This window comes from Grampus griseus (genome assembly GCF_964374135.1).
Source record: "Grampus griseus genome assembly, chromosome: 1".
Classification (NCBI taxonomy): Eukaryota; Metazoa; Chordata; class Mammalia; order Artiodactyla; family Delphinidae; genus Grampus; species Grampus griseus.
The window spans coordinates 183070676-183191954 of NC_139017.1; the positions used below are offsets into that span (position 1 = coordinate 183070676).

Here is a 121279-nt window from a genome sequence, read left to right on the forward strand (position 1 = left end):
TTGGGGAGGGCCGGGCGGGGGTTAGGGTTGTAAAGAGCAATTAAGGCCGCCTTCTAATTGCGGGCAATGAATTAGCTGATGATTGACCTCCCCCGGCATAAGGAAGAGTTTATGCTTGAAAGAGCATAAGAGCTTGGGAAGCTCTGCTTGGGAAGAGCTAAGGACCTTCACCTGCTCTTCCCTGGGCTGTGCAGGTGCCCAGCGGGCGTGGGGAGTGGGGGACAGGCCCGAGGGGCTCCGTGGGGCTGGGGGTCCTGAGCCTGCCCATGCCCGCCCAGGTCACATCACCTTCTGAGTACCTGCAGAGAACACTCTCTTACCGTGGGGGCGGGGGAGGGCAGCCCCCAGGGAACCCAGTGCAGAGCGGATAATTGCCTGCCCCGCCCTTCCAGGAGCGGGAAGCAGTGGGAGGCGAGCCTGGACACGCCTGCTCCCTGGGCGCCCGGGGTACCTCCTTCCTGGGTTGACGCAACAGAAATGCCCACAGGCGCTCTGGGCGACCCTGGCACAGCCAGAGGGTCCCCCCTTTCTGCAGCGGCAGGATGTGGAGGGGCTGGGAACCCTTTGTCTGAGCAGCCATCTTACAGGAAAAGCTGAGCATGAGAAAGGCCACCGGGTTTCAGGAGACGGGACAGAAACAAAGACCCTGAGACGGCCAAGTCCAGACGGGGGCAGAGAAGCTACCCCGTTTCCCCGACGGGAACGTCTTCCCAAAACCGTGGCGTTGCTCACCGTGTGCTTAGTTGTCATCTGGTCCCATGTGTGATCCCGGGAACACCCCGCAGTCAGGTGCAGAGTGGCCCCCGCAGGAGCCTTCCAGCTGCCCCCACCCACTGTCGTCTGTTCTCCACCTCCATAACTCTGTCATTTCAGGAATAAGGGTGCTTTTGAGACTGGCTTTTTTTCACCCAGCCAATGCCCGCAGCCCCCCTGGTGCAGGTGGTGCCCCACAGCTGGCTGACCCGCTCTGCCACCTGGGACACCTGGGTGGTTGCCAGGTTTGGGTTTTACAAACAAAGCCGCTGTGGACATCAGTTTTCATCTCTCTGGAATAAATGCCCAGGAGTGCCACTGCCAGCATATGCGGTAGGTGATGTTCAGTTTATGAGAAACTGTCAGACAGCCTCCCAGGGCCCGTTCCCTTTCACCCCCCACCAGCAATGCAACAGTGATCCGGGTCCTCTGCAGCCTCGACAGCACTCGGTGTTGTCACTATTTTTAATTTTAGCCATTCTGATGGGTGAGTGGTGGTACCTCATGTGGTTTTTTGTTTTTTGTGTGTTTTTTTGCGGTACGCGGGCCTCTCACTGTTGTGGCCTCTCCCGCTGCGGAGCACAGGCTCCGGACGTGCAGGTTCAGCGGCCATGGCTCACGGGCCCAGCCGCTCCGCGGCATGTGGGATCCTCCTGGACCGGGGCACGAACCCACGTCCCCTGCATCTGCAGACGGACTCCCAACCGCTGCGCCACCAGGGAAGGGAAGCCCCTCACGTGGTTTTATCTTGCGTTTCCCTGATGGCAAATGATGCTGAGCATCTTTACATCCGCTTACCTGCCATCTGTAGACCTTGTTCAATGAAATGTCTCTTCATGTCTCTTGCCCACCTTCTAATATTTTAAACTATTTACAAAGGTAATACATTCTATTTGTTTTTCTTTGTTTTTGGCCTCGCCACTTGGCTTGTGGGATCTTAGCTCCCCGGCCAGGTACTGAAGCTGGGCCCCGGCAGTGAAAATGCTGAGTCCTAACCACTGGACTGCTCGGGAATTCCCGACATTCTATTTCCTTTTCAACTTTATCTGAATCAACAAAATCCTCCAGATACCTGGAGGTATATAACTGCGAGATACCTAGCTTAATTAAACTTATTGCAGGTTATTCCAAAACTTCTCTGAAATTTTCAACACTTACTTATATCAGTTTAGTAGGATTTCATCTTAAAGCAACAAGTGTAAATAATGTCCTCCCCTGAACGATGATTTGGTGGCAAAGCTCACCACCTCAACAGGAGATGCACGACAAACACGAAACATGTACTGATTCCACTTCAACACACACAAATATCAGCGCCTGACTTTTTGTTTCTCCTAGCCCTCCCCACAGTGAATCAACCCCCCCACCCTCAGCTGGGAAATCCCCACTCAGGGAAAGTCTGCACACAGGCCCAGGCGGAAACCTCGACCGCGGAGATTTCTGCGGGACGCTGACTCACTCCAGGCGCTGACCCTGGCAGGTTTTGCTGGCAGCCGGCCTGCTTCCCACGTTGCTCCCTGTGGCCTGCAGGGGGCCTCCCCCCCACGGGACTGCTCTAAGGGATTTGGCATTTCTGTGGTCCTCAAGACAGTAAATTTATTTTCCATCTTAGCCTGGAAATTCTTCAACCGGATGGGCTCCTAAGAGACGTCCTCATACTCCCCACCAACCTGATGGAACTGGGGCTGTGCAGCTCTTGGGGATCCTCAGAAGGCCCCAGAACAGCTCTCTCAGCCTCGTCTGGACCATACGGTGCCACCGCCCAGCAGCCACTCACCTGACACAGACTCTTCCTCACGTCCATGATGTGTCCCGCCCCTGCCCCCCACTGCTCCCCACGCCTTGCCAGGCCTCTCCCTGCCCTTGGAGGGGGCCAGGTAAGCCCCTGCCCGCCTTACAGAGCAGGGGCTGGCACTCAGGGAGCTGGCTGAGCCCTGACACTCCACACCACTGACGACATGGCCCTGGATGCCACTGCCGGGAGACAGGCCTGTGCGGGGGGGCGCTGGGGGCGAGTCCAACACGGCGCTGCCCAGAGCAAACACCTGACAGCTAACACTGGAAGCTGACCCAGGAAGCCAGCATAACTTTCACGTGTATTGCTGGGGAGGCGGGGAACCACAACACACACTCAGAGGGCTGTTTTCTCTGAGGAGCAGGAACTGGGAGTTTGGAAGGAAAGGGTGGAGCTGGAGATAAAAACAAAAACAGAAACAGACTTCTGCTCGTAGCCAGATGGCGTCACTGGGCCGATCACCCCTCCCCCAACCAGCTAAAACCCAGGCAAGATCCAGGAGACGACCGCCCACAAGGTAGTGGACATCGGGTGACCAAGGACAGTGACCCCCAAGATGCGGGGCCCAGGGCCCCCCGAATCAGGAGATGGAGCTGATGGCCCAGAGGGCCCAGTGCGGCTGGAGTGCCCAGGACGGAGCCGCAGAGGGGCAGGCAGGGTGGGCAGGCGCAGGCGAGCACTCGTGCACACTCGGACCCGCGGGGGCTGCGAGGGCTCTCAGATGGGCTGGCCTCAGGAGTGAGGAACAGTGAATGCTGCCCAGAATCTCCTCACAAAGCTCAAAAGAAAGATCCAAAAGGGTCAAACTCTTTCCAAGTAACTTTTGCGCATCCCAGAACAAAGCTCAAATACTGATGGAATACAAAATGCCCAGCACCAAGGTCAGTTCACATCTGGCAACCAGCCGAAGATCGCCAAAGCCTGCTCACACGTAAGTAGATAACTTCGCTAAAGAAATTGAAATGACGGTTAAAAACCTTCTCACAAAGAGAATTCCAGGCCCAGACGGCTTCACTGGTAAAAAGTCTACCACACATTTAAGGAAGAGTCAAGACCAATTCTCTGCTACTTGGTCCGGAAAATTCAAGAGGAGGCTAACCCTAACCCTTCTGAGGCCAACATGACCCTGATAACAAACAAAGGCCTTACAGGAAAACCACAGGCCGGTGTCCCTTGCAACACAGATGCAAAAATTCTTAGCAAATTAATTCTTAACTTGGAGAACCTTAGCAAATTGACACAGCAATATATAGAAAGGGTAACACATCATGACCAGATGGAACATAAGGTTGGTTTAACAGTAGAGAATCAATATAATTCACCACATGAACGGACTCTTCTCAATAGATTTTTTTTTTTTGCGGTACGCGGGCCTCTCACTGTTGTGGCCTCTCCCGTTGCGGAGCACAGGCTCCGGACGCGCAGGCTCAGCAGCCATGGCTCACGGGCCCAGCGGCTCCGCGGCACGTGGGATCTTCCCGGACCGGGGCACAAACCCGTGTCCCCTGCATCGGCAGGCGGACTCTCAACCACTGCGCCAGCAGGGAAGCCCTCTCAACAAATTTTTAAAAAAGCTTTTGACAAAACCCAACATCCATTCCCGGTTAAAAACAAAACCAAAACCAAACAAACAGAAAAACCAAGTAGAAGCAGAAGAAACTTCCTCAGCTTAGTGAGATGGGGGTTCCCTTTGGGCCCATGGGTGTGAAGTATGGATGACACTTCCAAGCAGAGGTGTCGAGGGGACAGCGGGTTACAGGAGCCTTCAAGAAACTCCTACAAGGAAAGATAAAAGTTGCAGATCATTTTATTGTTCATTTCAGAAACTTTAGGGGGAAAAAATGTAAACACGAGGCTTTCAATGGACCCCACGAAAAGATGCCTCAGATCCCTCGCCTTGCTGTGCCCCCGGCCTGGGGACCCTCGCCCGATCCGAAGCAAGCGTCCTCCCCACCGCACGCCCGCCCTGACCCAGACTCCAGCCGCCGATGCGGACTCTGCAGGGAGCCAGTCGAGAACGCACGTGCTTTGTCCGTCTGCAGACTTCTTTGGCGGCATTTTCAGGAAACCCACATTTGACAGGACTGAGAATCGCCGGAGCGAGAAGGTCACCCCTTGATAGTAAATGATCTGTTATTAACGGATGGCCTGACCTTAGGGGCACGTGGGGCTGAAGCAGGCGGCGAAGAACACTGTTTCCCCTGCCTTCAGAAAACCACCAAGAAAGTGGAAGTGGACTAAAGTCCAACGGAGCAATGATTCTGCAACAGGCACGGCGGGCGGGTGCGGGGCCCCTAGGCGGCAGAGATGCTGCTCTGCTGCCCAAGGATGTTTCTCAAACATCCCAGTGCAGGAACCGTGCAGGTTCCTCCCGACCGCACGGGCCCACGAGAGCTGTCACATTCCCAGGCACAATTTCGTCCTTGAGAGACTTTAACATCGCCATCAAGAGTCACACCATTGGGCTTCCCTGGTGGCGCAGTGGTTAAGAATCCGCCTGCCAATGCATGGGACACGGGTTCGAGCCCTGGTCCAGGAAGATCCCACATGCCGCGGAGCAACTAAGCCGGTGTGCCACAACTACTGAGCCTGCGCTCTACAGCCCGTGAGCCACAACTACTGAAGCCTGCACGCCTAGAGTCCCCCCCCCCCCCCCCGCCACATCTCTAACAGACAGAAAAGCAGTGCCACGAGATCGCTCTTGGAGCCGACATCAGCTCCTCCCACGGAGGCCCCCGAGGGCCACCCTGGGATCAAGCCCCCGCCTCCAACTAAAGAAACTCAGCTACCGCTGTCCTTGGGAAGAGAAGACACAAATGCGACTTGTCCTTCTGCCCCAGTTCTCTTACTTGGAGAGTAGCCTCACACCGCAAGATGCTTTATTTCTGTTGAAAACTCTGGACATTCAAACTTGGGATGAACGTCCTGAGGCAGCTCCCAAGGGGAAGAGAACCCGTGGAATTCGGGCCGGATGGCCAGCTGGTGCAGAAGCCAACTGGGAGTCCAGGGGCCAGGCGTAGGCTGGTGCCAGCTGTCCTACAGCACTCCGTACACTGTAGACCCCGACCCTAACCTGCCCCGACTCTCACTCCGATGCCCCCACCGAGGCCGACGGGGTCCTGGCCCTTTGATCGCACACATGCGACCCCACGTGTTGAGAAGCGAGGAGCGTGCAGGACACAGAGCAGAGGCAGAGCCTGAGACCACAAGGCGGACGTCCTCCGGTGTCATCCTGTCGGGACAAACCAGCCTGGGACGCCAACAGTCCTGTCACCTAGACCCCATGGTCTTTGGGACTGACTGGGGAGCATTCCCAGCGCCTGGGAGGCACCACAAGGCCACGGGGTGGGAGCTTTCGTGGAAAGAACCACCAGTCCGACCAGCTTCACCAGTTCAAAGAAACCCGAGACCACGCGTCTTTCCCAGCCACCCCTCTTCATACTGAATGAGGAAGTTTGGGAGAGACGCGAAAAGCCCGTGTTACAGGCGTCCATGCGGACTGCAGTCTTCGGCGTGGGTGCCCGTTCCGATGCAGGCCTCTCTGCTCAGACCCACCGGCCCAGACACCGCTCTCCGAGTAGCCGCCCTTAAGGAAAGTCGGCCCCCGCCCAACGGCACAGAAAGCACGACAAGGGGGGTGGTCGGTCTTACTCTCTTTTCTCCAAGCTCCTCGTCACAGCCTTCCCCAGAGGCAGCCTTGGTGCGGACCAGGACCCGGGGATCCCACGTACCCCGACCCCACCCCGTGAGAAGGGCTCCGCCTGAGGTCCCGAAAGTGGCAGAGCTGGGCGAGGGGCAGTCCAGGAACAGCGTCCTTCCTGGGGAACCGCGCACAGAGGATGCAAACCCCACAGAGGCCTTTTCCCGGCCCCCCCCCCCCGTCCACCGCGCCCGAGCGCGGGCCGGGCCCCCGGGCGCCGGGAGCGGCCCCCAGGCCGATTCCAGAGGCGCAGCCGGAACCCTGTTCGCAGCGCGGCGCCGCCCTCCGGGACGCGGCTGTGTAACCCCGTGCTGTCTCCGGAATCGCTGCCCCGCCGGACACCGACGGGCAGCCTCGCCGACCGTCCACGAACAGCTGTCCGCCCGGCCAGCACAGGCCTCCCGTCGCTTCCGCTGCCCTATTCAGGGCCCTAGACTACACTTCCCAGGCCGCTCCGCGCGCGCTTGCAGATGTCGCGAGAACCCTGGCCTGGCACCTACATGGCAGGGGCGGGCTCTCGCGTGGACCGCCGGGAGGTGTAGTTTTGGGCTGGGAGCCACGCTCCCTGGTACCCAGGCTCGGGCTGCAGAGAGACTACAAGTCCCAGGGGGCGCAGGGCGACCGCCTGGAGGGCGGGGGGTACGAAAGAGGAACCCGAAGGGCGCGGGGGTGAGTGAGGGGCCGGGGGCGGGCGCGCGGGGAGAGGGCGGGGGGCTACCCTCGGGGTGCGGACCCCGGGCCGGGCGGTAATGGCGGGGCGGGGCGGGGCGGAGGGCGCGGGGTCCGGCCGCCCTGCTCCTCCGCGCCCCCCGCCGCCCCGGCCGCGCAGGTGGATATCGCCCCCACAGTGTCCAGTGTGGTCCAGCAGGGTCTGTGTGCGTCGTCACCAGGACGATTTAATTGACGCTTTAGTTTCGGTTTAATTGAGACCGGGGTTCGGACGCGCGTATCACAGCGTTTCAAGGAGCAGCGTTCGAGCCAACGCAGCTCCTCGGTGCCCGAGCGCCAGGGTGGCCCTTTTGTCCTGTTTCCCGGGCCCCTGCGGGGCCGGGGGCAGAGCTGGGCCCCGTGCTTCTCTGCTCCTCCCCGCGCCTCCGCAGCAGGCTGTGTTAGCCAGAGTCTGAACGGCCACGGTGATCTCAGGAGCTCCTAGAAGGAGATCAAACCTGGGTTTTCCGGAAAGTTTCTCTTCCTGGCTCACGCTCACCCCACCTGGCCCTGGGCGCTCCTCCCAAAGGCAGGGCAGCCGCGGCTCGAGGGTGCTCAGCCCCGCACCCCTAGGGCGCCGCCCGCCCCTCCCTGCATCGCCCTGTGCCTCGAGGTAAGCTGTGACTTGTCGCGTAATTCACTTGAAGAACGACCTCTGGTCACCACAGCACTGGGAATCCCGCGTCCCCAAGGCCAAGGACCCCCCCAGGTGGGCTCCAAGGGTCCAACCGGCAGCTCCGTCTCGGGGCTTTTGAGGCCCCCGAGCCGTAAGTGTCAGCAGCCGGGAGTGTGTCCTTTACGTCGGTCAGATCGTTCACTGCGCTGATCTTCCTTGAGCGTGGGGGGATTTTCAGAATGGGAAGCAGCAGAATGAGAAGGTCCGCGGTTCTCATATTGCCCGTTGGCGCCCTTTGCTCGCCGAGAGGCTGACTGGAGGTACCCGCACGGAGGCTCTGGAGATGCCGCGGGCCCTCCTGCGTTGTGCTCGACGGTGGGAGAAGGAAAGGGCAGCACACGTGAACTGTGAAGTTGGTGACCACCTGTCCCTCTCCCCTCTCCAGCCACAGCTGCCCGCAAGGCTGGAAGATCGCGTCCGCCCCCTGCCGTGGTCACCCGGGCAGGGCCTCCAGTCGGAGAGCTGTTTATGTGGTTTTCTGGCCCAGCACCCAACAGCTATTGAGGGACCTGAATAATTCCGCCCCCCGCCCCCCGCCGTTACCTGACGTGTTACTTGTTCAGAATCACAGTGACTTCTTTGAAACCAGTGCTTCTAAGGATAAATGAGAGTCATGAAAGAACACATGGTATAATTTAAATTCTCACCAAACTTTTCATTACCTTGTAGAAATTTTTGGACCCAATTCCTTAGATTTTTGGCTCCAATAAGATTTTCGAAATAGAAAATGAATTGCATTTATTCAGTTCGTGATTACATATAATCCACATAAGTGAAGTGCATAGGTTCAGTTTGCCCAGTTTTGACAAATGTATAGCTGTGTAACTTGCACACTGGCATGATAGAGCACATTTCTGTCATCCCTAAAGGTTCCCTCATGTTGTGTCCCCCGAATCCTTGTGTCGAAGCCCCAGCGTGATGTTGTCTGCAGGTGGGGCCTTGGGGAGGTGATCAGGGTGAGGGGGGCCCATGAGGGGATCGGTGCCCTGATAACAAGAGGAAGACAGAGACCCCCCTCCCTGCTCACACACCAGGCAAGGCCAGGAGGACCGCGAGAAGGCGGCCGTCTGCAGGCCGGGAAGGGCCCTCACCAGAGACCGGATCTGCCGGCACCTGGACCTTGGGCCTCCCCGCCCCGGTTCTGTGAGGAACAGTGTCTGTCTAAGCTGCCCTGGGCTGACTGAGACCTCGTAAGCCTTCCCAGCCCTGCCCCCCAGGAGCCGGCATAGTTCTGATTTCTGCCACGTTCCTTCATGGTGCTGTGTTAGACTCCATGGTCTGTGGAGCTCCCTGGCTGTCCGCAGCGCAATGCCTGACCTGGGACGGCACTTGGGTGGGTTCCTGGCATTGTCTTGGGTGATGGGGTCATGCACATTCTTGCACTTGTGTTCTGTGGGCGTGAGACTGCCATGTGAGGCCTGGTGGGCAGGGCGGTGTTCACTAGTGTCTTCCATCTGCATCTCCTTGAGCAGTGATGCTGGGCATGCGTCCGTCTGCGACACCCGCTCGAAGCATCTGATCAAGTTTTTTGCCTTTTTTAATTTTTAAAAATTTTTAAATATTTATTTTTTAAATTTATTTTTGGCTGTGTCTCAGTTGCGGCACATGGGATCTTCCTTGCAGCATGCGGGATCCTCTGCTGTGGCACGTGGGCTTCTCTCTAGTTGTGGCACGCAGGCTCCATGGCACATGGGCTCTGTAGTTGCAGCACGCGGGCTTTCTAGTTGTGGTCCATGTGCTCAGTAGTTGCCCCGCAGCATGTGGGATCTTAGTTTCCCGACCAGGGATCAAACCCTCTTCCCATGCATTGGAAGGTGAATTCTTAACCACTGGACCACCAGGAAAGCACCCTGCCTTTTTAAAAATTATCAAGTTGTAGAGACTTCCCTGGTGGCACAGTGGTAAAGAACCCGCCTGCCAGTGCAGGGGACATGGGTTCGATCCCTGGTCTGGGAAGATCCCACATGCCGCGGAGCAGCTAAGACCATGTGCCACAACTACTGAGCCTGCGTGCCATAACTACTGAAGCCCACGAGCCTAGAGCCCGTGCTCCTCAAGAGAAGCCACCACAATGAGAAGCCCGCACACCGCAACGAAGAGTAGCCCCCGCTCGTCGCAACTAGAGAAAGCCCACGCGCAGCAACGAAGACCCAATGCAGCCAAAGATAAATGAATAAAACAAAATTATAAAAATTATCAAGTTGTAATTTCCTCTAGGTCTTCTGGATACAAGCCATGTCAGAGATATATATATATGTATATATATAGAGAGAGAGTATTACCTCCCATTGTTTGACTTGCCTATTCGCATTATTAATAGCGTCTTTTTAAAATTAAACTCTTTTGGAGTGGTTTTAGGTTAACAGAAAGATGCAGACCGAGGCACACTGTGGAAACTAGGACACGACGGTGCTCCGTTACTGTTCCCCGCGCTCCAGGCTGCAGGTCACGCGCTGCCCCAGGGTCCTCGTTCTGCCCAGGGTCCCATCTGGGAGGCTACTTTTTCGTGACCTTGACGGTTTTGGGGAGGACCACTCAGGTGTTTTGTAGCGTGTCCCTGATTTGGGCTCTGTCTGCTGTGTTTTCTTCTGGTTAGACAGGGGTTGTGGTTTATGGAAAGAAGACCCCAGAGGTGAGGTGGCACTCTCGTGACATCACATCAGGGCACCTGACGTCCGCACGACATCACGGGGGCTGTCGGCCTGGTCACCTGGCTCAGGGGGGATCTGCCAAGGAGTGTCGCTCCTTGTCCTGTCCTCCCGTCTCTCTGGCAGCCACTCAGAGGGGCAGCCCACCCTCCCGGGTGTGGGAGCGAAGCTCTGGGGAAGACCCACCGTGTGGTCTGGACTCCCGTAAGGAGGATGGACGTGTGGGTGTCGTCTGCACTTTGGTGGGGACGCAGCTCCGTGCTGTCGGTTTGGCTGCCCACCTCGTTCCAGCCTTGGCCGCCAGGACCTTGTCGTTGCCCACCCCTCCCACCCCCCGCCCCTTGTGAGCGCTTCCTTCCTTTCTTGCACTGCCAGCCACGCCAGCTTCCCTTCATCTTGTTGTGTTCCCGCCTCAGCCCTAGAATCACCCAGTTCTCCGGGGAGCGCTGGTTTGTTTCATGGGAGAGTGGGATTTAGAAACGAGGACCTGGCAGCGGGTGTGGGCGTTGCTGCTGGGGTGTCCTTGCCTGTAGTCCTCTTAGCAGATAGGTAACTATGTATCTGTTCACCTGTGTGTCTGTAACCTGTAGTCTGTTAGAAAAGTGCTTATATGTAACCTTCTCACTGCCATCACCATCATTTTCTTATTTGTCCCACCCCAGTGTACATAGACAGCAGTTTCAGAATTGTTCTCCCATATACCTCCCCACTCTGAGAAACAAATTTATCACCTTGAGTGCCATGTTTATACTTGGTTTCTTCTTATCGTTGGTCTTACCGTTCCTAGTCAAAACACTGTCTTCCTGTCCCCTTCAGTGTGTTGGTGTCACACGTTGATACAGTTAGATTCAGTGGTCACAGTCTGCTTTCCATCCTGCCACCCCTGGCATTCTGGTGGGTGGTGCTGATTTGTTTGCATGTATTAAGTCTGCTCTCTGTGATATATCATTCTATGGATTTTGGCAAATGCGTGGAGTTTATATCCACCATAATGGTGTATTTTCATGAGCAGAAGTTTTTAATATTGATGAAGTTTAGTTTATCAGTTGTGTTTCTTTTTTGGTTCATGCTTTCTGTGTCCTATTTAAAAGTCTTTGCCTAACCAAAAGCCCCTAAGATAGTCTCCTGTAGTTGCTTGTAGAAGGTTTATAGATGCAGTTTTGTGTTTAGCTCCGTGAGCCATCTCTAATTAATTTTTCATGTGATGTGAGTCTAGTAGTTTCACTTTTTATTCCATGTAAGTAACCAGCTGTCCCAGCACCATTTCTTGAAAAAAACTTTCTTTTCTCCATTGAATTGCTTTGGCATCTTATCAAAAATCATTTGACTGTGTTTGTGAGGATCTATTTCTGGGTTCTCTATTCTGTTACGTTGGTCTATCTGTTCATCAATCCACACTGTCTTGTGACTTTATAATAAGTCTTCAGGTATGGCAGTGTAAGTCCTCCATGCTTGTGCTTTTATTCTTTTTAATTTTTTTAATTTTATTTTTTTTTTACTTTTTGGCCGCTCCCCGTGGCATGTGGGGTCTTAGTGCCCCGACCAGGGATCGAACCTGCACCCCCTGCATTGGAAGCTTGGAGTCTTAACCACTGGACCACCAGGGAAGTCCCACTTGTTCTTCTTTTTAAAATTGCTCTGGCTATTCTAGGTTCTTTGTATTTTCATATACATTTCAGAATCAGGTTGTCAGTTCCTCAAAAAAAAAAAAAACCTATAATTTTGATTGTGATTATCTTAAATATTGGGTCAATTTGGGGAGAAATTAATCTTAGTAATATTGAGTCCTCTAATCCATTCACGTGGATGAATGGAGATACACACATATATGTGTGTGTGTTCATGTTGATACATATGTACCATTATTGTATGTCTTTCCATTATGTGGACCTTGAACAACTCTCGGCAGTTTTATCTTTTTCTGTGTACAGGTCTCACACATCTTTTATTAAGTTGATCCCCACGAACAGACTGTTTTGAGTGCCGTTGTGAATGATATTTAAGTTTCATTTTCCAATTACATGTTGCTAGTATATAGGAGTGACAGTGGCTTTTGCACATTGACTTTATATTCTTGTAACATTGCTGACTTCACCTACAAATTAGAGTAGGTTTTTAAGATTTCCTAGGATTTTCCATGTGAACAGCCATGCCGTGTGGACAGAGGCGCGATCACACCTCTTTCTAACCTTGTGGCTTTTGCTTTGTTTTCTGTAGTCACTGGCTTGAGCCACAGGACAGTGTTGACTAGACCTGCTAAGGCTGGGTGGCCTTGGCCTCTTCACTGCTGCTATGGCATCAGCTGTGGGGTTTTTGGAGATGCCCTGCCTCACGCTGAGGGTGTCTCCTGTTTGCAGTTTGCTGAGAGTTATCGTGAATGGGCCTGAAATTTTGTCAAATGCTCGTTTTGCGTCTGCTGAAATGGTGACATGGTTTTTTTCCTCTTTAATCTATTAAAGTGGTTGATTGCATTGACTGGTTTTTGTATGTTAGGTCAATCTTTTTTTTTTCCCCGAAGTTACAAAGAGTTTTAAAGAAACGTTTATTTATTTATTTTTAAATTTTATTTTTGGCTGCGCTGGGTCTTAGTTGCCCCGCGGCACGTGGGATCTTAGTCCCCCAACCAGGGATTGAATCTGTGTCCCCTGCGTTGGAAGGCAGATTCTTCCCCACTGGACCACCAGGGAAGTCCTACGTTAAGTCAATCTTATGTTCCTGGAAGAAACTCATTTGGGCGTGTTCTGTCACCTTTCTGTGTTTTACTGGATGCAGTTTGCTAATGTTTTGTTAGAGTTTGGGGTCTGTATTCATGAGGGATGTCAGTCTGCATTTTTTCCCTCGTAATGTCCTTGTCTGGATTTCTGTCAGGGTTATGCTGGCCTATGTTTGAGTCTTGCTTGCTGGCCTTATAAACGAGCTAGGACAGGTTCCCTTCCCCTTTGTTTTCTGAAGGACTTGGTTTAGTATTGGTATTAGTTCTTCCTTAGTTTTTTGGTAGACTTCACTAGTGAAGCTGTCTGGGTTCACTGTTTTCTTTGTGGGAAGTTTTACAAATATTAATTCAATTTCTTTCCTTTCATCTTAATTCAAATTATTTCCTTTCATCTGCCTAATACGGTTGAATTCACTCTCGTTTTTCTGTCTTCTTAAGACGGAAGCACAGATCAGTGATTTCACACTTGTCTTCATTTCTTATACAACCATTAAAAACTATAATTTTTTTTCTAAGCGCTGCTTTAGTTTCCTACACAAAATCTGATAGATCGCACTTTATCTTTCTGTTAAAAATATTTTAAAATTTCCTATGTTTGATCCATGAGTTATTTAGAAGTCTGTTGTTTAATTTACAAGTATTTGGAGATTTTCTAAATATCTTTTGTTACTGATTTCTAATAGAATTCCATTTAGTCAGAGAATATTCTCTGTATGATTTTCACCCTTTGAATTAGTTGATACTTGTTTTATGGTCAAACATATGGTTTGTTAGTGAATATTTTGTTTGCACTTAAGAAGAGTGTGTATTACACTTTTTTTGAGTGTCATATTCTGTAATTGTCAGTTGAGTCAAATATTGCCCAAATTTTTTTTTTTTTGGCGGTACGCGGGCCTCTCATGGTTGTGGCCTCTCCCGTTGCGGAGCACAGGATCCGGACGCGCAGGCTCAGCGGCCATGGCTCACGGGCCCAGCCGCTTCGTGGCACGTGGGATCTTCCCGGACCAGGGCACGAACCCGCGTCCCCTGCATCGGTAGGCGGACTCCCAACCACCGCGCCACCAGGGAAGCCCTGCCCAAATCTTTTATATCCTTACTCTTTTTTTTTTTTTGTCTACTTGTTCAATCAGTTATTGAAAGAGGGGTATTCAAGTTTCCAGTCACATTTGTGGATTTGTCTTTTTCCTTTTAGTTCTCTCAACTTCATGTATTTGCAAGGTTTTATTCAGTGCATACAGATCAATCCAAGACGATTGGTTTATCTTCCTGATGAATTTACGCTGTTATTGTTGTGAAAGATCGAAGTCTACTTTGTCTGCTATCAGTATATCTGTGTGAGTGTTCTTATACTCAGTAATTGCATAGTCTATCTTTTCCATCCTGTGCTTTCAGTGTTCTGTGTCTTTATGTATAAAGCTTGTCTGTTATAAAGTGCATATCATTTGGTCTTGCTTTTTATCTAATCTGACAGTCTCTACTTTTCAAAAAAATAACTATAATAACTACCATTTATTGAGGCACTTTATAGGCATTATGTAATTTCATTTCTTCCAGATTTTTTTTATTGTAGTAAAATATACATAACATGAAAGTTACCATTTTAACCATTTCATAATATATAGCCTGTAGCATTAAGTGTATTTATGATGTTGTACAACACTTACCACCACCCGCCTCTGGAACTTTCTCATCTTCTCAGACTGAAACTCTGTCCCCATTAAACGCTAACTGCCGTCCCCTTCCCAGCCCTGGCACCCACCCTCCTACTTTTTGTCTCTATGGATTTGAGGACCCTGGGGACCTCATGTAAGTGGAATCATACATTATTTGTCCTCTTGTGCCTGGCTTATTTCACTTAGTATAATGTCACCCATGTTGTAGCAGGTGTCAGAATCCCTCCTTTTTAAGGCTGAAGAACATTCCATTGTATGGATGGACCACATTTTGCTTATTCACTCATTGGTCAATGGGTATTTGGGTTGCTTCCACTTTTTTCTTTCTTGGCTGTTGTGAATAGTGCTGCTGTGGACACTGGTGTACAAATATCTCCTAAAGACCCTGTTTTGGCTCTTCTGAGTATATAATCAGAAGTGGGATTGCTGAATCGTATGGTAATGCTGCACCGCTTTACGTTTCCCCCAGCAGCAGACAAGGGTTCAAATTTCTCCACGTTCGTTGTTTCTGGGTTGGTTCTTTTTAAAATATTTACTCATTTATTTTATTTATTTGGCTGTGCTGGGTCTTAGTTGTGGCATGTGGGATCTAGTTCCCTGACCAGGGATCGAACCCAGGCCCCCTGCATTGGGAGCACGGAGTCTTAGCTACTGGACCACTAGCGAAGTCCCAGTTGTTTCTGTGTTTTTGATAGTAGCCATGCTCATGGGTGTGGAGTAGTATATTTGCTGCATTTCTCTAATGATTAGTGATGCTAATCTCTGCTTTTTGATGGAGTATTTAGTCTGTTTACATTTAGTGCGGTTATTAGAGTGTTTGGGTTTAAATCTACCATCTTGATGTTTGATTTCTATTTTTCCATCTGTTTCTCTGTTTCTCCTTTCCTCCCTTTTTTCTTTTTTTGGTGAATCAAGTTTTTAAAATTCTGTTTTATGTCCTTTATTGACTTCTTAGTTCTGCCCTTTTGTGTTATTTTATAGTGGTTCCTATAGAGATTAAATATGTGTGTTTAATTTATCATGGTCTACCTTAAAAGTTAATCCTATACTTCACAAACAGTACAGAGGGTCCCAGTGACCACCTTCTACTTCTGGTGCTCTTGGCCGCATATATTTTAGTTCTTGTGCTAGAAAATTCTACAACACAGTTTTCATCTTTACTTTAGCTAATAGTCTTTAAAAATAGTTAGAGGTGTATTACATTTAATTGTTAAAGTCTTGGATGCCTTTGTTTACTAAATTGAGAATTTCTGGGTCCAGTGGTTAGGCCTTTGAGCTCTCACTGCCGAGGGCCCGGGTTCAATCCCTGGTCAGGGAGCTAAAATCCCACAAGCCTCCCAGTGCAGCCAAAAAAAAAAGAAGGAGAGAATTTCTGTAGAACTGCGCCGTACTTGGCTTGACACGCTAAATGTATTAGTCGAACGTTGTAAAACAAGCAGTACCCACTGGCCCCTGTAGAAAACTCTCAGACCCCAGGTCAGTGTGGGGGGTGAGTAGAGGCTCTGGAGCCAGGCCTGGCCAGTCCTCACCCTGCCGTGTGCTCGCTGTGCCATGTGCTTGCTGTGTGATCTTGTGCAAGCCTGCTTTCTCCTCTTACAAGGGGTCCAGGGACTTCCCTGGTGGCGCAGTGGTTGAGAGTCCGCCTGCCGATGCAGGGGACACGGGTTCGAGCCCTGGTCCGGGAAGACCCCACATGCTGCGGAGCAACTAAGCCCGTGCGCCACAACTACTGAGCCTGCGCTCTAGAGCCTGTGAGCCACAACTACTGAGCCTGTGTGCCACAACTACTGAAGCCCACGTGCCTACAGCCTGTGCTCCGCAACAAGAGAAGCCACCACAATGAGAAGCCCTCGCACCGCAACGAAGAGTAGCCTCCTCTCGCCGCAACTAGAGAAAGCCCGCGCGCAGCAACGAAGACCCAACTCAGCCAAAAATAAATAATAAAATAAAATAAATTAATTTTAAAAAAAGGGGGTCCATAATAGGCATTGCTAGGAGGGTAAAATGAGTTAATATGAATGAATAACTCAGAGTGGTGCTTGGCACACAGCAAGTGCTATATAATTGCTGTTCTTGCTGTTGTTACACAGTGAGCAGGTTCACATCCCTTGGAGATCCAGGATCTGCAGCAAAAAGAGACTTTTTCATCCTTCGCAAACCAACACGGGCATGAAAGTCCAGCCCTAGCTGTGTATGTGACAAACCTCTAAGGTGTGAAATTACTTTTCATAGGAGAATAAACCTCAGATTATTAATTTGTTCATTCTTTGGGGAACGTTTTAGAGATGAAAAGGGCTACTAAAATAATGTTAAGTATAACTTATCTTTTTTTTTTTTTTTGCGGTACGTGGGCCTCTCACTGCTGTGGCCTCTCCCGCTGCGGAGCACAGGCTCCGGACACGCAGGCTCAGCGGCCATGGCTCACGGGCCCAGCCGCTCCATGGCATGTGGGATCCTCCCGGACCGGGGCACGAACCCGTGTCCCCTGCATCGGCAGGCGGACTCTCAACCACTGCGCCACCAGGGAAGCCCTAACTTATGATCTTAAATTTATCTTTTTGCAACTGGATTCATGTTGTTAACCGAGAAGAGTGTTTTAGCATCCATCCCCATTTGCTTCCCTGAGGCCGACTCCTGCCCAGTGGAGACGAGGCTCTGGTGGCACTGCAGTTCTCTCCAAGTGACCTCTGTGCCTACCATTGGGTTTCTGAATAGAAAAGCCATGCAGTGGAGTCATTTCCGGCATAGAAGAATCAGCTCCAACAAATGACTCTCCCGTAGATGGCAATCATCATCCCGGGACAAGGTAGAAAAGCAGCTACCTGAGGACTCTGGAAGGGGGGACAGCAGGCAGATCCTGAGGGCAGCTTAGACTTAGAGGCGTGGCCGGCACACAGTGTGTCTCTTGTTTGCACATCTTTCCTCTGAGGGCTGCACAGTCACTGCAGGGGTGGTGTGGTGGCTAAAACTCTGGGTGGAAAGACCGTGCGCTTCCTCGTTAGACTAAGGGGAGGAGCTGGTATCCACAGCTGCTGGGGAGAAATCCTGGAACGAGGAATTCTGCGAATAAACTCTGCTCAGATTTCTGTCCAAGCCTTGAACCGTGCACACACACAGGGCATGGGGAGAAGCCACCTGGAGTGAGAGCGAGGCCACCGCTTCCCACAAAATCAACAGCAACACAGTTTGCAGTTTGAATCTAATGAGATTAATCGCCTGCTAAAGCAAAACCATAAACTCTCTTCAGAGCAATATAATGGAATTCAGAGTCTCTACAGCATAACATTTGCAACATACATGTTACAATCTGAAAGTACTCAACATACAAAGAGCCAGGGGGATGTGAACCATCCTCAGGGAAAAGACAGTCAACAGACGCCAATCGTGTTATGACCCAGGTGTTGGATAGTCAAACAAGCACCTCACAGCTGGCTTAGTAACTGTGTTCAGTGAGGTAAAGGAAAATACACTCATAATGAACAAAAACATAGGAAATCTCGGTAGAGGAGTAGAAAATATTTTTCAAAACAAGCCAGTTGGAAACTTTAGAACTGGAAAGTAAACACCTGAAATAAAAAATTCACTGAATGGGCATAATAGAATGGAAATGACAGGAAGTAGTCCGACTTCAAAGACAAATTGGTAGAAATCATCTGGTCTGAAGAAAAACTGGGGAAATGATTGAGGGAAAAGCATGAAGAGCCCTAGGGACTCATGGGGCAGTGTGAAGTGTCTCACGCAGGGTAACTGTGGAGCCCAGAGGGGAGGCGAGAGACACAGTGGGGCAGGAGAAGTACTTGGACAACAATGATCAGACTCTTTCCAAATACGGTGAAAAACGTAAATTTATAGATTTCAGAAGCTCAGTGAGTCCCAAACAGGATGAATATGACTAAAACCATAAACAGGCACATCATTTTCAAATTACTGAAAACTTTAAGATTAACTTTAAAAATCTTGACGGCAGCCAGAGAAAAACAAGACTACGTACACACAGCATCACAAAGACTAGGAACTTATCATCAGAAGGCAAGTGGAGCTGCATCTATAAAGTTCTGGAAGAAAGATAGTCAACCCTCCAGGAGTGTGTGTTAAATACAGATGTTTTCAGAAGAAGGAAGACTGATGGAATTTGTTGCCATCATCTGTGTACTGCCAGACATGTTGAAGAAAGTCTTTCCAGGCTGAAGGAAAATGATACCAGAGTGAAACTCAGGTCTTTATGAGTGAGTGATGAGCATCAAAAAGGGTAAATATCTGGGGGGAACGTTTTCTTTAAAATACGTATTTAAAGAAAAAATCAGAACATGTCTTGGGTTTGTAATGCATACAGATGAAATACGTATGATAACTGTAGCATAAGGAACAGTGAAGGGGATCTGTGGACCTGCAGGTTCTGCCTTTACATGAAGTGCTGCAGTATTGATTCTAAGTAAGCTGTGAAACAGTGGGGATGTGTGTTGCAGTCCTAGAGCAATAACTGTAAAAATAATGCAGAGACTCATAACTGAAGAACCAAAAGATAAATTGACAGGGGATTTTTAAAAATATTCAAATAATATAAGAGAAAACAGGAAAGAGAGAACAGAGAAATAAAACACCAGAGAGACAGCAGAAAACAAATAATAAAATGGTAGCCTTAAATCCAACCATAGCATCATTATACATTTGCCAATGCCCAGCATCAAGAGTGATCCTGATGTAAATATGGACTTGAGGCAACGGTGATGTGTCAGTGTAGGTTCATCAGAGTACCTATCTGGGGCCGGATGTTGACAGTGGGGGAGGCTCTGCTTGTGTGGGGGCAGGGGGTGTATGGGAATTCTCTTACTTCCTGCTCAGTTTAGCTGTGAACCCAAAACTGCTCTAAAAAAATTAAGTCTTTTATGTATTAAAACCAAGGAACAAGTAGAAAAATAATAAAATGGTAGACCTAAGTCTAACCACAGTGCTAATTAAATTAAATGTTAATGGACTAAACTCTCCACTTAAAAGGTAGAGATTATCAGAATGCGTAAATAAGCAAGACCCTACTACATGCTGTCTGTGGGAGATTCACTTTAAATATCAAAAACACAGGTTGAAAATAAGTGAATGCAAAATGTGTATGTATACAAATAGCGTAAGAAGGCTGGAGTGGCTATATTAATATCAGATAAGGTAGATTCACAATATGGAGTATTACTAAAGAGAACGAGGAAATTCTAATAATAAAGAGGTTGTTTCATCAGGAAAACATCAATTATGAATGCACCCAATAAAGGGAGTAATAAGCAATCATAGTAGGCAATTTTAGCATCTTTCTCTCACCAGTTATTAGAACAAAAGACCTAAAGAAATCAGTAAAGACAGAGGATCTGAACAGTGCTCCCAAGCATCTTGAGCTGATTGATATTTGTGGAAGCCACACCCATCAGAAGCAGAACACAAGTTCCTTCTAAGTGCATATTCTCTACCAGAGACCAGCTGCTGTGCCCTGAAACAAGTTTCTAAGCAAAGTAGTGTACAGCTGTGTTTATTTGCATAGGACACGATTCTATAGAAGACACTAAGAAATCTGTGAAAACTGCTAGAACTATTAAGTGAATTTAGCAAAATCTCAGAACTCAAGGTTAATATGCAAATTTTACTTGTATTTTTGTATACTAACAGCAAACCGTTACGAAATGCAATTAGAGCACCGCAGCCCCTGGGAGTCTGGAAAGGGGGAACTGCGAGCCAGTGAACGGCTCAGTCCCCGGGCAGCAGGGGCCGGTGGAGGTGGGGCGCTGCTGCTGCGAGGGGCTGGCGGAGGTCCGCACCAGCCACGCTGAAGGAGGAGGCTGAAGGAAGAAGGAGGAGGGACCACCAGAAGCGGGACACGTGGACAAAGTTCAAGAGGAGGACAAGACATAGTAGAATCAGACTGCCGCTGTCTGAGAGCTGGGGCTACAGAGCTTGAAATTACCCTGGAAAACCTCTGAAATGTTGCGTCCTTCACCACTTCCTCCTACGGACTCCAGAGGCAACACACCTTATTAAGCATGAGAGTTGGAAGATCACTGTGAATATTTTGCAGGAGCACAGACTGAGGTGTTTCTGTTCCTCTGACCTTGAGTTACCGTTGCTTTCCATTGTGGTCTCTTTCCCCTCAGTGTTCCTCTCCGTTCTTCACTTCTAGTCCCACCGCCTTACCAAGTGTGATCGACTCACGCAGGTGAATTAGACCATCTTTTCGCACGCTGTTTTCCTCCCTGTCTGCCAGTATTACTCTGAACTTGACCGTTTTAACCTGAACCGTTCACGTGGGTTTGCAGTTCCCACTCTGCTTTTCAAACTTTCTGATGTCGCGTCACCATGACAGTCAGCATTGGCTCAGGTTACCCTGTGGACATACCTCTGTTAGGACAGTTAGCACATCCGGGGCTGCCCAGCCCGAGAGGTGCAGAGCAGGCGCAGAGAAGTAATCCCGACAGAGAAAACGTTAAAGAGCTTGGCCTGCGGTTGACTTAATTACCACTTCAAGCGTGGGGAAGGTCCTTATACAGAAGTCCTGGCCGGTGATAATCTGGCCTCAAGGAAAACAGAGGAGCAGGTGGCTTACGTTGCAGACCGCTTTGTGGTTAGAACAGGGGGACATTTGATGGCGTGGGTTTTTAGCAAGAGGATGAAGTCCTTTAGTAAAGGGTAGAGTGCTTCAGCCAGGGGCTAGTGAATAAAACGCTGACTCCTGATGGCCATAAACGCCGGCGCCTAACGCCTGTGGCCCTGCTCCCCGTCTCCAAAATGGCTTGGTGAGTTTCAGATTTGGCCATTTTTAAGTTTATGGGATAGATTAGGCATGACCCCTCTTGAAAGTTTCCCTGCAAGGTATATGGCAGGATATGTCTTCCCATGTAACAAAATACCATTAAAAGTCGTAACTGCTGCTGTGCAACTTCTGCCTTTTAGTAGAAACTTCTATTCCTTGAACGACGTGTATTGGTGCATCTTTCTTTGCTTTTTATCTCTTTCAAATAGAATGTTTCATGTTTGACTTGCTTATCTGTATGTCTCCTGGGAATCAGTTTCTGCCCAGTACTTCCTGCTGGTTTATTTCATAGGACACTTTTAAGGAGTGAGGTTGCAGATGGGTTCACAGGTGACTTGACCTTGGAAAACTGTGGGGATTGACAGAGGGAACTCGTCTTTGAGCACCTGTTCTCAGAGCAACATTCAGATCTGTAGAAACATACCTAGGCTCATTGGATGAACATTTAGAATTCTAGTAAATTGCTCAGAGATTCCTAAAGTCCACTTTAGAGGATCAGACCGTGCGACTGCGTTGTTATTATTTTAATTTGTGTAGTGTCCAAAGTTACTTTTTAAAAAGATTAATTTGTTTATTTTTGGCTGTGTTGGGTCTTCATTGCTGCGTGTGGGCTTTCTCTAGTTGCGGCGAGAAGGGGCTACTCTTTGTTGTGATGCGTGGGCTTCTTACTGCGGTGGCTTCTCTTGTTGCAGAGCACGGGCTCTAGGCGTGTGGGCTTCAGTAGTTGCAGCATGCGGGCTCAGCAGTTGCGGCTCACGGGCTTAGTTGCTCCGCGGCATGTGGGATCTTCCCAGACCAGGGCTCGAACCCGTGTCCCCTGCATTGGCAGGCAGATTCTTAACTACTGCGCCACCAGGGAAGTCCCCAAAGTTATGTTTTTAAAAGTGTTCGTGCTTTTTGTAAAGTGATTTGTTCTAAGCACATTAAAGGTCATTCAAGTGTTGTTCAAAAAAAAGAAAGAAAAGAGAAATTAGAGAGTTAATTATATTCACAATAATACCCAAAGACAAAATATTTAGTAATATGTTTAACAAAAGATGTGTAAGAGCGCCTCTTCACTGAAAGCCACAGAACATTGCTGAGAGAAATTAAAGACAACTTGAAGGGACTTCCCTGGTGGTCCAGTGGCTAAGACTCTGTGCTCCCAGTGCAGGGGGCCCGGGTTCAATTCCTGGTCAGGGAACTCGTCCCACATGCCGCAACTAAAAAAAGATCCCGCGTGCCACAACTAAGACCCGGCGCAGCCAAATAAATATTTTAAAAAATAAACAAAGACAACTTGAAGAAATGGAGAGAGAGCATGTTTGTAGATTAGAAGACTCAATATTGTTAAAATGTCAGTTATCCCAGTCAAGATTCCAGAAGGCTTTTTGTAGTAATTGACAAGATGATTCTAAAACATGGAAATGCAGGTGACCTGGAATTGCCAAAGCAATTACACAAAGCAGGGCTTCACTCTGCCTGACTTCAGACTTTCTGTAAAGCTTCAGTAGTTGAGACTGTGTGGTACTGGTGACACACAGATGAACGGAACAGAATAGGAAGTCCAGAAGTAGACCCACACACAGACAATTGATTTTCAACAAGGATGTCAAGAGAATTTAATATGAAAAGGAAAGCCTTTTTAACACATGGTGCTACAACTGGATATACATAGGGAAGAAAAATGAACTTGATCTTTACTTCACACCATGACACAAAAGTAACTCAAAGAAAACACAGGAAATCCTTATGACCCTGAGGTCAAGGCAGAGATTTCTTAGGACGCAAAAAGCAAGAACCATAAAAGAAAAAATGGATGCATTCGATTTTACCAAAATGAAAACATTTGCTCTTCTGAAGATACCCGTTAGAAAATGAAAAGACAAGTCACAAAATGGGAGAAAATATTTACAGTACATATATCTGACAAAATACATGAAGAGTTAGCACGTAATAATAGACAGATGGCCCAGCCGAACAGCGTGGCCCAAAGATGTGAACAGACACATTATGAGAGATGTAAGATGTGTGAATGGCTGACAAGCAGGACAGAGGTGCTGACTGTCGCTAGTTACCAGGGAAACGCAGGTTGGAACAGCAGGAGAACCGCTGCCCGGCCGCCGGTGCGAGGCCACTAGCTGGCAGGGCCAGAGCAGGTGAGCCAGCCACTGCACACGGAGCCGCTGCCCGAGAATAGCAGGGCAGCTTCCCAGAGAGTCCCCTTGACCTGGTGCTTCCAAGTATTTACCCAAGAGGAAGGAAAGCAAGCGACTGTGCAGGAACGGGCCCAAGAACGTCCCCAGCAGCGTTAGCCACCAAAATGTGGAAACAGCCACATGGCCATCAGCAGGCAGCGGGCAAGGGAAGTGTCCTCGCAGTGGATGCCACTCAGCCGCGAGAGGGCAAAGTATGGAGGAATCTGAAGATCGCTGTGGCCATGCTGAAGGGCAGGAGCCCGACACAAGGTGCGCGGACAGTGTGGTCCGTTCTCCTGAAATTCCAGAAGACACCGTCCACATGCAGCGGCAGGGCTTGGCCGGGCAGGCGGGGGCCGTGGAGGGGCCGCACGGTGTGGACACCGTACTCAGTCGTGTCCACTGAGTAGCAGACAGAGGTGTCGACTGAGACCTGATTCCTGAATCAAAGGTATCAATGCGGCTGTGACACCAGTAGTTGCCACCTGAGGGGATTTCACATTCTAGAAAGGGGATGGTGCCGCAGGAAAGAGCAGGTGTTCTTTTTGTTTTTGCGGTACGCGGGCCTCTCACCATTGTGGCCTCTCCCGTCGCGGAGCACAGGCTCCGGACGCGCAGGCTCAGCGGCCACGGCTCACGGGCCCAGCCGCTCCGCGGCATGTGGGATCCTCCTGGACCGGGGCACGAACCCGTGTCCCCTGCATCAGCAGGCGCACTCCCAACCACTGCGCCACCAGGGAAGCCCAAGAGCAGGTGTTTTTAATGGGGGGACTTGACGTGGGGGGCGGCGTCTGCTCCATCAGCCTGGACTAAAGGCAGCACAGAGCGAATGGCAGGACAGACCCCAGCCCGGGACCCCCAGGCCCTGGGCCAGTGGGCGGAGGGGCTTCTCGCCCCCCAGCCCCAAGCGCGCCCTCTGTGGAACCTGAACCAGCCCCCCTCACGCGCAGCTCCACCCTGCAGCTGTTTTTGTTAAGAAAAAAGTGTTTTTAGAGGTGACTTTTATGTGTTTGGGACAGATTATAATTGTAGTTCCCACCTTTCAGAATAAAAACCCGACTCACGATTTACTTCCGGGGTTGTGCAGGCCGGTGTGTTTCCCTGGTTACGTTAGAAGTGTGGCACCGTGAGCGCTGAATCGCGTGGGCTGTCGCGTTTCGTGTGGTTTTAGCGTTAGGACGTTTACTTGCAGGCTGTTTGCTCTCTGGATCCATCACCCGCCAGAGGCACCTGCACCCAGTACTGCCTGTGTCACGGCTTTTAGTGCCCCAGCTGGGTGTTTTCCACACACCCTCCCGTGATGACAACAGGGCCAACGGCACAAAACTGTTAAGACCAAGGGGTCCTGACCAGCCTGGCCGCCCCAGAGGCACCCTTGCCATTCCGTCTCTGGGTGAAAATACTGGAAATCGAATTCGGGTCTTATGAGGACAGGATGAGATGGCGGGTGGGAGGGCCGTCCGAGCTCTGGGGCAGGACTGGCTCACCCAGACCCTCTCTGCTCAGTCCTTCTTCCTGGAAGCAGCAGCGAACGGTGGGAAACTGGCGGAGGAGGAAGTGAGTCCATCAGATCCTGATCCGGGTGGGCCGAGCCGTGGGGGTTCCTGACGAAAAGTCCAGTTGGACCCCGAGCCCCGGGCGTGGTTTGGCTGCGCTTGGCCAGCAGCACGGCCTCACCTATCCACCTCGATTTGCAGGCCCCGGACCGAGGGTCTGCCGGCCTCCAGGAGGGCCAGGTAAGCATCCTGCGCCCTGGCCCCCGCCCGGTGCCCTGCCCTGCCAGGCGTCGCCTGTGGCCACACGGCACCCCTCTCTCTCGCAGACCCTGAGCTCCGGGACATGGCGCTCCAGCGCGCCGTCCTCCTGGCCAGCCTCCTGGTGGAAGTTGCCAGTAGATCCTCAGGAAGTGCGGTGAGCACCCAGCACGTGGCTCGTGGGCTCTTCACCCAGGGGCTCGCCCTTCCACCTCTAGGTGCCACCCTTGTCCCGGCCCCCGAGATGCTGGCCGTGCCCACTGCCAGGGTCAGAGGGGCCTGTGCCTCTGGGCGGGCAGCAGATGCACAGCCCCGCCCCTGGCACCCGCTCCACTCTGCCTGCTAGAACCTCCTTTCCCTCTGCCCAACTAGACCTCTTTCTGGAGCTGAAATAGGGTCTCCACAGAGCTGCCCCCACTGGCACTGGCCACAGCTAGTGGGGCGGACAGAGACGCCCACTTCAGGCTCAGACTCGGCCAGGTCATGGCTCTCCCAAGCCGGTGCCACAGGTGTGCCAGGCTGTGGTTTCTGGAGGTGCCCGGCCATGTGTGCACACACCCAGCTGCTCGTCCTCCAGGATGGTGAGCCTTCCAGCCACTCTGCCCCTGCCGGGTTGGGTGGGACAGGACGGCCAGGCTTCCCCCTCGGGCTTGGCCTCGGCCCCCTGGAGTCCAGGATGCGCCCACCATTCCTCAGCCGCCCTGAGGTGCCCCTTGCAAATCACAGCGTGCTAGTCCTGGGAAACCAGCTCGGCTGGGCTGAGCGCACGGAGCGGAGCTGCCCGGACGCCTCCCGAGGCCCCTGCCGCCGCCTGGTCTGTGAGTGCAGTGCCCGCAGCGCCCACTCCTGCGCGTGGACCTGGCCTTTCCTCTGTGGGGGCCGAGCTGGACCCCCGATGGAGGTGCCTGTAGACTTGCAGAAGCATCGCAGGAGCGTCCAGGAATGTGGGCTGTTTGGTCGGGAGCGCGGGCAGACGCGCTGTGAGGGCTGCACAGGCCTCTCACTAGGGAGGCCGAGGGGGCCTGGAGTTGCCTTCCTGTCTCACCACTGCCCAGAGACATATGTGCTTCCTTTCTTAGCAGCTTCGTCTTTTGATTTTCAAAGCCACCAGCTGCAAGTGGCGACTAATATAAATAACTCCACGGTTGAAATGCCTGCCCTGTGCCCACCTGTGGCCCACAAGGCGAGAGGTGGCGGCTCTACCCATGACCCAGGAGACCCCCGTGAGAAAAGGAGGGGCTGCAGGGAGGCCCCAAGGGGAGGGTGGGCGGGCAGTGGAGGAGAGGACCACCCCCTGCCCACCAGGCTGCTCCAGCCCACCCCCAACAGAATCTCTGGGTGGGCCCCAAGGGATCCCCTGAGGGATTCCTGCCTTTGGGAGTCCAGGTGCCACGGAATGTGCCCTGGCAGGTCCCAGCCCAACACTTCGGTTGTTGGTTCAGTCACCAAACGCTCGCCGGACACCAAGTGCTGTCCCAGGGAGCGTCTGTGCGGTGTGGCCGTGCGTCCTCACCTTGCTCTGGGTCAGCGAGGCACAGTCACCGGACGCTGACTACAAGAGGCCAGAGCCCCAGGTGCTGGGGTGAGCTTGCCGGGAGCCCCTCTGCGGATATCGCCCTGGGCCTGGCCCGCACAAGCTGCCCGGCCGCAGGGTCTGGAAACTCACCACTATCTCCCCTCTAGGGCCAGCAGCCCAAGTGTTGTGTGGACGTGGTGGACACCAACGCCACCTGCCCAGGCACTAACCTGTGTGGCCCAGGTGAGCTTTGGCATGAGCAAGCCTAGATGGCCTCGGGAAGGAGGGGCCGGAGGGGTGGGCAGAGGCAGCGAGCGTGATGGGGCCTCGTCCTGGGAGGTGGGGGCAGGACCCCAGGAGGACACGGTGGCTCCAGGCCTGCGGGGTGGGGGCAGGTAAGACTGCCTCTTCCCTCGCAGGGAGTTTCAGCTGCCCTGAGGTAAGCTGACATAAGACAGGAGCAGCAAAGTACAGAAACGTGTACAGGTTTTACAGGACATGGGAGGAAGTGGAGTCCCAAGTAAGTGGCAGAATCAGCGCTTACACATCAGGTTGAACAAGGAGGCGATTGTGGGCAAGTGGCTAAAACACTGGGGCAGCCGAAGGGAGACGGGGATGACTGTAACATGGTCGCCCGACTCCCGTCTTCTCCCGGTTGGGGGGTGGGGGGCAGCTCCCATATGGGGTTTGTCTCCTCCCCACTTGAGACTTTACCTTCAGAAAGTTTCACATATTAAAAGCCAAGTTGGTAGCTGTGGAGAGATTTGGGTTAGAAGTTGTGGGATAGGAGGTCGGCAAAGGGGCGGGGAAACAGATGGAACGAGCAGAAAGGAACCAGATGAGCACCAGCTCCCGTGTCTCACTGACCCTCAGTCCTGGGACAGCCCGTCCCGTCACACTCAGCTCAGGAAGAGGATTGTGGGTGGGCTCCCACCGGTGAAACCTCCGTGTGTGGGCAGTAGGTGGGGCGGGGACAGCGTGGAGACCCTCGACGCAGCCCTAGTCTCAGGAACTTTCCCAGTGGCCCGCCGTTGCCGCAACCTGTCGAGGTGACTGCCTGAAGTTCACATCAGTTTGCCGGGCTTTGGGAAACGGCAGTTCTGGTCCTTGTGATACCAGGTCAGAAGGGTGGGAGAGAAGCGGAAACGTTAGTATGGAGAGTCAGAGCCAGACAGTGGGGGAGACTGGGAGATTTCAGCACCCGGTCCAGTTTACAGGCGGCTGGGCCTCGAGGCCCGGGTCAGGACTGGAATCTGCTCCATCAGGCAGATCAGAGTTTCCTACTGAAAGGTCACTTCTCTCCGCAGCCAGCCCGCTTTCTACCAAAGAGTCACAGTGACACTAACTGTCTTACAAATAAGCCTAGCCTCACTAAACTTGGCCTGATTGTTGAAGGAAATTTAGCCACAACAGCGACTGACCACCAGGCGCTTTTGAAGTCTGCTTTGCTGGCCTTTTCCCAGGGCCTCTTGAGTCCAGGAGGCCGAGCCAAGGACTCAGCTCCAGACTTTGCCTGCAGTACCTCTAGGTTTGCGTGAACTCCTCTCTTCCTGAGGTCCCTGGTCCTGCCGGGCGGTGACCTTCCTTACTCACTGGGCAAGGCAGGGAACCCAGTGAGCCAGGCCCTGCGCTGCTTTTCAAGGGGCTTTAAGGCTCAGCAAAGTCAGCCTTCGCTCCTTAGATCTGGTTACTGGGCCTGGCCCCCAGCTGTGCTTTGTTCCTGCACACACAGCGCAGGGCCTCCTTGTGGCCAGCAGCCCTGGCGGCTTCACCAAGGAGCCCAGGTACCTTGGGGCTGGCGGAGGGAGCTCTCGGGAGAATCGTTGCCTTGGCGACAGGTCTGTACCCAGGACCCCATGTTCCTAGGCCTCCTCGATCAGCCCCCCCAGAGGTCAGCCCCTCCCAAGAAATGCCGAGTGAAGGGAAAGAGCCCAACTACTTCAGAAGAGAAGCCCTGGTCTTACGAGAAACGAAGGCCTGTTCCTGATGCTTGTATGATTCCACGTTGGGTCTGACGTGGCCTCCTGGCACGGCGCGCTCAGCCCGTGCGCCCCCGTCACTCTTCAGACCCTGCCATCTGCTTGGCGTCACAGCAGGAAGGCCTTCCTCTGAGGGGACCCGTTTGTGTGCAGACTGCGTGCTGGTCAAGTCTGTGCCGGCCTCCAGCACCTGCAACCAATATTTCTCCAGTACGTTCTCTCAGCCCGTGCTACGTGCCGGGGTGTTGAGAAGAAATAAAGGTGTAAGACGCAATCTCTGCCCTTAAAGGGTGCAGTGGGCCAGGTGGACTGCCTGCAGACCGCCGGCTGGCCAGCGCTGGACAGCTCCCAGCCCCAGGTCGGGCCGCAGGCTGTGGGGAGGCCGCTGGCCGCGGCGTTGGGCAGGGCAGGAACGCGGGTCGAGTGTGCTTGGGCCGCCCGGGGGCGGGGGGCGGGCGGCAGCACACTGGCGCAGACGCCCCTTGTCCCTCGTGGCGGCCGAGTGGGAGTGCGCTGCAGCCCCTGGTGGATGTGGGAGGTGGGGCTCGCCTCTCGTCCCCTCCAGCGTGTATACTCGGCACCTGTCAGTGTCGGGTCCCCATCCGGGCCTCTGCAGCCCTTTCCGAGGCGCCTGGCAAGGGGCCGGTGGGAATGCCCGTGCGAGAGAGGGCTGGCTGCGGTTCCCGCGGAGGCGGTTCTTGTTCTGAAGTCCATCCAAGCTCCAGAGTGGGTGAACTAGCGTCCTGGAATGAATGTGGTTTTACAACTCAAAGCATAGCGCTCCCCGAAGGCAGCCGGCTGGCGTGGGCTTGCTTTGAGCCGAGCCTCCTGTCTCCCGGCACAGGCTGCTACGGGCACCGAGCCGAGGACGGGACCGTCAGCTGCATCCGCTGCAGGAACGGGACTCACAACAGCTCCGAGTGCAGAGGCTGTATGTCCCCCCGCCCCTCCCCCTGCCTGCTGCTCACCAAGGGTCCACACCTCCATGTTCTGGAGGAAAGGGTGGGAGTTCTCGCTGTTGTCCCCACACCTGGGCCACTGTCCCTCGGTGGACACCTCCCAGGAGCCCTCTCCCCGAGTCCGCTTGCCCCCCAGGACAACCTCCATGTCTCATTTCCGGCCCATTTGGGCTGCATCTCTGGCTCCCCAGGGGTCCTCTGCGGGGCCCCTGTGCCTGGTCCAGGACCTCACGTGGGTCTGGGCGGCCTGTGGAGCCAGCCGCACTGACTGGTCTGTTCCCCCGCAGTCGCTGCCCGGGGCGCGCACTTCCCCATGAACAGGAGCACGGGGATGCCTGGGCGGCCGAGTTTTGGTAAGTCTCTCGGCTCACCGGACCAGTCCCGGGGGGACACAAGGGCACCATCAGAGCCATTCCCAGCGCAGACCCAATCGCCGATGCTGGCCACGGCAGGGCCACGTCCACAGTCAAGGGCAGGCTCCGCCCCAGACAAGAGCTCTGTACCGGGACCCAGCCCTGGGACCCAGCCCTGGTCACGGAGCAGGACCCCGGACGGCATGGAAGCTCGGCCGGCTTTGAAGTCAGGGGCTGGGCTTGACTTAAAAGGGTGGGTGCTGGGCTTCCCTGGTGGTGCAGTGGTTGAGAGTCCGCCTGCCGATGCAGGGGACACGGGTTCGTGCCCCGGTCCGGGAAGATCCCACATGCCGCGGAGCGGCTGGGCCCGTGAGCCATGGCCGCTGAGCCTGCGCGTCCGGAGCCTGTGCTCCGCAACGGGAGAGGCCGCCAACAGTGAGAGGCCCGTGTACCGCAAAAAATAAATAAACAAAAGGGTGGGTGCGGCTGGGGTCGCTTGGCGTGGACCCCCATGTGCCTCTGAATGGGCTGCATGTCTTAACCCTTTGCCTGGCTCAGAGGCCCCCCGGCCCCTTGGTCCCTGGGAGCTCAGGATGTGCAGTTCTCCAAGGTGGGAGGGCATCTGAAGTCCCCTTGCACCGTCCCCGGTGGCTCTTCTAGGACATAGGTCTTGGAGGGGACTGAGACGCTGTAGGCAGGCAGACATGCCCTCCATACCACCTGGTCCTCAGGTGCAGACACGGGAGACGCCCTGGTACCCCGCCTGTTCCTGCTGCGAGGCGTCCTGTCGTACCTGAGACGCTGGCCGAGCCACAGGGAGTGGCCAGGCTGCGGGAGTGTGGTGCCCAGGCCACCAGTGACCACTGCAGTCACGGTGCGGGACCTGCCCCAGGGTGTAGCCACCTCTTCTGAGGTGACTGGGTTGCGATGGGGGTCATGACCCCCCAGATCCTGGTCCTTCAGCAGAGGACACGTTGACCTAGACCAACGGCTCAGGCCTTCCCTGCGAGTCTCAGGACCGGAAGCAAGTGGCCTTGTGCTGGCGTGGGCCGACCAGCAGTGTTTGGGGCAGGGTGGGCCCAGACAGCCCCAGCTTCTTGCGATGTGGGCCTGGGCCTTGCAGCAGAGGGTGGCAGATGAGGCCCCTGCAGTCCAGTGTTGAGCCCGCTTCCAGTTGGCAAGTTTGGGGTGGTGTAGCTGGAACCCGTCCCTCCTGAGGCTCTAGCGTGGCCGGCCTTGTGCCTGTGTCAGGGTCAGAAAGGCGCTTCCCACGGGCACCTAAACGCAGAGCCTCCAGCTGGGCATCCGCCCGCCGGCCCGCCTGGACCTGTGGAGGTGAAGACAGCAGGCATCTTGGTGCTGGGAGGGCCACCCCGGGTGACAGCTGACCAGCTCCAGAGAGGCAAGGTGGGGTGTATCCACACGCCAGGGCCACGGGGGCCCCAGAGTCTGCACCGAGTGTCAAGGGAGGAGATGGGGGGCTCGGGGGCCAGGATCACTGAACGTCTTGACAGCCCACGCCCCGGAGAACCTGAGGCCTGGGCAGTTCGAGTGCAGGGGGGACCCACACCCCTGTGTGTGAACGCCTTGGCCCCTGCGGGAGCCCAGGTGTGCACCCCTGGCAGCCCTCGCCTCGCTTGCAGGGGGCCCCCAGGTGGCAGCCTCCCTCTTCCTGGGGACGTTTCTCATCAGCTCGGGCCTCGTCCTCTCCGTGGCTGCATTCTTCTGCCTCAGGCGTGCCAGTAAGCTGCCTGACGTCTTCCATGGGAGAGACAAAGGTACCCCTCCTGCCGGGGTGTGCCCGGGGGCACGGAGCGGGGCTGGGGCCGAGATGCAGGTGTCCGGTGCAAGGCCGCATCTGCGGCACCCTGGAGGGGACTGGGTTGTCACGTGGCTCTCGGGCCTGAGGATAAGAGGGGCGGTCACGCCCTGGGAGTGCTCTGGGTGGACGTCGTGGGGTCTCAGTGTGGAGGGTGACGGGGGCAGACACTCTGCAGGCCGGCTTGTCTGCTCTGGTGGGAAGCTGGGGGTGGGGGCGGCTGGCCCCAGAGCGCTGGCGGGACACCGCCGGAGTGTGGTGGGAGATGGGGCCGGGCAGGCTGAGGGCACCGCTGGGCACGGGAGTGAGGGACTGGAGTGAGCCTGGAGCCAGGGACCCTCTGCAGGCTTGTGGAACCCTCAGGCTGATGGACCCCCACCTCAGGCCTGTGGACCCCTGCCCAAGCTGAGGGCCCAGCAGCAGAGGCTGAGGGTCCCTCCCAGACTGAGAGACCCCTGTCCCGAGGCTGAGGGCCCCCCGCCCAGGCTGAGGGCCCCCCAGGCTGAGGCAGCTGTGTGGCCTCCAGGTGACACCTGTGCTCTCCTCTACAGCCCCCAGCCTGCAGCCTGGCGAAGCTGTAAGTACCTGATAGGTGGGCTGAGGCCCCGTGTGTGTGCGTCTGGGTGTCTGTGTGTCTGGGCTGGGGGCCATCCCGTCTCCAGTTCTCACTGTGCCTTTTCCCCTTTTCAAGGCCGCGATGATTCCCCCACCTCCGTCCTCAGGTGCGTCAGTGCTTTCCTGTCCCTCGCCCTGTCGGGATGCCTCGTCTCTCGTGGGAATTTCAAAACGCCAGGCCCATGGCCGCTGCAGGGGTGCTGGCCAAGCCCCTCTTCATCATCCACAGCTTTCGTGCCTTTTTCCTTTTATTCCTGAGATGCTGTGTCTGTCGAGGGGGGCGGGGTGTTCCCAATACGGGTCAGGGGTCAGCCCTGCCACCCTCAGCCCTCCACCAGGTCCCAGCTCTGCCTGAGCAGGGAGCCAGTGGCCGGCACGGGGCCCTCCCGTGGTCCCTCCTGAGCAGTAGCTGTGTCACAGTTGACCCTGTGAGCACAGAGGTCACGTCACACAGGCCACCTGCCTCTTCCCCAGACCGTGTTCCTGCCACTGTGTGGAGGTCTGGAGTGGGGACAGGTGAGGACATCCTCCTCCTTGGGGACAGAGAAGTCCCTCGGTCAAGGCGAGATCTGCCCTGTCCAGTGAGACACTTGTCTGATCTCTCCAAAGCAGCGCCATGTCCAAGCACAAGGTGCCTGCGTCAGTCTCCTGGGGCGGCCGGGGGCTCGGGAGAACAGAAATGTCTTCTCTCACGGTTCTGGAGGCCACCTGCTCCCTCCGGAGGCTCTGGGGTGGGTCCTTCCTGCCTCTCCCAGCCTCTGGGGCTCCAGGCGTCCCTGGGCTTTTGGGGCCGCATCCCTCCAGCCGCTGCTGCATCTTCCGCTGGCTTCTCCCCTCTGTGTCTCCCTCCCTCTCCCGAGGCCACTGGTCGCTGGATTTAGGGCCCATCAGATAATCACATCTGCAGAGACCATTTTTCCAAGTAAGGTTGCACCCGCAGGTTCTGGGCCTTAGGGTGTGGACATGCGTTTGTAGTTGGGGGGGGGGTACCATCCACCCTGCAGCGCATCACATGACCTGTGCCTTTGTGTTTCGGGAGAGCCGGGCCCTCTCCCGGGCCGAGGGGCGCCAGGTGTCCGGGAGCTGGAGCCCGGTGGGCTTCCTCCCTGGCGGCTGCTCCAGCCCCCCTCCCGTGAGCCCCAGGGAGGCCCACGACCCCAGGCCCTCCCTGCCGCCCCAGGCCCCACTCTGATCCCGCCTGTCTCTGACCCTGTTTCAGTGCGGAAGCCGCGCTACGTCCGGCGCGAGCGGCCCTCGGACAGGGACGTGGGCCCCACTGCCGTCTCTTCCGTGGAGGCCCGGGTGAGCAACGTCTGATCCCGCGGCCCATCCACAGCCCCGCGTGCTGCTGAGGGGGGGCCCACACGAAGGCTGGGCGCTGCCCAGCGAGGCCTCAGGACAGGCCTGCACACGGCCCTGGCTCGTCCCTCTCTAGCCACAGATGTGGAGTGAGAGCCGCCTGCCCGCAGGCCTTCCTCAGCGCACACAGCCGCTCAGCGTGACTGACCCGGGGCAGGACTCCAGCCTCTGGCCCTGAGCCGGGCCGGGGAACCAGGCCGCGTGGGGTCCAGGCTCCTCGGGAGAGACGACCTGCAGGACCCGGGTGCCCCTCCACCTTGGAGCCCATGGTGGGCAGACCCCCCGCACCCCCTCTGAGAGCAGTGAGGCCGAGGCCTTTGGGGGGTCCGGCCGCATCCACACACAGGCAGTTTGGGGCCTGCAAACCGGCCCCTGGGCTCAGGCGCCCGCAGGGCTGTCCTGCATGGCCACAGCTGCCCACTTCCAGGCGCTGCGGGAGTGAGTCGCCTGGCCTCCTGCTGACTCTTACCTGTGCTTAAGCAGAAAGCACTTTGCATAGAAGTCCAAGAGGCACGCTGCCGTCGTCTGCACCCCGCCTGGGCCCCGGGCACTGGAGGTCCTCATCCACCTTGGGATGGACACTGGCCCGAAGCTGCTGGAGGTCGAGACCCCCCAGGGACGTGTCAACCCGGGGCCACGTTTACCTGTGACTGCCGCCTGGACTGGTTGTCTCGCTGGACCTGCCGAGGGCCGCCCTGGCCAGCAGTCCTGTCCCGCTGCCCCTGCCCCGAGGCAGCAGCCCGTGTTCCCTGCCTCGGCCGGTTGCGGAGGGACGGCTCTGGGTTCCTGTGGAAATGAGGGAGCGTCGGGGTGCCCACTGAGCACGGGCAGGGTGCTGCCTGGCCTCCCCAGAGCCTCCACGGGGACTGACGTTTTCTCCTCCGGTGTCTGGTCCACATCCGCGGGGCCCACGGCAGGGCCTGTGTGGCCAGCCTCCTGCTTTCTGCACTGGGATTCCCACTGCGGTGTTTGTGGTTTATGGACACAAGCTCGGTCGCCAGGACATGAACGATGACTGACCGGCAGCTGAGAGGGGCGGCCACCTGAAATCAGCGTCAATAAACCACTCAGGCCCTTCTCGCCGGCCCAAGGTTCACCAGCTCCTCAGCAGGGGTGGAGCCTTGCTGCCGAGCCCTGCCTCGCACTGGGGAGGGCAGGGAGCCCTCAGGATCTTAGCCTCGGGAGAAGGGGGCTTGTCCCAAGCTGCCTCAGAGAGCAGGAGTCCCTGGTGGCCCCCAGCCGTCAGGACTGAGATGGGAAAGAGTGTGGGTGCCCCCAGGGGGGCTTTTCTGTAAAGTGACCGGGCCCATGGGGGACATGCAGTCACAGGTGACTGCAGGCCCCCGTGCGGCCAGGGCACCCATGGGGCTTCTCGGGGAGGTCACCGTGGTGCCCGGCTCACAGCCCCCAGGAGGAAGCTACACGTGGGTACAGAGTGCAGGCTGGCGGCACCTTGGGGAGGTGGGATCCCGTGGGTGGGTGGCCCTCGGAGGGACCTTTGCCGACTGGCAGCGGGCTTCATCCCGGGCGTCCCAGCCAGAGCCGCCAGGACACAGCTGGGGCAGGGCAGAGAGCCTGGCCCACCCCGTCAGGTTTGCAGCCATCGGGGCACCCGGGGGGCGTCTGCTTGGCCCTGGGTGCTGTGTCAGCACAGCCAGGGCTGCGGGGAGGCTCTGCCCTCTGTTCTGGGGGGCGGCTGCCCGGGAACCTCCTGCCTCCAGGCTGACAGCCTTAAGGGGCTGTGGGTCGCCCATGGGGTTCCTGTGGGCGCAAGATGACCCTCGGCTTCCCCGGGGCCCCCTAGAGCCCCTCTTCTCTAATGTCCTGTCCCCTGCCTTGCCTGCAGCCCCCAGCCTCAGCCCTGCCTCATCCCTGGCAGCAAAACTCAACTCTGCATTTCAGCCTGCAGCCCTCTGGTCCCCACACGTGAGATGCTTCCCCTGACTTCCCAGGCCTGTGTGGCCTGGCCCGTTGGGCTCTCAGCCGCCGGAGACCCCTGGGCCTGGGTGCGACTGTCTCAGGCCCCCAAATAGTTGGGGGGGGCATCACTGGACTCGTGAGCCCGCGACCCTGATGGGCATCCTGGCCAGAAAGCGGTGGGCAGGGTTGGGGGGCACCCGAGATGGGGGTGGGGCAGCTGGCAGGTGCAGGGCGTCTGGGCCGGGCACCACGCACAGCCGCCTCCCCAGTTTCTCTCCGTCACCCATTCCTCACCCGGACTCCAGGCCCTCACATAAGAAGCCAAGATAAGGCCGATTTGTGGGCTAATCAGTTCGGGCCAAAGCAGGCAGGTGGGGCGCCCGTCGTCCCCCCAGCCCCACTGTGTCAACCGCCACGGGGACCCCTGCCCCGGGAGGTGAGCCCGGCCCGGGGGCCACGCTGCAGCTCGCTGGTCCATTCATCCGCTCACTCAGCGCCGGAGGAGCACCCAGAGCTGTCAGAAGTCAGAGGTCAGCAAGAGGCCGTACCCACTGCAGAGGTGGGAGGTGGCAGCACGGCAGGGCGAGCAGGGCCTGAGGGGGTGACCCGAGGGCAGAGGGCCTGGCAGGGGCCTGGGCGCCGGGCCCCAGTAGGAGCCGGCTTCCAAGGCCAGGCCGACTTTGGGGACCAAGCTCACTGCTGGGTGCTGGAGAGACAGGACCGGAGGAGTCCCCTCATGGCCAGAGGGCCTCACCAAGCCTGTCGGGAGCCCAGAGTGTGTGTGGGGGTGGGGGGGCCGGGCGCAAGTGCGCCCCCCGAGCCCCGGCTTCAGCCCAGCCTCTGGCCTGTGGGGGACACCAGACTCTACACCCGTGTGGGGACCTCTCCCCACACTGGCCATTTCATGTGCCCCCGGCAGCCCTCAGGGATCTGAAGCTGGTCCTCACCCCACCCCTTGGGGGGCAGGCCTCTCTCCTGCCCCTCTGGCCAAGGACAGCTTCTGTGTCCAGCCCAGGACTCTCAGGTGTCCTGAGGACTCCGGGACCCCACATCTGAGAGCCGCAACTGGACAGGGGCGGTCGCCGTGGGCCTCGTTCTCTGCCCGGTCCGGCAAGTGAGTCCCAGCCCCAGGGTCACGTGCCGGCCGCCGTGCTCCCCTCACGCGTGCACACACCTGCACGCGCACGCAGACACCTGCACACGTGCGCTCGCACACCTAGCCGGGTTGGGTTGGTGAACAGCTCACCCACTCAGGCGAAGCCCACGCTCACACCTGGAGCAGCTGCTCTTCCCTCGTGAATGTGGAGAGCAAGCAGGTGTGTGGGGACCAGGTGGGCCCCAAATGTGCTGAGATCCCGTGCGGTGAGCCCTGGCCACCACCGCAGATGGCATATCCCTCAGGTGTTCCTGTCCCCTTGCCTCTGGGCACTGACTGTCCACTGAGGAGCCCGGAGGTTCCCAGGAGGCCTTGGGAAGGTGTTCTCAGAGAACCGAGGATGCCTCCTGGAGGCAGCATGTGACCGACCCCGAGTCCCATCTCGCACGGACTGGCCCGCCCCTCACAGAGACTCCTCACCCCCTCGTCAAGCCCCTGGCTGAGGCTCCTCCCCCTTCCTGGAGCACACGGGAGCCCCAGCCCCTTCCTAAGCCCAGGTCCCCTCCGCCCCTGCAGCCACCCCACAGCTCAGCCTCCTTGTGGCTGCAGGCCTGGCTGCCCCCCCAGCCCGCTGTGGCTCCTCCTGGGGTCTGGCCCAGGCAGCCTGCTCTGGGCACCCACCTCCTAACGCTGAGGGAGGGTCTTCCTCTTGCTGACCTCTGACTTCTGTTGGCTGTCAGTGCCCCTCCTAGTGCTACTGGGGCTGGGCAGCCTCCGGGGGTCCTGGACTACCCGCTGAGGAGTCAGGGGGCCCCTGCCCGGTGGGTGGGGATGAGGTGGGCCGTCCCCCACCAGGGTGGACCGCTGCTCCCAGCCTCGCCAAGCCCAGCATCCCCTCCCCACAGGCTCGTGACTGGGGTCCCATCTCAGGAGGGCTGGGCCCCAAGTCTAGATCAGGTGTACACTGAGGTGTGCTGCGTACGGCTGCGGGGTGGGGGCAGGGAAGCCACGGGGCGTGGGGGAGAGCCTGCTGTGACCCTGGGGCCAGGATCAGGTGTCAGATGGGGGAGCCCCTGGCTAGGACCCGGGCCCCTCCAGCCCAGCCCTCACCCCCTGCATCCTGCCCTCCAGCCAGGCCTCTGCACAGGCTGGCCCTGTGGTCTGCTGGGACCCCGTACCTACTGGCTGAAACCGCTCCCCGTCCCCCGGGAGACTTCCAGCTCCCCTGGCTGGGTGGGCGCTGCCTTGGAGTCCCTGCCCTACATGTGTAATTGAGGTGTCCCAGCAGACGCTCCCCTGAAACAAGTTCGTGTGGCCAGCCCGGCGCCTGGCCCGCCCTCACCCCTGGCTCAGCCCTTGGGTGCTCCCAGCCCTGACCCCTCACCCCACTCTCTGGACCCAGAGCAGGGAGCTCCCTCCCGGCCCCCAAAGGCTGTAGGTGGGGAGGGATGGGCGGGGGCAGCAGAAGCCCAAGTTTGGGGTGGGCAGCCACACGGATGAGGCAGGTGTTGGGGCGAGCGGCAGGGGCTGCTCGGGGAGCATATCAGTGAGCTGATCGTGAGTGGGGGGCTCCTGGCAGGGACCCTCCGGGGGGCCCACCCAGGAGCTCAGGTGCAGCCACCTGGAACAGGGTTGGTGAGCAGATCTGTTTCCGGAGGGGCTGCTCCGGCATCTCAGGGGCCACGGGGGTAGGGGAGAGGTTTCACCCAGGCATCCAGCCACCTCCCCAGACCTGCCCAGACTACAGAGCCCTACCGACCCCCAGCCCCACCCCAGGCTCCACCCCAGACCTCTCACTTCTGACTCCCCGCCCTCGGCTGACTGCCCAGCCTGCCAGGGACAGGACAGAAGGCCAGCCAATCCCGGAAGCGGGCCGCGCCCCCGGCCAGCATGATCCCAGCAAGTGTATAAATACACCTGCTGGGAGCCCACGCCCAGAGAACTCACACCCGCCTCAGACAGCGCTCCACACCTGGAGGAGTGCACACACCCGCCTCCCGGCCCCCCGCCCCCCCCCGGCGGCCCTGGAGAGGAACAGCAGCCAGGCCGGGAGGGGAAGGACCCAGCGCTGCCAGGACGAGTGACCTCGCGGCCGCAGCCTGGCCGTGACAGCCAAGAGGGTCGTGCCTGGGCCCCGCTGACCCCAGCTACCAGGTAAGGCTGGCTCAGCTGGCACTCACCTCTCACCTGTACGGGCTCAGGGTGGGGCACCTCCTCAGAGGGGTGGGGCCTCCGTGCCAAGGAACCGGTTATGTGGGGTGAACTGGCTGGGGGAGGACAGCCTGCAGTACCCCCAGACCCTGCTGAGGCTGCCGCCTGGCCTGTGGCAACTGCTGTCACCAAACGTAATGACGCTTCATGCTGCGATGCCGGGGCACTGGTGACATCACAGTGATGTCACCGTGACTCACGGCGGTCACCGGCAGGAGGCAGCAACCCCTGAGCCTTCGTGACACGTCACTGCGAAGTCATCCCACCATCCCTCCTGGACTGACCAGCAAGTCAGGGTCAGGTCACCCCTGGGGGGCCTCCTGGGCTCCATGGGGTCACGTGGCCAGCGTCTTCCCAAGGCCCTGGCCTCCTCTGTCCGTCGTGAAGGTGAAGGGCGAGTCAGCCCCTTACCCGCCCTCCTCCAAGCAGGAGCCACGTGGCTGTCTGGGAAGGAGACCTGGGCCCCGTGAAGGGGCAGCAGGCAAGAGGGAGAACATCCCACTGCCTCCTGATGGCAGCTGTGGCTGGTGTGACGCTCCCAGGTGGCGGGCCGGCCTAGGGAGGATGGCTGGGGCTCATCCAGCACCCCGCCCCCCGCTCCCCTGGCCACAGGCTGAGGGTCACTTCCAGGCCCTGAGGGCCGGCACCAGGCAGCCCTGCAGGTTCAGGCCGTGGCTGGGGGACACACCTCCTCCTCGGGCCACGGCCACCACCCTTGCTCGGGCCCTCCAGTCTCCCGCAGCGCAGCCAGCTCAGGCCGGCTCTAGATCCAGAGTCCCAGCCCTCACCCAGCCAGGCCTGGCACCCACCCTCACACAACTGCCCGCAGATCGGGTGCGTGCCAACCAAATCGGCCGCCCACACTGGGACCTGTGTTCAAACCCACTTCACCTGACCCAGAGCCACACTCCTCCTGTGAGAGCCTGGGCCCCGCTGGCTGTCACCCCAGCCTCCGAGCCGCCTCTTCTGCACCGTGGCTGTTCTGTGTCATGTGCCCAGGGCCCACCCTGGCAGAGCCCCGATGTAAATAGTAACTGTTGTGGGCCATCGTCATCATCACCTTTATTTCTGCCCAGTGGCACGTCCAGGTAGGCCAGGGCTGGTGGGAGGGGTCTACAGAGCAGTGGTCCACATGGCCCAGGCAGACTGGGACACCCCAGGATGCTGAGCCCTGACTCAGCAGGTGAGGGGCTGGGGAGCGCAGGGTTACAACTTGAGCAGAAAGACCTTGAGCCAGGGACAGGTGGGACTTGGTGGGGGTGCCTGCAGATGGGCAGTGTCCTTCCCGGAATCTCTGGGTGATGCAAGAGAGGGACGGGGAGACAGCGACAGACAGACCTTGCAGGAAAGGGGCAATCGAGGTCACTCACAGGGGTCTCTGTTTGTCCCACAGCCCAGAACCATGTCATCAGGCCCGCAGGTGTGGCACACGGCCCTGCCGCCTGCCGGCAGGAGCAGCCCCACCGCCACAGTGCCCAGGTCCCGCGGCTCGGCCGGCAGCCCCAGGTCCCCCGGCAGCCCTGGATCAGAGAAGACGGCCTCCCCGCTGGAATGCTCCATCTGCTTCTCGGGCTACGACAACATCTTCAGGACACCCAAGGAGCTCTCCTGCACCCACGTCTTCTGCCTGGAGTGCCTTGCGCGGATGGCAGCCGCCCGGCCCGCAGGCCAGCCGGGTAGCGAGGTCGTGCCCTGCCCGTTCTGCCGGCGGCCCACAGCCGTGCCCATTGCCGGGGCCCCCGCGCTGCACACCAGCCGCCAGCTGCAGGCTCGGATGCCAGCACACCTGCGGCGGGAGGAGCCCGTGTGGCTGGAGGGCACCAAGCTGTGCTGCCGCCCGCCACCCTCTGCGCCTGGCCCTGCGGCGCCCGGCTTTGTGTACGTGGACGTGAGCCCGAGCAAGCCTGCCACGCCCGCAGCACCCGTGCCCACCCCGGCCCCTGCCCGCCGTCCGGGCTGCCTGGCCCGCTGCTGGGCCCGCCGCAGGGACTGGAGGCGCGCGGCACTCATCGCCGTGCTGCTGCTCGCACTCTTCTGCGTGGTGCTCTGGCCCGTGCAGTGCGCGCTCAGGACCGGGAGCCTGCACTGCCTCCCCCGGCCACCCCCTGCCACTGCCCCCGCCGCCGCCACCTTCTCGCTCGGGTCCCTGGCTGACAACTAGGGTTACCGCCCCCACCCCCGGGATCCCAGAGGAGCCCCCTGGGATCTCTGAGGAACCCACACCCGGTTCGGCACACCTGCCCCCGCTCTCTGGGGCTGGCTCCTGTCGGGTGGACAAAATGGTCCCCCGAGCTCCCAGAGATCCCAGATCCCTGTGGGCCCCAGAGGCCGCCCCCCTAACTTCCATCTTGCAGATGGGAAGACCGAGGTCCAGGAGAGAGCTTGGCGAGGCCCCTTCCCCATACACACTGTGAATCGCACGCAAGACCAGCCCCTTGCTGAAAAGGGAGCGGGCTCGCCATCTTTCTTTTATTTTCACATTTCGCCCACGGCTCCTCCCTTCCCCAGGCAGGGCTGGCCCCTTCCCTCGGGTGGCCAGGGGGACAGAGGGCAGCGGCGGGGAGCCCAGCCCACCCTCCTGAACTGTACATTTTTAAATAAACTATTTTGTACTCGCAGTTGGTAAGGGGTCCTCACTCTCTGTGTCCTCTTTCCTGCACCATTAAGCCCCTCCCTCCAGAAAAACCCCCAGTCTGCCCCTTCTGCAAAGACCCTCCATCCAGAGGACACCCCCACTGGACTGCACTCCCAGCAGCACCTAGGGTGGATGGCCGCAGGTTCTAGGGCGTCCGACTGCTGTCCCCTCTGGGCTGTGAATGGGCTGCGGCGATTCTGGACTTGGCTGCCCCCGGGGGCCGTGAGGCTCTCCCAGGGAGATGGAGAGGGCCTGGGGCACCTGAGGCAGGCGGGACTGCTGTGGGGCCTTGGCCTGGTCCAGGGCCCTCCCCCCCAGCCCCCACCACGGTCACACCAGGCCGCCTCCCCCAGAAGTCACGGCCCCACAGTCCCGCCTGGAGCCCTGACTGGAGGGCCGCAGGACCCCGTGGCCCCCGGGAACCGAAGTCCAAGTGTGCACGGAAGAGGGGCTGGTGACAACCAGCGTGTTCTGAAGACCCACAGACCTCAGGCTCCTCCAGCAGACCTTCCCGGGCCGGGCCAGGCCTGGCTGGTGAAGCGAGTGTCGCGAGGGCGGGCGGGAGTCCTGCCAGCCCCCACCCCTCCCCCACCCGGTTCTGCCCTCAGCCCCAGGAATCCTGCACTGCCAGCTTGGCATGGCAGAGAGGCCAGGCCGGTCTGGCTCGCACAGGTCCAGCCTCCTCACCCCTCACCCCAAAGCCCAGGATTTCCTGCTCTTACCAGCTGGGCCTCTGGCTCAGGGACACCCTGGGGAAGCTGGGCCCAGTCGTGGGGACCCACATGCTCTCTTTCTCCAGGCCCCAACAAAGACGCAGAACTGAGAAGAAGGCATTTTACTGAGACCACAAAGCCACAGGGACATCCATGATGGGAGGGTGCAGCCGTGGACCACAGGCCAGTGACATCACACCATCACAAACCAGCCAGGCACACATGGAGCCTCGCCCTCGTCTCCGTGGTCACACGAGCACGTCACATATTCTCTCATTCAACGAACACGTGTCCACTCGTGACAGCAACGTGACGGTCTGGGCTAGGCCTGGACACGGCAGGGACGGAGCCACTGCCTGGTCCACATCCTAGACCACGGCTGTGGGCAGGGCTGAGAAGCAGCTTGGAAGGGGTGGGGAGCATGCAGGATGCAGGGGAGAGGGGCACAAACGCTGGTGACCACGGACTGGCACTCACTTGCTGGTCACTCGTGTTCCACATACAGGCTGACACTCAAACGTGTGGCACACAAAAGGTCACACATCGTCACTGCGCCGTGCAGGTGGTCACTGGTGGCCTCCCACACTGAGACAAACCGCAGCCCTGCAGCCCTGCCTCCCCTCCTCCAGGAGGGGCAGGGACACCGGATCTCCTAACCTTCCCTCACCATTTCTGGACGTGCAGACCTGGTCAGGGAGGGTCTGAGCGGCAGACCCGGGACCCCCGCCCCCCAACCCCGCAACGCTCTGGGCTGGGCGCCGGTCTGCACAATCCTAAACACAGTCCTTTGGAGGAACGCGAGGGCCGGCCTTGCTGGGCTCCCGCCTTCTCGCACGGCTCCAGCCCCAATCGGGGCGCGCGCACTCGGGGCCCTCACGGCCAGAGGCGCAGCAGGTTCTCGTACACGTGGCCGGAGGCCTCCGGGGTGCTGCGGGCGGAGACGGGCTTCGGCTGGGGGCCACCTGCGATCCCGCCCCCTCGCCCCGGGCCCCGCCCCCACGCCCGGGCCACGCCCCCGAGGCCTCCCTGCCGGGACTCCGCCCCACCCCCACCCCCGGTCCCTGACGCCCCACTCACGCCGCCGGCGCCCGGGACGGCGCGGTTCCGGGGCTACAGCCGGGGTCGGCGGGCGAGGCGCCCGCCTTCAGGGAGTCGCGCTCCTCGGGCGACTCGCGCTCAGGGGAGGGGCCGCTGGTCACCATGGTGATGCCCCCGCAGGTTCCGCCCCGGCCCGGCCCTGCCCCCACCTGCTCGCGCAGGCGTAGCTGCTCGCCCCGGATGTACCGCTGCAGCGCCAGGTACACGAACTTGTACTGCGCCTCGGTCTGCACCATCCCCGAGCGCTGCCGCCGCACATGCTGGATCGTCTTGGGGACGTCGATGTCGCAGTCCAGCCCTGGGGACGAGCGAGCTCAGGGCGGGGCGGTGAGGCAGGGAGGAGGTGGGAGGGCCAGATGAAATAGGCGGGGCCGGCAACTGCAGGAGGGCGGGGCTAGATGGAAGGGGAGGGGCCGGTACCGGGGCGGGGCTAGATGGGAGGGGGCGGGGCTCGATTGCGGGGCGGGGCCTGCCTGAGGTGGCTCACCCTGCCTGCGAATGACGTCCACCAGGATGTCAATCACAATGATTGTGCCGGTGCGTCCGATGCCGGCGCTGTGGGGACGGACCAGGAGGCCTGTGGCCAGTTGACGGGACAAAGCCGTGGCCCCTTCCCCGGTGGCACCTGTGCCGCTGGCCCCGCCCCGTCCCTGGTCGCACCTGCAGTGCACTACCATGGGTCCGGCCCCCGGCATGCCGCTCTGGGCCCGGTTCACCTCGTCCAGGAAGCCAAGGACGCCGCTGGGCTCGGCCGGGACTCCGTGGTCCGGCCAGCCGAAGTACTGGCAGTGCGCCACTGTGCGCGGTGACTCCTCCTGGGCAGGGCGGGCTGGTGAGCGCCAGCCGGGGGGTCTGGGCGGGTCCCAGGCGCTCCGCGCAGTGTCGAGGCTGACGCTGCTGTGACCCTCGGTGGGGAGGGGCCCAGGGACTGAACCGGGAGGAGGCAGGCTGTGGCGCGGTGGGGTTTGCCAGAAGGAGTGACCAGCGGGGCCCGGACAGAGCAAGAGGGAGTGGGAGGAAAAGATGGGATTCAGGGCTTGGGGGACCCCCCAGATGGCCCCAGGAGGCTCAGGTGCCTGGGGAAAGGAAGAAAGATGGTCTGGGGGAGAGAGCAGCTTTCTGGGAAGTGAATTCGATTTGGGAAAGGCCAAATGCAGAGGCTGGCAGGACCCCCAGGTGCTTAGACAAAGGGAACTGGCCAGGAGGGATCTGTGCCTGGGAAAGGAATGGGCACCACCAGCGTACAAAGGAGGCCGAAGGTGCTGAGACGGCCCAGGGAGGGCTGGAGGGAGAGGTGCATGTGGGTGTGAGGCCGCCCTGGAGCCAGGCAACTGTGGCTGAGAACGTGCCCGACTGGAAACACTGCCCAGCAGAGCCCAGTCCAAGACTGTGCCCACTGGATTGAGGGACGTGCAAGCCACCAGGGCCAGCCCAGGGCCTCCTCACCCCAGCGCAGACCTGGGGACTTCCCGACCACTCTGACCCTGGCCCCACAGGTCTCGTTGCCCTCCAGGCTCACCTGGTCTGCCCGCCACACCTGCAGCTCCCTCACACAATAGCCCTGGGCCTGGTGCTCAGCAACGTTGCACACACGCAGGCGGCCATACGCTTGGCTGCCGTGCAGCTCTGGCCAGTATCGGAAACACTTGTTCTGGGAGGGTGGGGGCATGGCATCAGCCATACTGGAAGACCACCAGCACCCTTGCCCCTCTGCCCCGTGGGACACACACGGGGTCTCTTCAGTGCCCTCCCTGCTCCCCCAGCATCCCTAAGACTGAAGAAGCAAGGCTGGGCCAGCACCAGCACCGGTCCAGTGGGGCATGCGGCAGGCAGAGGGGAGGGACACGAGCCTGAGCCCCTACCCGGCCTCGCTCCACCTCTCTGGTGGTCATGACGATGACACGCGTGTTCTCCTGGTGCACCATGGCCCAGAAGGCAGCTGCTGTAGTTGGCAGACAGCCCTGGGTGGCGATGTACACCTTGCCTGGTCCGTGGCCTGGCTTCTCCTCTGGGTCACTCTGAAAGGAGGTGGGGTCAACTGCCTGCTGTTTCCAGGAATTAAAGTGCCAGAGGACCAATGCAAGTTGATGCAAATGATATGCAAAGTAGCCCAGTGGCTCACACGCAGTCCGCCGAGGGTGGGAGGGTCTTAGGACCAATATTTTGTCCAGCAGGCTCTGAGGACCCCTCTGAGGACCCCTTGTGGACTGCCGCACCCTGAATATCCCCCTGAATATCTATTGTCTTGCCAAGGTCCACAGATCACTTCAGAGCTCCAGGCTCATTATTATGGGGGATGGGGTGACTGGTGTTTGATCCACGCGGGGCCACGCGTGCAGCTGGCCACCCACACCTCATGCACACTCACCCTGATGTAGTTGGCGTTGATGTAGTCGGCTCCAGGCGCGCTGTCCTCCACATCACGCAGGATGACACGGGTGGTATCAACTGGGAAGGGAAGATGCCGCTTAGGTCTCCAGGGCAGAGGGGATGCTCGTGGACCCCACCTACTTCCTGGCCCGCTGACCCGTGGTGAGCAGAGACAAAGGACGAAGGGGCAAGAGGGGGCATCACACCACTGGTGGGGAATGACCCCTGCCTTCACCCTCCAGGACCCCTCTGCCAGATGGGCCCCTGAATGTGGTGAATGGAGCCCTGGCCCCCCCATGTGGCCCCAGGCCCCGGCCTCACAGGGGAGGATGTTCTTGTATCGGTTCTTGGGCTTGTTCTCCAGCCGCTGGCCCTCTTTCCGGGGATACAGGAGCCGGCATTCCTGCTGCTGCAGCATCTGGGGGAAGTGGGGCTTTAGCCCGTGGCCCCAACCCTTCCCGGGAGCCCTCAACACCCACCCACACCCCCTGACCCACACCCCTCTGCTGGCCCTTGCCACAGCCCCAGAGGATGGGAGTTGGGGCGGGGGGGGGCGGGGCGGAGCGGGCAGCAGTCCGGCACCTCGAACTCCTCCCAGAAGCCCTGCTTGGCCTTCTCGCTGGCATCCATGGCCTCGTTGAGCTCCCGCACACGGCTCTCAATGCTTGTGGCGCTGATTCTCGTGGTCTTGAGGGGCTGGCAGGGAGAGGCCCACGTCCAAGCTTAGCAGGGTCCAGCGGACCCCACAGTGCCCCGGCGCCCACACCTTTGCCCTCGGCCACCCGGCGCCAGCCTGGTGTCCTTTTTCCCGGGTGGGGCTGTGCCAGAATCCCTTGCCCCCCCAGGTGGAGAAGTCCACTCAGAGCCCAAGGTTCAGGTGCCCAGGGGCATACCTGCTGGAGGTGCACTACGGTCCCCGACCTCTCCACCAGAGGGTTCTTCCTGTAGCATTCCACCAGATCTCCCAGGGTGTCAAACCTCTCGCCGCCTCCCACATCGTACTTCCCATCTGGCTGTGGGGACGGCAGTGAGCGGCCGGTGGTGCCCCCTCCCCTGGGTCACCCCCCAACCCCGGCCACTGCCTCCTACCTGGAAGTGTATCATGACATGGGTGACGCGTGCCTGGCGGTCCGCCCTGTCCAGCTGCTGTGTGAGCACTGACAGCACGAAGTCCCCAGGTTTGCTCTGACTCTCCCGAACCAGGAAGCTGCCCGGACGCCCCTTCTGCATCAGCAGCTTCTCGGCCTCCTTGCCAGACAGGTGCCCGTGGTACCACCTGGCCCAGAACGGCACAGGTGAGACCAGGGGCCCCAGCCTGTCCAGGTGAGGGACACAGACCCACACGTAGCCTAAGGCTCTGAGACACAGATACCGAGAGAGGCACAGACCCACCCAGACCTCGGGGGCCCAGGCAGCACCCGCACCCAGGCCAGCCTCCGTCAGCCCTGCCCACCTCTCCGACCCTCCTCCGACCCGGAAAGCAGCAGGAGGCAGGACAGGCGGGCCCTGCAGTGCCCCAGGGTGACCACCAGGTGGCAGCCTCGTCCTCAGCAAGGAGGAGCAGGATGGTCTCCCCAGGCCAGCCGCACCCTGCTTCCACGGCAGATGCAGCTGGCTCAGACCTCCGCAGTGCACATGGGGAAACCGAGGCTGGGGGAACCTGCTCTCCCCAAGTCACCAGCCAGGAAGGCAGGGGGCAGGCTGGCTGCAGCCCTCCCACCCCGCACTCACCCCTGTGGCTGGTGCCTGGGACCTGGAAGAAACGAGGCCAGAACCCCGGGGGAGGGGGTGCAGTACGCTCCCTCAGCTTTGCCACAGTTGTGCCCAAGCCTGACCCTGAGTCCTGGGGGCAGAGGACACCCAGAGGCCATGCCCAGCGGCCCCTGCCCCCTCGGTCACTCGCACGCACACCTGAGCAGACACAGAAGCCTGGCTAGATGCAGACCCAGCTGCCTACCGTTCCGACGTGGGGTCCTGGCAGCTCAGCGGGTGCCAGAGCTCCACGGGGGCCCCGCCACGCTCTCGGAGCAGCGCCCCGCGCTGGCCTGTGTAGTGCTGCACCAGCTCGGCCAGCGTCGCGAACTTCTCCCCTCCGTACAGGTCATAGTAGTCGCCTGTGTTCTGGATCTTGACGTGGGTCACCTCGTCGTGGCGCCTGGAAGGGCCGGTGCGCCAGCCGCCGTTGGGGGTTGCTGCTCCCATCACCACCCTCAGCTTCCCGAACAGTGCCTGGGGTTTTCCTGCCCTGAGATCTCGGCCTCTGCTGTCCCCCTGCCACGAACAGCACGGCCAAGGCCAGGCCCCTCCCCTCTGCAGCTCCCCGTGTCCAGCCAGTGTCCGGGCCCCACCCTGGATGGCGGGCACCCCACCCCCACTGCCCATGGGGCAGCCAAGATCGGGCTTGTCGACCACAGGCCTGACTCTCCCTTGGCCTGGAGGCCGAGGCTGGGGCAGCCTCTCCGGACAGACTCTGCCTCATTCCAGACCACCTGCCCAGGGGCTCCAGAGGATGGGGGACTGGGGCCCCGAGACTGCTTCCCCAGGTGTCCCAGTGTGGCCTGGGAGGCCCAGGAGAGAATGTCTGTGTCTCCAAGGTGAGGGAGGTCCATCCTGAGGGCTAACCTCATCCCGCCTGCTGCCCAGGTTTAGTAGAAAACCCGGAAGGATCTGGAGCCCTTTGGGCAGACCCCTCCCCAGACCCCAGACTGACCCGCCTCACCCAGGGTGGATGGACACGGATCCGGCTGTCCACTCTGCTGGTCGTGACTCCTCCTGCCCATCCTCCCCACACATTGGCCCTTTCAGGGCTCCGGCGAGACCCCCAGTGTGCGGCATCCCCAGGAGATGGGGGCACGATCCCAGCCATTGAGGCCCCTCAGAGGGTGGGAGGGAGGCCCTGCCGAAGCCCACCTCACGGAGCCCTCCCTGAAGGCCTCTCTAAGTGGCCCCCTCCTGCCCAGAGGCCACCTGGCCAGGATTGCCAGACTCCCCCCCAAGATCTCGCCCCCAGCAAGGGTCCTCACTGCCCACCCCCTCTGGAAGGACTGGGGAGCCTGATCCACAGCTGTGCCCCCAGCTGAGGGTGTTCCGACCCCTTGAAGTCTTGCGGGACCTCGGGGCCTGTCCACACCCGGCAGCACCACCCACCCACCTGACGGACAGCGTGAAGCCCCCCGGGCGGCTCTTGCTGGGTCTTGCCAGGAAGCTCCCGTGCCGGCCCTTGGACAGGAGCAGCCGCTCCGCCTCAGCCCCGCCGGTGTTGGGATGAAACCACCTGGAACGAGGACAGCAAGTTGGTGACGAGAGAGCCAGGAACACTGGGCAGTCCTGACCACACCCACAATGCCTGCTGGGGCTGCCCTGCGCTCACCACCGTCCTTGAGCCGTGACCACAGGGTCTGGGGTCCGTGGGGAAGGAGGGGGCGTTGGGGGGGACCGGGGACACAGGTGGGCAGACACTGAACCACAGTGGCAGGTGGGGAGGGCAGACCCCCTCCAGAGCCCCCACAAGGACACCAGCAGGAACCTCAGCTCAAGCCCTCGGCCGTCTCTTCCACCGCCCACCGGGCGCCCCAGCTCAGCCGAAGGCACTCGGGACCCCCCACGGCCACCCAGGGCTCCCTTCCTCCCCTTACAGCCCAGCAGCAGACCCTGGTGGCCCACCCCCCCCCCCACCTTCACCGCCCCTCCCGGTCCTGGCCACCACCCTCTCCCGAGGGACCCCAGCATGGCACGCCAGTCACTGGGTCAGCACCCCCGGAACGACAGCACAGCCCACAGGCCCGTCACCCCCGAGAGCGCCCCCCACCCCGTTGCCGCCTGCCAGTCCCGGCCCCTCACCCCACCAGGCCGTGCGCCTCAGGGCCTCTGCGCCAGCTGTTCTCCGCTCCCGGCCCACATCGAGTGACAGGGGACCCTCTCCCCTCACTCTGCGCCACCTATCCTGCCTTATTTTTCTTCCCAGTATTGGCACCTTCTTGACATATGCTACATATTTACTGGCTTGTAGTCTATCTCCTTGATTTTAAGCCCCACAAGGGCAGTGTGTACGGCAGGGTTGAAAACAGAGCCTGGGCATTAACAAACATCCTTGAATTCAGAAGTGAGCGACCTATGAATGGGTGGTGGGTGCTGGGCGAGCCCAGAGAGTCACCATCTGTTCTGCTGGGGGTCCAGGCTGAGAGGGACTCAACCCCACCCCCGCCACTCTGGGACTGACCTTCACAGCCTCCCGCACGAGATGGGGGGACAGGGCAGGGGGACCTCATCAGGACTGCACATGAGCCCACGGCTGAGATCATGACTGCTGTTAACTTTACCCCGGTGGCTTCTGTCTCCGTGTGTCTCCCCCATTAGGGCAGGAATTTCTGGCGCTGGGATTAAATCATACTCGTGCGGTGGCCCCAGAGCGTCTCAGAGCAGGGTCCCTGCACGATCCCCCAGAGGGACACTGTGACACAGTATCTGGCCTTCCATTGGCAACACTGTGTCTCCCAAAGGTCACTGCAGGAAGGGCTTGGGATCTCTGGTTCAGAGGTGTGTCCCTGGTTCACCGTGCAGGTGACACACGGTGTTGGGGGTAGTCCTGCCCCATCCTGCATCCAGTGGGAAACCAGGGCCCCCAACTCCAGCTCTGCTGCCTTGCGACCCCCCCAGGCCCCGCCCAGTTGTTCGCAGTCATAACCCGGGCACAAATGGTGTGGGGCTGCTGTGCCCTGGGCAGACCCTGCCCCGCCCCACAGTTGACCCAGAGATCTTTCTGGAATGGGAATCAGATCACATCTCTTGCGTAAAAGCCGGCCTGCACGCCTCCTCCAGTCCTCCTGCCGCTCCCTTGCCTCTCCAGGGCCCCTTCGTCCCTGCCGTCAGCTCCTTCCTGAACCCTCCAAGGAGCCACTGTGCTCAGTCTACATCGCGCTGTCTGACGCACAGCCCATGGCAGGTGTGGGGTGTGCAAGTGAATGGATTAAAATTCAGCAGAATCATAATCCCAGTTCCTGGGTCACAGTGGCCACGTTTCACTGCTGAAAGCCACGTGTGGCCACTGGAGGCTGTCGACTGCGGGTGGGAAAGAAATATTTCCACCATCACAGAAAGTTGTGGCCTGTGCTGGTCCACACTGCCCATCTTCGCCTGAGTCACCACAGACCTGTTTCCCTGGGCTCTCAGGGTCTCCCCCGGCCTCTCAGGGCCAGTGGTCAGGCCTCCTTCCAGAAGCACGTACTCCACACGGGAGTTCTCCACACTCCCCTGGTTTCCCACCTCAGCCGGCCTGGGTCCTCTCCCTTCTTCTGACCCCGCGGTGCTGGAGCCCCACCACCTGTGCCCTACACGTGTCTCCATGTCCACGCACTGTCTACATCTCCAGCCCCACCTGGGCTCTGAGCTTCAAGCTCATAGACACAACTCTTTCCAGTATCTCTGTCTGAAAGGTAACAGCATCTCTATCTTAACGTTTGCAAAATTCGAAACTCCTGAGAGGGCCCCGTTCTATGCAGTCCTCGCTCAGTGAAGGGGGTCACCGCCCGCCCATCACTCAGGTCCTTGCCCTCAACTCCCCAGCACTCTCCCAACGCTGTGCCCTCTTATCCTGACTTCCAAACACCCCAGAACCAACCACTTCTCCCACCGCCCTGGGACCAGTGCCCACCGGCTCTTGCCTGGACGGCAGTATCGCCTCCAGGTCTCCAGGCCTCATGCTTCACCCTCAGCAGAGCCATGGCAGACAGAGGGGTTCTCAGAAAATGCACATCAGAGCCGTTTAAACCTTGCCAGTGGTCCTGCGTGGCTCTCAGGACGCTCGCACACACCTCAAGGACCCCCCACTAGAGAGCCCCTCCCCCTGTTGGCCATGTCTCTGTTCACTGACGTCACTCCGCATCTGGCCGCCTCCAGCCGGCCCTACGGGGCACGGCTCACGCGCCCTCCCTGACCATCCCGCGGCCCCTGCCATCAACGCTGCAGCTGCATCACTGGCCCACCTTCCACGTGTGGCACCTGCAACAGCAGACGGGCACGTACAGGCTTCTGCGTTTACCTGTCTCCCCGTGTCTTCATCACCAGACATGAGCCCCGGGGGAGGACAGGCTCCGTTCTGACCTCCATGGCTCCCCAGGGTCCATGTACTGGTTCAGAGAGGCCCAGAAGCTCAGGTGACCTGCACAGGGCCACCCAGAGCGCCTATCCAGCTCGCCCCGGGGGAAGGAGGGCTACCACCAGCCAGGCGCTTCCTGGGCACTTTCTGGGCCTGGGGTCTCAAGCTCCCTCCCGCGCTGGCTCTAGAGGAGTGGGACCTGGGGGCTATTTGGTCGAGTGGTTCAGCAGATGAAGCTGCCAGGGAAGGCTTCCAGGGGGAGGAGCTGCCACATGATGACCTCCGGGGCCAATCACAGGACAGCAGGCGAGGCCACCAGGAAAAGGGCGAAGGGCTCGTGCCGTCAGAGACGCGGCAGTGTGTGTGTGGGGGACACTGGAACCCAAAGGAAGGCCTCCGACCCCCCCCACCCTGGGGCCACCCACTCTGCTGAACCACATCCTGTGCCCAGATGCCGCCTCCCCCAGTCCCAGCAGCCTCAGACGCCAGTCCAAGATGGGCGATGCCCAGAGTGTGGGACCAGGGGCAGAGTGTGGAGGCCCAGCATCAAAGCCACAGAGCAAGGTGAAGGGCATATTGTTTGTCCTTTCTGGGACTCTCGCTCATACTCTCCGTCCCTCTCTCCTCCCCGAAAGCTGCCCCGGGTCTATTGGGTGGAAATCTCCAGGGGTGGGGTATCCTGAGAGGCCACAGCAGCTCACACCACAGCAGCTGCAACCCCAGGCCAAGGTAGGCCTCACTCCCCCGACCAGGCCTAGCGGTGGAGCCAGGTGTCCGCAGGCTGGCGCAGCCGGCGGCCCCAGGCTGAGGGGCGGGACGAGGTGGGGAGGCTGCAGTCCCGTCTCCAGTCTCCACACCAGGGTCACTTCTGTGCCAAAGGGCTCCCTGCTCGGTGGCAGGTCGGTGACTCAGCTCTGCCCTGGTCCCATGGTCAGGCAGGCCTGGGAGAGGGGCAGGTGAGGTGGGCAGGGCACGCTGGGCTCCCCATGGGTCTAACAGCCTGGGCCTGCCAAGGCCAAGCTGAGCCCAGTCAGTGCCCCGGAGTCCGAGAACAGCCCAGCCTGAACCCACTGGCCACTGTCTGGTCCAGCTTGCTGTGTGGCCTTGGTGTCCCAGCTGTGGATGGTACAGCTCCAACCCTGGGACCCTGGGAGACCCACGAATGGCCTGTCGACACGCTTACACACACGGTACAGGGGCTGGACACACCTGCAGGGAAGACATTGTCATGATGGTGGGAGATATACAGACAAGTGGGGAGGGTCCCAGGCTGGGACTCCAGGGCTGGGGACCCCAGAGCACAGTCAGTGTTCTTCTCCATCTCCTTGCCCCCAGCCCCTCCTGGTCCCAGAGGAACCTCAACCAAGGCCTGTCCTGTCTATGCAGAACCGAACTAACCAGAGACACGCTTTCCTCTCCAATCTGGAACAGAGGGGAGCTCGAGGGTGTTCAGCAGCTCCCCATAGGACCCGGCTCCTTCCCGAGCACCAATATCAACACATCAAGCAGCAGCAGTAGGCAGGACTTGCGCCCAGCCCTGCCCACAGCACCGGAGTCCTGGGGCGAGTGGTGCCGATGACGGTGCCCGTTGACCCACAAACCACAGGGCGAAGGGGAGGCGCCACAGGGTGGGGGCAGGTGTAGGGGGATGGGCTTCGCTTGGGACTTGGTTGGGCCTGCCCAGGCCCGATAGGGGCGTGGGCAGGGACCCGGGGGCCAGAGGAGGGACCGTCCAGAAGGCCATCACAGGGCGGGGCAGGGAGGGTTGGCGAGGGCAGGCAGAGCCGCACCGGGGCTTTCCCAGGCTGGCCCAGGGTCACATGCACATGACGCGGACATGACCTTTTCTGAGCACCAGAACTTGCCTGGGGGACAAGAAGGAGTGAGGCCAGTGGAGCCCGAGGGTTGGTTCCAAGCAGAGCCCAAAACATCCTCCTGCCTGAGCTCCAGCTGGATGTTAAACCTGGGAATCGCAGGGCTCTGGGGCTGACAGGTTCCTGGAGACCCAACCCACTTGCACTATTCCCGAGCCTAAGAGGGCCCTCGACCCTGCCGGAGGCCACCGTGCCAGGCTCACCACACCCCTTGTAGGGATTCTGGAGCCCTCACCGCTGACGCACTGCCCTGGCCCCGCAGATCAGATCTTGTCCAGCCCCCTCACTGATCTAGGGAGTCACTCGGGGTCTTAGGGCGACCCTCCCTGTGACCTCCAGCCTCACCAAACCCCAGAGGGGCTGTTCCGGATGTGCCAGGAAGTGGCGACAGGCGTCTCACAACTGTGGCTCGCCACAGATGTCCACATCCAGCTGGGGTCTGAGCTCACAGGAGTGTGTGCACACCCGGGGAGGGGGGCGGTCTGGTGGAAAGGGCAGGAAAGGCAAGTCCCGTCTTCCCTCTTCATGGAGGCCAGAAGCTGGCTTGACTTGAGCCCCGTCCCGGCTCTCACACACACCCCTGCCAGGGAGCTCACCCCTAAACTTGGTCCTTAGGAGGGTCGGGTCGGGGTGGGGGATGAGCCTGTCAAGGGAGGGCTGATCCTTGCAGGTCAAGGGGCCACAACTAGAGGGGGAGACCAGAGCCTCCAGGATGGCCCCAGTTACAGGACTGGGGAAACGGGGGGCCCCACCAGGTGTAACACATCTCTGGTGGCCCAAAGGGAGCCTGGAACAAAGCAAGGAGTCCAGGGGAGTGAGAGAGGGTCTGTTACTGACCTGACACGTGCTGCCCACTCTAGGCTCCAGCCACTGCCACCCAAGAGCACCATCCATTCCCTAGAGTCAGGGTACCTCTGAACCCCCACCCAGACCCAGCCCCCGATCGGAAAGAGTCCTATCCACCCGCAGGGGTGAGGCTGGGCCTCGATGGCCCGGGACGCGTGGAAGGGGGCAGGTGTCAGAAGGTCGGGCCTGAGCGCCACCGGTCGGGAGCAGGAGACGTCCCGGGGAGCATCTCGCCCGCACCCCCTGTCCCCGCCCATCGGCCGGAACCGCACGTGGTGGGGCCCCGGCTTCTGGCCACCGGGAGGCCGGGCTCACCTGCGCGAGGTCATGTCTGCTGGGCTCAGGGTGCTCCGGCCGCACGGAGGAGGCCCCGCCTACCTCGAGGATCCGCCCACCGGAGCTCCGCCCACCTTAGAGGTCCCGCCCCTCCCGAGCTCCCTTAAAAGGAGCCGCGCCCTCAGGTCTCGCTACGGTACTGGGAGGTTGCACCAGTTCCCCAGGGCGCCGGGCTTCAGGACGAGGGGCTCACGCCACATCACGGGCTCGGAGGGCGAAGGCGCCAGGCGGCCCTGGTCCGAGAGGCGCGTTAAGTGATTAATTATGTGTCCTGTTCCTCTGGGTGCTTTCCTTCCAAGAACCTTTCGAGCTCCGCCTCCGTCCTGGGGGAGGAGGGGCTGCACTCCCCGCACCCTGGGTGGAGGGGCTCGGAGCTAGAGAAGCGGGTGGAACAGGTCCCACCGGCCCCGCGTCCCGGAGGGGGACCACAGAGGGGCGGAGGTGGGAGCCCACGTGATAACCAGCTCTTCCCTCTTAGCCGTCCTAGCTTGGGCTGCCGGCTCCCCTTCTCCCCACCTCTGCCACCCGCCTAGTCGCCACACTTCCTAAGTGATGCTGACACCCCCTTGACCTCAGGGCCTTTGCTCCTGCTACAAGTGCCCCCACCAGGCCGGCTTTCCCTAGGGCCCGCTGGCCAATCGCCTGGGCTCCTAACCTGGGGATCCCGTTAGGACTGTCAGGGCCTGCCCAGCGCCACGCCGCCCCCCCCCCCCGCCCACCTTTCCAGGAGTGGTACAGCACCAGCTTGGAACCTTCTGCTGCTCGCAAGCCCTGATCCCAAATCACCACCACCAGTGCCGAGCGCAGGCTGGAGTGCCCCTCGCCCTCCTTGGCTTTTCCCCTTCCTCACCGTCCTGGCAACCTGGAGGGTCCTGCACCCTCAGCACTGGTTGCCCCGAGAGCCCCTCCTTCTGAAAGCATCAGCTCCCAGAGCACCCTCTCCTGGTCCCCCCACCGTGGGGGTCTGTTCTCCCCTCACTCAGCCGAGCCCACCCTCCCTCACGTGCCCGGCCTCAGCCCAGCTTCCCCTCTGCTTGGTAGCCCACGGCCTCCTGGACTCCACTCAGGCGGCCTCAGCCCCTCAACCCAGCCACTCCAGACGCAGCAGGGGGCCTGCCCAGGTGCCCCTGCTCCTCAGTCAGTGCCTCCCCCTCCCTGTGTCCAGCCCACACCGGCCCACCAGGGTCCCCTTCCCTCAGGCCTCACCTCCACCCCATCCTGGCTCCCCCAGAGGCCCTCCTTGCCCTTAGTACCGCCAGCCCGCTCTCCTCGCAGCCCCTCTTCCCATCCTGTGCTCACAGACACCCGGACGTAGGCTGATACATGTGCAGACGCATACACACATGCACACGTGGCGGGGGCTGCAGCCTGCCCGCAAGGCCCGCCATCCCTAAGGAGGCGACCTGGGGTGCAGGCCTCACGGGCCCACCCGGCCAGCCCCTTGCACAACAGTGTGCGCACTCGCCGCTCAGGGTCTCCTCGCCAAAAGCAGCCCCCACCCCAGCACAGGACCCCCTCCTCCATCCAGAGCCACCTAAGAGAGCCTGAAGCCTGCATGCCACCATGAAGCTCAGCGAGGAGCTCCCGGGACAGGAACTGGCCGGGTGGGCGAGCGCAGGGCCAGGCGGGGTTGAGCGCTGTGGTGTTGGTGTGGACAGACGCAAGCACCTCTTGCAAGTGTTCAGACTTTATTTCACGGTGATTGACACAAACACAACTTGGAGTTAGTAACAGGACTTCTGAGGCTCCTGCAGCCTCTGAGCCTGACAGCCTGGCTGGGCTGGGGGAGGGGCTGGGGGAGGGGCTGCCACCCCCCGCCAGGACAGGTGAGGGCGGCCGGGGGGGACGGGACCAGATGAGACCTAACATTGCAGTTTAAGGCGTCTCTGGCTTTGCAGCCGTCTCTGCCACCCCGCACCTGCCCCTTGGTGTTGCCTAGACGCCCAGCCCGCCCCCGGTCACTCCTGGATAAGGACAACCCCTCCGCACACCACAACTGGACAGCTTTGCTGTGCGGCGTCCTCAGCTGCCCTCGGGCCAGGACAGGAAAGACAACAGCCCTGCCACCCCAGCTGTCAAATAAAATCAGTACATAAAGACTCTGCGGTTGGTGGCCAGGCCTGGACGTGCATCCTCAGGAGGGGATGCTGGCCCCCCCCGGCAGGCAGGCAGTGACATCCACCACATCACAAGTGGCCCCACGCCCTCTCAGGGCTCCTCGTGGGGCCTTGGGGGGAGGAGGGGGGACACAGCCACGTCCAGGGTGGCTGGGTGGATGGGCAGGGCCAGCTGCGGGCCAGGGTGCCCTGAACAGGCCTGTGCCCGGCCTCTGCTCTCCAGTGCCCTGGGACAGGTGGACTCAGCTGGAGGGAGGGGCACAGCATGGCGTCAACAGTGACATTGTTTCACAGGACTGGCACAGGAGGCCTGGGCTCGGCGGGCCCTGGTGAGGCTGGTCCCGCCCAGCATAGGCAGGGAGGAGGGGCGGCTCAGATGGGAACCCAGAGAGGCCCCGTGGGGCTTGCACAGAGGAAGGGCACCCTAAACCCTACAGTGCCTACCTGCTCTGGGGACACAGGCCTCGCCAGATGGAACATGGGCAATGTATGTATGCGGGGCCTCCGACAGGCTGGGGAACACAGGGGCCAGCACGAGTGGATACTTGGGGAAGGCACAGCCTGAGAGGCCAGGACACGGTGTCCCAAGGCAGAGGGGCACGTCCCAAGGCTGCTGAGTGCGCCAAGCCCTCCATGTGCAGCATTCCTCCCCCAACCCCTTGGAGTCCCTTGGCACCAAGTCTGTCTCTGCAGCGCGCCTGCCTGGACGGGAGGGAGGCCGGGCCAGCAGTCCCTCCGGCTGACACATAGGCAAGAAAATCATATCAAAAAAGCAACAAGTTTACAAAAATAGAAAATAATTACAGCAGGGTGGGTCGTGGCTGCATTGTGGCTCACGGGGCAGGACAGGGCCGAAGGTCCGGCTTGGTGACGGCATCCTCCAGCAGGTTCAGCGGGCGCCGACCCACCACCACGTCCCGCAGGCAGCCCACGAAGCCCGTGCCGTAGGCCTTGGGCAGGGCCTGGCCCACAGGCAGCTTCTCTAGGCCACCTGCAGGAAGACAGAGGAAAGGTCACCGGGCTCAGTGACAGGCAGGCCGGACACTGGCGGGCAGAGGGCCCCACTGCATCTGAATGACCAGGTGAGTTACCTGCAGCCCGCCAGTGCCCGGGGGTGACCAGGGGACCAGCAGACGAGCTCCAGCCTCCTGGCCCCACACCACCCAGGGCACAGCAGGGGCTAAGACAGGAGGGGAGAGGGCCCCACCCCAGCCAGCCCATCTGCTGTCCTGGATAGCACTGACACGGGTGCCACTCTTCGTTGTCAGCTCCAGGGGATGGGACCTGTCCCTCAGAGACCCTTCGCTGTCCCTCCCCTGGCTTCCCCCCCACCAATCACTCACCCAACCACAGGGCTCCATCTGTGTCCAGCTGCGTGGCACCCAGTGGGGAGGAACCAGTCACAGGGGCCTCATTGCCCACCTGAAGGGAGCCTTCCCTCTGTTCCCTGGGGGCGTGGTGGGTGGGGTGAGGCCATCAGGTGGCTCCAGGTCCTGGTCCCTCCATCCCTTTCGCCCCAACACCACACCCTGGGGACCGTCACCAAGTGTCACCCCTGGGGGCCAGGATGGAGTGGCACTGACCCCAGGAGAGCACGAGATGGCCAAGGGCAGGGGGACCTCCTGTGGGTCAAGCTTTGCTGGAGGGGACGGCCAAGGCTCAGACCAGAGGGACATGTCCCCAGCCGGCGTCTGGGTAGAGCGGGGAAACCCCTTTCAGATCAGGGGTTCCCTGGCCATCACTGCTTCTCCTGTACCCTCTCATCCCTCCTCCCGCGCTGGCAGTGACCTCAGGTCGGGCCACCAGCCCTCCTCGCCCTCCTCCCCCTAACAAACTCCTACCCTAGCCACGAGTGGCCAGGCATGCCCTGGCCGGGCAAGTCCAGGCAGCGCCCGCTGCTATTCTCGGTGGCCCCAGGCTCCCTGCTGACCTGTGTGCCCTGACCCGCAACCAGCGGTTGGTGCTGACTGGTACGGTGGAGCGCAGCACCATGGGCTGGGAGCCCAGGTCGTAAGCCAGTTGCAGGCGCCCGTCCACGATGGCCAGTGCGATGTAGTCGGCCCGCTCTGTGGCTTTGCCGCTCCACAGCACCAACCCCTGCGTGGCCTCGGTGCGCAGGCTCAGCTCAAAGTAGTTGCTCTGTAGCGCCTTCTCGCTGGTGGGCAGAGGGCTGGTCAGGACCTCTTGGGAGGGTGGTGGGGATGGGGTAGGGGTGGTAGGAAGGTGAGGGGCATGACTACAGAGGCCATGAGGGCTAGTGGTGCCACCGGGGCAGCTGGATGGGCAGCTGGTGGACACCACCAGTGGGACAGATGGGCCGAGAGATGGATGGTGGGAGGTGGGGCCAGACGGGCAATCAGAGGAGTGAGGTGGACAGACACAGGGACAGCTCGGCAGAGAGATGCTCAGAGAGATGGGAAGGCAACAGGCAGACGGCAGGGGCCAGGGGCCGCTGCTCACCTGGGAAGGGCCCTGGAATCCGGAGTTTCAGGGCTTAGATGCAGGAAGAGAGGGAGGCAGGTGAGCAGGGGCACAGACAGGCTGTAGTGTGGGGTGGGGCGGGACCCAGCAGCAGCCCCTCCCCACACCCCGTCTCCACCAGTGGAAGGCAGGCGGAGCAAGCATCCACGGAAGACACACAGGACCCTGGGGTGTCGGCTCCACCCACCACAGAGCCCTGGCCATGACACATGCAACACACATGGGCAGACACAGAGCTGGTAGGCACGGCCCAGGCCAGGTGCAGAGGAAACAGCTGGGGCACGGGCGACACGGAACGAAGACCGAGGGCCCCTGGTCGGGAGAGACCCCCGGATGGCCCCCCATACACGTGGGTGTGCGCACACATGGGAGCACATGGACTCGTGTGCACACTGAGACACACGTGCTCGTGTATGCACACAGACACGTGGGCACGAATGTGCACGTTTGCAAGTGTGCGCACGCGCGCACGCTGTGCCGGTGCCACGCGGCGAGGGGAGTAGTTGCAGGGGGCATTCCACGCATCTGGGAAGGGGCGGCTCCCCACTTTCAAGCGGGGAAACGGAGCCCCGGCAGCACCAACAGCTCCCCCGAAGCCCCGTCCTCCTCCACTGGGGATGGAAAGTTCTGCCCTCGCCCACCCTTGGGATGTGCTGCCCGGTGGGTGGGGAGCAGAGGATGGTGACAGTGAGGGTGGAGGCGGAGCTACTTACGCTGGGATCTCATTGGTCAGTTCGCTTGGAATCAAAGAGACAGAGACAGTGAGAAGGAAGGAGGGTGGAGGAGGGGCGGAGGTGGGCACAGAGCCGGGGGCCGGAGTGGAGGGTCCCGCAGCTAGCCCTGTGCAGCTGCGCAGACAGGACCAGAGAGCGGAGGGCGGAGGGGCGCCTGGCTCCGGAGGGCACACTACCTCTCCGCCACGGCGTTGAGGTACTCGATGTAGGTCCGTCCGTCAAAGGCCAGTGTGTCCAAGTCCCCGGCCGACTTCTCAATCAGGCCTGAGAGACAGCGGGGTGAGTGCGGTCTCGGGCAGGCTCCCCCCGCCCCGTCCAGCCTTGGCCCTGTGCCAGAAGCGCTCACCCTTCTCGCAGTGCAGCCCTGAGAAGCCCCCAGGACACAGGCACTCGTAGGAGGCCTCCCGAGGGAGACAGGAGGCCCCGTTGAGGCAAGGGTGACCCCCGGCCTGGGTACAAGGGTGGTCTGCAAAGGACGAGACACCCACCGCGCGCACCACGTGCTCCCGGGTCAGCAGCTGGCGGCCGTTCAGGGAGACCTGGGGACGGGAGCGAGAGCCTCTGTCCAGCCTGCCCGGGCGGCCCCCATCCCAGGAGGACAGAAGCCCCTCTGGGATGGGCCCTTCCTCGAGACTGTGCCAGGGCGCCGCCCCCGCCCCACGCACCAGCTGGATAGCACCATCCAGGCCAGAGGACACGGCGGCTGCCCGGGCCAGCTTGCTGAAGTCAGGGGCCCCCCCCACGTAGAGCGGCTCCTTCAGGTTGAGGACGGTGTGCGGCACCTGGGGGGAGGTGCAGCGGGCTGAGGGGTGTGGAGCCCACCCACCGGGCAGGAACAGCTCGAGCCCCAGACCAGGGCCCGCCCGCGGTGATGACCCACCCCGCGCCCTCCAGCCTGCTGGAAGCAGCGTTCATCACAGACACGGCCACACGGGCTTAGTGGGGGCGGAGCTACGCTAGGGGCGGAGGCGGCAGAAGAGGAAGGAGGCAGGATGAGAGGAGACGGTACCTTGCGGGATTTCTGGCATCCGAAGAGCGGAGAGCGGAGAGCGGAGAGCGGAGAGCGAGCGGGGTGGGGTTGCAGAGCGAGGGCCAGGGAGCAGTGAGAGCAGAGAGGAGACACAGACAGAGGCCCAGGGCAGAGGAGAGAAAACAGTCCAGTGAGCTCAGGCTATGGGGCGGGGCCGCGCGCCTCCCGGGAGGGGGAGGGCGGCGGCGAGCAGGGGGGCAGCCCTGGAGACACTCGCTCAGCTCACCGGGGACTCCCCCAGCACACGGGGCCCATCGTTGACCCGCATGGCTCCTTTGCGTCCGTTTCGCTCCAGAGAGACCCTGGTCCAGGCGCCCAGGGCCACTGGCTCCTTGCTCCTGGGGGGGGGGGTGGGGCGCCGTGAGCGCACTGGGGTTCTGCCGGCCTGCCCGGCAGGGGCCTGAGGCCAGCCCCCTGCACCCCGCGCGGCCCACCTGATGACCGCTGCCCCCTTGCCCAAGTCGTAGCGGAACTCCAGGACACGGTCGTGAAGTGCCAGCGACACGAAGTCGCCCTTGCCGTCTGTCTTCTGTCCGTTGTAGAGGAGCAGGCCGCTGGGACCCCGGGCCAGGAACACCACCTCCAGCGCCATCTTCTCCCTGGGGTCACATGAGGGCAGGCAGGGGTGTCTCGATGCCCCCTCACCCCATGGCTGGATGGGGTTGGGGGCCGCTTCCCCTCATCGACCCCTCTGCCCAACTGACCCCAGGTCCCGCTCAAAGGTGTGCAGGCCTTCCAGCTCCAGGTAGGAGAAGCTCCTGAAGTCGGCCAGGAAAGGCTGGCTGTTCTCGCGCTCTGAGACTGCGAGGGCAGGAGACGATCACACAGGGTGCCGGGCCCTGACCCCGGAGCCCCCGAGCCCCCACCGCCCTCCCTGCCCTGAGCACCGCTGTCCCCACCTGTCTGGCAGAGGCTGCCCTCCCGGCCCCGAGGGCACTCGCACTTGGCCTCGCCCTGGGGCAGCACGCGGCAGGGGGCTGCCCCATGGCAGGGGTTCGGCTGACAAGGGTCCTTCTCGTCAGCACAGGTCGGGCCTGGAGGGAGGCAGGTTGGGGTCCCGGGAGGCCTGAGTCCCAAGCACAGACACACAAGTCCCCCCAGCACCCGGCCCAGGGCCCGCCCTCACCAAAGCGGCCGGGTAGGCACCGACAGTGGAACATGCCGGCCTCCAGGGCCTGGCACGGGGCCCCGCCGAGGCAGGGGTTAGGCACACAGGGGTGGTCCCCGCACTCGCCCACTCCAGAGCTGCGGGTCGCAGACCCCTGCCAGTCACTCAGCTCCAGCTGCTGGTTGTTGACGTCCAGCAAGCGGATGCAGCCCCTAAGCCCGACACCGACAGAGGTCCGCTCGAGCACCCTGCCACCGAGATGAGAGGGTCAGGGGCCACAGGCCAGAGACCAGAGCTGTCTGTCCTCTCTCACAACCAGCTGTGCCACTGGCGTCCCTCAGTCAGCCGGGGTCGTGAGTCAGGGCTGCTACCCGTCCCCGACCCCTCTTTTGGTCCTCACAGGATGGACAGTCAACCCACAGAATCAGGAGGCGGGTTGGGCTGAGTCAAGGGTCGGGACTGAGGGTCAGGGCCAGCCCAGCCCCTCCCTGGTGATGACACGGCAGCTTGGTCCTCAGCATCAGGACAGAATCAGGATCACGGTCAAGGGCTGGGGCTGAGGCCAGCGTCACAGCCGTGGTCCACACCCACACTTCCAACTCCTTTGCTATCCACAGGGAGCTTGGACCTCCTGGATGCCACCCCAAGAGTCAGGGATCAGGGCCAAGGTCGGGGGTCTGCGGTCGGGGCCACACCACCCTCCTCCATGCTCACACGGAAGCCTGGTCCTCCGGGACGCCACCCACAAAAAGGTCCATGTCCAGGTTGAGACCGTCAGTGCCACTGGGGCTCTGGCCCAGGACAGGGGTCTCACCGTCCACCGAGAGAGTGCCCTGGCGCCAGTGCCGAGACAGCTCCAGGTGATGCCACCGGCCGGGCTGCACGGGCACTGAGCTGGTCAGCACCGCGGGCCCCGAACCTGTGTCGAACCTGGGGGGCGGGAACAGGCGCTTGGGACAGCCAAACGGAGCCAGGACCACGGGCTGGCCCTGCCCTCCAACCCCCACCCTCAGCCCTGACCCCCCCAACCGCCCGCCACCCACCTGAGCTGCACGCGGCCCCCCAGCAGCGCCAGTGCCAGGAAGTCCTTGCCCCGGGCATTGCCGTTATACAGCAGCAGACCCTGGGGCTCCAGCGCCCGGAATTCAAGCGCCAGACGCAGGGTGTGGTAGGCACGGAGGGTGGGGAAGGCCAGGAAGGAGTGGCCCCCGAAGGCCGGCACGGAGGGGCGTGGTGCTGCAGGAGACGGAGGGGCAGTGGAGGGCACAGAGGACCCGGCTGCCCGGGCTCTGCCTGCCGGTCCGAAACCCCCAACCCTGTCCCCAGCGCTGGGCCAGGGAGTCCAACCGGCCGCTCACCCCAGCCTGGCCCCCCTGCCCGGCCCCCCACTCCCGGTGGCCCGGCCCTCCCCAACCTGGCCCCCTCTGCCTCCCTGCCCCTCCCCCGCGTGGATGACCTTACCCTGCTCGCAGACAGCGCCCCCCCTGCCCGCTGTGCAGCGGCAGGTGAAGTCTCCACCTGAGCCCTGGTCCTGGCAGGTCCCCCCGTGGAGGCAGGGCTGGGAGTCACAGGGCCTTGGGGGCTGCAGGATGCCTGGGGGCGAGGGCCGGTGTGCAGGCATACGGCTAGGGGCAGGGGTGGAGGGTTGGCGCGCGGTGAAGGGCACTGTGATCCTGCTGACGGGCCGGCTTGTGTGACTGGGATAGAGGGCCCGAGGGGTCACAGCTGAAGGTGGCAGGTGGGCCACAGTGGTGGCTCTGGCCGTGGCTGCAGCAGGGGTGGCTCCCGTGAAGAACGCAGGAAACCAGTCTGGGGGTAGGGGAAGCTGTCAGGATCCGCAAGGAGCAGGGATCCCAAGCGCAGTGCGCGGCGTGGGGGACGGAGGGTGGGGACAAGCTGTGGCTGGCGGCCGGACCAGGCTCTCACCGAAGTCCATGAACCGCACGTGTTCCTGCAGAGGCCGCCTCACGCCCAGTGACCGGCGCCTGGATGCCTGGATCTGCCGGACCAGGGCCTGGCACACATCGGGTGCCCTGAAGGCTGTGGCTGGTGGAGGAGGGACCCTGAGCATGGTGGAGGCCAGGGCAGCCCCCCACTTCCCGGAGGGCCTGGGGTGGGGGCTCACTGGGGTCGAAGTGCACATCCACGATGGCTCGGACGGAGTCGCCGGGCCCCAAGTCCCGCAGGCGGACACTTCGAAAGTCCTTCTTAAGGTCCGAGTTCCGGAAGAGATCATCCAGCTGCGGGTGGAGAGTGAGTTAGGGCTCCGGGAAGCTGCCCAGGCTGGACTGTTGGGCCCTCCTTCCGCCCCCACAGCGCTTCTCTGGGTCTGTCCTGGGAAAAAGGCCAGTGGCTGGGTAGGGGCTGCCACCCTGGCCACGGCCCCACACTTACCGCGCTCTCGATGCTCCTGGCCGTCTCCCCAAACAGCTCGGACTTGGGGTCGGCCATCTCCGGCGTGTAGAACAGCTCCTGCCCCTCGACCCCCTCGAGCTCCAGCACACCCTGGAACACCTTGGTGGCTGCGGGGGAGGGAGCAGTGAGGTCCTGCCCGGCACCTGCCTGGCCTCTGGGCCAGCCATGGGCACAGGCCCCAGCAGTGAGCCACGCGGGGTGCAGGGCGGGTGGCGGTTAGTCAGATGGTCATGAGGTTAGTGCGGACCCCGGGGCAGGGCTGGCATCGGTTACCAGACAGACTCCTCGGAGCAGTGCCCCAGGCCGGCTTGCACAGGAAAAACAGGTTAGCCACGGGGTCCTGGGCACCCACGCGTGTGCGGGGGCCGAGAACACACGTTACGTGTGCATGTACTGAATCCCCAAGACCGCTTGCACATGTGTGCTAAAATCAGAAGATCACAAAGCCTGGGTGCCCACCTGCTGGACAGGCCTGCGGCCGGGAGGAGAGACAGCATCTCTGGATGTGTCCAGGCCATTCCACACGCTCCACCCAGGCCCCCGGCCACCCACTCACCAGGACAGTTGGAGCCCTCTGCGTCCAGTGAGGGTGTCTTGCCATCTGAGCAGCAGCCCATAGGCGAGTTGTAGCAGGACGCCCTCTCCATGGGTGGCCCGGGGGTCCCAGCGCTGTCTCTCTCAGGGGGCTCGAGTCCTGGGGAGGTGCCGTCTGAGCCCAGCCCCAGATGCAGCCCTCCTGGGCCCTGCCCCCACGTCCCGGAGCCTGTGCTCACCTCCTGAGCCAGCCGCACTGGCCTCCAAGTCACCACTCAGCTCCTCGTCGCCGCTCCCATCGGCGCTGCCAGATTCGCCAAAGGCAGATGTGGCGAGGCTGGCTGCCGGGGAGGGGGCCGTGGGAGGCATGGTCAGCACAGGCCTTGCAGCGGTCCTGGGGACGCTGGCAGTGGTCCAAGGTTGCGATGCGGGTCGAGCGGTGCTGCTGGGAGCCGGGGGGAGGGCGCCGGGTGGAGGCAGCAGCACCTTGCTCAGGTCAAGCCCTGAGGGGGCCACAGAGGCAGATGTCGGACGGGGGCCGGAAGTGATGTCTTCTGTAAGGAGAGGAGATTCCAGGTGGCGGGGCCGGTGGTCAGAGCAGGGTCAGGCCTTCCTGGTCAGTCTGGGGCAGTGGGTGAGGCCTTACCCTGGCAAGGGCCGAGGCTCTGGATAGAGATGTCCAAGCCCTGGCGGCAGGCGATGGTCCTCAGCTGGCACTCGTCGCCGTAGGTGACTCCATCTGACCCACAGACCTGGGGCACAGGACACGGATGCTGGGGGGAGGCCCCTCCGCACCCCTCCACCCTCCACACTACCCATCCCTCACCTTGGTAGCATTGGCCCCTGGACAGGCAGGTGTTGGGCATACGCAGTGGGCGGAGCCAGCCTCCTCCACGCAGGACGCCCCGAACTCACAAGGCATCTCAGCACAGGTCTTGGGTGCCGGGGAGTCTGGGGCACAGACACGGGAGAGCCCACTGGCTCAGGAAACCCCGTCCCTATGACGGCCTCATCCCCAGCACAGGGGGCCAGGGGCAGTGCCAGGTCTGGCCCTCACCTGTCTCACAGCCAGCAGGGCCCAGGGCATGGCCGTCTGGACACTGCCCGCACCTGGGTCCGGCCACCCCGGGCTTACAGGAACACAGCCCGGTCATCTGTTCACAGTCGTCCCGCACGGCCCCCTGGGGGTCACAGCTGCAGGCTGGGAGGCAGGAGAAGAGGCTGAGACCTGTGTCCGGCTTCCCCGCGGGCTCCAGGGCCTGGCCCAGCCCCTGCCAGGGGGGATGAGGAAAGCAGGGACAGGGTGGGCAGGCAGCAGTGCTCAGCTGGGGACCGATCGTGGGCCCCGTCACTCACGGGTACAGCCACTCCGGCCATCGGTGACAATGCCACGGAAGTTCCAGAAGCCGGGCTCGCAGCGGTCACACTTGAGGCCCCCCACGCCCGGGCGGCAGGAGCACTGGCCTGTGGCCGGTTCACAGGTGCCACCGTAGGAACCGTGGGGGTTGCACTGGCACGAGCCTGCAAGGCCAGGGCAAGGCAGGGTCACCGCAGCTGCGTGGCTCTGCCTGGCTGCGGGTCAGGGCCAGGCTCGGGTACTCACTAGGGCAGCCGGCCAGGCCCACGCCCCGGGCAGCAGTGATGTTGTCCAGGCAGCAGCCGTAGGGGCTCTGAGCGCAGTGCAGGGGAACCGCAGGCAGCAGCGGGGCCAAGGTGGGGGCTGCAGGGAGGGGCAGGGGTTGAGATGCCAGGCAGGGCCAGACGCTCCACCTGGGCACGGCCCCTCTGCCTCAACCGCCCCCGCCCTCACCACTCAGCCCTCCAGATGCCGGCTCCCACCAGGGCCCATGGGTCTGCAGCTCGGGTCACAGGCGGGAACCCCATACCGCACATGAGAACAATGACGTGTCTGCACACCGAGTACCAGCAACATGTGAAACGCCCACAGATCGTGGACGTGAAGCCCCGTGCACACACATACAACCAGAGCCACACGCTCGGATTAGCAGGCCTCTGCCAGGTGGCAGGCACACATGTACACCACATTCCCCCGCGCACAGACACACACAGGAGCACTTGTGCGTGCACAAAGATACAACGATTGCCGGTCACCATCAGTCTCCTCCCAGAAGAAAAAGTGCCCGGAGGGTGGGCCTCGCTGGTTCACTGATGCCCCCTTGCACACAGTAGGTGCTCAGTGCACACTTGCTGACTGGCAGGCACACACGTCCACGCACCACAGCTGCACAAATGCGGATATACACTAACAGCACACACTGCAAACACGATACACGTGTTCACACACGCCCACCACAGCATACACGCAACAACTTCGAACAAGACATGGACCCCCACAAGCCTCACACCCGTGGGCACACGTACCTTTGAACAGGCACATGTGTGCCCACACACAGCCGGACACGCCCGCACGCCCACTCACCACTGCAGGCTCCCTGGGCCACGACGTACAGCTCTGGCCGCGATTCACACCTGGCCTTCTTCAGCTCACACTCGGTGCGGTAGGTGACCCCGTCCGAGCCGCACACCTGCAGGAAGCGTGTCAGGGCAGGTGTGGGCGGTCACGGCTCCTGCCTCACTGCCCAGTGGGAGTCAGGGGAGGGGGGGCCTCACCGGGCTCCTCAGGACGCTCTGGCAGCTGAAGTCGCAGACGCACGGCCCGTCCTCTGAGTCCTCATCCCAGATGCCGCCTCGCTGCCGGCACAGCTCCTGCCCACACTCACCGTGCTCTCCAGAGCCCGAGCCTCCCGAGCCGCACTCGGCTGTGGGGAGGAGGCCAGGTCATCTCGGGGTCCCGGCCGAGGCTGGCGCCCAGCAGCCCACACCAGCTGCCCCCGAACCTACCCTGCTCACACGGCCCCGCCCGGGCCTCCTCTATCTGCATCTGCTGCTGGCAGGCCGCCTCGCGGAGCTCGCAGGAACTGCGGTAGGTCACGCCGTCGCTGCCACACACGGGGCCGGGCGGAGGGCGCTCGCACCGGGGACACACGCACCGCCCCGCCGAGCACACGGCCCCGAAGGCGCACACTGTGTCTCCGCAGGTCTCTGCAGAAGGCGGGGCCGGGCGGGGGTCAGCTGATACTGGGTGGAGGAGGCACGGGACCACAGCCCGCCGGGCGCCCCCAGCCCCACTCACGGCAGGGTCCAGCCAAGGCCACGGGACCACAGCCCGCCAGGCGCCCCCAGCCCCACTCACGGCAGGGTCCAGCCGAGGCCACGTGCAGGCTGATCTGGCGTGTGCAGGCGTGCACGTGCAGCTCACACTCGCTGGCATACGTGCGCCCGTCAGAGCCGCACACGGGCTGGGCCGAGGCCACGCACTCGGAGGGGCACACGCAGCGCCCGGTCTCAGCCTCACACAGGGCTCCAAAGCGGCACTGCCCACAGCGGTCTGGGGAGGACGCTCCATCACCACAGTGGCGAGGGCGGCCACCCCCCAGCTAGACCCACTCACCCACCACTGACCACAGGGTCCTCGGCGAGCCACCCGGATCTCCCGCCCAAGGGCGCAGGCCGTAGCCTCCAGCTCGCACGTGCTGCCGTACGTGACGCCGTCGCTGCCACACACAGGATCGTAGATGCCTGAACACGCTCGCTGACACGCACACTCGGCTTCCCCATTCTTCACAGCACACATCGCCCCGAATGGACACTGCACCCCGCGGCACGGGGACGGGGGCTGGTCTGGGGAGAATGTGGGCACTCAGCAGGGTCCCCACCTGCTCTCCCAGGCGACGCGCAAAGCCCCCAGCCCCACGCAGCAGACCCTCTCCCAGGGTGGGGATGGTGTGGGAAGAGTGGACCAGGAGGAGGGCGGGATGCGCAGGACACAGCAGAGAAAGGGACAGACGCGGACACACGTGGGCAGGGACACAGACTCAGACGGCCCCAGGTCCCGGCGTGAGTGTGGGGTGGGGCTGCCCTCTAGACGCAGGAGCGTCTGGACTGGTCTCAGGGGCTGGTGGGAGGGCCAGCTTTACCCGCCCACCCAGGCCACTGACCCTTGACCACCAGCAGCCCTGGGACACCCATGCGTGGGGGCGGGGGTGCTCTCTCTGGGGGGGGAGGAGTCTGCAACCCAGAGCCACACCCAGGGCCACACGGGGGAGGAGGTGTCTGTCCACTTGCTCTGAGGACCGCAAGGCCAGGCAGCAGCGAGCCACCCCCCCCTGCCGCGCGGGGGGCAGACCTCGGGCTGTGGGCTCCTGGCGGCAGGCGCGGTACCTCATCCTGCCAGCAGGTCAGGCTGGAAGACACAAGAGGTGGACCCAAGAGGGAAGGGAGAGCAGAGGAGAGGAAACAGACGCAGAAAGAGAGACCAGAAAGATGGGCAGACCGGCCGACGGGGACGGAGGTAGAGGTGGGCAGAGCCCCAGTCCACTCAGGACGCGCTGTCTCTGCCCATTCCTGGTCCCTCGAAGCCCGACTGAGACGCTGCCTCTAAGGGGGCTGTGTGTCCCAAGAGTGTGGCACCCGGAGGACTTGAGGGCTGTCGGGCAGGTCCCAGGGAGCCTGCCCACGGACCCCTGCCTCTGCCGCACATCCTCCCAGGTGCTGCAGGCACGTCCCTGACAGATGCCACCTCCCCAGAGCCCGCTGACGGGCAGCAGCCCTGCCAAGGCTCCCCAGAGTGACCAGCTGTCGCCCACAAGCCCAGGGAGGAGAAGCATGACTCAGGATGGAGATGGCATGTGATGACAGGCAGCGGGGACTGCCGGCCCAGCCTGCTCGCAGCACGGAGCCCACCCACGGTGCTCACCACACGGGCCCTGGCGTTTGGCGGGGATGCTGCGCTGCTGCTGACACTCGGCCTGCTGGCGCCAGCAGTCATTGTCATATGTGTGCCCGTCGTGGGCGCACACGGGTTTGTAGGCCCCATCGCAGATGACACGGTCGCAGGAACAGCGGGGGCGGCCTCGGCGGGACAGGCACACGGCACTGAACTTGCACGCCTCTGGGCACTGGTCTGGGGGGGCAAGGAGATCAGAAGAGCCAGAGTACCACGCCAGCCCCCACGCTGGGATGTGCAGGGGACCCACGGGCACACGAGGTGATGAGTGGCGACCCATGAGGCATGCAGGGGAGGGTGGGGACAGGCGGGGCCCTGGGTCATGCAGAGTGCCAGGACGGGGCCCTCCCCCAGGAGCCGCCCACCTCGAGGCTGGCACTGGCCAGAGCGCACTTTCTGGAGGAGGAGGCCTCGGGTGGCCCCGGTTCGGCCCATGATGCAGTCGTTACCGTAGGTAACCCCATCATCCCCACACACGGGCGCCTGCCTCGGAGGGCAGCTCTCTGGCCGCGGGAGCATCTCGGGGCGCCGCGTGCGTGGGTCCACACGGCAGATGAGGCTCAGGTCGTTGAGGGCGCCCTGGCAGGGGTCTGGGGGCGGGAAGGCGGAGGTCAGGGCACTGCCGCAGTGTGCACACACTGACTGAGGTCATGCTACACGCGCAGGGGTAGCGCTCACCGCAAGGGCCGTCGAACTTCTTGAACACGTTTTCCTGGTGGGCGCAGGCTTGGCGCAAGAGCTGGCACTCGCTGGGGTAGTCAGTGCCGTCGCTGCCACACACGGGGCCCTCGGGGGCCCCGAGGCACGTGGCAGGGCACAGGCACGTGGCTGTCAGTCCATCTGCGGAGCGCGCACAGGTGCTGCCAAAGCTGCAGGTTACATTGGAGCAGGGGTCCCTGGTCCCTGTGGGCGGAGCAGGGTGGGGTCACACTGGCCGGCGGCCGGCCCTCCGCGCACCCCCTCACCGCAGGCCCCGCCCTCCTCATCCCTCCTCACTCAGGCCCGCTCCAGCCCCGCCCCCGCGCCCCCCCAACTGCAGGCCCCACCCCCGTCACCACAGTCCCCGCCCCTCTGCATCCCCCTCACCAAGGCCCCGCCCCGCACTCACCGCAGGGCCCCCGGCGCAGCAGGCGGATGCGCCTCTGCTGGCTGCACTGCGCCCGCTGCAGCTCGCACTCGTTGCTGTAGGTGGAGGCATCCGAGCCGCACACGGGCGCCACCACGCTGGGGCAGGCGCTCTTCTTGCACACGCAGGAGGCTCGGCCCGGCTCCTCCGCGCTGGGCTCGCAGACGGCGCCGAAGCCACACAGCATTCCTCGGCACGCTGCGGGTGGGGCGGAAGACGCGACGGGGTGGGTAGGGGCCCGGCCCCTGCCGCCTCCAGGCCCACGGTCATCATGCACACAGTCCAACGTCCGCACACCTGCCAGGATCTTGCACGGACGGTCACACATGCACATGCGTGCCCACCCATGTTCGTACTGGCGCTCACAGGAACCCCGGGTGCGCCCATCACAGCCAGGGCCTCGTGCCCTCCCCCTCTCAACAACCTCCCTCCCCCCGCAGAGCCTTCTCTGCCCCCGCCCCCTTCAGCCCCGCAACTGTGGAAGGGGCATTGCATCTGCTCCTGACCCACTCCCCACACAGAGGACAGACAGACAGCCCCCAGGCCGACTCTATCACAGGGAATCAGCATCCCCACCTCAAAATCAAAGCCCCTCTTCCGACTGTGACCTACTCCTCAGAACCCCGGACCGCCCCGCCCCCTCCCTGGGAGCTGCTCCAGTGTCCCCGCCCACACCTGGCCCCTGCCACCTCCCCAGGGACCAGCTCCTCTGCCTTTCATGGACCGGCCTGAGGTCATACAGCTGCAGGACAGGGGGTGGGGTTATCTGAGGTCAGGTCACATGCTCCACCCTCGGCCCAGAACCCAGTGCCCTGCCGGCCCCCACCCCTCTCTTTTCACTTCTTCCCCTTCCTGCTTCTCTGGAGGCCTCCCCTCTCCTCAGGCCTGTCCCCACTTGGGTTCTTGTCTGCCCACTCCCCCACCTTCCACGTCCCCACAGCCAGCCTCCCCCAGGTCCGTGCTCTGCTGTGGCTCGTGGCCTCCCAGCTGCAATCTCTCGCTAGGGCCCCGCGGGTACCCACACACCTCATCCTTCCTCACCTATCCTCCTGGGCTCCCACCTCAGGAAATGTCGCCGCCCCCACCCCCTCCCCAGGCCCTGCTGCCCCACCTCACACTCAGCATGACCTCCTCAGGGACCCTAGCACACCGGGCCCTGCGGACCCGACTGTTTTCTTCTTTAAACATTGTAGTTCTCAACTTTGCAGCGTCGCCAGCGCACACGCGCTCACTGAGCTGCAGAGCCGTCAGGACAGGCCCTCCTGGGCACAGTGTCAGGGCAGCGGGCAGGCTGACTCCTCAGGACTCCCACCCAGGGTGACACCCCCATAGGCGGGGCAGGCCCATTACCGGCTGCGGCTGTCTGGATGCAATAAATGTTTAATTGGGTCCACTTATCATTAATAAGTTATGGGGGTCGGGGGGCGCCCCCCATCACCTCCCAGCAGGCTCAGGCAGGGGGGCAGGAGGAAGCAGCCTCAACTCCGAGGGGTCTGGAGCAGCACAGGCAGCTGGCGCTGTCACCATAGCAACAGCCCACCCCAGGCTCCCGCGAGTCTGTCTGGGAATCCCTGCCCCCACCCCCCACGGGCTGAGTGAACGGGGGCTGGAGGCAAGGGCGGGGCCAGCATGGATACCCCAGGCTGAACTCCCTGCAGACCCCCCCCCCCACCGTCCTCCCCCGACCTCATCTGGGCACCCACGCAGATGCTTCATCAGATCCTGGAGCCAGGCTGCCCCACCTGCATTCACCCGCCAAGTGACGGTGGGCAAGTTACAGCCTCGCCCTACCTCAGCATCTCCTCCAGTGAATGGGGACAATAGAACCTACCCTCCAGGGTTGTTGTGAGGCTAAATGGGCCAATACCTGCAAAGGCTTGGAGAGGCCCAGCACTCCACTCTGGGCCGGGTGGGGGGTCAGCCACTGCGATGACTAGAGCAGTAAGAGCTGCTAGCATATGGGGCATCCCTTGTCCTGGTTCAACACTTTGTCTACTCATAGCCCCTCTCCTCACTTTCCGTCTCCCGCGGTCTCCTTCTCTCTCCCCTTAGCACTTCCTCTCACTTTCAGCCCTCACTTGCCCAAGGCCCTGGGGACCCCCAGGCCAAACCCAGGGGCACTTGCCCCGTCTGGCTGGCTGCTCTATCTGGCTTCAATTGGACCTGCTGATCAAGGTCTTTCCCAGGGTCCTGACCCCATGGCCGAGGACCTGGTCACCGCACTGCCCCTCGGGCTCAAGCCTCTCTCTCCCTCTGGTCACCCTGGTCCAGCCGGACACCACCCAAGGTCCTGACCCCTGGGCCAAGGACACCTACTCCTCTATGACCAGTAGGTTCCTCGTCCTCCAAGACTTGCACCCTCATCATGCAGGCTGCCCCTCCTTAGCGCAGGTGGAGCGCCCAGAGACCTGCAAGCTTCCCGGCCCTTGAGCGTCACCTCTGGGGCTCTGCCATGCTTGCCCTCCTGAAGGAGCCTCACTCCTTCCTTGCCCAAGGCTCCCTCACAGTGTGCGATGCCGGAGGCGGTGGTGGCTTTTTATAGCCTCTGCCGGTTGGAGTGGGTATATTTAACTCTCTCCCCAGACCTGGGTAGGTTGGAGGATGGAGCGCGTGCCCTGAGCCCTGCCTGTGACCAAGAATGTGCTGTGTGTGCGCCTGGGAGGGATGACGATGGTCATGTGGGGTAGCTGTCCCGAAATGTGTGATGGGATCCGAGGGCAGGTGCGGGGCCCGTGTGGAAGGCTGTGGGGCGCGCCAATGCATGTGTGAAGGAAAAGAGACACAGCAGGCCTTGGGGCTTGAGGAGAGAAGGCTGAGGACGCTGGGAGAGAGGAAGGTGTTTAAATCCAGCCAGCTCCAGGCCTCTTGTCCACAGCCTATGAGAGGCTCAGTCCTGGGCCCAAACCCCCAGCCCAGTGCAGACCTGCGCCCTCCCATGGCTCATCCCATGTATGGACAGCCCTCTGTGTACTTCCAGGGACCTGGGCCGTGCCTGCCCAGCAGGGGGCCCAGGCACTGAAAGCAGACCTGGGAGCAGCCCCCTCTCCCAAGAGGACCCCAGGCCACCCCTTTCCCCTGCCCTCCGGAGGCACTGACAGCTTCCTCTCTTCCCCGCTCACATTAGCTTAATTACAGCAGCCCCCCAGGGAGGCCGGGCCCCAGCCCACAGAGCAGGTCAAGGAGGCCAGGCCCAGCCTGCTCAGTCCAGGAACAGACCCGCCCATCCCTCCTCAGACAGCTGCTGCTGGTCCTGCTGAGGCCCTCTCCCCGAGCCCCTGGCCCCCCACGCCCTCTGTACACATCTTCTGACCCATCTCTCAACCCGTGGGCTCCAGCACTAAGTCAGTCCCAACTTTGAGGCCAAGGTGGGGCCAGGCCCAGGGACTGCGGACCCCAGGTTCCCTTTGCTGTCCACCACTGTGGACTCCCCAGGAAGGATCCAGGTTCCCTCATCCAGCCTCCTCCTGCTCCAGACACAGCTACATGTCTGATGTACACGCCCCAAGAATGACCCCCTGACCACCAAGAGTGCCACCGCCCCTCCAGGCACAGATTGCCAAGCTCAGTCTGTCACCAATTGAGCCCTCACTCACCATCCGGAGGCGTTGGGGGCACTGGCGTGAAGTGGGTCCCAGGTTTGTCTGGAAAAAAACAAATCTCCAAGTCAGGCAACCCCCGCCCCCACTCCCCAGCCCGAGCCAGTCCTTCCATAGCCTGTCCCATTGTCCAGCCTGGAGGGGTCACCCCTGCCTGCACACATCCCTTCCCTGGCTTTCCTCTGCCCCTCTGGCTGTATCATCATGGTCTGACACCTGTCAGGGAGGCCCAGTGGCAGGGGTGTGGGCAGCCACCTATTCCCGAGATGAGCCCCAGGTCCTGCCAAAGCCCCCATTCCCAGCGTAGCCAGCTGCCCCCAACCCCCCTCCCAACGAAAGTTGTCTCTGCAGCTCAGGATGTGGGCCGGCCCCTGCCCCCCCCCCCAGCCCACAGACAGCCTTCGGGGGGCCCAGGCATCCAGAGAACGACCCAGGTGTTCCCAGAAGATGCAGCGGCCCATCTGAGCCACGTCACAGCTGGTGGCCTCTCTGTGACCCTGCCTGTCCCCTAATCTTTGGTGGCTGAGGCAGGGGACCTCAGCGAGCAGACAGGCAGGGTCACCTGGGCCCAGGAGGCTGCCACACCCACAGACGTACAGTTGTTCAGGAAGAGTAGCACCGCGAAGCCGAGCGTGGCGGTGGCCAGGAGGATCAGGCAGACGTTACAGGGGATCATGAAATATCGCACCAGCAGGGAGAGCCCGCGCCGCTGCCGGGGGTCCCGCTCCAGCGGCAGTGGAGGCATGGCCCGGGATCCTCAGCCCCCACTCTTGAGGCGTGGGGGTCCTCACGGGGTGCCCTTGGGCCTCTTCGGTGCCACTCGCCCCATTCTTGGACCCCTGGGCCAGTTGACAGCAGCTATATTCTCAAAGTTCAGCTCCAGTCACAGCTGGGGGGTGGGGGGGCGCCAGGCCCCCTCCACAGCCCTTGAGGCTCATAAAGGGAGGTGTGCAGAATTCTCCCGGAGTCGAAATCCCAAGTTTGGGCTCGGAGGGAGGTGGACGAGGAACCGAGGGCCAGCACCACCCCTGCCGTCCACACCGGCCAGGGCCTGGGCCGGAGGCGCCAGCAGCTCTCCGCGGGGCTCGGGCTTCCCGGAGCCAGCCTCGGGGAGTCGCGCAGCCCCGGATCGTGCCCGCGCGGCCGCCCAGGAGAAGTCGGTCCGAGTGGGAAGGGCGGCGAGCGGCCCCTCGCCCGGGACTCGGCGGGTCCCGGCTGCTCGGTCCCCGGCAGAGGCGGGAGCGGCGACGGCTGCGAGCGGGAGGGGCGAGCGCGCCTCCGGAGAGAGAGAAGAAAGAGCCGGCCGCGGAGGGCCGCGCCCGCTCCCCGCGCCCAGGCCGGGGCCGAGGCGGTGAGTGAGGGGCGAGGGGCGCCGCGGAGGGAGGGCGGGGAGCTGAGACAAAGGAAGACGCCTCCGGGGACCCCAGCGTCCGCGGGGAGTCGCGGCTCGCGCCGCAAGGAGCATCGGGCGGATGAGGACGGGAGGGCGACGGCACAAAAGACAACGCAGAGGCTGCGGGCGCTGGGGGTCGGCTGGGGGCACCGGGGCTGGAAGGGCGCGGCGGCCGGGGAGGGCGCAGAGGTGGGGCGCTGGGGCTGCGGAGGGTGCAGGTCGGGATGGGGGCTGGGGTCGGGGCCGGAGATGAGGGGGAGCGGAGGCTGGCGCTGGAGAGAAGGCACGTGTGAGGTCGGGGTGGGGGGCTGCGGAGTGGGGTCGAGTAGGTGGGCGGGACAGGGTCCCCTCCCGCTCCCACCCGGCTGGGCTGGGCTGGGCTGGGCTGTGCGTGTGAGCGGCGGCGCGGCGGAGTGTCCGAGGGTCTGTCTGTGTCCCCGCAGGGGGGATCGACCTGCACGAAGGACCCGGTTTCTGGGCTGCGGTCTGCGTGCTACCGCGTGTGCGTGTCAATGTCTCTGCCCCCGCTGGCGCGACCCCGGCACTGTGGGGGTAGCGTCTCCAGGTACATACACACAGGTGGGGAGTAGGCTGGGCTCAATTCAGAGGGTGCGCCACCCCTCCCTAGGACCTGACAGCAGCACCTCAAACCATCCGCACACCCCCAACTCGCGTCCGCGAGGTGACAGGATCATGCAAATGAGTCCCATGTAAATGAGCGTTATGCAAATAGTCGCGGGGCTCCAGGTCCAGACCGCAAGCCTGGAGCGCCCCCCAGAGGCCTTCCGGGAACGTCGAGACCCTGACGTCACAGCGGGCCAGGGCGCGCGGCCCACCTGGGACTCCCGTCCTCCCCATCACGTGTGCAGCTGCCTCACAAACATGTCCCTGGAGTCCTCCCACACACACCTCGCTCACTCCCTGCTCGTCAAGCACCTGCCAGCCAGCACCCAGTTCTTCAGGTCCATCTCCTTGGACTCCTTTCAGTCCTGCGCCCAGACACACTAGTACCAAATCCTAACAGGGTCAGCCCACCCTGTCCGGTCCCCAATCATCCACAGCAGGGGTCTTCAAACCTCTTGGAGCCCTGGAACCTGAGGGTCTACTGAAACCTTGCAGGAAAAGTCAATACACAAAGTGGTCACCCCCACCCCGGGCAGCGATGGACACAGAGTAGCAATCTGTCAGCCCACCTGGAGACCCTGCCCCTGGCTGGCCTCACTGTCTCCTCAGGGGAGCCTCCCACCCCCTCACCTCACCTCACCACACCCTGGCACTGCCCACACCACACTGAGAGTGGCAATGCCCCGGACTTGGAGCACCCAGGGCAGGGTCTGACTTTTTATCTCCTCCGGGCAGAGCTTGGCCCACAGCCCAGAACTTGGTGTGGTGAGCCCAGGCAGTGACACATTTCCCATTTACTTCTCACTGCAGCCCCCAGGACTGCAGTTGGAATCCCTCCACTCAGGGAGGGGCCCACAGACAGTGCCAGGGTTTAAACCACAGACGTACGCACTGAGCACACACCCGCACAGGAGCCCTGTCTGCTGCTGCCACTGCAGCTTGGGACATCATGGGTGGGCCCTGCTGGAGGAGGGGAGGCAAGGGGACCAGAGTGTGGGAGGGGCAAGCCCTGGGATCAGGGGGAGCCCGTGCTGGCAGGGCAGGCCTCCCCCAGGCAGAGACCCTGGACTCTGCCAGCAAATGGGCTGGACTTAGGGCTCACGTGGTGGTGGTGGCGGTGCGCAAGGCCTGTCAGGTCTGGCCTGGGGAAAGGGGACCCGCATGCAGCCCGGTCCCTCCCAGCCTCAGCCCGAGCCTGAGCCCCCACAGGGCTTGGATGCCTTCAGAGAGACAAAGGGCCATTGAGGCCTCAGAGCCAGCTGGGGGAGGGGAGCTCAGGCTACCCGGGCTATTTTGGGATCTTCAGACTCAAAATCATTCAGCCCTGACCAGGCCACGCAGGCTCAGACCCCAGGAACAGAGGGTGCTCCGAGCCAAGAATCGGCCCCCCTCTGGGTTTACACACAGCAACATGCTACTGCTCACATGTGTACACACGCACTCGATGTCCCAGGTCTCACGTACGCAGATACATGTACACCCACTCACTCAAGTCTGCACAGGCACTGGGTGTCACACACTCACCTGCGTGCATACACACTGCACGCCCTCATGCAATGCAAAACTTGCCCCTCAGTCACACAGCACACACTGGGCGTGCCCCCAAGTACACGGTGTGGTTGCGCCCCTCCAGGTGCTTCCCTGAGAAGGAAGATGGGGAATAGAGTCTAGAGAGGATGGGAAGTCCTACCTACTGGCCCCCCGCCGACCCCTTTCTTACGCAGATGACCCCTCCCTCACTCCGGAGGGGCCGGGCCCAGCTCCCCCGGAAAGGAGGGGGTGGGGGTGGGGCGGCACCGCCCTCCCGGCGGCGAGCACACACCGCGCGTGCGCACACACCTTTAATGTCGGGCCTCGCGGCCGGCGGCGCCTCGGCTGGTCCCGCGCAGCGCGCGGTCCGCCTGTCCCCACCGCCGGGACCTCAAGGGTATCCCGCTTGTGTGTGAAGCGCATCGAACAGTCGAGCGCCGGCCGCCAGGCGGCCCGGAGTCACAGGTGTCTGGCCGCCCCGGTGGGGGAGGGGAAGAGGACGGGGCAGGGCGGCCCCTTCCCCCAGCCCCGGCCTCCTGGTGTCTGGTCTCAGGCTACGGCCGTCCCCTCCCCCTCGGCCTCAGCAGACAATGGGCGTTTCACGGCGGGACGTCGCTGCTGGACCCGGGCCCGCCGCTGGGAAGGAGGCGGCGTCCAGCCCGGGCCCCGATCGCCGCCTCAGGTGAGGCCGAGGCCGGGAGGCGCCCAGGTTTGAGTCCGCTGGCTGTGTGCCCACCCACCAGCCCCGCGGGCAGGGCCCACACTCTGCCGGTTAGCCGGCGCCGCCGGGCGGTGGGATTGAGTGAGAGTTTGGGGACGGGGCTCAGCAGGGCCAGCTCGTAGGGTGGCGACCGCTGGCGGCTTGGACGGCAGCTGCGGCCGCTGACCCCTGGCTTCCCTCCTCCCTCATTACTCAGCCTTCACCCTGCCCGGGGCCCAGCCTCCCTCAGCAGCCCGTCTGAGCTCCTCCGGGGGTAGGCGCAGTGCAGGAGGTGTGTCCCGAGTCGGGTCGGATTTCTGCACCCTGGGGGGTTACCCTGTGACAGAGAGAGCACTAGAGGTCGGAGGGTCGGGGGTGGGGGTGGGGGGGTTATCTGTACAGAGACCCGAAGGATGGGGAGAGGGGTTTGCACCTCCGGACAGAGGCAACTACAGAGGCCCAGGGGAGAACGGGCTCAGGAGGCTGCAGGAGGCCAGGAGGGGCCAGGCTGGTGAGGCCTCAGGGCGACAGGGGCCATGGGCAGGTCCTCCGGCCTGGGGAACGCTGGGAGGAGGGAGCCCAGTCCAGGGCCTGGACACCTGCCAAGACATAGACTGAAGCCACCAGGGGGCGCCAGACGAACAGAGGAGGGGGGCGGTAGGCACCTGCAGAAAAGGGGGCCGCGGTGGAGCTGATCCATGCCTTCGGTCCCTCCCCTCCAGGACAGCCCCAAATCCACCTTTTTGGCCAGGCCCTGCCCATCTCCGGGAGGAAAGAGAAAGCTGGAAGAGCCAGGGTGGCACCCACGTGTGGTCAGTGCCTGGTGAGTGGAGACCCTGTGTCCTGCTGAGGGCCACGCCAGGCAGTGAGGGATGCACAGTCCAGCACAACGGTCTGAGTTGCGGGACGGTGCTTCCTGGAGGTACTGACCGGCTGGATGTCAAGATGAAGAGGAGTGACAGACAGACACACCTACTGGAACCAGAAAGTCAGGGGACAAAGGGGCAGAGAGACCGGCCAGACAGGAGAGAGCCGCAAAGACGGAAGACCAGGAGATTGCAGACGCAGCCAGGGTGCAGGCGGAGTTTCTCCCGTGGGGGAGGGTGACCGGGACCAGCAGCCAAGGCGCAGCGTCAGGTGGGAAGGCTCCTGCTCAGAGAGGAGGGTCCCCCTCTTCCAGCCCGTGGGCTGTAGCTCTCTGGCCCGCACCACGCCCACAGCTGCCTTGTCCCACCCCGCAGCCAAGCCACAGGGACTGCCTGCTGTTCCCTGCATCTCAGACCTTGTTGTGCTGCCTTTCCTGCCCGGAATACCCTTCCCCCTTGGCCTTCGCTCCTCAACACACAGCCACACCTGGTCTCCTTGGAAAGCCCGTCCAGAACCTTGAAGGGCCCTGTGCAGGTGGCAGCGGCAGCCCTTCCAGCGGCCCTGTGAGGATCTGCTGCTGGGCCGTGGTGGACGGGTGGCTGAGGAAGGAACCCACGGATGGATTCTCAAATGGACCCTAGCGACCCTCACCGCCTCCCCTCCAGGGAGAGAAGTGGACGTACATTGCTCCCCACTGGTGGGTCAGGGACAGGCCACAGTCTGGCCCAGATGCTGTGCTCTTATTTCGCCCTAATGTACACGGGAAGCCCGCGTCTGTGGCCAGAGGGACAGGCTGCCTGCTTCTGCCGGGGCCAGCGCGGGGCGGCCCAGAGGTAGCTGCCAATGGGAGGGGCAGGGAAGCTTCAGGCCCACCTCAGGCCAGAGGCAGACCAGCCTCTCCTGACTTGCCACACCTAACCCCTAACAGTGCCAGACTCAGGGTCCGGCAGGTACGAGATGGGACAGGGAATCCAAGTGGCCCCAGAGACTCTTCCTGTCCCTACCACAGTCCTTCCATCTCTGGCATTGAAAAACCCAGAGGCAGAGCCCACAGGAGGCGGGGCCCAGACCTCGGCCGGGAACGGGGTGGGTGGGAGGAGGGCATAGCTGGACACTGGGGCAGCAGGCAGGAGATGGGAGCCATATGAGGGCAGAGGGCTGGAGCCCTGTTCCCAGGCCCCCAGGGACACAAGCCAAGGTTGCCTGCTACCAGCCTGCTGGCAGAGGACCTGCAGGGTCCCCTCCCCAGGCTGATCCAAGGGTGGCAGGAACCACAGCCCAGCTGGGGTTTCAATCAGAATCGTGTGCCGGTTGGTACACCTGAGGCTGCAGGCACACGTGCAGGTCACACAGCTGTTAACAGCAGGCTGCCTGGGAGGACACAGAGCCGGCCCCTCCCATGCCTCTATGCCCTGGTGGGGAGGGGAGTGGGAGGGGCCATCTTCCCCTTCCCAGGTCCAGCTGTAAGCAGCCCCTGGCAGGGGGCCTTCCTCAGAGGAAGTTCTCAGGATCTGCTCTGGGGGGAGAGGCCCCTTCTAGGGGAGCTTCCCTCCCCACTGGAAACTCCACCAGAGGCCTAGTCACCCCTGCCCGGCTCCCAGCCGCAGCCTGGGACTGGAACGTGATCCCTCCTGAGCCCCAGTGTAGCCCGTGGGGGCACAGTGCCCTCTGATGAGCTGCATCAGTGTCACCAGAGTGCTTGTCACTAGGGTGCTGTCTCATTTCTGAGATCCCTGTTGCTCTTCAATGAGAGGCGGGCACTCTCTGGGACTCTGGGGTGTCAGGGGTTACTGGGGCTATTTCAGTGATTGTGCCTGCAGCCCCCAGCCCGGCTGGGCCTTGGGGGCCTGTGTGGGGAGCCATGGTTCACCTATCTCAATGGTGGGGGGGCGGCTGGGGCCAGCAGAGCAGGACAGGAGACGGAGCCCAGCTTTCATCCCCCCCGCCCCCCGCCCCAGGCCTCTAGGCAAGGGTAGAACTTGTGGGGGGAGGGAGGGCAGTTGGCCTGGAGCCTGCAGGTGGAGGCAAAGGGCTGGGGCAGGTGCAGGGGCAGGAGAGAGGCCTGTTTCTGCAGCTGTTTTCCACCTTCCTGTGGTGATGGGGGTGGGGGCAGGCTTTGCTTCTCAGGGGGCTGGGGAGAATTAACCATTTAGGAAGGAAGCAAAGCAGGCTGGAGGAGGCTGAGCTGGCCTGACTGTAGCAGGGTGATGGTGAGAGTGACCTCTGGCTAGATCCACGGCCCTGAAGTCTGGGCCCACTCCCCTGCTAACCTTACCTGGCAGCCCCATGCCACCCTCTACACTCCCCCCACCTCAGCCTGTAGGACTGGCGGGGCAGGGGGCTGTAGCCCCACACCTGGGCCAGCTAGCCCTGACCAGGTGAATCTAATTTCTCCTCTGTGCACGTGGGTCCCAGCACCCCCAGAGATGCTGTAAGGGCACAGGCAGGCCCCACCGGAATCCACTCTGTCCAGCACCCTGGGGGAGGCCAGTATAGACAGCAGGAGAGGGGAGGACAGTTTCAAAACAACTTTTTTTTTTGCATTTCCAATCTGCAGGGGAGAATGGAGACCAGGGCTGTTCTCTGGGTGTGGAGCAGGGGGATGGGGTGGGGTCTGGAAAAAGCCAAGAGCTGTTTCCACTAGCTCAGTCTGGCGCAGTGAAGGGACTGGATCCAAAGGCCTTTGGTTTCAGGAGCAGCCCCCCACCCAAGCCCCCTGGGGCTGCCCCAGGGAGGACACCAGCCAGCCCACCGTGGGCCCAGGGGAAGACAAAGCCGGCACAGGTCCATTCTAGCGCTGACTATCTACCACGGACCCCCAGGTGGGAAGAGGACAGGCGGGCGGGGTGGGGGGGGCGGTCACACCCCACCTGAGCTGATGCCCCACCCCTGGCTGCTGGAAGGAAGGAGAAAGCCTGGGCGGGCAGCCTCCAGCCTGGGCCTGCCTGGGGGAGGGGCCGAGGGCGCTAGGCGGGTCTGGAGGGGTGGGGTGAGAACCTACAGTCTGGAAGAGGGAAACAGGGACAGGAAGCAGCCACCTCCCACCTCAGGGAGGAATGTGGCGGGAGTAGGACAGGCTCAGAGGACTTGGGGGTACAGAAGCTAAGTGCCAGACAGCAGAGGGAGCCCGCCCAGGAAACTCCCTCTGGACTTCTACCTGCCCCCGCCCTGCTTCAGGGAGAGCCAGTCCCTGTCTGGGGGTGTCTGCAGTCCACATCCAGCTCCGAGGCCATAGCGCCTGCACCAGTGCCAGGCTGGCCCGGGACCCAGCACCTCTCCAGCCTGAGCTACATAGGACTGCCTTCCCAAAGGCCCTAGAAGGCTGGCCTGGCAGGGAGGAAGGGAGGGAGGGTGCTCACTGGAATCAGGCTGGCCAGGCTAGGCCATGGCCGCCAGGACCCCGGGCTTCAGGGCTGGGCAGGGCTGAGCTGGGCCACAGCCAGACTCACCGACCCTGTCCCTGTGCCAGACCTGGAGAGGGCAGACAACACTTCCTTTCTCTGCTCCTGGCTCCTAGTGGGCAGGGAAAGGCCTGGGGAAGGGCCCCAGGCCTGCATCCCTCCTAGGGGCTTCAGGGGGCCCCAGGACCAGTCTTCATAAGGTGGGGGAGGGGAGGGTGGTGGGAGTGTATGGGTGCTGCCCAGACCAGGGCAAAGTGGCTGAAGGCTGGAGGAGATGCCTGCTCAGCTTCCAGCCTGGGCAGGCTCATGGTGCGCGGGCGGCTGGCACTGGAAGAGGCCAGGCCACTTCCCTGACAAAGCAGGGGGCGAGGGGCTCCTTCCTGAAGAGGCTGCTCTGAAGCAGAGCATCCTCTCCCTCACCCACAGGTGGCGCAGAGGGAGGGACACATACCTGTCTCAGTTATGCTCGGAATGTGGCTCCCCAGGCGGAGGATTGGGGAGGAGCTTCCTGGGGGCTGGAGGCTGGGGAAGGGGCCCAGAGCCAGGAAGACCCTGCAGGCCCTGGGGGAGAAACTGAGGAAGGTAGTCCCAGTAGAGCTGGGGCCCAGGTGGGGATGAGCTGGGGGCATCCAGGGAGGTGGGCCTGGCAGGATGTGCCCCTGACCTTCGCGGCTGTGGGCCTTTTGGGGGCCGGGGAGAGGTGTGTTAGAGACAGGGGTCTTGGGTGGTCTTGGGGTCACCTCCACAAATCAGTGGCCTTCACTCTGGGCCCTGTGGGGCAGGGGCAGCTGTGGGCTCCCAGGAACAGAACAGGGTCAGAATCAGACAGGGAGGGGTCATCTTAGTTCAAGCCCTGTCCATCCCTAACCCTAACCCCCCACTAGGGTGAAGCCTTGTCTCCCTGGAGAGCCTGGAGTGGGGTTTGAGGCCCTTATCTCCCACAGAGTGGAAGGCGGGCCCTCCTCCCAGCCGCACCTTGCTGGGGCAGGTGGGGAGAGGACTGTCTCTTCCCCAAGCCCGGCCCCAGCTCCAGGGGGCCTTTTGCCTCAGGCCTTCGGGAGGCTCAAGGGGGAGGCACCCCCATCTAACTGGGGTCCCTGGGATGCACCCACCCTGCCCGCAGCCCCTGCTCCTCAAGGTGCCCCGGTTTGCTTCCAAAGAAGGGATCCGTGTCATGGGCTCAAAACTTCCAGGGCTCCCTGGCCCCTTGCAGTGGACCGCAAGCTTCTCACTCTGGGCCCCTCCCCTCCCTGGGGGCTTCCCCTCCACCCTGGCTCTACCACAAGGCTCCAAGCTACAGTCAAGGCTACTTCCTTTCCTTTTCTCTCCATGAACCTCCTTCCCCAAGACCCTCCTCCTGGCAGGCCCACCCCAGAAGACTCTGGTGGCCTCGGCCCCTTCTGGGTGCTCACCCCATTGCTACCCACTGGCCTGCGGGTCCCAGCACCACCCTCCCCCACCGGCCCAACTGGAGCTGGGGGCCTAGCCCGGTCCCTATCCTGGGCAGCCGGCACACAGAAGGTGAAGTCTCGCTGGGAGCTCTCCCTGTGGGCCCTCCTTTCCAGGTGTCCCTCTGCCCAGCCTGATGTATCCGGAACCAGGGCCTGGCCTGGGTAGAGCAGGATCTGGCAAGACGGCAAATCTTGTTCTGCCTGGGGTGGCCCTCCTGCCACATGCCCTCTGACCCCACAGAAGGGCTCAGTTACCGAGTCGTGGACCCTCAGGCTGGACCCGTCCAGCTGCAGAGTTAGTGATGTGCCTTCTTGATCTTGCAGAAATGGCGGCTCTCTGTGCCCTGACCCTCTCCTTAGCCCCCAACTCATCTTTCAAAACTGGGCATCACACCCCACAGCCTGCCCCATCTCCATGCCACCCTCCCATCTCTTCCCTAGACCACAAGCTTCCAGAGCAGGGCCAGGGTCTCCAGTCCTCACCTGGTGGGAGGGCCATGCTGGGACCTCCTCAGCTAAGCTGGTGATGCAAGGGACCAGTGACACAGCCCCGCCGGCCTCGCTGTATGACGTTGCAGGCTGGGACCCTGGACACAGCCCCAGGAGCAATGGACTACAGGCCGCGCAGGATGCTACAGGGCTCCCCACTTCAGGTCCTGCCCCTCGCCCTGCACAGTCCACCACCCAGGACCCCGCAAAAGCCAAGCCAGCACCACAGCAGTAAGTTGGGTGGAAGATGGAACTTCCCTGCTGGCCAACAGAGCAAATCAGAGGGACAGGGTCACCTTCCCAGGACAGGAAGTCAAGGACCCTTCCCACTGCCCTGGGAGGAAGCATTCTCTCCTCTCTCCGCCCTCTCCGGTACATCCCTTCCCAGGCAGCCATGAGGGGACAGACAGGATGTGAGGGCGACAGGCAGTTCCTATGTTCTCCCTGCTACGTTCCTCAGCCATGGATCTCAGCCCCCAGCTGGGATTCGCCTGGGCTGAGGTGGGTGGGTGAGCCCTGGTCGTGTGATTCCTGCTCACCTCTCGGAGGCTGGGGTGAGGGAGGGATGCTCTTGGGCCATTCAGAACGGACGCATGGGGAGGGCAGACAAGGAGAGGTTCTGTACCTCTGTGAGGGGATCCCACACCCACTCAAACTCTGGAAGCAGCCCACTCCACATAACTGCCCCTCCCAGAAATGACAGGCCTCTTGGAACACATGGTGGGGTAGCCCCACCTCCAGCACAACCCTTAAGCCCCACCCCAACGGGTTTGCTCAACATCTGGGCCCTGTCTAAACAGATGTTTGGGCTTCTGCAGAACACAAACAACTGATGTTCATTCACCTGGTCCCAGCCTCTCTCCTAGAACAGGGAACTCCAGGAAGGGGCGTGCAGAACTACGGAGGGGGAGGGGAAGAGAGAGGAGGCCTGTCCCTTTGCAGGGCTGGGACTCGCTTGGCTCCAAGACAAAAAGTGGTGGCATCTCCAGGGCCAGGGTGGGGAGCGCTGCTTATATCAGAGATTGGAGCTGAGACGGCTGGGAAGCCAGGGAGCTGGGACTCAGAAAAGGAGGTTGCACCACGAGATGCCAAGTGCTCTCGCCGCCAGCAAACTCTCTCCTGCCCCCACGGTGCCTCCCCTGCTCTGCCCCTTCACGCACCTTCCACGCAGTGTTCCACCTCCTCCAGGTTCCGCAGGGTGATGCGCATGAGGCTGGAGTTGAGCATCAGCTCATTCTTGTGGGCCGGCCACAGGTACGGCGGGGCTGGGTTCACAAAGAAGATCCTGGTGTCCCCAGTGGACACCTGGTTGTCACAGATGAGGGGGTCTCCGAAGCCGCCAATCACCACCTTGTTGCCTCCGTCCAGCAGGCTCTCCTGGGCCACCACATCTTTGCCCTTCAAGTACCGCCAGACCCGAACCTGGGGTGGACACGGGGGGTGCGCAGGTGTCAGTGGTCCTCTTCCCACTGGGGAGGGGTGGCCGCAGAGGCTGACACCTGGGCTTCTTCCTCTCTTCCCACCTCACTTGCTCAGGCCAGATGTCCAGAGTAGATAGACCCAAACCCTGGGCAGATGTGTGGAGATCTTTGGGTCAGCCCCCCAGGAGGAAGCTGCAGGGAGGCACACACACGATGGATGCCACTGCCCACCCGTGTGTGTCACACACTAGGACACCTGGCCTGCAAACAGAAGCAGCCCCCCAACCCCCAGCCACCCCAATTCCAACAACGTCCTTCTCGGCTCAGGCTGGTTACGGGAAGGGGACCCAGCCGGCTGGGGTGCCTGCCTTCCGTGCCCCACTCTCCCTATCGTCCCACCCACTGTTCCGGCCATTCTGTATGGGCAGAGCCAGGAACAGCTAAGGTGGATGATGAAGTTTCAGGGTGATGAGCTCTGAGCTCAGGGCTCTGGGCCAGCTGGGCTCCATGCAGCCCTGTGGGTGGGCAAAGACACCATGCCCCCCGGCAGGTGAAACGCCCTCCTCCTGCAAGGCTCCTACAGTGCGTGCGGTCAAGGCAGCCTGTGAACCTCAAAATCAAGCCTGGGCAGCACAGGGCAGCCCCACCCTCCCCACTCTGCTCTTGGGGCCCTGAGGGTACGTGCTCTGACAAACCAGGCCCTGGGACGCCCACGGCCTGCTGGGGGTGGGGGGAGGAGGGCTGCAGTCAGAACAGGCGGTCCTAAAGGAAAAGGTCCATGGGGATACGTGCCCATGCATGCTGCACCTGGGAAGACACCCCTTTCCTCGGGAGCTCTGGGGAGCCAGGACTTCCAGAATGGGGAATGAAAGACAATGGTGGCCCGTCCACCTGCCTGCCCCTGCTGGGAGCCTCGGGTCTGAGAAATCTGCAGGGACTCCCTCCACCCTCCAGTGGCCATGGGGAGGTGGGGGAGCCTTGGCCAACTCCCGCCCCCCCACCCCTAGACACACAGTAGGCTCTAGAAGGACGACAGCTAGCAGGGGAGGGCTGGGTGGCTTTCATCGCCTCCCCTCACCCCAGCCACACCCAGGAGCAGCGGGGAGGAAGTCGGGAAAATCCTGCAGGGACTTGGCAAAGTGCCCTGGCGGTGGTGGAGGGGAGGGGGCCCGGCGGGGGATCCCAGCTGTAGCCCGCACAGGCCAGGCTGAAAGAAGCTGCCACCCCTCCCCATCTCCACGGAAGAGGAATGATCCGATTTCTGGTCGGGGAGGTGGTTTTAGGGGCCAGAGGGGGGCAGGGCCCTGGGTCCCTTGAGCCCTCCCTAGGAACAGATTGTGGGAAAAACCCCACTAGACCTATCCCAGGGGGCTCCCAGATCCAACTGAAGGAGAGGCCAGGCAAGTTCTCCCTCCCTGTGGCCGGGGGAGATTCAGGTCTCTCAGGAGCAGGATGGGGCACCTGCCCTGCACCCCGACACTTGAGGCTCAGCAACGGCCCCGCCCACTTCTCTGCTCCGGCCCCCAAACCCATCACTGCAGCATGCCCCACCAGGAGCCCTGGGGTTGGGAGATAAGATGTGCACCCCTCCACTCTCTCCTGACCACCCCTTCTCGCCTCTGGGGGGGAGCGACAGCACTGACCACAGGCCAAAACCCCACCTCCACCCCAAGCAGAAAGCGTCACCTCCCCTCGTCCCTGTTCCTTTTCTTTGGCCGGTGGGTAGGGGGTGCGGTAGCGGAACATTCTCCCTGGGGGGAGGCGCACTTGTTTCCAGTAAGGGAGGGGGCTTGGGTTGAAGGGGCAGACACGATCAGGTCTCCGGGGCCTGGGCACCGCGAGGCGGGATGGCAGCGGCACCGCAAGAACTTTCCCTCCAGCGCTCGCGAGTTTTCCCAGACCCGGCGCCCCACGCGGGGGTTGGCGGTCGCCAAGGGAGCGGGCGCGGGCGCTGCGGAGCGTCTGGGGCTCGTTCCCACGGCCCGGGGCGGGGGTCTCAGCGGGGCGGCCGGCGTCGCGATGGCAGGACCTCCGGGCTAGGGGGCCGGGATCGCGGGGGAGAGGCCCCCAACCCAGGCTTCCAGGACGGTCCGAAGGGGGCTCAGGGTCCCGGGGGTCACGCGGGGGCCCACCTTGCACGAGTACGTGTGCTGCACCGGGTCCACGTTGAGGATCTCCTCCACGGTGCCGGTGAGCACCACGTTCGCCTCCTCCTCCCGCCTCTCCAGCGCGCGTTCGGGGCACGTCCCGTCGGCGCCGGGCAGGGCGCGCGCGGCCACCACCAGGAGCAGCAGCAGTGGCTGCAGAGGAGCCTGGCCGGACGGCCGCAGGCTGGCCATGGCGCGGGCGGAGGACGGCGGAAGGCGGCCGGAGCAAGCTCACGGGCCGGGCCGCGCCAGGGACTGGACTGGACAGGACGGGACGCAGCTCCTGGGAGGCGGCGGGAGCGCGGGCGGCGCGGGGGCGGGCCGGGGGCGGGACCGGGGGCAGCACCACCCCCTTCCCTCCTCCCCCCCCCCCCCCCGCCCCGGCCCGCCCGCGCCCGCCCCCGGCCCGCCCGGCGCCCTGCGACCCGCGGCGGCCGCGAACAAAGCGCCGGGACGGCGGCGCCGGGCGGAGGCCTGGCTGGGGGAGGGAGAGGGCCAGTCTGGGTCGGGCCAATGTGGGTGATGGGCCTGGCCCGGCCGAGGGGCGGGGGCAGGGCGGGATCGAGGGTGCTCTCCCTGCTGCGGCGCACCCCCACGGACGCCCCTCCCCCGCCTGCGCGGACGTTCCCCACCCCCGCCAGGAAATGCGGCTGAAATCGGGTTAATGCATAATCTGGAAGCGACGTGACGGGACTTCCAAGGGGCTCCAGGCTGCGCCGGGGCTGGGGCGGCGGGGGCTCCCCGGCCGCGGGGAGGGGCTGCCAGATCCGGGGCCCCGCCGCCCCTCGAGCCCTGCAGGGCTGTGCCCCTCCCCCGGCAGGAGGAACCTGACGGGGGACCCCAGCCCCTCGCTGGAACTGGGGACGGAAGCTCGGCCGGCCCGGGACCCCCGGCCTGCCGGGACCAATGCGGGCCGGGGGCTGCGGCGATTGGTCGCAACGGAGCGCAGACCCGCCCACCTCCCGGTCCCGGGTCAGCTCCGGCCCCTCTGCAGGGCTGCGGGCTCCCCCTGCTGTCCGAGGCGGCGATTGCGTCTGCGGTGGACGGCCAGCCACGCCCCCTCCCCAGCTCCCCCAAGGCGCTTCTCCAGACATTCCCACAGGGTCCAGGCGGGTAAACCGAGAACCCAGAGGGTCCAGATTAGACCCCGACCTAGCTGAAGATGGTGGGGGTGGGGAGGGAGAGGAGATCCCTCTGTCCCTCCAGGGCCGGGTCTGCCGCACATCCCCTCACCCACGCCAGCCACGGACCTCTGAGCTGGAGGCAATGAAGGGTGAGCAGCAGCAGAGGCCCCTCGGGGGACCCTACGTCGCCTAGACCCTGGTGGGGGGGGTTCATGAAAGGAGGGTGGCACCGAGGGCGTGTGCTTACACTTGTTAAGTTACAGTACGACAAAGAGGTGAGGTTGGGGGCCCAGGAAATGAGGTTGGAGCCAGGAGCCCTCCCCCCCCCCACCTGCATGTCTACACATATTTGTCACAGGCAAGCCAGACCTGGGGGTCCCCCAGCTCAGATACGGACCCCCACGACCAGAAAGGGGGCTTCTGGGTCTGCAGCCAAACGCCACTGAAGAGCCTGAAGGCTGCGGACTGAGTGTCCCCAGAGTCGTAGGCTTTGGCCCAGAGAGGTGTACGTTCTATGCCCCCGCACCCCCCCGTGTCTAAGGCTGACTCAGCCTGGCTCCCGAGTGGCTCATGTGGAAAACTGGCACAGAAAATGCATCCGCTGTGCAAGTGGCTGTAGTTTTGCCAAATTAGGTGCCCCCATCTGGGGCACACTCCTCCACGTGGATGGGAGGAACCCCTAGCCCAGGTACCCCCTCACCGACCGGCTGTGGCCCCTTCATGAACTGAACCCTGAAGGAGGGCGTATTTGCTGATTCAGCAGCTCGCCCTGATGGTGATGTGAGTGCCCAAGGCCCTGTCACCACTTTTCCCCAGACCAATGCAGGCTGGACAGTGTAGGCTGATGGTTCCTGGAGGGTCAAGAGGCCCCCAGACCCCAGCTGGTGTGGGGAAGCCTCCCTCACAACCGGCCCAGGCAGGCCCTACGGACTCACCGCCTCCAGGGACACTCGCCTTGTGGCCTTTGGGACCTCGCCAGGCCTTCCCCTCCCTGTGCTACCTGCTGACCCAGATGTGAGGAGTGGGGACCAGTTGTGCAGGCAGGGGCTGACCATGGCTCAATGTGAAGACAGCGATAGGCTCCAGCAGATATGCCTCTTTTTATTTCTCTAGAAGTTAATTTCCCAAAGATGTGGGGACACACCTTCAGTTTCTCTGGGGGCAGGCGGAGGTCACCATTTTGATCCCACTAGGCTTGTCCCTTAACTTGGCCACCCTAGCCTGCTGATTCCCCCAGCGACCCTGGGTCCCCTCTTACCACTCCCTCCTCCACCCCTCCCCCAATCTCACCAGAAGGGTGCAGAATGGTGCTACAGAGGGTGCTACAGCTGTATTCCTGGTGCTCAGTGGGGCGCCCTCCCCGCGGCCCTCCTGGCCCTGCCCCGCCCCCCCGCAGGCGCAGATTCATGAACACGGTGCACATGGTGGTGAGGCCGTACTCCCCCAGCTGGTGCGCGTCCTCCATGGGCTTCCCCTCGAAGCTCAGCCAGAACTGGTCGGCTTGCACGTGCTCCTTTTGGCACACTTGCAGCTTGAGCTCGGCCACCCTCTGCGTCAGCCGGACCACGTAGGTGCTGCTGCGACCCTTGTTATTCCTCACCAGGATGCTCAGGGGGTCTTTGCAGCTCTGCACCATCAGCAGGACGGTGCTGTCGGGGCCCAGGCCCTGGCAGACCAGGGGCACCCCATCCTGCAGCACCTTGCGAGTGTCCTGGTGGACCAGGAGCTGCTGGAAGGCGGGCACGCCGATCTGCTGGGTGATCTGCTGCTTCAGCTCGGATGACAGCATGGAGTCCCTCAGGGGCACCAGGATCTCCTGGCCCCCGAGCATCTTCACCTTCAGGTTCCTACCCTGTGGGCATCACACAGGCTCAGAGACCCTGGCACCAGTTCTGGGAGCACTGCACGCGTGACACTGGCAGTGGGGCAAGCTGCTAGACCCCGTGATGCTGCCCCCTCCTCTCCAGCCTCCCCTCCCACCAGGAGGGGGACGCCAGGTGCTGGAGAGTGCATGCGGGCGTTTCTAGAATAGTCACCACCCACAACCATCATGTTGCCTCCCTTCACCTGCTAAGACGCCCCCCTGTGCTGATCCCAAGGGATCTCAGGGTTGCCCACTGGGCAGAACCCACCTCTGAGGACCCAGACCCTGCTGTCAGAAGGAGCCCTGTCCCTCCCCTCATGCTTAAGAACCTGGGGGTTCTGAGCAGCTCTGCCTGCCTTGCACATGTAGGTGTTCCGCCCCTGGGAGATGCCACCGGGGGAGGGGTACGAGCCCACCTGCCCCACTTGTCTAACCCGCCTCACCATGGCTGTGGGCCCTGGCGCCAGGTCCTCTGCAAGCACTGGTTGGCTGCCTCTCCGCTCTCAGCTCTTCTCCAGCTGTGGCAGCTCAGCCCTTTTAAAGCCTGAGCAACCACGTCAGAGGGCGGTGTCGGGGAGCCAGCCACACAGTAGCCGAATTCAGCTTCAGTTTCGGTTTCCTTTTCCCAAGGCGGGCCCTGGAGTGAATAGCAGAAACAAAACAGAATGACGATGACAAGGAACTGAGGCAGGGGTGGGCTGGGGCTTTCCACCTGGCCAGCGGGGCCTGGGGACTGTGACAGCATCCCGCCTCCAGGGGTGTGTGTTCAGAAACCCCCTGCATGTCCAACACCTCGGGTCCTTTGCAAGACGTACACACATCATAACATGAGCGAACAATTGGAAACTTTCACTTTCCATTTACCAATCTGCAAAATTAGTAAACTCGGAAATCATTGCCAGGGTTAATTCAGAAATAACATAAAATAGTGACAATCTAAACTACCCAGAGATAACCTCCATTTGTTTATGACAATATTTGTTCAGATTGTTTTTTAATTAATCAATCAATCAATCAATCAATCAATTAATGGCTGCTTGGGTCTTCGTTGTTGTGCACGGGCTTTCTCTAGTTGCAGTGGGGGGGGCTACTCTTTGTTGCTGTGCGTAGGCTTCTCATTGCAGTGGCTTCTCTTGTTGCGGAGCACGGGCTCTAGGCGTGCGGGCTAGTTGCGGCATGCAGGCTTATTTGCTCCGCGACACGTGGGATCTTCCCGGACCAGGGGTTGAACCCGCGTCCCCTGCATTGGCAGGCGGATTCTTAACCACTGCGCCACCACGGAAGTCCCTGTTCTCATTGTTTCAATGAAAGATATGTATCTTATTTTCTACAAAAATGAACTCCTGGACACTATTGACAAAGTGAAAAAAAAAAACTATACACAAAATGGTAGAAAATATTTGCAAATCACATGTCCGATAAGGGTCTAGTATCCATAATATATAAGGAACTTTTACAACTCAACAACAAAAAGATAAACAACTCAGTTAAAAGTTGGGCAAAAGACTTAAATAGACATTTTAAAATAGAAAATATATAAATGGCCAACAACCACATGAAAAGATGGTCAACATCATTGGTCACTAGGGAAATGCACATCAAAACCACAGTGAGGGACTTCCCTGGTGGTGCGGTGGTTAAGAATCCACCTGTCAATGCAGGGGACACGGGTTCAAGCCCTGGTCCGGGAAGATCCCACATGCCGCGGAGCAACTAAGCCCGTGTGCCACAACTACTGATCCTGTGCTCTAGAGCCCGTGAGCCACAACTGCTGAGCCTGCATGCCACAACTACTGAAGCCTGTGCGCCTAGAGCCCGTGCTCCGCAACAAGAGAAGCCACTGCAATAGAAGCCCCCTCACCGCAACGAAGAGTAGCCCCTGCTCGCCGCAACTAGAGAAAGCCTACGCGCAGCAACCAAGACCCAACACAGCCAAAGATAAATAAATAAATAAATAAATAAATTTATTAAAAAAAAGAAAACCACAGTGAGATACTATGTCACACCTGTTAGCACAACTATAATAATTAAAAAGGGAATAATAACAAGTGTTGGTGAAGATGTAGAAAAAATGGAACTCTCATACATTGCTGATGGGAATGTGAAATGGTGAAGTCACTGTGGAAAACAGTCTAGTCATTCCTCAAAAGGTTAAACAGAATTTTCACGTGACCCAGCAATTCCACTCCTAGGGATATGCTCGAGAGAACTCCAAACAGGTGTTCAGAGAAATGCTTGCACACAAATGTTAACAGTAGCTCTATTCACAGGAGATGAATGGTAGAAACTGGGGGAGCAAACACCATCAGCACGTGGATGCATAGACAAAGTGTGGTCCATCCTTGTAATGGAATATTAGCCATAAAAAGGAATGAAGCACTGACGCAGGCTACAATGTGAATGAACCTTGAAAACATGATGCTCAGTGAAAGAAGCCAGACACAAAAAGTCACATATTGTGTGATTCTACTGATACGAAATGTCCACAAGGAACTTCCCTGGTGGTGCAGTGGTTAAGAATCCACCTGCCAATGCGGGGGACATGGGGTTGAGCCCTGTTCCGGGGAAGACCCCACATGCCGAGGGGCAACTAAGCCCGTGTACCACAACTACTGAGCCCACGTGCCTAGAGCCAGTGCTCCGCAACAAGAGGAGCCACCACAATGAGAAGCCCGCGCACCGCAACAAAGAGTAGCCCCTGCTCGCCGCAACTAGAGAGAAAGCCTGCGCGCAGCAACAACGACCCAACGCAGCCAAAAAAAAAGTTAAAGAAGAAAATAATTAGGGCTTCCCTGGTGGCGCAGTGGTTGAGAGTCCGCCTGCCGATGCAGGGGACACGGGTTTGTGCCCCGGTCCGGGAAGATCCCACGTGCCGCAGAGCAGCTGGGCCCATGAGCCACGGCCGCTGAGCCTGCGCGTCCGGAGCCTGTGCTCCGCAACGGGAGAGGCCACAGCAGTGACAGGCCCGCGTACCGCAAAAAAAAAAAAAAAAAAAAAAAAGTGATTGCCAGGGGCTGGGGGCCAGGGGGCATGGGAGTGACTGCTTCATGGAGACAAGGCCTCCTTTGGGAATGATAAAATGCTTTGGAACTAGATAGAGGTGATGGTTGCACTAAATGTACTAAATGCCATTGAATTATAGCCCTCAAAGTGGTTAAGGCACAGGGACTTCACCTCCGTAAGAGAAAACGGAAAACAAAGAAACCCGCATGCTGCTCTCACCATTTTCTAAAGTGCTTCATTCACAAGTAACTCACAGACATTTTTCCATATGAACAGATACTTTCATGCAAGTTGTTTTCATGGCTGTATATGTTGCCCATAGTATAATGAGTCCATCATAGAATACAGTGTAATTTAGTTAACCAGTCCCATATTGTTGAATATGTACGTTATTCCCAAGTTTTTACTATCACAAACAGCATATCACAGGCATATGTTAGCTAAAAGTAAAAATAAATACTTAGGGAATTCCCTGGTGGTCCACTGGTTAGTACTTCAGGCTTCCACTGCAGGGGGCATGGGTTCAGTCCCTGGTCAGGGAATTAAGATCTCACATGCTGCATGGCACAGCAAAAATAAATAAGTAAGTAAATAAATAAAATTAAAATAAATACTTAAAAATAAATACTTTAAAATACATTAAAAATCAAATAAAGAAGGCTTCCCTGGTGGCGCAGTGGTTGAGAGTCCGCCTGCCGATGCAGGGAACACGGGTTCGTGCCCCGGTCCAGGAGGATCCCACATGCCGCGGAGCGGCTGGGCCCGTGAGCCATGGCCGCTGGACCTGCGCGTCCGGAGCCTGTGCTCCGCAACGGGAGAGGCCACAACAGTGAGAGGCCCGCGTACCGCAAAAAAAAAAAAAAAAAAAAAATCAAATAAATAAAAAATTAAATAAGTAAAAGACTGGAAAAAAACAAATTGTTTTGCATATGAATTAATCATTCCACCTCCCCTCCCCCAAAATAATCTCATATGGCACCAAAGTTGTTAACATGCACAAAAGTTTAAAAACTTGTTTCTTTATATTATTTTAAGTTTCTATCTCGACGCATTCCTTGCATAAATAATATTAGTATTATAAAAAGAAAACCAGAAACATAACAAAGAATACAGAATGTGAAAATCTCTCAATCTCCTTCAGATGACCATTATTTTCTTTTTGTTTTTGTTTTTGGCCATGCGGTGCGGCATGCGGGATCTTAGTTTCCTGACCAGGGATCGAACCCATGCCCCCTGCATTGGGAGCTAGGAGTCTTAACCACTGGACCACCAGGGAAGTCCCCAGATGACCATTATTAAACATGGCAAAGATACAACAATTTAAAATTTTTAAAAAGAAATTAAAAATTTAAAAATTTAAAAAGAGAAAACAAAAACATGGCATACGTCTCCTAATTTCTTAATACTGACATACAGTAATAGAGTCTTTATTTTCTTTTAGTTACTTCATTGAATGTCACCTGCTTTTTTTTTTTTTTTTTTTTGCGGTACACGGGCCTCTCACTGCTGTGGCCGCTCCTGTTGCAGAGCACAGGCTCCGGACGCGCAGGCTCAGCGGCCATGGCTCAGGGGCCATGGCTCAGGGGCCCATCCACAGTATGGGATCTTCCCAGACCGGGGCACGAACCCGTGTCCCCTGCATTGCAGGCGGACTCTCAACCACTGCGCCACCAGGGAAGCCCTGTCACCTGCTTTTGACAAGAGGAACTAAACACAAAGGCTTTAGGCAGACAAAGTGATAGCACCTGGAAGCACGTGTCTCCCTGTCTTGGTGGCTTTTAAGTCACCACAAACTGGTGGCTTAAAACAACAGAAATGGATTCCCTCAAAGTTCTACAGAGCAGAGGTCTGAAATCCAGGGGGACTAAATGACCAGGGTTGTCAGCCTGGTTAAAAATAATCTGATTTTATGTGGCTTACAGAAGACACGAATCATCTGAAATATAAGGATATGGGAAACTGAAAGTAAAAGGATGAAAATAAACCTACCAGGTAAATGTTAACTAAAAGGAAGCCAATGTGGCTACATTAACAATTTTATTAACAGATTAACAAAGAAATCTTACTGTAAGGAACGGCACCAAGAAACAGAGGAGAGCTTAAGCAAGCTGTATTTGGGAACGCTCCCGGGCGAGGTTCACTGATCCCAGTGAAAGGGGCCAGGGAAGTCGCGCCCGGGCGAGGGTTTGGGCAGAATTTATAGGGGAAGAAGGGAAAGGGGTGTGGTGAATCCGGGAGGGCGCAGGTTATTCCTTATTTGGTGGTCTTTTCGGGTATCCTGGGGGACCGTTAGTCCCGCCCCTCGAAAGGCGGGAAGGCTGGGCCGGGTGGAAAGTCCCCAGGTCAGTTCCTGGAACCGGGTGGTCCTGAAAGTCTCCAGGTCAGTTTCTGGAACTGGGTGGTCTGGAAAGTTTCGGTCTGATGCAACCTGTGAGTCTGATTGCGTTCCCCTTCCTCGGGCCAGTCAAAGCATTATTAGATACAGAAGGTTGCATAGCAATATAAGGTTGAGTTCATTGGTAAAAAAAAAGATTTTAAATTTGTATGCACCTAATAACATGACCACAAAATATATAAATTCTAGTCACAAACCTGCCTGAATATCCTATTTATGAAATTACAACAGCCACTTATAAAGGGGTCTTTGGTTAATATTTGGTTTCATTTACAAACTACCTTAAACTTCCTTAAACCTTTAAGACAGTATCTATATCATGTTTAACACACTTGCTTTTATTTTTAAGCCCTTCAATGATCAAACAGCAGCAGTAACAGCAAGAAACCCTCCCAAGAAGTTCACAGTCCTCACCACGTACACCTGTGCACCCTGGTCCAGGGCACAGTCACCTCTCGCCCAGGCTACTGCGTATACATCCCAGTGGTCATGCGGGAGACAGGACCTGAGAGAAAGGTATGGGGATGTGGAGGGAGGAGGCAGGACCCCAGGCGACGCTGTTGGAACAGCAGCCGAAGGGCGTTGGACCTTCCGCCTCAGGCTCCAGCCCCGACCTGGCCCCTGTGGGCGGGGCTTCCGGTGGGTGGGGCCTCCAGGGTGGGTGGGAAACTGAGAGCTACAGTCAACACCCAGCACCTGGGATCCGGAGCTTAGTTATTGACGCTACACCAGGACACCCCATGGAGGCGAGGAAGTCCAGAAAGTTGGAGGCTCATCCGTGTGGATTTTGAAATCACCAGAAACTGTGACAGGAGTGTCTGGAGAAGGTGACAGGGAACCAGGAGTAAACCCTTCAGGAAGGTTTCGGTCGACTGTAGTCTGTGTGGTCTGTTAAGAAAGGGGTGGTCTGTTAATAAAGTGAGGTTTCAAAGCTGGAGCTTTTTTGGTGAAGAAGACACCGGTCTGGACGCGCCAAGCAGGAAGGACAGGGAAGCTCACCTCTCCCCAGGAGCGCCGGCCCAAGGAGAGTGGAGAGAAAAGCAGCACCCACGGGGGCCCACAGGGAGGCAGGGGGCCCACAGGGAGGCAGCGTGCCAGGCAGATAGGGGTTGGAAGGAGATTCTGTCACCACCCAGAAGTTGGGGGACATGGCTCCCCAAATGTGGAGAGGTGTCAACGCGCAATTCAGGAGAAAGATGTTGACGGCGCCCAGATCACGGGGAAGGTACCGTCACGCACTGGGTGTTGGGAGGATGCTCCCACTACCTGGCATCAGGTGGCCGAGGGAAGGTACGTTGGTCTCATGACCTGTAAGGGTGGAAGACGCCCCCTCAGTCACAGGGGTGGGGACTGCCCTTGAACCTCAAGGCTTGTTGTCGGCATCCTGGTGCTCCTGGCTTCTGCCTGGGTCCTGGCTATTTGCTTCCCTCATCTCTAGCCTGAAGGCTGGATTCCTCCAGCCCTGGCCTCTGCCACTTTATCATCACAGCGACCAACTCCCGTGCTGCAGGAGAGGACCTGCAATGGTTCTAGCCTGGTTACTTGGCAACTCTGGTCCCGGCTGCCTGAGTCCACAGGCCGTTGCCTCTTGGCAGAAGAGGAAGGAACAGGAGGGTAAGGGGTGCCAGAGGGCGTGGTCTGTGATGTCTCTGATGTTCTGGGGCTCATATGCCTGTGGAATGCTGAGGGGCAGAGTGGGAATGCAGGTGCCACCCCCATGTTGGAGGTTGGGAAGGACGTGTTCACAGATCGCACGTGGCAGACCCCCAAGGGACACTGTCTGAATGATGTTGTGTGGAACGCTGTCACGGTAGGCAGAGGACCATCCCTCCCCCCACAACCCAAGGCTGGAGCCCAGTGTCTGGCCTGGGAAATACACCCGTCTTTCCACACAGACTCCCCCACTGACTTTCCTGCCTCAGCCCCCTGCTCCCCAAACCCGGTGGCCACCAGTGGGCCCTGGAGATGCCCCTGGGACCACCAGCCAACGGGGGCTTGGCCCACTCAAGCCTGGATCTAGGAAGACAAATAGTTGGCCTTTGATGGCTTGCAAAAATCAACTCAAATCGTCAGCTGGACACAGCCAGGGCTGCAGGCTCCGGCGCATCGCTTCCTGCTGGAGAAAAGGAGGAACAAGATGGGGAGTGGGGTGGGGGAGGGGGAGGGGAGGGGCGGAGGACCAGATCCAGGGCTTGGGCTGGACACAGCCAGGCCTGCAGGCTCTGGCGCCTCTCTTCCTGCCGGAGAAAAGGAGGAACAAGATGGGGAGTGGGGTGGGGGAGGGGGAGGGGAGGGGCGGAGGAACAGATCCAGGGCTTGGGCCATCTTAGTTATACCAGTTACTACTGTTGTGTAACAAATGACCCCCAAAGATCACAGTAACAACTGTCCTGTTCTGTGAATCAAGAGCTGGAACAAAGCACCCAGGAGCAGCTGGGAAGGCATGAGGTGGGGGCTCTGAAGCAGCAGGTTGGGATCACCTGTCCAGCAGCTGAGATTTCTGGGCTCCTGGCTCAATGGCCTCCCCTTGGGAGCCTCTCCATGGGGCCAGTTTGGGCTTCCTCACAGAGGGGCAAACGGGTTCCAAGAGCGGGTTTCCCAAGACAGCAAGGTGAACGTGTGTGGCATTTTTAAGGTCCAGCCTCAGAATTCACATCTCACCCCTGCCCCTGTCTTTGCTGGTCGATGTCATCACAAAATCTCACCAAGGTGCACCATAAGGGTATTTGGAGTGGGAGATGTTGTTGTAGCCATCTTTGGAAAATGCAATATTCCACAGTATTCCTCAGCACTATTTCCCAACTGCAGCCCAGGACTCTCCCTCCTTGCCCAGAGCAAGGGAGCCCCTACGACCCCCAGGAGACCCGGTGGCCCTACCAGAGATCCAAGCCCAGATGTAAAAGGCGGGGTGGGGGGACGGCCAGAGGTAGGAGGGCCCAGAGACATGACCACACAGACGGTGTGGGTGACAACCCCAGGGAAACTCACTTTGTTCTGGGCTAGTGAAGTCTCCTTGTTGGGGCTGGGGCTGGGAGGCCAAGACACAGGCCCCTGGAGACCCTGGGTGGGGAGGGGGCGTCTCAGAGGGCAGAGGGTGCAGAAGGGCACATCGCCGAGGTGAGTCCAGGTGGCTCCTCCCTGCCTGCGTCTGTTCCCCCAGGCAGTAACAACTGAAGCTGACATGTGCTGCGTGTTTTCAGAATAGGAGCTCATTTATCTTCCCAACAACCCAGGGATAAATGAAAAGATAGCCCATTTTACAGGTGAGGAAACAGGTACCGGAGGGTAAGCGAACCCGTCTAACCACTAGCAGGTAAAGCATGGTCAAACATGGCTCCTCGAGCCTCTCCTTGCGGTCTGAAACCCCTGCCTGTGTGGTCTCCTGGGGGTGGGGGGCCGAGCCCACCCAGACCGGGTCCCAGCGCCCCGCCTGCCGGCCTGGGGCTCCGCCGACGCTTCCCAGCGGGGCACTCGCGGACTTTCTCTCCTGCGCGCAGCCCGCCGGGGGGGATGGGGGCGGGGTGGGGACTCCAGGACCCCCGCGGCCTCATCCCCCTCAGGGCTGGTCCCAGCCACCCCGGCGCCGTGGCAGTCAGCGCTCCCAGGGCTTTGTGCTCTGGGTGGGTCCCCACCGCCCGCTCCTGCCCGACGCCCGCGGCTTCCCAACGCTCCCCGCCCCACACGCTCCTCCGGGGCTGCGCCTCTGGGGCCTGGCCTCGGGGGCGACAGCCCACAGACACACCCAGTGTAGCCGCCTCCCGCCCCGCCCCGGGCGCCCCCGCAGACCGCTGAGAGGTCGGTTTCGCGCCGGGGGTGGGATTGGGGGGTTCCAGAGAGCGAGGCTAGGGCCAGACTAGGTTGGCCTCAGAAAGGAGAAAAGGCGTCTACACCGTGACCCCGGGCTGGGACCCCGGGAACTGGTGTTGGGTAAGGGGCCAGCCGGCGACCCCACCCACTAGGTACGCCTAGGACCGAGGTGACCCTTCCGAGCTGCCAGTCGGCCCACTCCGCTGCTCCGAAAAGTCCAGCACGACTCTCCCAGGCCCCGCGCCCACCTGCCCCTGCCCCTCCTCCCTCGGGCCTGTGGTCCCTTTCCACCCTGGGCATGACACTTCCTCTCCGGACCTTGCAGATCTGCCTTCTTTCCTGGAACCCACCGCAAAGAAGCCGTCCGGACCACCCAGTCGAAAGAGGGGTTTCCTCTCCCCCAGCAACCTACCCATTTCTTTCTGTCTCTGGCAACTGCGACATAACATTGCTTGTTTGCCGTCGCCCCCCGCGTCGGATTAGAACCCGCGAGACGCTTCCTCAGCCCCAAGGGCAGGCCGGGTCTACCGTGGGCCTCAGGAGACATCTGTGCGATGCCGACAAGACGGCCGCCAGGCCACAGTGGGCTGGAACCCTCAGTACTCAGAAGACCAGAGTGCTGGCGCAAGGGAATTCAGAATGAAAACATCAAACGCGAAAATAAGCTTAGCCCTCTTTTTTCCCCACAACGCCACTTTGAACTAAAAAACAAAATTTTAACAAGTGTCCCTCATTTTTTGTGAGCCCTACTTTGCTGGTGCTTGGCTCACTGTTGGGTAATCTGGAAGAGAGTGACATCACCAGCGACCATGACATCACCCCATCTGGCTTGTGTCATCATCGACCTTAACCCTGAGACGTCACCAGCGTGACCAGTGACACCTTACATTCTGTTCAATGACGTCATCCTGCCTGACTGATGACGTCACTCCGCCCGCCTTGTGGCATCACGTTCACTGGTCCCGTGATGCCACTCTGCCTGTCTACGACCTTGGCCGGCCAGCCTGTCTCCTGCCCAGTGGCTGGTGTTCCACGTCCACTGTGTCACGGGCCTCGTGCAGGTGCTGCAGCCGGCGGGGGTCAGATTCGCAGGCCGCGCGGAGGCCCGAGGGCCCGGCTGGGTCCGCGGAGAGCAGAGGCGTGCGGGCCGAGGCTCGCCGGCTCCTCGGGGGCGCCTCACCCGGTTCCCCTCGCGAGTTCTCCTTTCAGATTTCCCGCGGCCCCAGCTCGCCCGGAAGGTGAGCCTCGCGCCTCCGCCCTCCCGGAGAGGTCCCCTCCCGGCGCACCGCTCGGAACGGGGGAGCGGGCGCGGCGACTTCCCCGCCTCGGCCCGGCGCCGCCAGAGGCGGGCGCGGGCGGGGTGCCCCGGCTCGCCTTTGTCGCCCGCGGGGTCGGTGGGCCGGGAGCGGACGCGTGACTGACAGCCGGCGGGGGCTGCGGCCGGGGGCGGGCTGCCCGGCGCCGGCGGCTCATTGGCTGGCGCGAGTGTGGGAAAGAACGCGGAGCCGGATTCACACGCCCCGCGGCGGCGCTTCCTTAAATAGCCAGGCGGCTGGCAGCGCGCGCTCGGTCCCGGAGCCTGGAACCCGCGGGAGAGGGGCTCGGGAAGCCGTGCGTCCGGCCCGCCCTCGGCCCCGCGCGGCGCGGGGGCGCACCATGCCTACCGACACCCCGGGGAAGCTGAGGGCCTCGCCGCGGGCGGGAGCGCCGGCCGGTGCCCGCCGGACCCCGGACCAGCCCCGGAGCGCGGCCGAGCACCGGAAGGTGGGGACCCGGCCGGACGCGGTTGGCAGGAGCGGGGGGGAGAGGGGAGCTGACGCCCGGGGGACTCAGCCGCTGCCGGCCCCGCAGTCCTCCAAGCCCGTCATGGAGAAGCGGCGCCGAGCGCGCATCAACGAGAGCCTCGCTCAGCTCCAGAGCCTCCTCCTGGACGCCCTCAGGAAAGAGGTGAGTCGGGGGCGGGAGGGCGAGATCGGGGAGCCTGGAATCCCGGCTCTCCTGGGCTGCCAGCCGCCCACACCGGCCCCGCCCCCAGAGCTCCCGCCGCTCGAAGCTGGAGAAGGCGGACATCCTGGAGCTGACCGTGAAGCACCTGCAGAGCCTGCGGCGCGTGCAGGTGACAGGTGAGCGCGGGCGTCGGCGGCGAGGGCTCTGGGGCCGGAGCCGCCGCCACCGCGGGCCCCGACCGCCTGTCCCCTGCCGCCCCCGCAGCCGCCCTCCGCGCCGACCCGGCAGTCCTGGGCAAGTACCGCGCCGGCTTCCACGAGTGTCTGGCCGAGGTGAATCGCTTCCTGGCTGGCTGCGAGGGCGTCCCGGCCGACGTGCGGTCCCGTCTGCTCGGCCATCTGGCGACCTGCCTGGCCCGGCTGGGGCCCTTGCGCCGCCCGCTTCCACCGGCCCCCGCCGCCGAAGTTCTGGCGCCCGCGGTTTACGCGGGCCGCTCGCCGCCGCCAGCCTTCGACGGCCCCTGCCCCTTGCCGCGCTCCAGGGCGGTCTTGGCGCCGCCCTTCCTGCCGGGCCGGACGGGGGAGCCCCTCGCCGCCCCCGGAGCCGCGGCTCAGGGCCGGGGCGCACCCTGGAGGCCGTGGCTGCGGTGAGGTCGCGGCCCCAGAACCCGCTGAGACTGTGCCAGAAAATATTTATTTCCAGAGACCGCGGCGGGAGCTTTGTTTTGTCGTCTTCGTGAAGGGTCCAGTCCGGCAGAGGCCCGGCAGCGGGGTCGGCTGATGTCTTCGAGCGAGCGGGCAGGGCGGGCCGCGGGGGTTCTGCTCCCACCTGGGCCCGCAGGTGCCCGGCGCGGACGTTCGGCCGGCCTTGCGTTTGCCTGTATCTAACTGCACTGGAGCCGCGACCCGCCTTGGAGTGGGGGGGAGGGTGTGTGAGAGGTCCCTCGGGAGGCTCAGGCAGGACGGGGCCAGTCATCACTTTTTCCAGAATGTCTCTCCGTGCTGGGAAGCGGTCCCGCAGCATCACTGGGCATGTTGTTTCCCACTCTCACTCGCGAGGACCCTGGAAGGTGGAGACATGTATTTTCACACTGTTGTCTTGGTGCTGAGCTGTGGTGAGGGCTGACTGTCCCTGAAGCTTCGGTTCTGGCCTGTTCCACCTCCTGCCTTCTTGTGGCTGAGCACAAAGCTGCCTGTGCCCACCCGTGCGTTGAGCCTGCCCCAGGCCAGTGTCTGCCCGGGAGAGGGCTGCCAGCAGGAGCGCGCATCTGAGTCCCAGGGGCAGGGAACGGGGGCCAGCCCGACAAAGGGCACTTGGTGCTGGGGCTCTTCTCCTGCCAGAGCCCAGCCCTGCTGTGTGCCCCATCCTGCCCTGAGAGGGGAGGTACCACTTCAGTACAAAGGAACTGGCGTTGGTCCGGCCTACGCATCCGTCCTGAGCACCGGCTGTGTGTTCATCCTACAATACAGCGATCCTAGGCGGCGTTGGGCATGGCCCCCCACCCCCGACCCCGAGAGTCGCTGTCCTGTGGTCCCAGGCCTCCCCAGGCTGCTGCTGGGGGCTGTGCTCCGGGTGCGGTGAGGGGGTGGTCCAAGGCACGCAGCTGGGACTGCAGTGTCTCATCCTGAGCCCTGCTGAGGCTGAGGCAAGATCTGTTTCCCAACCACAGCCAAGTTCACCTGATGGTTGTTGGCCGCCTGCCTGGCCAGGGACCGTCGCGGAGGAGGAGGGTGAATCACTGCCGGGGCTGGCCTGCCCCTCCTCCAGTGGCCCCATCAGCTCCCGTGTCCGTGTCATGCGCAGGGTTCACCTGCCCTCCTGGACTCAGCCGTGCACACCCGGCAGGGCCTGCCACGTCCCACCAAGCCAGTTCCTCCCCGGCCTCTAGCTGCCTGGCGCGTCTTCCTGAGTGTCCAGGGCCCAGGCCAGTGGTCCTGGACAGTTGCAGCCATGCAGGCCAGGTGCCGCACCCTCTGCACACAGGCCCTGGGGAGGCTGGGAGAGCCGGGTCTCCAGCAGGACTGTGGGGCAGTTGCTCCTGACCAGCCTGGGAGGCCCTCCCAGCAGGAGAATTGTAGAGGGTCCATTTCAGAAGCCAGAAGTTCAGCTTGGCTGGGGGAGGGGAACTGCTCAGGGAGGGCCTCAGTGCAGGAGGGGTGGGCCGGGGTGGGGGGTGGGGGTTGCTTTGGGATATGAAGCTGGGTGGGTGGGTTCGTGGGTAGGGGGAGCACCCCACCTGGTGGCCAGAGAGAGAAGGGCTGCCTGGGAAGGTCACCTGGAACTTGGGTCATCACACTCTCCCTTCTTCAGGGAGAGGGTGACGACAGCGCCAGACCAGACCCCCCCACCTCCGTCCCAGGGCCTTGCCCCCTCCCTTACTTCCACAACTTTTTTTTTTTTTTTTTTTTGCGGTACACGGCCTCTCACTGTTGTGGCCTCTCCCGTGGCCATGGCTCACGGGCCCAGCCGCTCCGTGGCATGTGGGATCTTCCCGGACTGGGGCACGAACCCGCATCCCCTGCATCGGCAGGCGGACTCTCATCCACTGCGCCACCAGGGAAGCCCATCCCTTACTTCCTTACTTCCTGTTCCTGGCCATCTGTTCTCAAGACGCTATTGCCAAAGGGATCTTTGTGCCGAGCACCCTGTTAGCCCTCCAGGGACCTCTCAGGCTCAGAGGGAACCACACTGTTCCTCAGACAGGCAAGCTCCTCCCTGTCTCTATCCCTTTGTACTCACCCCCGCCCCGCCCCATTCTCTCCCCACTTTCCCACCTGAGGCAGCCACCCCAGGCTCCGAGGGCTCTGGAGGCCAGGGCCGTGTCTGTGTCACTCACTCCTGTCCCCAGCACCTGCCTGGAACAGGAAGACGCTCAGGTCGGGCTCAGGCCATGCAGACCTCGTTAATTAGCTTGGATGAAGGAGGAGCCAGGAGGTTTGCGGAGGGTGTCGCCCTTGGTTAGATTAGGGGGGTGTGAGGGAGCACAGCGGGGGCTGAGGCTGGGCCCCTCCCCAGGCCACCCCTCCGCAGTATCCTTGTCTGTGGGAGGAGGCCACACCCCTCTCCCCACTCAGCCTGGACACCTGCGCCATCCGCGGAGAGCTGGGTTGGGGGGGGTCTCCCCCTCACACCAGGGGCTCTTCCTACTGCCACCCTCCCCCCTCCTCCGCCTGTTTCCTGCCCCCTCCCATGCCTCACAGGGGCTCTGGGTAATTCCTCTGTCCCCCTCCACCCCTTGGGCTTGGCTTTTGTCTTGCAGGCCTTTGGGGGTGTGTGGGAGGAATCAGAACTTCCTCCTCCTGGGGGGAGGGTGTGGCCAGAAGGCCTGCTGATCATTTCTCCTCCACTGGCAGGTGGAGCCTCATTCATCTGTGGCCTCCTTCCAGCCCAGTTGGACCCTGGCAGGGACCAAGGGTCAATAAATGGTTGCTGAATTCATGTGCAAGGTCAGGTGATCTGCCTGCCTCTGTGGGTGTCTCAGCCCTGTGGAGCCCTGTGACACTGGGCCCCTCTGTCTCGCCTGTGGGGTCAGGGCTTGGGGACCAGACAATGACAGCAAGTCATAGGTGTTTGAAATATGGAGAAAGAATTAGTCCTCATGGTGACAGAAGTCCTCCTGGCCAGGCCCATGAAACTCCAGTCACTTGGGAATTTGGGGTGGGGCAGGGCCTGGGGCTGCTTGGAGCCCTGGCTTGTGAGAGGTGAGGCCTTAGCACCCCCACCAGAACTCCTGCGGTTGCCCGAGTGTCTCTAGGCCCCAGCAGCCTCTTCCTCTCCCCTGGCACGCACTGGCATGCCCTGGCTCCAGGGCCTGCTCCCTTTTCCCGAGGAAGAAGCTGAGCCCAGAGGGTCCTGCAGCTGTGCCTGGCTCCTCTCTGCTCCATGGAGCCCTGGGGGGCATACCCATCCTAGGATGCACCCTTGGGCAAGGAAGGAGGCCCCCAAGAGCCCCCACCTGGTATTCAGCCTTGTGAATGTACTGAGGTTGACCTGCGTGACCAGTAAGGTCCTGTAGAAGACGAGGTTGCAGGGGCATCCTGGCCTACCTCTTTGTCTCATATTCTCCACTCTGAGGGAGGCCAGCTGTTCTTTGCTATGGAGAGGCCAACAGAGTGTGGTGTTTAGAAGCAGATCCTCCAGCCCTGTCGAGCCTTCAGATGAGACCCCAGCCACTGCCGGCATCTCAAGGGCAACCCTGAGAGACTGAGAGCCAGAATCACCCAGCTGAGCAGCTCCTTGACTCCTATCCCTCAGAAACTGTGCGACATAATAAACGTCTGTTGTTTTAAACTGCTGAATTGTAGGTTAATTTGTCATGCAGCTATAAATAACAATAATGTTTTATGTAAAATTAAAATAAATATAAATAACAATAGCAATAAACAACTAATGTGCCCACCGCCACCCAGGGCCACCACCACGTGCCCACTTGATGGTGTTGTGGAAGAGGTCAGGCGGGGCGGGACCCGGAAACAGCCATTGAAGCTGTGAAGAGCAGAGTGGGTTGGCCTGATGTCTGCCGGGAAGTCGCTTCCCCGTGAGCTCCAGCTGGGGGTGCAGGGACAGCCGAGGCCCATCCCTGTGGCTTCTGGGCAGGGCAGGGGCCCATTCTGTTCTGGTAACTGACAGGGCATGGCGTAGGGGATTCATGGCCCCCAGACTTCAGACAAGGACAGGTGCGGGAGATGCTCCGTGCTGAGACCCACAGAACCCAGCCTGCCCCAGGGCCACACTGGCCTGCCCTCAATGGGCACGTCAGCCCTTTTTGCAGCCTGGTATCTATGGTGACCAAGAAGCAGCTGGCTGCTCTGCTTCAAAGGTGTCTCTTCCTGGTGGACTGCCTGACCCTGACACCCATCTGGTGGCTTTGGGCTCCCGCTTCAGAGAAGGAATCCCCATGTCTGTGTGGGGAGGTGGGGGCCCACGTCCTGCCTTCCCATCCTTACCCACGAGTGGGCCAGAGGCCACGCCCTTCCCCTCGCCCATGGTCCCCCCAGCACCCCTTGCCTTGTCTAGCACAGTGGGGTAGGGCTCAGGAGCTCTGGGTGTGGGGAGGCAACTCTGTCCTCTCCTGGCCCCTACGCCCACCCCCCAACATATGAGCTGACCACGGCCTGGGCCATACACGCACATGCAGGGGCCGGGGGCTGGCCAAGCTCCAGCCGGAGCATCCCCAGCTCCTGGCCCTCCTTTTTCATGGCCTCTCAAGGCCCCAGGCCTGTGGGGCCCTGGGCTTGGGCTTCCGCTGCCAGCCTAAGGTCAGAAAAGTGTTAGGCAAGACCTGGCCAAGCTTCTTCCTCTACTTGGATCGGGAGGCCGGCTCTGGACGGAATGCCAGGTGGGACAGGGCATCACCTGGCTGTGTGTACATGGGACTTTCTTCTCTCTGTGTCCCTAGGAGTTTGCTTTGTTGAATTAAGAGGTGAGGGTAACATCCCAGGACTGAGCTGACCGGTCTACCCACTTGGAGTCTGCAATCTTTGGTCGGACTTTTCAGAGCAGAGACCAGGTCCAATGGACTAAATGTTTGTGTCCACAACCCTTACTTCCTACCCCCCTTCCCTGCTAATTCATATGTTGAAACCTGCCCCCCAAGGTGGTGGCCTTAAGAGGGGCCTCTGGGAGGGGATGGGGTCATGGAATGAGATTAGTGCCCTTACAGAGGGACGAGACGGGAGAGCTTTCGCCCACTCTGTCGGCCATGTGAGGACACAGCCGGAAGGCAGGCTTCGCGCCTGGAAGAGGTCCTCACGGGAACCTGCCTGTGCTGCTACCAGCCTCTGGGTCCATGATGAATACATTTCTTTCTTTTCTTTTTTTTTAATAAATTTATTTGTTTTTATTTTGGGCTGCGTCGGGTCTTCGTTGCTGCGTGTGTGGGCTTTCTCTAGTTGCCGCGAGCGGGGGCTACTCTTCGTTGCGGTGCACAGGCTTCTCATTGTCGTGTCTTCTCTCGTTGCAGAGCACAGTCTCTAGGCACGTGGGCTTCAGTAGTTGTGGCTCGCGGGCTCTAGAGCGCAGGCTCAGTAGTTGTGGCTCACGGGCTTCAGTAGTTGTGGCTCGTGGGCTCTAGAGCGCAGGCTCAGTAGTTGGGGCGCACGTGCTTAGTTGCTCCGCGGCATGTGGGTGCTTCCTGGACCAGGGCTCGAACCCGTGTCCCCTGCATTGGCAGGTGGATTCTTAACCACTGAGCCACCAGGGAAGCCCAGGGACTCTATTCTTTAAGAAGTTACATTGCTGGCATCAGAAGAAAAAAATTGATCTTTCCGATGGAACAGGCGCCCCCCCTTGGAGGAGCTCCGGTTCGCGTGTGATGCAGATGCACATGGCGGGTCAGGGAAGGAGGAGGCGCAAACAAACACACGGAGAGAATCTTATGTTTAATTTTCTCTTGTCCTGCCGTAAAATATGGGGTTTTTTTGGCCCGTGCTGCAAGGCTTGCAGGATCTTAGTTCCCCGACCAGGGATCGAACCCGGGCCCCAGCAGTGAGAGTGCTGAGTCTAACCACTGGACCGCCAGGGAATTCCCAAAATATAAATTTTATTTCATCAAGTGTCCCAGTCCCAAAGGGTGCCTAGAGCTCGGTGGCTGTGCTGACAGGGCCCGCAGCTGTGACCGGTGCAGCTGTGATGCTGCTGCAGGTTTCTCAGACGTAGCTGAGAAACTTGGTGACCTAGTGGTTAGGATTCCGAGCTTTCACTGCCATGGCGTGGAACAGTGATGTGGCCTTGAGGGAAGTCGGGAGGAGGGAAGGGGAAAGGGAGACAGTTACCACTTGTTCCTGGAGCACAGCTGCCTCTGGGCTCTCAGTAACCAGCCCACCAGAACTAGTCTCCACCTGGGCAGGTAACTGAGGAGAACAAACGCACAGAGCCAGAGACCCACCATCTCATGGTCAGGACACAGTCAATAAATCGAGTCGGACACAGAGGCCTCTCAGAGCCGGCCAGGGCCCTCCCCACAGAGACTCAGGCCTCTTCAGTCTGCTCTGTGTTTGGAGTACCTGCAGGTCCACACCCTGCCCCCACATTCCACGCGGGGCGCCTGTGCAGGACAGCCTCGACCTCCCCACCAGTGGTTCAGGGATGCGCCTGACACAGTCCGGGACTGAACCCTACCTCTGCTGTCACTGTGACCTTGCATGTTGTCACTGTGTGTCACAAAATCTCAAGTGTAAAACGGGATTAGTAATAGTACCTGCCTGTGGAGCTGGGTGGTTGAGAGGATTAAATAAAATAAATAATCTGCATTATGACAGCTTCCAGCCAAGACTGAGTAGCAGGGACCAGATTTACCCTTCTGCCTAAAACAATTAAAAAACTGGTTAAAATATATGAAACTGCAGCATGAAAAAGAGTGGTCCCTGGGCTTCCCTGGTGGCACAGTGGTTAAGAATCCACCTGCCGGGGCTTCCCTGGTGGTGCAGTGGTTGGGAATCTGCCTGCCAATGCAGGGGACACGGGTTCGAGCCCTGGTCCGGGAAGATCCCACATGCCGCGGAGCAGCTGAGCCCGTGAGCCACAACTACTGAGTCTGCGCGTCTGGAGCCTGTGCTTCGCAACGGGAGAGGCCGTGACAGTGAGAGGCCCGTGCACCGCGATGAAGAGTGGCCCCCTCTTGCCGCAATTGGAGAAAGCCCTCGCACAGAAACGAAGACCCAACACAGCCAAAATAAATTTAAAAAAAAACAAAGAAAGAAAGAAAAAAAGAATCCACCTGCCAATGCAGGGGACACGGGTATGAGCCCTGGTCCGGGAAGATCCCACATGCCACGGAGCAACTAAGCCCGTGCTCCACAACTACTGGGTCTGCGCTCTAAAGCCCGTGAGCCACAACTACTGAAGCCCGCGAGCCACAACTACTGAAGCCTGCGAGCCACAACTACTGAAGCCCACGTGCCTAGAGCCCGTGCTCCGCAACAAGAGAAGCCACCGCAATGAGAAGGTGTGCACCACCTGCACACCTCAACGAAGAGTAGCCCCCGCTCGCCGTAACTGGAGAAAGCCCACGCGCAGAAACAAAGACCAAACACAGCCAAAAATACATGTTAAAAAAAAAAAAAAAAGCCCAGCTCTTTAACAAAAAGGAAAAAATGGTCCCTGAGAAGTGGAAAAGAAATGAAGTGAGCCCTACACTGCCCCAGCTGACTGCTTGCAGACGGTTTCCAGGCCACGGTGCAGGGCAGGAAGCCAGGGAGACTCCCTGAGCTAGGGAGGTGGAGCTGACAGTCCGGGGCGCCAATGCAGCTGGAGTTCACAGGACAGGGTGTCAGAAGGAAGAGAGGTGGTGCCAGAGACAGAACTCCAGAGAGCTGCAGGGGTTCCCTCTCAGACCTGATTAGAACATCCTTGTGCGGAAACTCCTCCAGGCCAGGGAAAGGACCACCCAAAGAATTAGGTGGCAACCCCTGAGTTCACACAGGGCCAGACACAGTTCCAGTCTCCACTAGCCAGAATGGAAACGCCATAACTACAGGGCGGGTGGCAGAGTGCCCAGCAGGGTCTTGTCCAACAGTGAGGAATGATCAGCATAGGTTAGGCACTGCTCTAGGCCTGCCCAACAAAGTTTACAAACAAGACCCGAAGGGGTCAAACTGCTTCCAAGTAACAGCCACACCCAGAACAGAGCTCAGGAATGTTTGTAGTAGCATAAACATACCCAGCACCCAACAGGTTAAAATTCACAATGTCTGGCATCCAGTAAAAGTTTACCAGGCATGCAGAGAAGCAGGAAGATCTGACCCATAATGAGAACGTTCGATCAATTGAAAGCACACTAGAAATGTCACAGGTGATAGACAAGGACATTAAAACAGTTGTTATAGCTGCACTTCACATGACTGAGAAGCTAGAAGAAAGACTGAATGTCTTGGAGACATTGAAGGTACAAAAACCCCAGTTGAACTTTTGCAAAATTATGATGTCTGATGTAAGAAATACATTGGGTGGGAGTAATGCAGACTAGAGATTAGACATTGAAGAGAAAACTATTAGTAAACTGCAAACATAAAAATAAAAACTATTGAAAATAAAACAGAGATTTAGAAAGTGGGGACTGGGGGAAAAAAGAGCATTAGTGAACTGTGGTCAACGTCAAGGGCCTGACATACATGTAATTGGTGTCTCAGAGGAGGGGGGAAGGTGAGAAACATTTGCAGAAATAATGACTGGAAGTTTTACAATCTTTTTTTTTTTTTGCGGTACGTGGGCCTCTCACTGCTGTGGCCTCTCCGGTTGCGGAGCACAGGCTCCAGATGCACAGGCTCAGTGGCCATGGCTCACGGGCCCAGCCGCTCCGCGGCATGTGGGATCTTCCAGGACCGGGGCACGAACCCGTGTCCCCCGCATCAGCAGGCAGACTTTTAACCACTGTGCCACCAGGGAAGCCCTACAATCTTGACATAAATGATAAACCCACAGATCCAAGAAGCTCAAGGAAACGCAAGCGCAAGAAGTTTGCTTATTTATTTATTTATTTTTATTTATTTACTTGGTTGCCCCGGGTCTTAGTTGCAGCAGGTGGGCTCCTTAGTTGCAGCTTGTGAGCTCCTTAGTTGCATCTCGCTGGCTCCTTAGTTGTGGCATGTGAACTCTTAGTTGCGGCATGCATGTGGGATCTAGTTCCCAGGGATTGAACCCAGGCACCCTGCATTGGGAGCACAGAGTCTTAACCACTGCGCCACCAGGGAAGTCCCAAGCACGAGAAGTTTGAAGAAAATTGCATCAAGGAACATCATAATCAAATTGCTAAAACACAGCAATAAAAAAATGATTTCTGCTCTCACAACTTCTAGTCAGAGGTGTGGGCATAATGAAGATGAAGATTCACCAAACAAGCTCTATACGTTGGTTACCTGTGTACCTGTCACCACTTTCAAAAATCTACAGACAGTTAATGTGGATGAGAACTATCTGCTGATTGTCCAGTAAAATTATAGAACTGCCAAAACAAAAACAAAACCAAAGCCAACAAACAAAAAGCAAAAGGTGTGGGAAGTTCTAGCCAGGCCAACTAGGCAAGAAAATGAAATAAAATGCATCCATATTGGAAAAAAGAGGTAAAACTATCTATGTTCAAATGACATGATCTTATATAGAGAGAATTCCATGGAATGCACTAAGAAAAACTGTTAGAACTAATGAATGAGTTAAGCAAGGTTGCAGGGTACAAGATCAATATTTTAAAATCAGTTATATTTCTATACGTTTTCAACAAACAATCTGAAAATGAAATAAGAAATCTATTCAATTTATAATAACATCAAAAAGACTAAAACATTTATGAATAAATTTAATAAAGGAAGTACAAAACTTATACTTTGAAAACTATACAATATTGTTGAAAGAAATTGAAGAAGACCTAAATAAATGGAAAGATATTCCACATTCGTGGATTGGAAGATTTAACATTGTTAAGGTGACAGTACTTCCCAAATTGATCTATAGATTCAACACAATCTCTTCAAAGTTCCAGTTAACATGTTTGCAGAAATTGACAAGCTGCTCCCAAAATTCATATGGAAATCCAAGGGACCCAGAATATCCAAAACAATCTTGAAAAAGAACAAAGTTGGAGGACTCAAACTTCCTGATTCCAAAAGTTACTACAAAGCTACAATAATCAAGACAGTGTGGTACCAGCATGAGGTTGAACATATTGATTGATGGAATAGAATTCAGAGTTCAGAAAGAAGCCTTCACTTTTAGTCACTTGGTTTTCAACCAGGATGCCAAGACAATCCAGTAGAAGAAAGAACAGTCTCTTCAACAAATTGTGCTGGGACATCTGAATATCCATATGCAAAAGAATGAAGTTGAACCCCTTCCTCACACCATACAGAAAAATTAACTAAAAATGGATGATACACATAAGTGTAAGAGCTAAAACTATAAAACACTTAGAAGAAAATCTAGGAGTAGTTCTTCAGGACCTTGGGTCAGGAAGGACCTGAAGTCAGGTCCAGAAGACAAAGCCTTCTTGGATATGCTTCCAAAAGCAAAAGTGACAAAAGGTTAAAAAAAAAAAAAGATAAATTGGACTTCATAAAAATTAAAACTTTTGGCTTCAAAGGAGATTATCGAAAAAGTGAAAGACACATAGAATGGGAGAAAATATTTGCAAAACATACTGACAAGAGGTTTGTATTTAAAATGTATAAATAACTCTCTCAACTCAATAATAAGACAACCCAACTAAAAAATTGGAGAAAAATCTTAATAGACATTTCTCCAAAGATATATAAATGGCCAATAAACACACGAAAAGATGCCTGACATCATCAACCATCAGGGAAATTTAAATCAAACCACAATGAGATACCACTTCATACCCCCTAGCGTAGCTATAGTTAAAAAGACAGATGGTAAAAAGTATTGGTGAGCTTGTGGAGAAATTGGAGCACTTATACATTGTTCATAGGGATGCAAAATGGTGCAGCCACTTTAGAAAACTGTTTGGAAGTTCCTCAAAAGGTTAAATGTAGAATTACCATATGACCCAGCAATTCCACTCCTAGGTACATACTCAAGAGAAATGAAAACATGTCTACACAAAAATGTGTGCATAAATGTTCACAGCAGCATTATTCATAATAGCCAAGGGAAATAACCCAAATTCCATCAACTGATGAATGGATAAATTTAAAAATGGGCTAGGGAACTTCTGTGGCAGTCAAGTGGTTAAGACACCCTGCTTTCATTGCAGGGGATGTGGGTTCAAACCCTGGTTGGAGAACTAAAATCCCACATGCTGCTCGGCATGGCCAAAAAGATAAATAAATAATACATACATACAATTTATTTACATATCTTATTATTTACATATCTTACATACATACACACACATAAAATGTGCTATATCCATACAATGGAATACTCTTTGGCAACAAAAAGGAATGAAGTACTGATACATGCTATGACATGGATGAACCTTGAAAAGATTATGCCAGGTGAAAGAAGCCAGACACAAAAGGCCACATATTGTGTGAGTCCATTTACATGAAATGTCCACAATAGGCAAATTGGTACAAAGTAGATTAGCGGTTGCCCATGGCTGGGGTGGAGGTCCAGGGGAATGGGGAATGACTACATATGGGGGTACGGGGTATCCTTGTGGGGTGATGAAAATGTTCTAAATTTGTTTATATTGATGGTTGCACAACTCTGACTATACTAAAAACTATTTAATTTAAATGGGTGAATTGTATGGGGTGTAAATTATATATCAATAAAACTGTTAACCCCTTCTCTATAAAAACAGCAGTAAAGAGAAGGTTTTAAGAGCCTCTGGAAAAAAAAGACATGATATATACAGAGGAACAAGGACAAACAATGGCTGGTTTCTTGTTAGAAACAATGCGTGTGAGGAGACAGTGGAACTACGTCTTTACTGAAAGTAGAAACTATCAACCTAGAATTCTAGAAACAGAACCACCCATACCTATATGGTCAGCTGACTTTCAACAAAGGTGCTAAGACAATTCAGTGGAGAAAGAAGAGTCTTTTCAACAAATGGTATAGGTACTATTGGATATCCATACAAAAATAAAATAATCTGGAACCATGTCTTTACACCATATACACAAATTAACTCAAAATGGATCATAGACCTAAATGCAAAACCTAAAACTAAAAAACACTTCTTGGAGAAAATTTAGAAAATCTTTGGGATCTTTGGTTAGGCGAAGATTTCTTACATACAACCAAAAGAACAATCCATGAGAGAAAAATGGATAAAAAATGGATAAATTGGAATTCATCAAAATTAAGAACTTCTGCCCTTCAAAAGACATTGTTCAGAAAATGAAAAGATGAGCCACAGACTAGAAGGAAATAATTTCATATCACGTAACTGATGAAGAACTTATGTAAAGAATATATAAAGAACTCTTAAGACTCAACAATAAGAAAACAAGTAACCCAATGACGAAAATGGGCAGATTTGATCAGTTATTTCATGGAAGAAGATATATGGATGCATTTATTTATTTAAAATTTTTTTATTTAAAATTTAATTTTTTATTTAAATTTTTAAATTTAAATTTAAAAAAAATTTAAATTTTTATTTAAATTTAAATATTTATTAAAAAATTTTTTGCCACGCGGCTTGTGGGATCTCAGTTCCCCGACCAGGGATCAAACCCAGGCCCTCGGCAGTGAAGGCGCCAAGTCCTAACCACTAGACCACCAGGGAATTTCCTGGATGCATTTAAACACACGAAAAGATGCTCAACTTTAGTCATTAAGGAAATGCAAATTAAAACCACAATGAGGGACTTCCCTGGTGGCACAGCGGTGAAGACTCCACACTCCCAATGCAGGGGGCCCGGGTTCAATCCCTGGTCAGGGAACTAGATCCCATATGCATGCTGCAACTAAGAGTTCACATGCCACAACTAGGGAGCTGGTGAGCCGCAACTAAGGAGCCCGCCTACCACAACTAAGACCTGGCACAACCAAAAAAATAAATAAAATTAAAAAATAAAATAAAGGGGCTTCCCTGGTGGTGCAGTGGTTGAGAGTCCGCCTGCCGATGCAGGGGACGCGGGTTCATGCCCTGGTCCGGGAAGGTCCCGCGTGCCGTGGAGCGGCTGGGCCCGTGAGCCATGGCCGCTGGGCCTGTGCGTCCGGAGCTTGTGCTCCGCAACGGGAGAGGCCACAGCAGTGAGAGGCCCGCGTACCGCAAAAAAATAAATAAATAAAATAAAATAAAATAAAATACCCTCTTTAATAATCGTTTAAAAAAAAAAGCAAGCAAAAAAACAAAAAAGAAGAAAACTCCACAATGAGACAGTACTAACCATTTACTAGAATGGTAAAGTTAAAAAGTCTGACCAGGGCTTTGCTGGTGGCGCAGTGATTGAGGATCTGCCTGCCAATGCAGGGGACACGGGTTCGAGCCCTGGTCTGGGAAGATCCCGTATGCCGCGGAGCAATTGGGCCCGTGAGGCACAACTACTGAGCCTGCGCGTCTGGAGCCTGTGCTCCGCAACAAGAGAGGCCGCAATAGTGAGAGGCCCGCACACTGCGATGAAGAGTGGCCCCCACTTGCCACAACTAGAGAAAGTCCTCACACAGACAATAAGACCCAACACAGCCATACATAAATAAATAAATTTAAATCATATGGGCTTCTAAGAAGACCTCTGCTTAAAAAAAAAAAAAAAAAAGGTCTGACCAGACCTAGTGCTGGTGTGGACATGGAGCAACTGGAACTCTCAGGAACTCCTGGTGGGGAGGAAAAAATGGTAACCACGCCGGAAAACAGTTTACCCAAGAGAAATGCAAGCACGTGTTCACACAAAGACTTAAACACAGATGTTTATAACATAGCCCCAAATGTCCATCAACAGGTGAATGGATAAACAAATCTTGGCATGTCCAACAATGGGACACTACTTATTAATTATGAAAATAACTATTGGCATACACGGTGGCATAGATGAATCTCAAAATAATTATGCTCAGTGACAGAAGACAGTCATGCTGCACTCTTTTGTACTATACCAACGAGTGCCTACTGTATGATCCCATCTACATGACGTTCTGGACGGTGCCGCCCAACTGCAGTGACAGAAGGGAAGGAAGGCCCACGTGGCTGCCTGGGCAGAAGGCGGCGTCAGAAAGGGCACAGGAACCCTTGGGATGATGGGAGTGTGGCGATGGCTTCCCGGGTGACTACACATGTCAAAACTTAGCTAACTTTACACTTTAAATATGTGGAGTTTATCATATTAAATTATACATCAGTAAACTATTAAAAAATGAAAAGTAAAAAGCCTGTAATCTATGTAAAGCATTTAAGACTGCCGGGCGTGTAATAGCTGCTCGTTGAAAGTCGGCTCTTATTTTTGAGGGCTTATGTCTCAGGGTCAAGGGCTCAAAGCGGGCTAAGTGGCTTCGGGAAGGGGCCCTGGCGCCCCCAAACACACCGCCCTCGCAGAGCCAGGCGCCGACGGCTCTGCTCTGCCAACTTCCGGTGGAGCCTGCTCGCCCGCTGGTGGCTTCCGGCGGTACCGCAGGCCGCGTGCCCGGCAACGCCACTCCCCGGCGGCTCCTCCAGCCCGTCCGTCTGCACCCGCTCACGAGCCTCCACAGAGACTTAAGGCCCCCAGCGCGGAGCTGGGTCAGAAGCGCGCAGATGCCCGTGTGCTCCAGAGCCCTTCCCACGAGGAGACCCATGACTGGGGGGCGAGGAGAGAGAGGGGACGCCTCGGGTAACTCCAGCCACAGCTGCTCTTCAGAAGGAACCAGGTGCACCGCGCCCTCCCCACAGCCTCCCCTCGGGTCCTGTACTGCCTTCTTCCAGGGCAGCCATGGCAACTGTAGAAAAGCCCCTGCCCCAAACCCTCCAAGCTTCCTCTGTCTGGGAAGTCCATGGGGGGGCTCTGCTGCTGTGGCTCTGTAGACAGACAGACACACACGTGTGCGCCACGGAGTCGTGATGTGGCGCTGGGCCAACTGGTGTCCACACAGAAACAAAAAGGTGTGACAGGACCCCCATCACCCACCATCCACGAAAATCAGTACCATGTGGGTTGTAGTCCCAGTGAGAAAGGTAAAACGATGAAGTTCTAAAAACGTGGAAGGACATGGTGAAATCTTCATGACTTTTTGGGGCAGGCAAAAAGTTCTGTAAAAAGACAGAAGCAGGGCTTCCCTGGTGGCTCAGTGGTTAAGAATCCACCTGCCAGTGCAGAGCACACGGGTTCGAGCCCTGGTCCCGGAAGATCCCACATGCCGTGGAGCAACTGGGACCACGAGCCACAACTACTGAGCCTGCGCTCTAGAGCCCGTGCTCCGCAACAAGAGAAGCCACCGCAATGAGAAGCCCGCGCACCGCAACGAAGAGTAGCCCCCGCTCACCACAGCTAGAGAAAAGCCCGCGCGCAGCAACAAAGACCCAACGCGGCCAAGAATAATTAATTAATTAATAAAAAAAGACAGAAACAGTGATAAGCATAAAGAAAATTGTTGATAATTTGGACTATGTTAAAATTTAAAACTTCTGTTCATCAAAAGGCACTGTTAAGAGATTGAAAAGTTGAGATGGGGGGGAGATATTCATAGTACAAATATTCAAAACAGAATCTTTACCCAGAATGGGTAACAAACTCCTACAGATCAATAAGAAAAAGGCATAGAAAAGAGGCAGAAGCACTGAAGAGACACACATCTTCACAAAGGAAGATGCCAGTGGGGACTTCCTTGGTGGTCCAGCGGTTAAGACTCTGCGCTCCCAATGCAGGGGTCCAGGGGTTCGATCCCTGGTCAGGGAACTAGATCCCACACGCTGCAACGAAGATCCTGACTGCCGCAACTAAAGACCTGGTGCAGCCAAATAAATATTTAAAAAGAAGATGACAATGGCCAGTAACTTCATTCTTAAGGAAAGTGCTGCGCCAGGCGGTGACAGGCCGTAGGCAGTGTGGGCGCAGCCACCCCGGAAAACTGTTGGGCAGGGTCCTCTAGAGCTGGACAAATACCTCTGACCCCACAACTCTCCAAGACCGCCAAAAGAAATGTTCCAGAATGTTCACAGCATCGCTGGGAATAGCTGCAAACTGGAAATGACCCAAATCCCCACCCACGGGAAGGCGATGCACGGGCCACACGTGGACCGCCCTCAGCGGCGAAGTTGGCCAACACAGCCTTAGCCACCGAGTCCAGAGCCTGAGGAGGGACGGGGAGGAGGACTGTGGGCTTAGAAGGCAGAGAGCATGGGTACTGGTCTCTGCCCCGTTCCAGCGCAGAGTGCCTGAACCTGGAAATCTCCTGCTGAGAGCACAGGAGCATCTTTTGTTCTAATGAGGCTCCTGCGGGGGCTGCTCACCGGAAAGACCAAGCCTGATGAGAAGCGTGGAACTTTCAGCCCCGCCGCCATCCTCTTGAGAAAGGAGAGGGGCTGAAAATGGGGTTAAATCGATCATGGCTGTGTGAAGAAGCCTCCACAAAATGCCGAGCGCTGGAGGCGGGTGGAGCTGCGTCCACGCTCCTTCCCACGAAGCCCTGCCCATCTCCCAACCTGGACCCTCATCTGCATCCTTCATCCTACCCTTTTATAATGAACTGGTGAGCGTTAGTGAATGTCTCCCTGAGTTCTCTGGCAAATTAATTTAATCCAAGGGGCAATGGGTCGTGGGAAGCTCACATCTGTAGCCAAGTCGGACAGAAGTGGTGGGTGACCTGGGGACCTGCTCCTTGCCATTGGCGTCTGAAGTTGGGGGCAGTCTGTGGGACTGAGCCCCTAAGCATCTCCAGATATTATCAGAATTGAGTTAACCTGTCAGACACGCCGCTAGTGTCACCGAATTGCCTGGCGTGGGACACCCCCCCCACACACACACACTTTTGGCGACCAGTAAAGGAGACTCACAGGAGAGACATAGGAGGGAAACCTGGGTTTTCCCAACACACAGAGGCAGCGAGGAGAGACCCCAGACCAGGCTTGCCCACCCAGGGTGGCCGAGAACATCACCCGACCTCGCTCTTCCGGGGTGACTCGGCCTCCTCCACTCGAAGCCTCGGCTGTCGTGGTCCCCACCTGCCCAGTCTCAATCCCCTGGACCCTCCTCAGAGGCCACCCTCCTCTCCACTCTAGGTCCTTCTTAAGATGTGTTGCTGTCAGAAATGATCCTATTTACCTGTTAGTTTCAATGTTTGCTGTCCAACCCCCCTACTCCCTCCTCTGTCCCCAGCGGGAGGGGTGTGTGTCACAATGACCAGGCTGGGGATAGGCAACACCAGCCTCGAGGGCAGGATGGCTCTGAGCAGGGCCTTTGGGGCCCAACTCTGCCACTTACTAGCTGTGTGGCTATGGACAACTCACTCACCCTCTCTGTGCCTTACCAAGCTCAACTGTGAAGGAGGATCCTCCTGGCATCCCTCTCAGGATGGACACATTTTGGAAAAGTGCTCAGGGCACTGGGCAGGGTGATGCCTGTAAGGGGCTGTTCTCAGAGGCCATGCCTCCTGCCCGGCTCCTCCTGG

The 121279-nt window shown here is 59.6% G+C and overlaps 6 protein-coding genes across 10 annotated transcripts; 3 read left to right on the top strand and 3 right to left on the bottom strand.

Annotated features, from left to right (window-relative positions):
• The first annotated feature begins 6869 nt into the window (after nucleotides 1-6869).
• Nucleotides 6870-35058, top strand: LOC309827808 (uncharacterized protein C1orf159). 2 transcript variants are annotated; one of them, XM_082662633.1, is made up of 11 exons: nucleotides 6870-6917; nucleotides 25331-25369; nucleotides 25456-25544; nucleotides 27071-27146; nucleotides 29727-29813; nucleotides 30129-30194; nucleotides 31838-31972; nucleotides 32565-32590; nucleotides 32705-32735; nucleotides 33103-33259; nucleotides 33848-35058. In XM_082662633.1, exons 3-11 carry the CDS (start codon nucleotides 25473-25475, stop codon nucleotides 33978-33980), a joined length of 783 nt encoding a protein of 260 aa, XP_082518759.1. In that variant the 5' UTR covers nucleotides 6870-6917; nucleotides 25331-25369; nucleotides 25456-25472; the 3' UTR covers nucleotides 33981-35058. The 2 variants fall into 2 exon arrangements, with proteins under 2 accessions (XP_082518759.1, XP_082518760.1); XM_082662634.1 differs by lacking the exon at nucleotides 33103-33259.
• Nucleotides 35059-39105: 4047 nt separating this feature from the next.
• RNF223 (ring finger protein 223) lies at nucleotides 39106-41728 on the top strand. The gene is made up of 2 exons (XM_082668982.1): nucleotides 39106-39157; nucleotides 40608-41728. Exon 2 carries the CDS (start codon nucleotides 40617-40619, stop codon nucleotides 41373-41375), a length of 759 nt encoding a protein of 252 aa, XP_082525108.1. The 5' UTR covers nucleotides 39106-39157; nucleotides 40608-40616; the 3' UTR covers nucleotides 41376-41728.
• Nucleotides 41729-43234: 1506 nt separating this feature from the next.
• On the bottom strand, nucleotides 43235-51728 carry LOC309837680 (tyrosine-protein phosphatase non-receptor type 11-like; the record flags this gene model as incomplete). The annotated part of the gene is made up of 14 exons (XM_082678408.1): nucleotides 43235-43490; nucleotides 43640-43958; nucleotides 44148-44215; nucleotides 44321-44475; nucleotides 45180-45311; nucleotides 45523-45678; nucleotides 46029-46108; nucleotides 46352-46448; nucleotides 46613-46726; nucleotides 46924-47043; nucleotides 47120-47306; nucleotides 47988-48185; nucleotides 49182-49357; nucleotides 51681-51728. 14 exons carry the CDS (start codon nucleotides 51726-51728, stop codon nucleotides 43436-43438), a joined length of 1905 nt encoding a protein of 634 aa, XP_082534534.1. The 3' UTR covers nucleotides 43235-43435.
• A 5123-nt stretch (nucleotides 51729-56851) lies between these two features.
• AGRN (agrin) lies at nucleotides 56852-89343 on the bottom strand (the record flags this gene model as incomplete). 4 transcript variants are annotated; one of them, XM_082672892.1, is made up of 37 exons in its annotated part: nucleotides 56852-58288; nucleotides 58641-58744; nucleotides 59228-59533; nucleotides 60686-60776; nucleotides 60859-61051; nucleotides 61178-61294; nucleotides 61522-61533; nucleotides 61769-61880; nucleotides 61977-62141; nucleotides 62247-62343; nucleotides 62442-62576; nucleotides 62669-62898; nucleotides 63365-63580; nucleotides 63694-63886; nucleotides 64112-64459; nucleotides 64577-64696; nucleotides 64776-64890; nucleotides 65045-65172; nucleotides 65622-65759; nucleotides 65839-66153; nucleotides 66246-66351; nucleotides 66426-66550; nucleotides 66657-66800; nucleotides 66956-67120; nucleotides 67203-67319; nucleotides 68040-68145; nucleotides 68231-68379; nucleotides 68462-68662; nucleotides 68814-69008; nucleotides 69083-69301; nucleotides 70377-70583; nucleotides 70772-70996; nucleotides 71085-71309; nucleotides 71515-71730; nucleotides 75126-75173; nucleotides 86744-87005; nucleotides 89137-89343. In XM_082672892.1, the coding sequence occupies 37 exons, from the start codon at nucleotides 89341-89343 to the stop codon at nucleotides 58131-58133; spliced, it is 6210 nt and encodes a 2069-aa protein (XP_082529018.1). In that variant the 3' UTR covers nucleotides 56852-58130. The 4 variants fall into 4 exon arrangements, with proteins under 4 accessions (XP_082529018.1, XP_082529019.1, XP_082529021.1 ...); XM_082672893.1 differs by lacking the exon at nucleotides 61522-61533 and having other exon boundaries at nucleotides 59228-59452; nucleotides 60689-60776; XM_082672895.1 differs by lacking the exons at nucleotides 86744-87005; nucleotides 89137-89343 and adding an exon at nucleotides 75726-75873 and having other exon boundaries at nucleotides 59228-59452; nucleotides 60689-60776.
• Nucleotides 89344-91356: 2013 nt separating this feature from the next.
• On the bottom strand, nucleotides 91357-98121 carry ISG15 (ISG15 ubiquitin like modifier). The gene is made up of 3 exons (XM_082657728.1): nucleotides 97952-98121; nucleotides 92583-92776; nucleotides 91357-92127 (listed from the first exon to the last, which is right to left on the bottom strand). Exons 2-3 carry the CDS (start codon nucleotides 92583-92585, stop codon nucleotides 91492-91494), a joined length of 639 nt encoding a protein of 212 aa, XP_082513854.1. The 5' UTR covers nucleotides 92586-92776; nucleotides 97952-98121; the 3' UTR covers nucleotides 91357-91491.
• A 4879-nt stretch (nucleotides 98122-103000) lies between these two features.
• Nucleotides 103001-104579, top strand: HES4 (hes family bHLH transcription factor 4; the record flags this gene model as incomplete). Its single annotated transcript, XM_082672642.1, has 3 exons — nucleotides 103001-103291; nucleotides 103380-103467; nucleotides 103556-104579. 3 exons carry the CDS (start codon nucleotides 103001-103003, stop codon nucleotides 103939-103941), a joined length of 765 nt encoding a protein of 254 aa, XP_082528768.1. The 3' UTR covers nucleotides 103942-104579.
• Between the last annotated feature and the right edge of the window lie 16700 nt (nucleotides 104580-121279).

Coding starts and splice junctions, on each gene's coding strand:
- LOC309827808 (XM_082662633.1), top strand. CDS start 25,473: ATGGCGCTCCAGCGCGCCGTCCTCCTGGCCAGCCTCCTGGTGGAAGTT. Junction 29,814..30,128: donor CAGCTCCGAGTGCAGAGGCT/GTATGTCCCCCC, acceptor GTTCCCCCGCAG/TCGCTGCCCGGGGCGCGCAC. Junction 32,591..32,704: donor GCCTGCAGCCTGGCGAAGCT/GTAAGTACCTGA, acceptor CCCCTTTTCAAG/GCCGCGATGATTCCCCCACC.
- RNF223 (XM_082668982.1), top strand. CDS start 40,617: ATGTCATCAGGCCCGCAGGTGTGGCACACGGCCCTGCCGCCTGCCGGC.